At 40.0% G+C, this 144,179-nt stretch overlaps 5 protein-coding genes across 15 annotated transcripts in view; all 5 read left to right on the forward strand.

The window, feature by feature from the left end:
- The first annotated feature begins 1,235 nt into the window (after window positions 1-1,235).
- On the forward strand, window positions 1,236-36,294 carry LOC131200807 (lysosomal acid lipase/cholesteryl ester hydrolase-like). The gene is made up of 8 exons (XM_058188072.1): window positions 1,236-1,347; window positions 3,010-3,208; window positions 8,165-8,274; window positions 16,219-16,355; window positions 29,472-29,618; window positions 30,702-30,773; window positions 31,714-31,779; window positions 33,675-36,294. Exons 1-8 carry the CDS (start codon window positions 1,236-1,238, stop codon window positions 33,903-33,905), a joined length of 1,074 nt encoding a protein of 357 aa, XP_058044055.1. The 3' UTR covers window positions 33,906-36,294.
- A 2,226-nt stretch (window positions 36,295-38,520) lies between these two features.
- Window positions 38,521-68,534, forward strand: LOC131200666 (lipase member M-like). Of its 7 annotated transcripts, XM_058187780.1 has the most exons (12): window positions 38,521-38,666; window positions 38,772-38,822; window positions 41,522-41,559; window positions 42,701-42,811; window positions 43,679-43,796; window positions 50,486-50,684; window positions 54,113-54,222; window positions 55,426-55,562; window positions 57,158-57,304; window positions 57,777-57,848; window positions 65,210-65,275; window positions 67,012-68,534. In XM_058187780.1, exons 4-12 carry the CDS (start codon window positions 42,710-42,712, stop codon window positions 67,243-67,245), a joined length of 1,185 nt encoding a protein of 394 aa, XP_058043763.1. In that variant the 5' UTR covers window positions 38,521-38,666; window positions 38,772-38,822; window positions 41,522-41,559; window positions 42,701-42,709; the 3' UTR covers window positions 67,246-68,534. The 7 variants fall into 7 exon arrangements, with proteins under 7 accessions (XP_058043763.1, XP_058043767.1, XP_058043766.1 ...); XM_058187784.1 differs by lacking the exon at window positions 38,521-38,666 and having other exon boundaries at window positions 38,691-38,822; window positions 66,909-67,170; XM_058187783.1 differs by lacking the exon at window positions 38,521-38,666 and having other exon boundaries at window positions 38,692-38,822; window positions 50,531-50,684.
- A 3,265-nt stretch (window positions 68,535-71,799) lies between these two features.
- LOC131200849 (lipase member M-like) lies at window positions 71,800-89,552 on the forward strand. Of its 4 annotated transcripts, XM_058188146.1 has the most exons (10): window positions 71,800-71,868; window positions 74,091-74,196; window positions 75,377-75,494; window positions 79,355-79,553; window positions 81,001-81,110; window positions 82,568-82,704; window positions 85,092-85,238; window positions 85,634-85,705; window positions 87,087-87,152; window positions 88,975-89,552. In XM_058188146.1, exons 2-10 carry the CDS (start codon window positions 74,098-74,100, stop codon window positions 89,206-89,208), a joined length of 1,182 nt encoding a protein of 393 aa, XP_058044129.1. In that variant the 5' UTR covers window positions 71,800-71,868; window positions 74,091-74,097; the 3' UTR covers window positions 89,209-89,552. The 4 variants fall into 4 exon arrangements, with proteins under 4 accessions (XP_058044129.1, XP_058044130.1, XP_058044131.1 ...); XM_058188147.1 differs by lacking the exon at window positions 87,087-87,152; XM_058188148.1 differs by lacking the exon at window positions 85,092-85,238.
- A 5,866-nt stretch (window positions 89,553-95,418) lies between these two features.
- Window positions 95,419-115,912, forward strand: LOC131201135 (lysosomal acid lipase/cholesteryl ester hydrolase-like). The gene is made up of 10 exons (XM_058188770.1): window positions 95,419-95,547; window positions 96,031-96,146; window positions 97,506-97,623; window positions 98,119-98,317; window positions 100,051-100,160; window positions 103,332-103,471; window positions 104,601-104,747; window positions 109,709-109,780; window positions 111,956-112,021; window positions 112,838-115,912. Exons 2-10 carry the CDS (start codon window positions 96,042-96,044, stop codon window positions 113,069-113,071), a joined length of 1,191 nt encoding a protein of 396 aa, XP_058044753.1. The 5' UTR covers window positions 95,419-95,547; window positions 96,031-96,041; the 3' UTR covers window positions 113,072-115,912.
- Window positions 115,913-126,734: 10,822 nt separating this feature from the next.
- LOC131201136 (lipase member M-like) overlaps window positions 126,735-144,179 on the forward strand; it is a 22,230-nt gene continuing 4,785 nt past the window's right edge. Inside the window, exons 1-9 of one of the 2 annotated variants that reach the window (XM_058188773.1) lie at window positions 126,735-126,893; window positions 127,340-127,456; window positions 128,283-128,391; window positions 133,943-134,060; window positions 134,660-134,858; window positions 135,644-135,753; window positions 136,663-136,799; window positions 140,540-140,686; window positions 141,364-141,435. In XM_058188773.1, the coding sequence (XP_058044756.1) occupies window positions 128,290-128,391; window positions 133,943-134,060; window positions 134,660-134,858; window positions 135,644-135,753; window positions 136,663-136,799; window positions 140,540-140,686; window positions 141,364-141,435 (885 nt within the window). In that variant the 5' untranslated portion in view covers window positions 126,735-126,893; window positions 127,340-127,456; window positions 128,283-128,289. The remainder of the gene's footprint in view (window positions 126,894-127,339; window positions 127,457-128,282; window positions 128,392-133,942; window positions 134,061-134,659; window positions 134,859-135,643; window positions 135,754-136,662; window positions 136,800-140,539; window positions 140,687-141,363; window positions 141,436-144,179) is intronic. The other variant, XM_058188772.1, reaches the window with a different exon arrangement.

A 144,179-nucleotide genomic window follows, 5' to 3' on the forward strand; every position in this document is an offset into this window, starting at 1 on the left:
CTGTGTACAAAAATATGTCTCTCTAAATGCACAATAATGACTTGTTCAGTTCGGCTACTGTATGCAATAGAAATCAATTGTTTACTTCAAAAGCATACTACAATAATTACAATAATTGTAGTTTGGAAAACAGCCTGTGCACATCGGGAATGTGGTAACCACCTTCCTCCTCTCCCAAAAATACTGTCAATTGTCCACTGTGGTGGGCTCAAATGAATGGGAACCAACTACTGTTATCAATCTAAAAAATATTTTTGCAGTTTCAATGTTTTTTTTTCTGTTATTAATCTATACAGACTTAGGATGTGGCTGTTTCTTGTAATGGCATGCTTAATCCAGCAGACTAAAAATTCAGAAGGATTTGTAAGCCATTTGAATCCTCAAGAATTCATGACAATTGTAAGTTGCTCATCTGGATGCCTTTGGAAACAGAACATGGGATTCACACGCTAAAATCGTGCTTACAATTTCACTTATTTTTCTAGTTATATTTCATATTTCTAAACCGTCCATCTCTCTCAAGGAGGTGCTCTGGGTAATGTACAATATAATATAACATAAATAAAACAATGGATAAAAATAACATTAGAAATTAAAAATGAAATTAGGGTTAAAAATTTCAGATTTATAGAATAATGACAAACATCAAAAGGGGGACAAAATCCTAAAATAACCATTTAATGTTTGATTATTACAGGTGGGATGGGGCTTTCAAGGGACTAGCCGGCCTCACAACTGCTACAGAACCAAGTTTTGATTCCTTTGCAGAAGACCATGAAATTGGGTGGGGGGTGTCTTCAACTCTGGGAGCAAGATGTTCCAAAAAAGGGATCAGTAGCAGAGAAGGCTAACCTTTTATTGAAAATGTATATGAAAATGAAAGAAGAAATGCAAAATAAAGTTTAGGAAATGAGAAAAAGACCACTATTGACCTACCTGTTGCAACAAGGAAGGCTAGAATGGCATTTTAGTAGGAGTATTTTATACCTCGTCAATTTGCCTTTTGGCATTGCACAGAATGCCTAGGAAATGGGTGATTAAGCATTTTGTACTTTGAGGTCCCATTTTTGGCATTCTATAGATCAGCATTCCCCAACCTTTCCGGCTTTGTGGACTGGTCGGGTGGGGGGGGGGTAAGGGAGAGGGGATGGTTCCACGTAAGTGGTGGGCGAGCATGCACACCCATATAGCTCCATTTTGCAAGTGGCAGGCACACACATCTGCCACTCGCACAAATGGGGCTTCATACATACACGTGCTTGCCCACCGCTCGTCCAAGTGGAGCTGCACATATGTGCTCACTCACCTGCCACTTCCACAGTCCAGTTCTGAAAAGGCCACAATCAGGTACTGGGCTGCAGCCCGAGGGTTGGGGATCCCTGGCTATAGATTTTCTAGGCATTCTATAAAATGTCTAATTTCACAGATTGTTGGTAACAGAGTAAAGCAGATGTGAAGATTCTAGATGTGAAGAAGCTTTGCTGGCTGAGGGACTCTGGGAGTTGAAATTCACAAGTCTTAAAGGGAGCAAGGTTGGAGACCCCTGGTCTAGAGCAAGACTGGTTTTGATACTCCCAATATTCATCATTTTTGCCCTTTCTATCTTGTAATTTTTCTAGAATTGTTCTCTCATTAAAATTACAAGTGAAGCCACAAAGATGTTGGCTTTGTTTTAGCATTGATAATTCTAATTAGGAATCAAACCATTTTGGCCAAAGATAATATTTTATTTGCAGCCTCAAATTATCCAATATTGGGGATATTCCAGTGAAGAATATGAAGTCCTGACTGATGATGGCTATTATCTTAAGTTAAACAGAATTATTTCTGGAAGGCTTTTTCCTCATCTGACAGGTATATCTATAAGGTAATATTTCAAAGGGAACATTTATAAATGTGCAGTGATAATTGCAGTATAAATGATTAAAGCTAATACTTACCCGTATTTTTGGGAGTATAAGATGCACCTTTTTCCCCAAAAAAAGAGGGTGAAAATCTGGGTGCGTCTTATACTCTGAATGTAGCCCCATTCAGCTTCTCAAACAGAGGTTTCAGAGGCTGAAAGAAGCTTCAGAAAAGAAGCCCCCAAACAGAGCTTCAGAAAAGAAGCTCCCAAACAGAGCTTCAGAGGCTTTTCTTCTGAACTTCTGTTTTGGAGGCTTTCAGAGGCAGAAAAAAAAAGCAAGGCACAGAGCTCACAACCAAGGAACCTATTGCTAAAATTCACCTCCGGAAACAGCTGATTGGGGGTATTCTGGGAGGCCAATCTGCTTGCCAATCAGCTTTTTTCTTATTTTCCTCCCCAAAAACTAAGGTGTGTCTTATATTCCAAAAAATATGGTAGTGTATTCCTTGCCACATAATCAACAGACAGATTAGCAGCAGTTAACAACAAACAATCAAGCAGAAACCAATACTCTAATCGAGAAATTACCAAGGGAAAAAAATCACATCTCTACCAATACTGCCAGAGCAACTACTGTATATAATTAGGGAGCAAATTCCACACCTACTTGCACTGATGATATTACCTAGTTGGGTAATAAAAAATCTGCAAACAAACAACCAAATTTAGAAATCCATAATACTCAAATGCTTTTACAATTGTTGAGAAGCACTGTATAGGCTTCTCCAGAAATATGGGGCAATATCAATAGATGGTTGGAAAATTACTGTAGGGAATTTTCAATTTAATCTGCACCTAGCACACACCCAATTAATCCTTATATCTGGATTAGAGCCACCATACACACACCACTCAGTACAACTAGCAAAATTATAGACAGATTTATGTTTATTTATTTGGCAGAGTAGTCTTTGGTTATTCAAACTTTAACTCTTTTGTGTACATAGTGACAGCAGAGTGGAGATAGAATGTAGGATGTTAGGTCCTACTCCTGTGTTTCTACTATTCCTTTGTTCTCAACAATTTGATGAACAGGGATGATATATACTGTATACAACATAGCTATTATGCAATTACTAATAAAGTCATGATTTCTTTCCCAGAGCCTAAGCCAGTTGTTTTATTAGTACATGGTTTGCTGTTTGAAGGAAGATGTTGGATTGTAAATCTTCCCAGCAACAGTCTGGGGTTTTTTCTATCAGATGCTGGCTATGATGTCTGGATAATAAATATCAGAGGGACCACGTGGTCTAGAAGCCACCAGAAATTTTCAATTGATGATCCAGAATTCTGGGAATTCAGGTAAATTCAAGAGAGAATATATAGGGACAATGGATAGTAAATGTTAAGGAGATACATACTTATATATTTATGTGAACAATTTGACTGAATTATGAACAATATATTCCAGTACTGGATTTTGTATGTAAATGAGGATTTGTGTGTAGATTTTAAGTGCAAATTGTCAAGCATTAAAGGAGTTTCTGTATATGATATGTTCAACGGGGTTATCATATCATCATTTTACAATACTCCCTGTAGGAAAGCACCACATAGTGATTTGAAAAATATGCAATGCATAATAAACACAAGAAGCTAAAAATGAAGAAGGGAAAGGAAAAGAAAAAAAAATCAAAAGCACTCATCTAATGTTCATTAAGCCTGAGAGAAGAAGTGAAGTCTATGACAAGTGCTTAAAAGAGTTCAATGAACTTTAGAAGACAGAACATTCCAAAGTGTAGTTGCCATGACAGAAAAAGGATGCCTGCAACTAAGTTCAAAATAGCTTTCTATAGTTCTGGTCATACCTAGGAATATTACACCTACCTATTTTGACAACTAAGCAGGTGAAAGAAATATCTGAATGTTTATGGAGTAGAGTGTTTATATAATCTATCTTAACTGGCAGCCAGTTGAAATGTTTCAACAAAGATGTATCATGTTACGACCAGGTTTCCCACATAAAAACCTGTTTGTCACATTTCTTCCTCTATCTCAAAAGAAAAAAAATGATCTCCTAAGATCCCACAATTTCAGCAGTTGGTAATTTTGCCACAATAGAGATTGGGGTTGGGCTCCCTCAAAAGCCACCTTCTTCAGTTCAATCTGAAATAAATTCTAAATTGAACATTTGCTTCACTTATAGGTTGAGTCAGGAACATGGTAGCTATGAAATCCCAGGCTGGTCCTTGTTCAACAGCAATATGCCAAGTTAAAGCCTTCAAAGCTACACAAATTCTGAATTTTAGGTTTATTTTGGGATGATGTTAAAGGACAAAGAAACTCTATCATCCCCTGCATTCTACTTGCCTGATGCTGCACTGAGAAATCAAATAGCAGAACTAGATGAAAATCAATCCAACTTATCCTTCAACCAAGTTTCTATAATTGTTAGCTCTACAGAGCAAAGTGCACAGTCACCATGTGCTTTACTGTTTAACTGAAACAGGAAACAGGAAACTGGAAACTTTTCTCAGAACAAAAAGACATAAAGTATATACCATATGTGCTAACCTATAAATACTGCTATCTACTGGTTGGCTGTAATTGTTGCACAAAATACATTCCCACCAGGGGTGAAATTCACTTATCTTTTCTACCAGTTCGCAAATGGGCATGTCTGCACATGCGCAAAGCCTTCTGCGCATGCGCAGAGGCTGAAAATCATCTCAAAAAGGGACAATGACATCTGTGTGGGTGGGCGGGGCTTCGCGCATTCGGCCCTACCGTATCACACAATCTGGATAAAACAAGCTAATTTCACCCCTAATTCCAACAATGTATTCCAACAATAATACCTATAATAGACACAGGTTCTTAGTAATAGAACCTGTGTCATGGTCAGATCATTTTCTCCTTCTCCTGGACTTTCGGACCGCCACCCACCACCGCAGGGAGACGGAACCAATGTGTTGGTTCCGTCCCAGGCGCCTGATGGACCCGGAGAGGTTCCTGACGGAGCTTGGGCCGTTCCCTGAGGATCTGGCCCATGGCACGGCTGAAGAACTACTTGCGGCCTGGGAACAGGCCGCGGCTGGGGCTTTGGACCGTGTCGTGCCTTTGCGGCCTCTGACCCAGTGTAGATCTCAACCGGCCCCTTGGTTTACTGAGGGGCTGGGAGAGATGAAACGCCGGAGAAGACGCCTAGAGAGTACCTGGAGGTCCAGCCATTCCGAAGCTGACCGGACACTAGTTAGGTCTTATTCTAAGACCTACCTAGTGGCACTGAGGGAGGCGAAGCGTTCTTACGTTTCCACCCTCATTGCGTCGGCAGATAACCGCCCGGCCGCCCTGTTTCGGGTGACCCGCTCTCTCCTTCATCAGGAGGGGTGGGATGACCCCTTGCAGGGACGTGCCGAGGAATTTAGTGGTTATCTATACGATAAAATCGTTCAGCTTCGGGATAGTTTGGACCAAAATTGTGATGATCCTAGTGAGAGGACGGAGACGCGTCTTGTTGAGGTTATTTGGGATGAGTTTGACCCTGTGGCTCTCGAGGACGTGGACAGGTTATTGAGGAAGTTACATGCCACCACATGTTTACTGGACCCGTGCCCCTCCTGGTTGGTGCTGGCCACACAGGAGGTGACACGAGGCTGGCTCCGGGAAATCATTAACGCTTCCTTGTTGGAAGGGGTTTTCCCCGCCGCCTTGAAAGAGGCGGTGGTGAGACCCCTCCTCAAGAAGCCTTCCCTGGACCCAGCTATTTTGGGAAATTATCGTCCAGTCTCCAACCTTCGCTTTGTTGCGAAGGTTGTAGAGAGTGTGGTGGCATGGCAGCTACCCCAGTACTTGGATGAAGCTGTCTATCTAGACCCGTTCCAGTCCGGCTTCCGGTCTGGATATAGTACGGAGACAGCTTTGGTCGCGTTGGTGGATGACCTCTGGAGGGCCAGGGACAGGGGTTGTTCCTCTGCCCTGGTCCTATTAGATCTCTCAGCGGCTTTTGATACCATTGACCATGGTATCTTGCTGCACCGGTTGGAGAGTTTGGGAGTGGGAAGCACCGTTTATCGGTGGTTCTCCTCCTACCTCTCTGACCAGTCGCAGACGGTGTTGACAGGGGGGCAGAGATCGACCGCGAGGCGCCTTATTTGTGGGGTGCCACAGGGGTTGATTCTCTCACCTCTCCTGTTCAACATCTATATGAAGCTGCTGGGCGAGGTCATCAGTGGCTTTGGGGTGAGATACCAACTGTATGCTGATGACACGCAGCTGTACTTTCCCACCCCGGGCCACCCCAACGAAGCTGTCGAAGTGCTGTCCTGGTGCTTGGAAGCCGTACGGGTCTGGATGGGGAGAAATAGGCTCAAGCTCAATCCCTCCAAGACGGAGTGGCTGTGGATGCCGGCACCCCGGTACAGCCAGCTGCAACCACAGCTGACTTTTGGGGGCGAGTCATTGGCCCCAATGGAAAGGGTGCGCAACTTGGGTGTTCTCCTGGATGGACGGCTGTTGTTTGAAGATCATTTGACGGCCGTCTCCAGGAGAGCTTTCTACCAGGTTCGCTTGGTTCGCCAGTTGCGCCCCTTCCTTGACCGGGATGCCTTATGCACGGTCACTCATGCTCTTGTCACCTCTCGGTTGGATTATTGCAATGCTCTCTACATGGGGCTGCCCTTGAAGTGCACTCGGAGGCTCCAGTTAGTTCAGAATGCAGCTGCGCAGGTGATAGAGGGAGCCACACGGGGCTCCCATGTAACACCGCTCCTGCGCAGACTGCACTGGCTGCCTGTGGTCTTTCGGGTGCACTTTAAGGTCCTGGTTACTACCTTTAAAGCGCTTAGGGCCTGGGTACTTATGGGACCGCCTGCTGTTACCTCACGCCTCCCACCGACCCGTACGCTCACACAGAGAGGGACTTCTCAGGGTGCTGTCCGCCAAGCAATGTCGGCTGGCGGCCCCCAGGGGAAGATCCTTCTCTGTGGGGGCTCCTACCCTTTGGAACGAACTCCCCCCTAGTTTGCGTCAACTGTCGGACCTTCCGCCGTGAACTGAAAACGCATTTATTCATTCGAGCGGGACTGGCTTAATTTTTTTAATTCTTAATTCTTAATTTTTAATTATTAATTTTAATTGGGGTTGTAATTTTATGAATTTTAAGGGTTTTAAGTCTAAACATTTAAATTTCTTGGCCAATTATTGAATAAGTTTTTTAATTCTCTGTTTTAATTGTATATTGCTATTGTTTTATACTGGCTGTACACTGCCCTGAGTCCTTCGGGAGAAGGGCGGTATAAAAATCTAATAAATAAATAAATAAAATAAATAAATAATATTTTTAGGGCAATATTCCCTTTCACAATCAAGATCAATGAAATAATAATGAGAGTTAACTGTGAACTGAACTAGTACAACTGCCACTTCAGCTGAAAGGATGGATCAGAAATCATGCCACTAAAATTAGATTGTTGATGTCCTACCACTTCAGAGGTTTTCTCTCACTCTTGTTTCCCTCTTTTTTCATGAGTTAGAATTAAAATAAGACCATTGCAAAATCAATATAAGAGAGGAAAGGGAGACTTTTTGTAAATAACTATTATTTTCCATGGCCACTTAAAAATGTTTGCACAGTTATTTACTGAATAAAAGCAGCAGTACAGTTTTCTAAGATCCTTCTTTGCAATAATAAGTTATTTTAAAAATATAAGAAGTTGAACTTAGGATAAGTGAGCTAATAATGAGTACCTTAGCACTTTGGATTTACCAAAGAGAACACAAAAGAAGAAAAAGAATGCAGACAATGTTTAAAAAGCAGTTCGTTAAAGGATCAGATATGTGTGTTAGTCCCTTATCAAACTGCAGGTATTATTTCTGGAAGAGCATGTCTCACAAATGAGACACAATCATGTCCCATTGTAAGCACTGTTTATTTGATGTTTCACCGTGAGATTGCCTTTGTTTCATCCAAGCCCATGGATGAGTCAGCTAAAATTTGTCTTTAGCTTCTCCAGTATTAATGCTTTGGTTTCCTTCTTCTGCCACAATCTTTTGGCCTGGATACAATCCAACATATTTCATCAGTTGATCTGCCAAGGATTCCTAGCTCCAAGACCCGTTGTTGGGGTGTAGGATTGACTGAGTGCCTGACTTTTACTGACATCTCCACTTTCCAGAGTACTTTATACTAGCCCTTCTCTTTCTCTGGCTTTAGGTAGAGAGAAATTGCAATTCTGTCCTAAGATCCAGAGAAGATAGAATAGGTATGCAGGATCATTACTGATTTTTGTTTGTGTCCTTTTGTCTCTTTGTTAACAGTTTTCATGAAATGGCTGTATATGATATCCCAGCAACTATAGCATTCATTCTGCAGAAAACAAAGCAACATAGATTATATTACTTTGGCCATGGCCAGGGAGGAACACTAGGTAAGTTAAAAATGGACACATGTATTCTTGCCACAATTTGATAAGAATATAAAAAATATAGTATTTTCTTTTTTTATTAAAAAAAAAAAGCTTGCATATTAGTCAGAAGACTGCAGTTTTGTTTTTATACCTATTATCCTATACACCGATTTCTATTGATCTTGTTTTGGAGGTTTCAGAAACTAGAATGTTAGGCACCTATTCTGAAGATATTGTTAACCCTTTTAAAATGTTACTGGAGTTGAAAGCTATAGATTTGCAATCAGTTTGCCCCAATTAGATAATTTGCATATGTCTCAACTCAGCTGAGTAGTGAATCACTCAAGTTACAAAATCAGAGCCAAGCTGCTTAGATTAACTCCTTTCCTTTGACAGAAATGCCTTTTGTGCAAGCATTGCTCCTATGTAGTAGCCACTTCTGATGAAGGGAAACATTGCACCTTCTACCAGTTGGAAGGGGGCACTGCAACTTTTCATAGAGAAACTTCAAAATTTCCCGCATTCAGCTTCGTATTTTCCAAGACTCTTATCTGCTTCTTCTCCTGCTGTATCCTCACAACTCTTCTTCTGTTCAACCAACACAGGTGATATTTCTTTCCTCTTTAACCCTTTAGAGTCTTGCCCTCCAATAGCCCCTTTTTCTTCTTCTGGGATTGATGTTTCCGCGTATGTTCCACCCATCTTAAGCATTTGATCTTTTATCTCCATTAAATCCTCCATCTCAATCAGTCCAAGCTCCCGTAAATATAATAATGCATCTATATCTGGGGTGATTGTACGCATCCTTCCTTTATAAAAAAATTTCAATTGTTGTGGTGGCCTCCAATTGTATTTAATTCCATTATCTCTCAAAACTTTTGTGATTGGTTTTAAAAAAAATCTCCATGCCCTTTCTTCTCTTGATATATCCGGGAAGACTTGAATAGTCTTCCCTTCAAACTTCAAAGCATCTCCCAACTCTCTCACCTTGGCCATAACTTCCAACTTATCACTAAGATTTGCGAACCTGACAAGCACATTCCTGTTAGAACCATTTTGCCTTCTATATCCAATTCTAAAAACACTTGCCAGGTCTGCTATTGTAAATGTAAGTTGCGTATCCAAATCATTAATCCATTTCAGAACCCGCTGTTTCAATTTATCCTCCTTTTCTTCCGAGATTCCTCTGATAACCAAATTATATTTCCTCATCTCTTCTTCCAAAAGACAAATTCTCTTATCTTGCTGCTCATTTTTATAAAATATTTTGCCAATTTGCCGATCTACTTTTGCCTCATGTACATGCATCTGCTCCATTTCATCTTTAATCATTATCATTTCCTCTCTTTGTTTTGCAAAGTTTTCATTCATCTCTTGCTTCAAATTTTGCATTTCGGATGTCAGTTTCAATGTCATATTATCTATACGCTCTGATAGTCCTGCTATTTTTTCCCCAATTTTATTTAAAGCTGCAGCAAGTTGCTGCGTTTCTGAAAGTTGTTGAGTCATTTTGAAAAAAACCAAAAAATTTCCCAAACTAGGATTCCAAACCAATTTTACAGAGGGTCTTAGTGAAGATCAAAGGACGGCAGTCTTTTAATTGAAGCGGCTTATTTGCACTGTTATCTCTCAAGTTCAAGGATACTCCACAAAGAAACACAGAACCTCACAGCTAACATTAATCAGCGCCATTTTTCCTCCACGTCAACAAAGCAGAAAGGAAGACAAACCAACTTAAACTTCGAAACAGAATCCTTTTTTTTCTGTAATATAAACAAGCTATTAATTTGCTCTCAAGAGAAAAAAAAATTAAGAAAAAATTATCCACACAGTAAAATCCTCTTGCTGCCAAACAATCCAACAAAAGGTCAGTTTCTCTTCTCTTCAATTAAATTCTTCTCTTTATCAGATTCAGTCCTTAATATTCACTCCTTAGCCTCAGCAATAGAAAAAAAAATTTTTTTAAACACAGAACACGATAGTTAATTTTGGAAAAACAAAACACAGCAATTTATTCCAACTTATCGTGTCTGCCGGCTGGCTCGGTCATCCCACGCTATAGAAACTCCTTAATTCAAGCCGTTTCAGATGACCTACCAGTTTTAAATTCAATCTGCTGGGCTGTTAACACTTTCACTTCGTGATTTATTAACTTTCATCCATAACAGTGCGGGAGAGAATCATCGCTATCTTTTTTTTTGAGTGATGAATTTAAATAGACAGCCCGAAAGAAGTGGCCCGGGCATTGGCACGTCCCCTCTCCCCCATTCTCTTTATAGAGGCGAAACCGATGAGGATGTGGGGGAAGAAGATTGTTTGTACTTTATTGTTTGTCTTGTTTTTTGTTTTTTTTCTGTTTTCTTATTGTTGTTTATATGTTAAATATAGGTTATATGGTAGTTTAATGTCGGGTGGTGGGCACAGAAAGGAAGATGCGGGGATAGGATTAAAAAATTTATATTTTAAATGGGAATTATAAAAATAATGTCATGGAATGTGAAGGGTACAGGGAATCAGATTAAAAGAAGAAGATTGGAACTTAAGATTAAAAGGGATTTACCAGACATTTTATTTTTACAAGAAACCCATCAGAAATCTGAAGATTCAAATAGAATGTATATAAAAGGTATGCAAATATATGAAAAAGCATTTGGAACTTCAAAAGCTAGAGGAGTTGCAACACTGATATCAGATAGGGTGTACTTTGAAAAACATCAGGTAATTTTGGATGAAGATGGAAGATATGTAATAATTGTTGGAAATCTTAATGAGGAAAAAGTGACACTTGTTAATTTATATTTACCGAATGAAAAACAAAGAGAATTTCTTGAAAAAATAACAAAAATTTTGGAGAATGAAAGTGTAGGGAAAGTAATTGTGGCTGGGGATTTTAATTTAATCAGAGATAAAATAGACAGTACTAATCCCACCCGCTGTGGAGGAGCAAATAAAATGGGGATTTTAAATATGTGGATGCTTCGAAACGGCGTGGTCGATGTGTGGAGAGAGGTTAAAGGAATTGAGAGAGTATACACTTTTTTCTCTAAGATATATAATACATATTCTAGAATTGATTATATTTTTCTTTCTAAAGATTTGTTGAATAATGTGGATAAGGTAGATGTGGGAATTTTTAAAGATTCTGATCATGCAGAAGTTATGGTGGACTTAGATTTTAATTTTGAGAAAAAAAGAAGCTATTGGAGATATGACGAGAAATTGTATAAAAATGAAAAGGATAAAAAATGGATACTTAAAAAACTGGAGGAAAGTTGGAGATTAAATGATAACGGGGAGGTTAAATTTGAAATTGTTTGGGATGCGATGAAAGCGGTGTTTAGAGGGGAGAGTATTAAATTATCAAGTAGGAAATATAAAAATTATAAAATTAAAATGGAAAGAGATAAAAATCAGATTAAAGAATTGGAAAATCAATTTTTGCTTACTAAAGAAAAAAAAATTCTTCAGGAGCTTAATATGTTAAGAAATAAAATGATAGAAGAAGATACAGAGTTAGTAAAAAGAAATTTGAGATTTTTAAATAGGAATTTTTTTGAATTTAGTAATAGAAATTCTAAATTATTGGCAAAGATGGCGAAAGATAAAAGAGAGAAGAGAGAAATTGGAGTTTTGATAGATGATAGAGGTATAAGATGTTATAAAAAATTAGAGAAATGTGAAGTGGTTAGAAATTTTTTTCAGAATCTATATTCAAAGAAACCAATTAATCGGGGAAAATTGCAAAGCTATTTAGAAAAGTATGTGGTGAAAATTGATCAAACATATAAGGAATTGATGGAAGAAGATATAACACAAGATGAGATTAATGGAATAATACAAAAATTAAAATTAGGGAAAGCTCCAGGTGAGGATGGATTACCTGTTGAGTTTTATAAAGAATTTAAAGAATTAATAATACCAAGATTGCAAAAATTATTCAATGGAATATTACATGGTGGGGAAGTACCTTCGTCATGGAATAGAACGGTGATATCCCTAATTCCTAAACCAGATAAAGATTTAGAAAGGATTGAGTCCTATCGGCCCATTTCTTTAATTAATCAGGATGCAAAGATATTTACTGCTATTATAAGTAATAGATTAAATAGATTTATAGATAGATATATAAGTTATAATCAAGTAGGTTTTGTGAAGGGTAGATACATGAGTGATATTGTTAGAAGAGTATTAAATATTATAGATGTAGCTGAATATAATGGTGATAAAATTGGTATAGTATCATTGGATATTTTTAAAGCTTTTGATTCTGTACAATGGGAAACTATTAAAGTAATTGTGGAGGCTTTAGGTTTTGGTAATAAGTTTATACATGTTATTTCAAAATTGTACCAAAAGAGCAGTGCAAGAGTGAAGGTGAATGGAATATTAACTGAAGAGATAAAATTAGAAGCTGGTACGAGACAAGGATGTCCCTTGTCCCCAACATTATTTTTATTGGCTATGGAAATATTGACAAAATGATAGAAAAGATGAAGAATTAGAAGGATATAAGGGTATAAGATAAATTTGTATGGATGATACTTTAATTATTTTGAAAATGTAGAGAAAGATCTGAAAAGATATATAAGCATTTGATAGAATTTGAAGAAATGACAGGATTGAAAGTAAATTGGTCAAAGTCAGAATTATTGATGGATAGTAATGGTAATGAGTCTGAGAATATGCAAGAGCAATTTGGGATAAGGATTAAAACACATTGAAATATTTGGGTATAGTGCTTTCACTTAGGGTTAGAGAATTGAAAAAACTTAATTATGATGTGGTGATTAACGAAATTGAGAAGAAGATAGATAAATATAAAATTTTAAAGTTGTCTTGGTTTGGTAGAATTGCAATGTGTAAGATGATGTTGCTGCCCAAGTTCAACTTTTTATTCGAGATGCTACCACTAAATTTGACAGAGAAAGATATTGGAGGATATCAGAAAAACTGGATAAATTTTGCAATGGTGGCAAAAGACCTAGATTAGTGAAGAAAATGTGGTATCAAAATCAAAAGGAAGGTGGATTAGGAATCCCCAAATTATTTAATTATTACTGTGCGTATGGTATCCGGATAGTGGTAAAAATATTTAAAGGTGAAGATAACTATTGGAGAGACTTAGAGTTAAGGGATATAGAAATTTGGATCAAGGTGGTTTTAGATAAAGCAAATTTAAAATGTGTAAGTAGAAGTTATTGGTTAAAGGATTAAGTAAAATGTGGAATAAATTTGTTAAAATTTTAATTCGGATATAATCTTTTGGGGAGACAATTGAATTTGGCCGATTAAAATAATATAAAACGTAATGAAGTGATTAAAGAGGAAAATATAGAAATTATTAGAGATTGGATAAAAGTTATGGAAATGAAAGGAGGAATAAAGAAATTATTGAAAAATTAGGGTTAAGTTGGTTTGAAAAATACAGATAGAAAAATGGACAAAAAACTAAGGAAAATTTTTCGATAAATAGATCTGAAACTGAATTTGAATATTTAGTATCTCGGATTATGAAAGATGAAATTGGGCTAAAGGGACTCGTTAGTAGGGTTTATAAGATTATAAATTCTGATGAAAAATTACAAAGAGTGATGAGGACAAATTGGGAAAAAGATCTTAATATTGAAATACCAGAGTCAGATTGGAATGTGAATTGGAAGAGTAGAATTATGAGAACTTTATCTATAAGGATTAAAGAGCACAATTATAAAGTTGTTTGGAAATGGTATTTGACTCCAGTAAGATTGTCACAAATGGATAAAAAATTAGTAAAAATGTTGGAGATGTGAGATGGAATTGGGGACTTATGAACATATGTGGTATAATTGTGATAAGGTTAAAAGTTTTGGCAACAATTGGAGAAAATGATATTTGAAATGATGGGGAAAGTAATAACATTGAGAGTGGAAACTATATTATTGTTGGTAATTAAGGAAATAGAATTAACAAAATATGAAAAAGAATTGATTAGAATTATGATTATAATAGGTAGAATTATAATAGCTAGATATTGGAAACTAGATGTGATTTTTAGAATAGAAGAGTGGAATTCTGAAATGTGGAAATTAGCTTTAAATGATAAAATGACATGTGATATTAAAATTAGAAGTGGTGTGTATAAAGAAGATATTTTCTGGAAGACTTGGAAACCATTTGTGGACTTTGCGCTTGCAACATTGGACGCTTCGGTACCTGTACCTCGAGAACGTGGATTTTGGCGATCGTGAGGATATATCCGAAGACCCAAATCTTCCTTTTTTTTTTTTTTATGTATAGCACAAGGGTGTAATAATGTATTTTCTTTTTGTTTGTTTGTTGCAAAAAAAGTAATAAAAAAAAAAAAGAAACTTCAAAATTTCTCCTTTGAAGCAATAATGTAGGATTCTGGGAGTGAATGTCACATCTCACTCTACTTTACCATCGATTTTTTGCTAAAAAATTTTATTTCTTTGTTTGTTAGTCTTTAGAATTGGGCCCTGAAAATTCAGTTGTCATATCTTCTGAACCCTCCATACTTGTTTTTCCATTATGCTTGCTTAATTCTTACAGTGAAGCTATTCATGCATGATGTGACATGGGGTTTTCAATTTTTGGCCAGCATATTGTAGGGCTTGACCTGATGAAGTTTGAGATGGAATGACTTGCCCAAGGTCTCTAGTTGACACCTGTGCCTAAGGAAAGACTAGATTCTCTCTACACCTAGTCCAGCACCTTAATCCCACATCAGACTGGCTCTCAAAAGGAATGTTAGCATTACAAATATATAGCCTTATAAATGCTCAGATTAATGCAGTCTGGTTTTAAACTGGATTATTAATGTGACATCTTACTTGTCATGCGAAAGATTTGTTCACTATGTATTGTTTCTGTAGCTTGAAAATGAATGGTGTTCCAAATATTCACTCACCCTGTCCTTATATTTACATGTGTGGAGGGGGGAGTAATAACTCTGAGATGGAAAGAAGGAAGAATTTCTTTAGATATTCAGAAGGAGTTTGGTATCACCTTTTCAAACTGACAACTTTGCTTAAAAAGCATCAGCTTTGTCAGCTGAAGTTCATTTCATCAGATGCAAAGAGTGCCTAAACCAGAGCTGTCAAACTCCCAGCCCATAGGCTGGATGCATCACGCGCTGACTATGCCCACGCCCAGTTTAGCGAAGGGAAAAAAGTCCCTGATGCCACCATGATGACGTGAGTTTGACACAACTGGCCTAGACTGATGTTGAATTTAAATTGACATGAAGTTGGAAGGGGGGAAAGGAAGAAGAATATACTATAGGTTGCTAAATTTATTACAAGCTCCTTATCAATTAAAATTTTTATGTGTTACAAACCCATTTTGTTTGTTGACATGCTCTACAACTGCCTTGCTCAGTGGTGCAGTTAAAGTCTTGTTTTCCCAAAATAGTCATTTTGAGACCTTCAGTAGAGTTATGATGATCTGTTCTGAGTGAAAGCTGGAAGGGTAACAGAGAGTTATGTGAATGTAATTGGGGATGTGTGGGGGTCTGTGGGTCTTTTGCTTTTGAAATAAAATGCCCCATGTATACTTTGTATTTGCAGAAAGTTAGATTCCTACAGCAACTTTATTTTTGGGAACAAAGAAAATGTCGTCAAAGTGGTCATGTAGTCACATAGTCACATGTTCATTCCTAGTAGTTTTATGGGAAAGGAAGATACTGTTTAAGTATCCAGCCTTAACACATGGTACTTCTTTGAATAAAATAGACAAACCCACCCCCCAGCCAGTCATTGAGGTTGCATAACTCCTCCTGCCCTTAAACCTGCATTTTAAAGAAACTTCCTTCCTTCACAGGAAACAAGAGAATCTTGAAAATGCATTACAGGATTCAGCCCAAAAGTTAAAACTAAACAGAAATAAAACTTGTAGTGGCATATAGACAGCAATGCAGATATTGGTCATCATGCAATTTGAAAACTAAATTCTTTCTCTCTTTTGTAGGATTTATTGCCTTTTCACTCCTGCCTCACCTAGCACAAAAAGTGAAACTCTTTCTGTGTTTTACTCCTGCTTATACATTAAGGGGTATTACAGGACTTCCCAAAGTACTGGGGAAAATTCCTAATGGACTAAGAAAAGTAAGTATAACTCTTCTTTCTTTCTACTAGTATATTAGTAGAAGTTTTGAAAACGGAGGCTCTCTTTTGTTCAGTTTTCTGGAAAAATGAATTAAAAGGATGATTTGTGCATTCAGTGAGATTTATTTATTGATAATTGTAACATAACCTGTTTTCAGTAGAAAAAATAGATCAATTCTAACAATTTTAAAATTACCTATAAGGAATCTCTCACCAATAAATATTGCTAAGGGGGTTAAATATGTTAAACTTTCAGTTTTAGTTGATACTGCCTGGATACTTTAGAACAGACCTGCACATTTTATGGCCTATAGGTCATATCTGGCCCTTTGACTGTTAAGTTCTGGAAGTAACGAGGCTGGAGACCAGGGTAGTGACAACAGCTCTTTAATATAGGGTGAACCCAGCAACAGGCTAGGGGAAAAACCTCTCCTTTTATACAGTTCTACTGGCGGCTTCGTCCAATCAGCAACGTGCTGATTTCCCTTAAATATTTAAAGGTACATACAAGAATACATAACACTCCTCCCTCCCAGAAAACACTTGCCTCTATTTGCATTTATTTACATGTTATTTTTGGCGTGATCATGCAAAATAACCAAGGTCTCCTAGTTCTTTCAGACCTCAGCAGTTCAGTCCTGGGTGAGTGTTTTGAGCTGTTCGGAGGTCTGTTTTCTCCTCAGCTCTTTCTCTAGGCCATCGGGCCCTGGATTATTGCAGATTCTTTTCTTGGCCATCCATTACTTTGTAATTTTCCTGTCGTTTCCTCGGGAACCTGATGGCGTATTACCTCCGGGACCTCAGCTAAGTCTTGCGCCTCCCGGGTCATGGTCAGCTGTGGGTTCAAATAAGGAGGGTCATAATTTGTTTCCTGTGGCTTAGTTTGTTCAGTTATTCGTCTCCTTATCTGATCTATATGGCGCCTCCATACTTTCGGTTGTCTTGTAATTAACCAAGTATGACTTTGGGCGGTTGCTTTTATTATTTGCCCTCTGAGCCAACTTGGGCCGTCCCGTAGTTGTGGGCCCACACTCGATCGCCTATGCCCAATTCCTTGTTTTGTCTATTTCCCCTTGTAACCCTCTGGTGTGTAATGGGGACTCAAGCAGTCAAGTGGGCACGGAGTTTCCGTCCCATCAATATTCGGCTGGGCTTCTGCCTGTAGCAGTGCTTGGGGTTCTGTGCTGAGCAGAAGAGTCTATCTTTGTTTGCCAGTCACCTGGCTTGAGCCTGGACAATGCCTCCTTAGCGCTCGGACGGGCGCTCTGCAAAACCATTCGGCGCAGGGTGGAAAGGCGCAGAGAGGGCATGTCGGATGCCCTCCTCTGCCAGTATTCTTCAAACTGGGCTGCCGTGAATTGCGGCCCGTTGTCGGACACCAGGTGTCAGGCAACCCGTGAGTTCGAATGGCGCAGGGCTGCGATTACTGCCTCGGCCGTAGTGGATTTCATGAGTATGATCTCCAACCATTTAGAAATGCGTCGACAACCACTAGGAAAGTTTGGCCATGGAAGGGCCAGCAAAATCAATGTGGATTCTTGACCAGGGCCCTTGGGGTTTCCCATTCCTGACTGGGGCTGTTGGGGGTAGGGGTCTGGACTCTTGGCAAGCCTGGCATTTCACCCTCTCAGCAATCTCTGAGTCCATGGTGGCCACCACACATAGCTTCTCGCCCCTTCATCCACGATCCCTGGGTGGCCCTCGTGGAGGTCCAGTACCTTTCCCTTAATTTATCGGGATTACCACGATCACCCCATAACAGGCACCCCCTTGAGCCGAGGCTCATCCCGTTTTTAACAAATTCTTGAAGCGTTAGCCCGGGCGCATGCCCCTCTTGCCCAACCGGTACAGTCCTTAACATAATGTCGGTATGATGCCGAGCCACTTCCTTAGATGTGACTGGGCCAGAGTCAAGAGTCAATAAGCAGGATGGCGTCCCGGCGTGGGTCTTGATGGCCCTGGTAGTGGGCATCTGCTTAACGTCTGCATGCCCACTTCTTTTCCTGGTCGATGCTGCAGCTTGCAGAATAAGCGGCTAAGAAAATAGTCCATCGGGTCAAGCGTGGCGAAAGTGCCACAGGCGTTGGTGATCGCCAGCCAGTATCTAGTAGCGGTCTGTGGTCAGTCACGATTTCAAAATCCGCCCAAAAAACATATTATGGAATTTTTCACCCCTGACACAATGGCTAGTGCTTCTTTATCTAATTGGCTGTAGTTCCTCTCTGGGAGGACATCGTTCTAGAGTAAAAAGCTATAGGGGCTTCTGTGCGTTTGGAAGTCTATGGCTGAGTACAGCCCCACCCATAAGGAGGCATAAACCAGCACTAGGGCAATGAGTTATGATATTGGATGAGCAGGCTGTCACTTGAGCAGGTTTTTACTGCTTAAAAGCCCTATTTTCCGACTTTCCCCAAGACCAAACAGTATTTTTCCTAAAAGCCTATGCAGCGGTTCCAGCAGTCGCTTTGTTTTTAAAAGACGTAAAAATTCACTAGCCCAGGAATGCCTGTAGCTCTGCTTTGTTTTGGGCGCTGGAGCCTTTCTAATTGCCTTGACCTTGCTCTCAGTGGGGTGAATTCCTTTCTTGTCTATCCGGTAGCCCAAGAATTCGGATTCGACCCCTATCTGGCATTTGTTTACCTTGACTTTTAATCCGGCTGTCGGAAAATGCCCAGAACCTTTCTCAACTCCCCAATTCCTCTCGTTTTCCCTGAAATCAGGACATCATCGTAGGAACTACCCTGGGAGCCCTTGCAGAAGTCGTTCCATTAGGTTTTGGAACAGCCCTGGTGCCACACTCACCCCAAATTATCGGGTGCACTTGAAGGCCCCCTGTCGTTTTTTGTTTGAGCCTGCTCGCCTTGCGATTGCGCAGATTTGAATTGGCAGGTTGGGCGCTCACAAACTTGAGCTAAAATGCCCTTTCTTGCAGCCGACATGTCAGTAAACTTACAGCGTTGGCGCTGGTGTTGACCACCGCAGCTTTTCGTCTGGTCCCCTTTGTCGCGTTCTCGGTTGGCAGACCCTTCCTCATCTTCACCGTCGGTTGGTCTGAACCTCCTCCTGCAATATTGGCTTCGCCTTTGGTGGGACAGGCTTTTTGCAATCTCCGCCGCTTGGTGGACATTTCATGTGCTCTGGCGTGGAACGTTAAATAGGTTGCTCTTTCTAGCAGCCGCCGCGCAGCGGATGTCTCTGACCTCGGATGAGTTGCTCAGAGCACCTCGTCTGGTCAGCGGTATCCGCGGTCCTTGGGCGCTTTCTTGCCATGTAGTCACCATGGATTCCCTCCATCTGCCTTCGCTCTCCATTCAAACGCTGCGTGGGCGGCGTTGTGCAGTGGTTTTAAGTCTGTAGAGTTGGCCACGACACCGATTATGCAGCGTTGGCTCTGCCAGACTTCGCGATATCAATGACCTCCGGTGATGGCTTAAGAAATAAGCCCTTTGCGGTTATCTGAACTCCTTGCAGTTCGTTGGCTTCTAAGCTTTTGAAAAACGGGTCATATCGTTCCCATTTCTCTTTAGCCGGGTCAAGCAGTGCGGTGTGTAACTAGCCATCTCCGCTTTTCTGCCCTGTGTTTGCTGGGTTGGTCTCATATATCCCACTTGTCGCCAGTGTTGTTCTGGAATGAGGCTGGAGATATTGACAACAACTCTTTTATAGGGTAACAGCAGCAGGCTGAAACCTCTCCTACAGTTCTACTGGCGGCTTCGTCCAATCAGCAATGTGCTGATTTCCCGCCCAAATATTTAAAGGTACATACAAGAATACATAACATTGACTGTCTGGGCCTGGCCTGTGGAGAGCGTGGCAGCAATGGGGAGGCTATGAGGTGGTGATGGTAACCTTCCACAACAGTGTCAGCTTCTCACATGACCCCTTGGGAAAATTAATTGCCCTGCCATGGTTTAGAAAAGGGGTGTCAAACTCAAGGCCTGGGGGCAAGATCCAGCCAGTAGGGTACTTAGATCTGGCCCATGGGGCTGCCATACAAACTGAAGGACCAGCCCACTGTGCTTCTGCCAGTAAAAACGGTCTCCCAAACTTCATTTTCGGCTGCCAGGGCCTCCTGCCACTCTCTGTCAGTGACAATCTGTTTTATGCAGATTCTAACCACAATAACTGTTTGCTGGCATCAGAGTCCCCTGACAGGGCAAGTCCCTCCAGTGCAGTAGCAGCAGACAATAATTCCTCGTGGACCTAGAACATCTTGCTCCAGAACTGGATCAGTAATTTTTGCTGCAAGAAGCCTGCAGCCACCACATGTTTTTTTTGGGTGTGGCTGGACTCCAGCCGCAATGAAAAAACATGCAGCTCTGCAGGTATTTTGCAAAAATCAACTCCAGTATATCTTTATAGCTGTAAAATATAATAACGACAAAATAGGCAGTCATGGGGGAGGAAGCGGATATATTCTATTTTTTCTATAGTACATTGTTTTTGTTTTTTCCTTAAGGTGCATGCTAACCACCTACCAGGTCTATTTGCATTACAAAAAGTATTATGTTTGGCATATTGTATATTTGTTGCCACCTGATCAGCCATTATCATATTAAATTGACTCTGTAATAACTTTATTGCATCTTTAAGTTTTTGATCATGCGGGTTATGTATTAATAATTGTTGTTTCTTATAAATTTCCTCTTCTAGATACCTACACAGTCTTCGTTGCTTATTTCTCTGTCTATTATTAATATATATTAATACACCTCTCATAAAGGCTTTACTGGCGTCCCAAACCATTTCTATCGATGTTTCCTTATTCAAATTATAATCAAAAAATTCTTTCATCTGCTTTATACATTGATTCACATTATCCTGATATCTAAACAAATTTTCATTTAATCTCCATGTTCTTCTGCCTTCTTTTCCATATTGCAATTCCATCCAAACAGGACTATGATCAGACAAACATCTTGGAAATATCTTAGTTTTCTTCACCCTAAAAAGCAAATCATTAGAAATTAAAATAAAATCAATATGTGAGAAGGATTGATGCCTATCAGAGAAAAAAGTATAGTCTCTTTCCTCCAAATTCTGCAGTCTCCATACATCTCTCAACTCAAAATCTTCTATCATGTCAAAAAAGAATTTAGGCAGCTTTGCATGTGCAGGTATCTTCTTAGAAAGAATTCTCTTGTCCTTTCGTGTATCTATTACTCCATTCCAATCTCCCAATATAATACACGATTTATAATCCCATAGAATCAACTTATCATACAACATTCTATAAAATTTTTCTTGTTGCTGATTGGGTGCATATATACCAAACAAAAGGGTCTTTTTTGTTTCTATTGTAAGTTCAATAGCAATATATCTTCTGTGAATATCTGCCTCTGTTAACTTGGCTGGTATATCTTTTCTCAAATAAACCACTATGCCATGTTTTTTGTCCAAAGCTGAGGCAACAAAATGTTTACCTAACATTGAGTTTATTAAGTACTTTTGATCTGATAGTTTAACATGCGTTTCTTGTAAGCAAATCACATCATTTCTAAATTGTTTCAAATAATGAAATATTTTTCTTCTCTTCTGAGCTGAATTCAAACCATTGACATTCCAAGTCAAGATTTTATTTGCCATTACTGGCCTGCTGAAGCTTTTGAGCGATCAGCTGAAGATCGTCCTCCAAATTCTGCAGTCTCCATACATCTCTCAACTCAAAATCTTCTATCATGTCAAAAAAGAATTTAGGCAGCTTCGTCCGTGCTCCTCCCACCGCTTCTGTAGCAGAATCCTGAACTTTACTTTGAGTTTGTTGCTCCTTTTCTTTACGCTTAAGGCAGGGGTGTCCAAAGTTTTTTGAGTGAGGGCCAAATACAGAAAAATAAGCAAAGGCCCGGGCCAAGGGGGGGGGGAATTTTTGTACCAGTTCTGTGGGCGTGGCTTATTTTGGGGTGTGGCTTGGTGGTCATGTGACTGGTGGGCGTGGCTAACTCCTCATGTGACTGAGTGGATGTGGCTATGGGCATAGAAACCTAAATACATAGAGACCTAAATACTGACAGCGGCTACCAGTAATCCTCGGCTTGCAACCACTCATTTAGCGACCAATACAACAGCACTGAAAAAAGTGACTTACCACCAGTCTTTGCATTTATGACCTTCGCAGCATCCCCAGTTACATCAAAAGTCAAGCTTTTGGCAACCAGCATGTATTTACTGGGGATTTTCCGCCGTCCGTCACGAACTCTCTTCCCACTGAGGGAGACACAGCAGCCAATGGAGGGACTCCGGGGAGGCCCAGGCGAGGCCCGCACCGCTTCCTCGCAGCCACTCAGGTGTGCCACGCGGCTCCCACCCAGGCCAGAAAGGGACGGGGCTAACTAGGGGGCGAGAGTGGGCAGGCACCGCCCTCCTCCGAGCGCCGTGGCGGTGGCGCGTGGGCGGCAGCGCGGCGGCCAATGGGAGCGGGCGAGCTCGGCGCGTCACGGGCCGGCACACGGGCCCGCGGCTGAGGTAAAGCGGAGGCGTGTGGCGGGCGCCCGGCGGCTGCTTCAGCGGCGCATGGGCGATGCTGCCGCCGCAACCCGGCGTGGTGGGCCCGGCGGGGCAGAGGCGGGATGCGGCGGTGGCGGCGGGCCTCGGCAGCTGCGCCGCCGACCCGGCCTGGGCAGCGGTGACAGCCTGAGCCGGACAGCAGCAGCAGCGCCGGCGGCAGCCGATGCTGCTGCGCTGGCGGAACGGCTGCTGTCTGCGGCAGGCGCCGAGGAGGCCACGCCATGTCGGCGGCGGCGGCGTGTCACGACTGGCGGGATCGGCGGCGGCCCAGCTCAAACTCCTGCCCATGAGCGACCAGATCCGGGAGCTGCAGACCATCATCCGCGACAAGTAGCGCCCCTGGTAGCGTGCAGAGCGCTGCGCCCGGAGAGGATCCCGCGCGGGGCTGGGAAGCAGAGCGCCTCGCCCGCCTGGCTTCCGGGGCTGCAGCCCCGCGTGGGGACGATGGGCGTCGCCGCCCGCCCGCCTCTTCCTCTGTCTGGTGGGCCGGGCTGGAGCCATGGGCGTCCTGGGCGCCCCCTACAGCCCAGTGGCGGAATGGCCGGCCCGCAGCCCCGGGTGGGCGGGGATCGCCTCAGCGGAGCCACTCCGCATCTGCAACCGGGCGAGCGGCGGCTTCCTTGGGGGCCAGGACGGGGGCCGCACCCCACTGTCCACCGAGAATTTGCTGCGGGCCAATAAAAACTGACCCGCGGGCCGCAGTTGGCCCGCGGGCCGTAGTTTGGACACCCCTGGCTTAAGGCTCCCCTTGTCAGTCTTTGTTCTTGTGGTTGTTCCTCAGATGATAACATCACTGGGATCACCTCAGCTTCCACACCCATTTGAGTCTCTTGAATTCTTTTTTCTATTATTTTTATTTCAAGTTTCAGCACGGTAGAAAGAAAATCTTTGGCCTTAAGCACTGTATCAATACGATATCTCCTTCCTTGATAATACACTGTCAAACCAACTGGAACCTTCCATCTAAATTGAATCTGGTATTTCTTAAGTTCTTGTGTAAAAAATGTAAAGTTCTTTGTATCCCTTAACATCTTGGGAGGAATCTCTTTCAAAACCTTCAGCTCCTTTCTCCTATTTTCAATTTTTTCTGAAATGCAACTTGCAAAATTTGATTTCTCACTTTTTTTTTCAAAAAATAAACCACAATGTCTCTAGGAAGTTTCTTCTGCCTGGCAATCCAGGAATTAACTCTATAAATTTTGTCAATTTGATAAGCAACCTCTTGTGGATCAAGTTCAATAAGTTCAGCCAGAGCTTCTGATAAAATTTTTTTTAGATCTTCCCCTTTCTCCTCATGCAAGCCCCTAATTCTCAGAGCTCCTTCCATCATTCTATACTGCATCACCACCACTTGATCTTCATTTTTATCCAATTTGATTTGCATTCCCCCCATTCTATTTTCTATTTGCTGATTTGACTGAGCAATTTCTTGCACCTCCTCCTCCACCACCTCCAGTCTTTTTGCCAAACCTTGGAAAGCCATCAAAATATCTTCTCTTATTTTTTTATTATTCTCTTTTATTTCTTCTCTTATTTTCTCATTATTGTCCATCATCTCCTTAAACCTTTCTTCAAACACTTTCCCTTGCTCTTTAGTCAAATCTTCCAAAGCTGGTTCAGAACCCCTTCTACCCCCAGTCTTTGGTGGTTTAGTAGCCATTTCAGTTTTTAAAATTCACAAAATATAAGTCTAGAAACTTCTCTTTTCCCCTTTAAGTATAGGAGAGCTCACTTCATTACAATCCACACGTAACATTTCTTAGCTTCTTAGTTACACAGCCTGTTTACAGTTCCATTCTTCACTTTCACTTCCTTTCAGGCGCCACCTTAAACAGTCAGTTAAAACAAAGAAAAAAAAGTTTTTCTTTTTAAAAGGGTAGAAGTCAGGAAATCAAAAATACTTGCAATCCAGTAGTTGTTCACTCGTGCTTATTCTGTCTGCTTATAGAAATCCACAAAGAAAAGACAATTAGCAGAGATGGACACTTTCTTCTTTTCCTGCTTTTGCAGGCGCGCACTGAAGATCGGAGCTTGGCAGGGTTATTTATGGGACTTGACCCTCAGGGCTCTGCTTAAAAAAAACCAAAGCCCTTGGGGAGATCTATCACTCCCCCGCTGCTCTTATCTCTCCCTTTCATCCGGGGAGGGAAATCGACCGCTGAGAGGTAGTGGCGGAGGGTCAGATGTTGCCATCTGGAGGGTTTCGCCCCTCGGAGGAGGACTCGGAGGTGTGGCTGGCCCTCTTTTAGACCCTCGGCAGCTCGGCCTAGGACTGTTCAAGATCAGGCCTGGAGTGTCGGAGCAACTGGGTATGGAGTCCCTGACATCAAGGCCCATATTGACTTTAACACCAATTGACTGACTTGATGGAGAATGGCTAGTCATCTGTACCTGGGGCAAGTGGGACCGCTTGGGTTTGAGGGCAGACTAACGGCCCCATGGAGCCCTGGAAGTCCATGGTTCATCTCGCCAGCCAGAGAGCCTAACCTTGCTATAATAACCGCGCTACAATAACACCTTGACATTTTGACCGGCCTGGATGGACTGCTGACCGTTTTGTACTTTATTTACTTATGCGAAGATTTTCAACCGCGGACCTTCTTGCCCTGCGAGACTCCCCTCTCTCGCAGGTCTGGTCCTCCACATTATCGAGGGCACATCTTGAGGACGGGTTTTGGAACCCCGAGAGATGGCATGCGAAATCTAGGAGGCTTAGGGGATTTTTAATGAACTCTTTTAGTCGTTTTTTATTGGGGGATTTTAAGGGGAATTTTAAGGGGGGGAGGGAAAGGGCGGGTGTTGGGGGTAGCCCGCCGAGGGTGGGGCCAGTCACTGCGCGTGTTTGCGGCGGGGTGCTAATAGGTCTGAAGGTTTCGGGGGAGGGTGATGTTCCAGATGACAAGTGTGGTTCCATCTGTGTGGTTAGTGGGAGAGGCAGATATGGCGGAGGGGGGGGCCATATCGAGAGCTGGGAGCACGTGTTCGATGTCTGAAAGCGATCACGTGCTCCGGCCCCTCATTTCCTACCCGTTCCTCGGGCGGCCATGATCCTCAGAGCCTGGATCTTCGGCTGATGTTATGTAATGCCCGGTCCGTAGCTAATAAAGCTCCCCTGATTTGTGACCTTATTCAGGGGGAGTCCGCGGACTTTATGGGCATTACGGAGACCTGGTTGGGCCCGGAGGGGGGGGTGCCCCTTGTTGAGTTGTGCCCTCCAGGTTTCCGAGCATTTCATCAGCCGAGGGCCCAAGGTAGGGGTGGGGGGGTGGCGGTTGTTATTAAGGAAGATCTAGAGCCGAGGGAGGCCACTGTTCCTCAGATTGCCGGCTGTGAATCCCTCTATGTGAGGTGGGGCCATAGGAATCAGTTGGGCTTGTTGATCGCGTACCTGGCTCCTTGCTGCGTGACCACAGCCCTGCCCGAGCTGTTGGAGGTACTTGCCGCTGTGGCGGTTGAGACCCCCAGACTTATAGTCATGGGGGATTTCAACCTACCATCAGCTGGCTTGTTATCGACTACAGCTCGGGAGTTCCAGGCTTCCATGACGGCCTTGGACCTGATTCGAGTAAATGATGGCCCTACACACATGGGGGGAGGCACGCTGGACCTGATTTATATCTCTGGACAGTGGTTAAATGATCTGGAATTAGATGACGTAGTAACAGAACCAATGTCATGGTCCGATCATTTCCTCCTTCGCCTGGACTTCCGAACCGCTACTCACCACCGCAGGGAGACGGAGCCTACTCGTTGGTTCCGTCCCAGGCGCCTGATGGACCCTGAGAGGTTCCTGATGGAGCTTGGGCCATTCCCTGAGGATCTGGCACACGGCACGACTGAGGAACTAGTCGTGGCCTGGGAACAGGCTGCGGCTGGGGCCTTGGACCGTGTCGCGCCTTTGCGGCCTCTGACCCGGCGTAGATCTCGTCCAGCCCCTTGGTTCTCTGAGGGGTTGAGGGAGATGAAACGCCGGAGAAGACGCCTAGAGAGCACCTGGAGGTCCAGTCGTTCCGAGGCTGATCGGACACTAGTTAGGTCCTATTCTAGGACCTACCTAGTGGCAATGAAGGTGGCTAGGCGTTCTTACGCCTCCACCCTCATTGCGTCGGCAGATAACCGCCCGGCCGCCCTGTTTCGGGTGACCCGCTCCCTCCTCCATCAGGAGGTGCGGGATGACCCTTTGCAGGGACGTGCCGAGGAGGTTAGTGGTTATCTATCGACAAAATCGCTCAGCTCGGGATGGTCTGGACCGAAATTGGGATGATCCAAGCGGGGGAGAGGAGGCACATCTTGTTGAGTCTGTTTGGGATGAATTTGACCCTGTGGCTCCCGAGAACGTGGACAGGTTGTTGGGGAGGCTTCACGCCACTACATGTTTGCTGGACCCGTGTCCTTCCTGGCTGGTACTGGCCACTCAGGAGGTGACACAAGGCTGGCTCCAGAGGATTATCAATGCTTCTTTGTTGGAAGGGGTTTTCCCTGCCGCCTTGAAAGAGGCGGTGGTGAGACCCCTCCTCAAGAAGCCCTCTTTGGACCCAGCTATTTTGGGTAATTACCGTCCAGTCTCCAACCTTCGCTTCGTTGCGAAGGTTGTAGAGAGTGCCGTGGTGCGACAGCTACCCCAGTACCTGGATGAATCCGTCTATCTAGACCCGTTCCAGTCCGGCTTCCGACCCGGATACAGCACGGAGACAGCTTTGGTCGCATTGGTGGATGATCTCTGGAGGGCCAGGGATAGGGGTTATTCCTCTGCCCTGGTCCTATTAGACCTCTCAGCGGCTTTTGATACCATCGACCATGGTATCTTGCTGCGGGGGGATTGGGAGTGGGGGGCACCGTGTATCGGTGGTTCTCCTCCTATCTCTCCGACTGGTCGCAGACGGTGTTGACAGGGGGGCAGAGGTTGACCGCGAGGTGCCTCACTTGTGGGGTGCCGCAGGGGTCGATCCTCTCGCCCCTTCTGTTCAACATCTACATGAAGCCGTTGGGTGAGATCATCAGTGGCTTCGGGGTGAGATACCAGCTGTACGCTGATGACACTCAGCTGTACTTTTCCACCCCGGGCCACCCCAATGAAGTTGTTGAAGTGTTGTCCCGGTGTTTGGAAGCCGTACGGGTCTGGATGGGGAGAAACAGGCTCAAGCTCAATCCCTCCAAGACGGAGTGGCTGTGGATGCCGGCATCCCGATTCAGTCAGCTGCAGCTGCAGCTGACTGTTGGAGGCGAGTTATTGGCCCCAAAGGATAGGGTGCGCAACTTAGGTGTCCTCCTGGATGAACGGCTGTCGTTTGAAGATCATTTGACGGCCGTCGCCAGGAGGGCCTTCCACCAGGTTCGCCTGGTTCGGCAGTTGCGCCCCTTCCTTGATCGGGATGCCTTGTGCACAGTCACTCATGCGCTCGTTACCTCCCGCTTGGATTATTGTAATGCTCTCTACATGGGGCTCCCCTTGAAGTGCACTCGGAGGCTTCAGTTAGTCCAGAATGCAGCCGCGCGGGTGATAGAGGGAGCCTCGCGTAGCTCCCACGTAACACCGCTCCTGCGCAGGCTGCACTGGCTACCTGTGGCCTCCCGAGTGCACTTTAAGGTTTTGGTTACGACCTTTAAAGCGCTCCATGGCTTAGGGCCCGGGTACTTACGGGACCGCCTGCTGTTACCGTATGCCTCCCACCGACCAGTACGTTCTCACAGAGAGGGACTTCTCAGGGTGCCGTCCGCCAAGCAATGTCGGCTGGCGGCCCCCAGGGGAAGGTCCTTCTCTGTGGGGGCTCCCACACTCTGGAACGAGCTTCCCCCGGGTTTATGCCAAATACCTGACCTTGGACCTTCCGCGTGAACTGAAGACACACCTTTTCATTCGCGCGGGGCTGGCTTAAATTTTTTAATTTTTATAAATTTTAAATTTAATTGATTTTAAATTTGTTATTTATTTTAAATGGGGTTTAGTTTTATAAATTTTTAAAATGCAAGGCTAATTATAATAAGTTTCTTAATTTCTATTTTAAATTGTACATTGTATTGTTTTTTTTACTGCTGCCTGTACACCGCCCTGAGTCCTTCGGGAGAAGGGCGGTATAAAAATCAAATAAATAAATAAATAAATAAATAAAATTACGAAGCCAGTATTTCAAGTACAGGTAGTCCATAATGTATGACTATAATGAATCCCAGAATTTGCACTGTAAGTCATGATGATGTATGTCAAGGCATTGGACTGGACCCAATTTTATTACATTTTTGTGGTGGTCATTAAGAGAACACCATGGTTATTAAGTGAATCCACATTTTCCTATGGGTATTTTTTGCTGGAAACCAGCTCCAAAGGCCACAAAGAGGCAAAAAACATTGTAAATTGTTGTCAGGTTGGTGAGCCGGTTTCTAAGTGGTCATGTGATTGTGAATGTGTGTGCAGCCATCATAACTCCAGAACTCGATCTTAAGTAGTTTTTGGAGGGTCTATCATAAGTTTGAATGGTCACCATGAGACTGGTCATTAAGCAAGGACTTCCTGTATAGATGTTAATGTGCGTAGATTTATAATCACAGACTCATAATGCATAGTCAGGCAGGCAAAGGAAGAACACTTAATATTTATACATGTTTATTTTACAGCTAATATGGGGCAAGAAGGAATATTATCTTTTAAGTAACAGCTTAAAAGCCTTCCTGGCCTATGGATGTAGCCATGCCATCTTTGATAAGCTTTGCCTTCAAGGTATTTTCTCTATGGGAGGATGTAATGCAAAAAACCTAAATAGAGTAAGTACAGCAAGCTCTACTTTTTTGTAATTTCTATAGAAGAGGTGGGAAAGGAAGAGGAAGAAAGAAAAAAGCTTATATCATCCAAATAACAACAATTTATATCTTACACTTGTTTTTCTTTTGTTGGAAACAACAAAAGAACAGTTAAAAGACACATTTTTACCTACATTTGTACAATATATTTTGAACGCAACTGAACAAATACAGAGTGATAACCAGTGGTGAAATCTGAGCCGGTTTACTACCGGTTTACTGGCTGCACATGTGTGCTGCGCACATGTGTGCTGTGCGAACACCTGCACAGTGCGCACCATGCACCAAATGCAAGGTGCACACATGCATGCAGTGCATGCCAAAAGGAGGCATGGGGTAAGTAGAACAGCGTGCCAGGGGGCGGTGATCAGCTGTGGTGTGCAATCTTTTTTTTTTTACTTTCAAAAGCATTTTTTACAACCTATGTGGTTGAATAGGTTGTAAAAAATGCTTTTAAAAGTAAAAAAAAAAGCTCTGACAATCAGGCAGCTCAGCTGTGATCGTCAGAGCGTTTTTTTAACCTTTTAAAAGCATTTTTTACAACCTATTCGGCCGAAAAGGTTGTTTAAAAATGCTTTTAAAAGTAAAAAAAAGGCTCTGATGGTCGCAGGCTCAGCTGTGATTTTCAGAGCCTCTTCTTTTACCTTTTAAAAGCATTTTTTAAAAGAAGCAGCAAGCGGGTGACCAGGTGATTGGGTGGGAATGGACAGGAGGCCCAGGGATTTTTGCTACCAGTTCTCCGAACCACCCGCCATCCTGATTGTCAATGTGAGAATTCTATGTTACAACTGATTATCAGCTTTATCCATCATATCCATGTCACATATAGTATTCCTTTCTAAATGTAATAATACCGGTAAGATAAATCAGTCTGGCCATAGTTTGGTCTGTAGGTCATTAGGGCAACTGAAGCCTAGTTTTACTCTAACCATGCTCAAGCTATCTTTGCAAACCAAGAATACTAGAGGCTGCTGTTGCCCACATCAACTAGGAGGTATGTACCACATACAGATAGATATTAACATGTAAATTTCTCTTGTTTTCTAGAGTCGAGCAGATGTTTATATTGGAATTTTTCCTGATTTCACATCTGTTAAAACATTATCTCATTGGGGACAGGTAGAATGTAATTTACATTTTCACTGCAAGACAGAATCAGTATTGTATTTGACAAAATGCTTTGTTCAGTATGCAAGACATTTTTATAGATTTATATTATTAACTTTGTCTATAAATTTTTTAAAAATAATTATAAAATAAATTTTATATATTTTTTAAAAAATATTTCCTTCCTTTCTGCATTTTGAAGAACTAATCACCAGGTTCCAAATCTTTATTCATTTATGTATGAGTGGGCTAAAATGAATTGAGTGCCAACTGCTCACATAGAATATATAGGATGAATCTGCAAATGTTTCCAAAAGGCTGATTTTGATCAGTACCTGAACAGGAACTGTCAGAAATGTTATATGAATAGAGTCTGACTTGATAAGTCCATATTCAGAAATTTGTGTTAAGTGAGGTAGTGCTAAGTATAACAATCCATTCGCAATATTCTTACCTCTTGTTGAATGAGGGTATTTGCTTAGATACTATGGCAATTAAACTCTTGCACAATCAATAATCTTGATCAGATACAAGGTGAAATTTAGGTTCATGTAATTATAGTTGTTACCATCCTGACCTATATGGCATTGTTTACTTAGTCTTGTTTACTTTATGGAGCTGATACTCTGGAGGAAGTAGTAAGCAAATATTCATTGCTGCAGATTTTCAAGCCTGCTGCTGATGAAAGTTTGGAAAAGTAAATTTCAACTAAAATCTAGTTATAGAAGATTCCCCTCTATTTAAACTATGTATTTTGTATACATACATTATACATTATGGCCTTTCATAAAGACCATATTTTTAATGGACGAATGATTCTTAGTAACAAGGACTTTATGTTGGAACTTGATAGTATTGATCTCAGTAGAATATTTGAAATGAGAATCAGAATATTTAAATACATATTGGCTATTATATTTCTTCTACTGAACCCAGCTTTCATTTCTTTTAGGTTATTTATTCCAAGGAATTTAAATATTTTGATCATGGGAAAAAGAACAAAGCCATATATAACAGAGTAAGGATGCTATAGATAGCCCCACATGAAAAATACAAATTATTGAAATTAGACTTTTTAAAATATGTCCTGTATCTTTTTTCCTGGGTATTATGTTTATTTCTAAAAATAAACCTAATCTCTACTCAATATTGCTTTTCTTAACCATTTTATCTCAACCACATGACTCATACATATAATTTCTGTGATTATCAATATTAACCATAGAGTCTTCATTGTGTATAATTTGCTTTCTAAGTGAGACTTACTCAGGCTGATAATATTTTAGCTTCGGGCAGAAATCTCTTACACAGTGAGGAAGGAAATCCCACCCATCAAACTTAAACTTGTTGCTTCGCTTGTATATGCACTGCGTTTTCTGTCTCCATCCATAACTCAAGTCATTCAGAAGAGATGTAGAGAGATCAGCCAGCCTTGTAGGTTTTTTCCTCCCTTCCTCCCTTGCCATTTTTGAATATACCAGAGAGAAACCTGCTTCCCAGCCTATACATAAGTACAGTTCCAAGAAGGTTGCTGGACCTTATAGAAACGGAGCAACTGGCAACAGCACATTGTTCTTAGACTCCATAAGGACAGCCTTCCTGATATCCTGAAGCATTCTGCTAAGTTGGGTTTCATCACCTAGAAAAGGCAGCTGGCTTCACCTGATCAGCTGGAGCCAGACTCAGACAAAGGGAAGTATGCTGATACCCACTCTTTGAACTGACCTGAGTCCCCAGTTGCAGGAGAATCATGATTTCAGGAATACAGGAAGCACACTAAATAATCTCAGCCAAAGAGCACTAACAAAGCCATTGTTGAAATGATTCCCCTAACTTTCTTCCCTTGCAACTTCTAGAAACATTCCCCCCCCCATTAAAGTGGTATCTATGCAAAATGTGCTACCTCCTTGTGTGGAATGAGTAAGTGGTTGCATCTTATAAACGTAACCATACATTATGGCAAGAAATCACCATAATTTTGATTTCTTTTGAACTGTCAAAATGTCTCTTCCTCTTTTTGCCCTGCATATAGCCGATTGCAGAATCAAATTGTGCAGTGCACGAGCATGAGTAATTCCTCCTGATCCAGGAATTGCAATTGTCACCCAAGATCATGGCAGGAGCTGCAAGTTATGAACCAGTTCTGCCACAGGATACCCTGTTCAGAGTGAAAGGTGGAACATCTTTAGAGCCATTATCTAAAATCCAATATTAATTATAGTTTAGCTTTTTAAAAATTTTGGAACACATAAGCATGATTAATAATCTATTATATAGAGCCATGATGACAAACTGATGGCATGCGTGCCACAGGTGGCACGCGGAGCCATATCTGTGGGCACGCGAACATTATCCTAGCTCAGCTCTACCGTGGATACACGTGCCACTCAGCTGATTTTCGGGCCTTCAGGAAGTTGGGAAATGGGCTAATTCTGGCCTCTGTAGGGTCTCCAGGAGAGTGGGGTTGGGGAAGGCTGTTTTTGCCCTCTCCAGGCTCCAAGAAAGCCTCTGGAGTCTGGGGAGGGCAAAAAATTGGCCTAACCGGCCCACTGTGTCATCACGTGCCAAAAGTAGGGGTCACGCGGGTGGGGCAAGGCACAGGGGGGCATTGAATTATGGGTGTGGGCACGTGCGCACGCAACCCCTCTGTGCTCCCCCCACTTTTGGCATGCGACAGCAAAAAGGTTAGCCATCACTGATATAAAGTCTCACATAGAACTGATACTGTAGCAGATTGCCATTTATAAAACAGGGTTCTTGCTCAGAAGGCAGTTTTGTCTACAATCTTTTGGTGCTGGGGATAAGGTGAAAATATTTGTTTCTAGGGCCTGACATTTCTGAAGTAGGAAATACTTGAACATGCAACTGATCCATGAAACCCATTGCTCTTTTTTATCCTCTTTTCATCAACAGACAAAACCTCCGTTTTATAAAATTGAAGATGTTACAATACCAGTAGCTGTGTGGAGTGGAGGAAAGGATATTGTTGCAACAAAAAAAGATATCGAATTACTGATTTCTCGAATCACTCATTTGGTTTTCTATAAGAATATTCCTGACTGGCAACATATGGATCCTATCTTGGGCCTAGATATTCCACAACAACTATATAATGATATACATAAGCTAATGCAGAAGTACTAGGTTTAATTTTAGAGATGGAACCTAAAAGGAAGAAGCAAGATCTTAAAGCATTCATTTATTTTTGCTATGAATTCTTCAAATCTAATGTTTAAGCTATATTGAAAAATATGTTAGAAATTAACTTTTAAAGTTAATTAAGCTATGTTATACATGTACTCAAAGTTATATGCATGCAAACATGCATATTTCTGGTCTAAATAACATGAAGTGCCAGGATACTTTAGATTGGCCAGAAAGGTTAATTTGGAAAAAGTAGTTTAAACTGTATGAAAGCAAATGGTTCAGTTGAGCAGTTAGCTGGTATTTCATAACATTTGATGAGCATTTTACTCATTTGAATTTTACTTGTGTTTGTGATATTAGGTTCTTGTTCCATTTACATTTTGTAAGAAATCCATGTTTGTTCATTTTCAAATTCAAATCATTCAGTTGATTCCAGTTTTAAAACAGGGTTTTATCTTTTAGTTTTTGGGTCTTATGAAAAGTTTTTGAAGAACAACGGTCTTTCATAAATATTGTTAGTTCATTTCATGCTACTTTGTCACTTGTAAGTTTTTATTATTCTACATGTATTTTTGCTATTAAATATTCTTTCATTGATCAATGAAAAGATCAATTCAATGTTCCCTGGAAAATCCCTTAGAAATCAAAGGTATCTCTTGCCTCCCCAACAGCTCCTAAGGCCATCTGTTCCCAAGAGTGGGTAAACTGATTATAAAAATTCTTCAGTGAGTATCTTTGTCCTCATTTGTGTCCTGTGGACAGATCATTAAACAGTCTATGTTTGATAATAATTAATTAGGCATTATATGTTTGATCAGATACTTTTAATGTACAAAGTTGACATCTTCATTGAACTGGTGGTTGAAAGTATGTCCCTTTTTCTGATTGATTTCTTTGGGAAGCCAGTTTTATTATGTACCTACCATAGAAGTAACATTTCTTCCTTTCACTTATCTCTTTTATTTCAATCTTTCCAGTATTAATGTGTTTTGTTTTTTCCTCCTTATGCTAGGATGGGTAAAAATCTAAAATAATTTAGGATGGTTTAAATATATGCAATAAAAGAATTGTATCACTCAGTTGAGGGCAGGCACCCCCATTCTGCATGGGTTCTTTTGGAGAGGTTTTCTCAAGTTTAGGCATATGCACAGGTGAGGGTGAAGGTTCATTCTACAAGTTTGTGGGTTGGTTTCAACATTTTGTTACCAGACTAGGTAACATTCAGTAGAGTTTAAGGGATTTGAGTGTTCTGTTTATTAGGGCTTTGTGTGATCAGTAGGTCTTGTGATAGTAAGGTCATGTCAGGTGAGTGTCCCATCAGGTCAGGGTCTTGTGATGGGGAGCTTTCATCAGGTGAGAGTACTACCCACATAGGCAGGGGTGCTACAGGCTTGACAACAAACTTGTTATATGGAGCTCTAACCTTTTGCTGTTGTCAATGCCCAATGCCAATGCCAGCATAGCTGAACTAATTCCTGCATGTTCTTGGACACTCAGTTCTTGCTAGCTCATCCAGAACTTGATCTGGCAATCCTTCCTGAAATTAGTCAATAAGTGTTGCTTCAATCCACGCCAGGTTTTGGAAAGCATTTACATATTCAGTTACTGAAGACACCCTTATTTCAATTTTTGCTGATTAAATTATCACAGGATCAGAATGCATGATCTGTGGACTAAATTTAGCAAAATTGTCCACAAGTGACTTAACAATGGCATGGCCCATCTAGCATTATTTCCAGATCAAAGGCACATTATAAACCCAACCAGATGACTGTGTTTGAAAATCCTCCCCATGCATGCTCATATAGAGATTGTACTGTGCCTAAAAGGTAGGAAATTGAGACAATATCCCATATTTTTTTCTGGATTGACAATTGGGCATTTTCTACAAACGGTTGGGTGATACTGCTGTTATTTGCAGTGGCTAAGCATGTAATGTTTGCAGCTTGTTCCATGCTGTTTGGTTTTTTTGCAGCATAGCCATTACCAAAGATATCTCTTTGCAATCAGCCAAGAGTTAATGAGGCTGGAAACAAACTGTTTTGAGTTTAAAATACTCACACAAAATTGTTATGTAATTCAGTTTATGCAAGATCAAAGAGGTAACAACACTAAAATACAATATACAGAGCAGTGGTGAAATCTGAACCGGTTTAGTACCGGTTCGCTGGCTTGCACCAAATGTGAGGTGTGCGCACCAGTGCACACCAAAAGAAGGCATGCGGCAAGTAGACCAGTGTGCGCGGAGGGGGGGGGCTGATCAGCTGTGGCACGCAATCTTTTTTTTTTATTTTTAAAAGCATTTTTTTACAACTTCTTTGACTGAATAGGCTTTTAGAAGTAAAAAAAAAGGCTCAGGTGCGCATGGGCCAGGGGTGGGGGGAAGGGATTTTTGCTACGAGTTCTCAGAACCACCCACCATCATTGCTACCGGATCAGCCGATCTGGTCCGAACGAGGAGCATTTCACCCCGATACAGTCTGTAATAGACACTTACCTAAATGGTTAGCTTTGTAACAGGAGCATGCAGAAGAATAGTCCAAAATCAGTCCAAGGTTCCAAGAGCTGGGTCAGAGTTGTCAGCCAGAATTTCACAAGCAGAATTCACATGAATTGCCATGTAAGAGCCAGAGATCAGATGGTTGTTTTCCAGCAAAGTAATATGGATCAGTGCTACCTGTTAAATCAGGCTGTAGAGATCCCTTTTTTGGCAAGAATTCTCTGTTCTGTTTACTCACCAGTTGCAGGGTTTGGGAGATCTTATGTCACTCTCAGCTGACTGTTCCATGGTTCAGAGGTTTTATTGATCCTCATGTTGTTCTTGGCTTTATGTTTTCTGAGGCCATAGGTTCTGCTGGAGCTTCTTCTTCAAAGTTAAATTGTAATTGTAACTGAGTCTATTCATCTAGCTGTTGATCGTTTTCTTCTCCTCTCCTTCCAATTTTTTTAATATATTAACATAAATACATAAAGGTTTTGTCAGACCATCAATATACCAATTTATCTGACCTAGAAATACAAACTCATTCAAAAATATTCCCTGATCAGGTTTTGAATCAGAAGCTGAATCAGAATAGAGCTGAAAGGGATGGTATTCACTTACCTTTGCTACCGATCCGCAAATGTGAGTGCATGTGTGTGAGCGTCACTTCCGCATATGCGCAGAGCCTTCCACACATGTGCAGAGCATCAAAAAAAAGGATGTAATGACATCTGGGCAGGTGGGTGGAGCCTCCCGCAGCCGCCACTACCAGTTCGCCCAAATAGATAGAACTGGCTGAATACCACCACTGCTTGGAGGTCTTCTAATCCAGATCCCTGCTCAAGCAGGGGATTTTTTTAAAATTTGCATTTATATCCCGCCCTTCTCCGAAGACTCAGAGCGGCTTACACTATGTCAAGCAATAGTCTTCATCCATTTGTATATTATATACAAAGTCAACTTATTGCCCCCAACAATCTGGGTCCTCATTTTACCTACCTTTTAAAGGATGGAAGGCTGAGTCAACCTTGGGCCTGGTGGGACTTGAACCTGCAATAATTGCAAGCAGCTGCTGTTAATAACAGACTGCATTAGCCTGTTGAGCCACCAGAGGCCCTGGGATCCTACAGGGATCCTACCCATTTCAAAATGACTATCCAGTCTCTTCTTTAAAACCTCCTGTGATGAACCACCTACAATGTTTGAAGACAAGCTGTTCCACTGATTAATCAGACTTGCATTTCAGTTCTGTGTCTTGATCCTGCTCTTTAAAAATGTCTGGTGGAATACAATGTTTCAAAGATCAAATTGAAAGAGCAACTAAGAAATCAGTGTCCATAGACATCGGGTGAAATGCTCCTGGTTCGGACTGGATTGGGCGATCCGGTAGCAATGGGGGCGGGTAGTTCGGAGAACCGGTAATAAAAATCCCTGGGCCTCCTGCCCATGCCCACCCAATTGCTCAGTCCCCACTTGCCTACTTGGCAGCTTGCTGCTTTTTTGGGATTGCTCGCTTTTCCTGCCTTGCTTTGGCTGCTACAATCAATTACATCAGCTAGCAACTCAGTCTGCCTGCTTGCAATCCATCTCATCGGTGAGCAACTCAATCTGCCTGCCTTGTTCCTTCAATTGGGTAAGTAACTGGGGGGTTTTGTGGGGGGAGGGAGCTTTAAAAAATAGTTAATTGGGTTTTTTTAAGGAGTTTTAGGGTTTTTTTAGACATAGCAATTTAAAGTTAAGGAAGTTTTAAATTTAGCTGCTTTTATCTAAAAATATAAATAAAATAAAATAATAAAATAAAATATTTGTGCAGCTTTCTGAGATTTGGTGTGTTTCTGTAGTGTTTCACTCTAACTACACAAACACATAAAATCTCACAAAGCTGTATGTGGCATTTTGTGTGTGTGTGTGAGTCGTGTTGTGTTGTGTGTGTGTGTAAAGTGTGAAAGTTGGTTTTTGAGTGTTTTGTGGCTGTGTGAGGTTCCTGCTTGTTGCAGGGGCCATTTTGGGTGAAGTGCAGCTGCTTTTACATTGTGTGTGAGTCAGTTGTGTTTTGTGTGTGTGTAAAGTGTGAAAGTTGGTTTTTGGTACCTCTTATTGTTATTGTACTTTGTTTATTATTTTTATTTATTGTTATTAGCCATGTCCACCCGGTCACCTGACCACCAAGCCATGCCCGCCAATTAAGCTACGCCCACAGAACCAATAAGGAAAATGTTTAGATTTCAGCCTGATAGACATTAATCAATCTGTGGATGAGAGAAGCTGCAATACAGGTAATCAAGATCATGGCTGGGCGTATAAGGATCTTTTTGTTTATGGACCTTGTAATTATGATCTAAGTATTTGTGGATATATGTTCAAATTATATTTCATTGCAAGTTTTGTGTAGGATCTATTCAGTATCAAGTTCTTCTAGATAGCACAACTAGGTAAGTTAAAGTATATTCTTTAATTTTTGTCCTTAATTTGTATGGAAAATATTTTTATCTTGCAACACTGTTTTAAATGCTTATTAGTTTTTCAAAAAAGATACTTACTATTAATTCTATTATATTATATTAAGTATAATCCTTCAGCTGAAAGAACATTATAGGTAAAAATATTGTTTGGATTTTTAAAGTAAAACAACTGATAACTAAAGACCTGAAAACTCATTTGGGTCTTCCCATGTCTTCTTAAAAATATTGCAAATACCATTAATGAAAATGATTACATCCATATTTGTAACAGCTGTCATAGCGAAAGAATAATATTTTCCAGTTCCTGTTTGAAATTCTTTCTCTTTAATACATTATATAAATATTGGAAAAGAGAGATAGGGTGCATTTGCAGTGCCAATTGCCAGATCATTAGATACCTGCTTTACAAAGAAAGGGACACTGAACAACAGAAAGAAAAAGTATAAATTTACAAACTTTAATGTTGTGAGGTAGGAAATCTGAGGAAATGTGTTGCAGATAATAGAAAAATTATTTCTCTATTGTAAAGCAAAAGCAGTATGGAAAATCCCATTTTTAAGAAGAATGAATTGTTGAGATATCTAGCCTTCTTGTGAACAATGACACGCTGGCAGTTTCTCATCTTGTTAACAGGTTCCTTATGTCTTTTAAATGAACTTTAATGAATGAATATTTTTATTATGAGATTTGCAAACCAAATATTAAAATAAAAGATGAAATGTTACATTTTGTGGTGAGTTCCTCACTGGATTGTCAAAGTCTGCCTCATTTTACAGGCTGTATAACAAAATTTAGCTACGTTCAAAGAGACTAAAAATTGGCTGGCAAGTGAGGACTTTCCCATTGTTTTAGGACTAAAAGAAGCTTTTCCCATAGTAGGAAATGGTTGTCTATTTTATTTGTTTGTTTAAAACATTTATATATCCCCACCTTAATTGGGCGTCAAGCCCTAAGGATGCCTATATGTTGTGCAGGTATTAGCAGTATTAGCATCAAGTGTCTATTGAACAGTAGCACAAACCGAAGGATGGTTGTCATTGGATTGGTGAGGTATTACACCACATATTACTTTATTACTTCTTCTGAATTCAGATCCTTAAAGTATACCCAGTAAATATAAAGTTTTTACAGTTATGGTGTGCATAACTGTAAATATGCTCAGTTGTACAGTATAAGTAATTATTCTTAATAATGTGTCAGAAAAAGAATATGTCAGTTTCATCAGCTTTGATATGAATAATACATCAGTTGCAGATATTGGAAGAAAAACAAAGATATTTCTATAAAGTCTTGGAAAGTAGTCACATCTCTCTGTCTCTCATTTTATTCCACTTTTTTCACATATACCTCAAGGTGGCAAATATACCTAATACTCCTTCCTCCTCCTATTTTCCACCCAACAGCAACCTGTGAGATGAGTTAGGCTGAGAGAAATTGACCCAAAGTCATTCAGCTGTTTTTTCATTCCTAAATCAACCAGAATTAGAACTCACAGCCCCCTGGTTTCTAGGTCACCATCTTAACACCTCTCCTGCACAAGCTGCACTGGTTGCCAGTGGTCTTCCGGGTGCAATTCAAGGTGTTGGTAACCACCTTTAAAGCGCTCCATGGCTTAGGACCGGGCTATTTACGGGACTGCTGCCACCGATAGCCTCCCATCGACCTGTGCGCTCCCACAGGGAGGGTCTCTTCAGGATGCTGTCAGCCAAACAATGCCGGCTGGCGACCCCCAGGGGGAGAGTCTTCTCTGTGGGGGCACCTACCCTCTGGAACGAGGTTCCTCCGGGGTTACGATCACTCCCCAACCTCCGGACCTTCCGACGTGAGCTCAAGACCTTTTTATTCCATCGCGCGGGGCTGGCCTAATGGGTTATGGTTTTTAATTGGGGTTTTACTATTGATTTTTAATAGTTTTAATGTTTAGCCGAATTTAAATTAGATTTTTTTAGTGTTTTTTAATCTATTTATGCATATTGTTTTATGCTGGCTATAAACCGCCCTTCGGGAGAAGGGCAGTATAGAAATTTAATAAACTAACTAACTAACTAACCACTACACCTAACTGGCTCATTTGTAAGACACATAATTAATGATACTTTGCATCTAATCTATTGTTTTTGAAACCATTTAATCCAAGCTAAATGGCATGTTATAGTCTCCCCACCATATGAATTTTATATTTTATTTCCCATAATAAATCTAAAACATTTAGTTTTATTATAGGAAATTTAGATTTAGATTTATTATATTTACATTTATCTTATTTTATTTAATGAAACTTAGATATACCCATAAGATGAAACTATCTTCCCTTTTTCAGTGGATCATGACCAATGTACAATTCAAAAAAGGTTCAGTGAAAGTCATATCAAAGCCAACTCCTCCATTTTTAATATCTGGCCAGACTTCTCTGTAGTGCAGTTAGAGAGTTCATTTATACAAGAATGAAATCATTAGTTAGTCTTGAGCTTACATGCATAACATTGGGAGCTAAATAAGTCAAGCTGAATCAATTTGTATGTTTATTGTGTCTTTAGTTTCATAGATGTCCTTCTCTGTGCCTCTCCTGTAACATCCTTAAAAAAACAAAGGTTTATTATTGCCTATTTTGGGCTGTTAATAACTTCTTGTAACCGGGGCTCTTTATTTCTATCACTTACTAAACACAGGATCATCCTGTTACAATAACAGCTGAAGCTCAACCAAGGTAAAAAAAACCTGATAAAGTGTATTTTTGATTGTATGCCTATAGTGTCTCTCTTCGTGACCACCTTGTGTCTTTATCAACAATTGATTCTTTTTTGAGAATCTGCTTCAAGTACATGCACATGCTCGAACTGTCTGTAATCAATACATTACATACAATCAATATAACAGTATTATTTAAGTTCTATGGAAACTCGCAGCTCTAAATCCTGGCACTTTTGACTGAAAGAGAGCAGTGACTTGTAACCTTCAAGCTTTAGAGTAATAAAAACTATTAGGACTCTTTGCATTTTACTGGATTATTTTGCTATGACAGTAGGATTAGCCCAGAAAATAAACACTGAATTAACAGACAAGTAATCCCACTTACTTACTACTTTGTTTAGCAATTAAACCTACAATACTGTAAAAAGAAAATAGCTTTGCAATCAATCCTTGTAGAACAGGGGTCTCCAATCTTGGCAACTGTAGCAAAGCCTGGAGCAAAGCTGGCTGGGGAATTCTGGGAGTTGAAGTCCTCCAAACTTAAAGTTGCCAAGGTTGGAGACCCCTGTTGTAGAGTGTATTTATGTGTATCACACAGTGGCGTTGTGGCTGTTCCACAACCATGAAGTTCAGGTGCTTTGTAACTGGTTTATGACAGGTAGAGTTAATAGACAATGAATGCAGAAGTAAAATTGTACATCACACTCACATGATGTCTTGTTTTAAAACCATAGTGATTTGCTTAACGACCAAAGGGAAAGCAAGATTGTAAGCCCATCACAGTCACTTTCAGTTCTATTTAATACTTAAATTCATATACACTTTCTTGATTGGAATTTATTTACGTTATTCATTATATTTGTCTCCCTATGTCTGTGAAGAACACTTCCCTACTATTGGTCCCTAAAAAGCTGTTATGCATGTATTATTTAGATAAGATACAATAAGCAAATGGCATTGCAATCTTAATTTGCTGATTTGGATCACGGACATTATTTTTATAAGCTCTATGGTGGTTCCTTTGTACCTTAATGAAAGATCAAAGACCAAGTAAGATGGAAGTTTCTGTTCTATTTGTTGATAGATAGAAGGCTTGTATTGAAAAAGGCTTATACTGACAAAGCTTTACGACTGATCTGTATGCTTTTGCTTTGCAGAGACCCATAATGTGGCTGGTTTGGGTGGTGCTATGCTTAATCCAACAAGCAGTGACCTCAGAAAAATCTATAAATGGAAGATATTTGAATCCTGAACATTTGATGAACATTGTAAATGGCTCATCTTGGTGGTGGTAAAAGGGAAAGGATCCTCATGTTTTATTCAGCCAGATGATCAAGAAAAAGGGTTTAATTGACTGAAGTTCCTGAATGTTTTGGTTATTCTGGGTGACAGTTTTGAATGTATTATTCAACTTTCATTTCCAGATTGAGTAACTCACACTAAAAACCCTGCCTTTTTATGGCCCTCACATACCTTAAACATCACACCAAACTGGCTCTTTTGTAATTATACCTTGCATCTAATCTATTATTGCTTTTGAAGCCATTTAATCCAAAATTGGCATGTTATAGGCTCCTCACCATATGAATGTAATCCCTTAATTCAGGGTAGAGTCAGGGAGACTGGATGGAGCTGAGCGTTTATTGTCTGGATGGTCTTCCTGACGCCACACAGAGTTCAAGCAGATATTTTTTCTAAACATCTGCTATTACCTTGGATTGAACTTTCAACCTTCTGAGTAGGGAAGTGAGCGTCTTTTCCACTAGGCTACCATGCTGCTTGATTAAGTAACTCATACTGACCATGTTAAAAAGTCATATCATAATTATGGCAATATTACTGAAATACCCATTGTAAATGATGTTTCTTTCACAATTCTGTTTGTAAGAATTGTCTACCCTGTCTATCCAAACACATTCTGTTCGGATAGACAGGACACAACTACTTTGGAATATGAAAAAATATGTAGCTGGCTTGGTGTTAACTTCTAGTTTGGGGACATCTCACTGTGCACAAATTATACCAGTATTTAAGGTATATTAAAAAATATTTATCATATTATGAATGGTTAGAGTAGTAATGGTCTGGAATACTATTTAGCTTTTTCAAAACATTGTTGATTATTTTTTTTGCAGAGTGAAATCATTCAATATTGGGGGTACCCTAGTGAAGAGTATGAAATCCTGACAAGTGATGGCTATTATCTCAAAGCAAACAGAATTCCTAATGGAATACACAGTCCTGAAAAGACAGGTATTTTGGAGAGAAATTATTAGTATGGTGACATTTCTAAGGGAAATATTTGCTAGATTCACTATTTTAATACAAGTCAGGCAATGAGGGAAAAGCATTTTCAATGTCATGAAATGACAAGTTAAAAAATATGAGAAAGAGAAGAAGAATGTGGGCAAGGTATTTTTTTCCAGTCTCATGTTCTTTAATTAAGACTTATTCTGGTATCTTTAATCTGGTGTCCTTCTATTAGGACTTAATCTGTCATTAATCATAGAGAGGGACCTAATAGAGGCAGAAGAGATTAAGAAGAGGCGGCAAAATTCTTTTATTCCATCGTGCAGGACTGGCCTAATAGTTTTAATGGGGATTTAATAGTTTTTAGTATATTCAGCCTATCTAAATTATTCTTTTAAATGTGTTTTTAATTTTTGTATTTATTGTTCTTAGTTGGCTGTAAACCGCCCTGAGTCCTTCGGGAGAAGGGCAGTATAGAAATTAAATAAACATTAACAAACATTAACAAAATTACACAGAAGAACTATACAAGAATGAGCTTAACATCTCATGATAACCATGATAGGGTGGTCACTGACCTTGAGCCAGACTCTTAGAATGTGAAGCCTTAGGAAATCTGAGCAACAATAAAGCTAGTGGAGGAGACACTATTCCAGCTGAGCTATTCAAAACCTTAAAAGACAATGCAGTAAAAGTGCTACACTCAATTTGTCAGCAAATTTGGAAAATTCAGCAATGGCCACAGGATTGGAAAAGGTCAGTTTACATTCCAATTCCAAAGAAAGGCAATGCCAAAGAATGTATAAACTATCGCACCATTTCACAGGCTAGTAAGGTTATGCTTAAAATCCTACAAGCTAGGCTCCAGCATTATGTGGATCGAGAACTACCAGAAGTACAGGCAGGATTTCGAAGAGGCAGAGGAACTAGAGATCAAATTGCCAACATATGTTGGACCATGTAGAAAGCTAGGGAGTTCCAGAAAAACATCTACTTCTGCTTCATGGACTATGCTAAAGCCTTTGATTGTGTGGACCACAACAAATTGTGGCAAGTTCTTAAAGAGATGGGAGTACCAGACCATCTTATTTGTCTCTTGAGAAACCTGTATGCGGGTCAAGAAGCAACAGTGAGAACTGGACACGGAACCACTGATTGGTTCAAAATTGGGAAAGGAGTCTGGCAAGGCTGTATACTATCATCCTGCCTATTTAACTTATATGTAGAGCACATCATGAGAAAGGCAGGGATAGATGAATCAAAAGTTGGAATTAAGATGGCCAGGAGAAATATCAACAACCTCAGATATGCAGATTATACCACTCTAATGGCAGAAAGCGAAGAGGAACTAAAAAGCCTCTTGATGCAGATGAAGGAGGAGAGTGCAAAAGTTGGCTTGAAACTTAACATTAAGAAAACTAAGATCATGGTATCCGGCCCTCTCAATTCCTGGCAAATAGATGAGGAAGAAATGGAGGTAGTAACAGATTTTATTTTCCTGGGCTTCAAGATCACCGCAGTTGGGAACTGCAGCCAAGAAATTAAAAGACCCTTGCTCCTGGGGAGGAAAGCTATGACAAATCTAGACAGCGTACTAAAAAGCAGAGACATCACCCTGCCAACAAAAGTGTGTATAGTCAAAGCTATGATTTTCCCAGTTGCAATTTATGGCTGTGAAAGTCGGACCATAAAAGAAAGGCTGAGAGCCAAAGAACTGAGGCCTTTGAACTCTGGTGCTGGAGAAGACTCCTGTGAGTCCCTTGGATTGCAAGGCGAACAAACAAGTCAGTTCTAGAGGAGATCAACCCTGACTGCTCTTTAGAAGGCCAGATCCTGAAGATGAAACTGAAATACTTTGGTCACCTAATGAGAAAGAAGGACTCACTGGAGAAGAGCCTAATGCTGGGAAAGATTGAGGGCAAAAGAAGAATGGGATGACAGAGAATGAGGTGGCTTTATGGAGTCCCTGAAGCAGTAGGCATGAGCTTAAATGGACGCCAGAGGATGGTAGGGGATAGGAAAGCCTGGAGGAATGTTGTCCATGGGGTCGCGATGGGTCAGACACGACTTTGCAACTAACAACAACAACAATCAGAGAGAGTTTTGTAATAATTTCAATTTCCTCTTCCCAGTCAATTTGAAAAGAGACTCTGAGTTGTTTTGATCAAGTGCTCTGTGGCTGGCTTTCAACCATTTATTTACCCTGGCGTAAGCATGTATTGAGGCTATTTTCAGTGGGCTAGATTAAGGTTATCCTTTCATCCACATTGAAAGAAGAAAAGAGAACTCAAATTAATGCAAGTGGCACTCTGATGTCACAATGCAAACCCTTTTTTCTTTTTACATCAATTACTATGTAGCACCGAATGGGCAGAACTTGCATTGATGATGTTGATTATTTATCCATTCAGTTGTGTCCGACTTTTGGCGGTTCTATGGGCCAGGGTTCTCCACATCTTCCGATCCTGCACTACTATGATTTTTTTTCTATGCTCTGACTGGTGTCAGCTTTGATGATGTCCAGCCACTATGTTCTTTGCCAGCCTGAATTCCTTCTATTGCTAACTCTTGCAAACATAATTGCTTTCTCCAGTGAATTCCCCCCTCTCATGATGTGGCCAAAGTAAGTGAGATACAGTTTCATGATTTTGCCTTTTAGTGACCTGTCTGGTGTTATACACTCCAGTACATGCTTTGATGTTCCAAAGGACATCAAAGCCTTCTCCAACACCACAGCTAAAATGAGTTGATTTTCTTCTTGTCTTGCTTTTTTAAGGTCCAACTTTCACAACCATGGGTAGCTATGAAGAACATAACAGAGCAAACTAACCTACATTTGGTTGCCAGGCTGATGTCTTTGCTTTTCCATATTCTACTCATGCTCATTGTTGCTGGGCAATCCAATGCAATCCAATGTTTTATTTCTGTACTGCATTCAATTCTTTGAGCTATCTGCGATCCTAGGAATTTGAATTTTTCCACCCAAACTATTTCTTTACAATCAATTTATATTGATTGATGTTTTCCTTTCTTGCAATGATCATGATCTTGGTCTTTTTGATGTTCAGAAAGAGACCAAAATTCTCACTTTCTTTTTGATTTTCTTGATTAGATGTTCCAGGTCTTCTTTGATTACTGAGATGAGAATTATATCATCATCATATCAGAGATAATGGATGTTTCTTCCACTGATCTTTAACCCAATGTTTAATTCTTCAAGATCTAGCTTCCTCATGATCCTTTTGGCATAAAGGTTAAATAAGAAAAAAGAGAGAATGCAAGCTTGTTACAAGCCTTTCTCTCCCTTTTTTAATAACCCTATAATCAGACCGATCAGTATCTTCATATGGGGTGCACACAGTGACTTCCTGATTTGTGTACAGTGATTGCACCAACTTGACCAGATGTGCTGATATCCAGGTCTTGTACAGTTCTCCATAGCTTCTCTTGATCAACACAATCAAAGGCTTTCTTGTATTCAATGAAGCACATGTAAAATGATCTTTCGATATTCATGAGATTTTTCCATGACCTAGCATAGATTTGCAATATGGTCATGGTGCCACAACACCTTCAACATCTGGTAATTTCCTTTTAATGGTTGGTGCTAGACATTATTGTATAATTTTAAGCGGAATCTTGCTGATGTGAGGGATGACAGCAATTGTGCGATAATTGGGGCAATTTTTAGAGTCACCCTTTTCTGGCAGTAGAATGAATACTGGACATTTCCAATCCTGTGGCCATGTGTTGGTTTCCCAAATTTTCTGGCAGAATTTTTTGTGGGGTAGGCTCCCAGGTCTTTCTCCAACCCCACAACTCATGTTTCAACAGCTGCCCAGGGACAGCAACTGCCATGGTTCTTATTAACCTGAGCAACAACCAATCTGGTATGAGATTGTTGTTATTGTCTTATCATGGTTAATGGGTTGTGTGTACTCTTAGTTTGAATCCTCAGTTGAGGCCTATTTAGCTTGGGTGACCTTTCCAGTATACTTTCTAGTGATGTATGTCCAGCATAGCTCTCAATAGAATATACAAGCCCTTCTTCCATGACAAGGGAGTATCCACATGGAGAGAAGAATGTGCATTATTCTGATGAAAGCAGGAATTCCCTGTAGATGCTCTGTTTCAGTTACTTCATTTTGAGAATACATCTCCATGCAAGAGTTTTGTTTGTATGTTTTGTTTTGTTAGTTTCTATGTGTAAAAGAAGAGCAGGCAGAGCCAGAGGGCAGAATTAAGTGAGTTATCAGCCTAGATGTCAGGTTCCAGAAGGTCGGAATGAATTCCACCAAACATAGTCCCGGTTTGTAGAGTTTTATCTCCCAATCTGGCACGAACTGACCATCAATGAATACAAAGCAAAGCAATGAAATCTAGTCAGGACTAACCGCTCATGGTGGTACATATAACACAGTTTTGCACGTAATCTCTCTTCATGTGAGGCCACCAAAATTGTCAACTGATTAAGTGTAGGGTCTTAAGAAACCCAAAATGCCTGGCTGTGCGGGCATCATGGCAGCGACGCAGCACTACCAACCAGAGAGTGCTGGGCACATAGATCTTGGACCCCTTCCAGGCTAGGCCATCTCTCTGGGTGAGCAGGTGTTGGTTTTCCTGGAACCATTGATCCGCCCGGAGTGCAGCCTGAATGGAACAGGATATGTCATCTACCTGTGCCTCTGGTTGGGATGTGGATGGTGTCTGTTGAACTGTTTGTGCTTGGGGAGACATTGTTGATATTGTAGCCTGCACTATGTCCTCCTGCCCTCCTGCCCGCTCTCATACTGTGGCTTCCACAGTGGCTTCTGTGTCATTAGATTCCCACAGTCTAAGTCCAACCCAATTTAGCCTTGAAAACTAACTAGATTCTTCTATATAGGTTTGAGCAATAAATCTTCTTAACTACAACTTAAACATATGGTTCTGATTCATTGTACCTGACGGTATGTAGATTATGTAGATGAAATGAGAATTAATTTGGGTGTAGTAGCTTAGGCATCAGGTTACAAATTGGAAAACAGTGAGTTCCTGTGTTGCCTAAGGCAGCAATCCAGCTAGATAACCTTGGGCAGGTCACCCTTTTTCAGTTTTAGAATGGGGCAATGGCAGACCAATTCCAAAACACCTTGTCAAGAAAACAGCAAGGACTAGTTTCCCTCCTTGCCCCCCCATCCCTTCCAAATGAATGTAACTAAATCAGACCTGGGACTTTTATGGACCTCAGGTTACATTCAGCCCTTTGACTCTGCCTGTCTGGCCTCTGTGAGGTCAATCAGAAATTAGAAATCAAATGTAAATAAGTGAATGCCATGAATGCAATGCAACTGCATTGCTTTTAATTTGAAGGTGATTCATAATGTGTGTGAGCCTACGCACCTTCACAGTAATGTGTGGACCATACTGGTTCAGCCTCCTCAACAGACCCAGTTTCTCATGAGCCTCTGTTATTACTCTGTTATTACTTTGATATGCATCAAAGTTCCACTGACACTAAAGAAACAGGGAAAAGCATGGCACCTGACTTATTTTACTTTTTCTTTTAAGGAATTATATACCACTTTTCAAACCATTTTTTTCCCACAGCAGCTTCAACACAAAATACAAATAAAATAAAAATAAATTTCGTTTTGTGGGTTTGGGTGGCACTAAGATCTGCTCCATTTTTGGAATTCTTTCCCAGAGATATTATCTTGCTTCACAATCTGATTGGTTTGCAATGACAGAAACAGCCGTTCCTTTTTTTTCTGATTTCAAAATAGCAACTTTTTTCAGCATAGTCTATTGTAGATTGTTTTTATTGAGACCTTTATTTGAGTCACTTCCATTTCAAGCTCCTCTTTGAGGCAAAAATGGTAGGTAAGGGTTGAATGAAAAGTAATGCCTTCACCTAGTTGTAGTTTAAATAGGATATTTTGATGAACAAAAGAGGGGAAAATCCTTGAAATGTGCCCTTAATATTCTAAACTTATTTTTCCACATAATCATCAAATATGTCTGCCAGTAATAGACAAGCTTCTTAAAACCTACAGAAAAGACCTCCACAATTTTGTTTCTTCAACCAGATCCTGATAGTCCTTTCTAATTCTTCATTTGAATCAAATAGATGTCCACAAAAGTATTCCTTCCATCCTTTTTCCATGCAGGTGAAGCTGTATGAACATATTTCCTGGACTAATGGTTTGTTTGTGTAATATAGTGAGCAGTGGTGGGTTTCAAATTTTTTTACTACCAGTTCTGTGGGTATGGCTTGGTGGGCGTGGCATGGCATGGCTTGGTGGGCATGGCTTAGTGGGTGTGGCAGGGGAAGGATACTGTAAAATTTCCATTCCCTCCCCACTCCAGGGGAAGGTTACTGCAAAATCCCCATTTCCTCCCAATCAGCTGGGACTTGGAAGCCGGAGAATAGATGGAGGCGGGGCCAGTCAGAGGTGGTATGTACCAGGTCTCTGAACTACTCAAAATTTCTGCTGTCAAGGCTATAGGCTATACTACCATCTATTGTTAATCTATAAAATTGCAAAGATTACTTTTCATTCAGCCTTCATACATTTATGCTCATATTCAGCCTCAAGGTTCCATAGATATCATAAAGATAGAATTGTGACGTTCCATGTTTATAGAAATGCAATGCTTCTTGCTAGAGTGATCCTTAAATGTTATAATATTTAATGTTGCTTATTTTCAAGGGCCTAAACCAGTTGTATTACTTGTATCTGGTATTCTGACTGAAGGAAGAAGTTGGCTCCTCAATCTTCCCAGCAATAGCATGGGATTTGTTCTAGCAGATGCTGGCTATGATGTTTGGATAATAAATAACAGAGGGACTACCTGGTCTAGAAGACACCAGAACCTAACAATTGACCAAGAAGAATTTTGGAATTTCAGGTAAAGCTCGGAACAGTTTATATAGTAACTAAATAAAAGCATATTTTTCCCAGAGAAATCAGTCAGGTTTTGTAAAATGGGAGATGTATCCTTTTGAGATTGTATTACAGGTACCGTATTTTTCGGACTATAAGGTGCACCAGAGTATAAGATGCACTTTAATTTTTGGGGAGGAAAATAAGAAAACAAGCATCCATCTGTCTAGCATCCTTAGCAAACTGCCTGGAACAGGTATATTAGTCTGATTTAGCAGGAGCAGCTGATTGGCAGGTGGATCGGCTTCCCGGAATACTCCCAATCAGCTGTTCAACCAGAGGTGAACTTTAGCAACAGGTTCATTGGTTGTGAGCTCTGTGCCTTGCTTTTTTAGCCTCTGAAACCTCCATTTGAGAGGCTGTTTTCAGCCTCTGAAACCTCCATTTGAGTGGCTGTTTTCAGCCTCTGAAACCTCCATTTGAGAGGCTGCTTTTTCAGCCTCCAAAAGCTCCATTTGAGAGGCTGGGCTACATTCGGCGTATAAGACGTACCCAAATTTTTCACCTTCTTTTAGGGGGGGGAAAGTGTGTCTTATACTCCAAAAAATACAGTAATCCTTGAATTACAGCCACAATGGATCCCAAAATTTTTGTTCTTAAGTGAGACATTCGTTAGGTGAGCCCCATTTTATGACATTTCTTGCCTCAGTTGTTAAGTGAATCACTGCAGTTGATAAATTAGTAACCCGGTTGTTAAGCAAATCTGGCTTCACATTGACTTTGCTTGTCTGAAAGTCACAAAAGGGGATCACATGACCTTGGGACACAGTCACCAAGCATCTGAAATTAGATCATGGGGATGGTGCAAAGGTCGTAAATGTGAAAAATGTCACACTTTTTTCAGTGCTATTGTAATTTTGAATGGTCACTAAATGAACAGTTGTATGTCGAGGACTCCCTGTATATATTCATAATATGAATTGTCAGATTTATTGGATTTCTAACACTATTTTAGGGAGCCCATCGGAACATAAAGGCATTTTCTTTCAGTTTCAATATCATCTATTCATTAAGGTTTATCAGCAGTTCAGATTTTATCATTAAAATGCCATTTGAAGCATGCAGAATGTGAGTTTAGTGCCTACCTGCAACACTTTAAAGTAGCTGTAGTGCACATGCTCGCACTTTTTCCCAGGAAAGGAAAAAGTGTTCCAGGTGCTCTGAAGATGCATGGGAGTACTTTGCCTCGTAGTGTCAATAATAGCACTTAGCAATAGCTCTTAGACTTATATACCACTTCACAGTGCTCAACAGCCGTCTCTAAGTGGTTTACGGAATCAGCATATTGCCGCCAACAATCTGGGTCCTCGTTTTACCCACCTCGGAAGGATGGAAAGCTGAGTCAACCTGGAATCTGGTGAGATTTGAACTGTCAAATTGCAGTCAGCCGGCAGGCAGCAGAAGTAGCCTGCAGTACTATACTCTACCACTGTGCCACAAAAGCACAGTTTCAGCTCATAGAGATTTGTGTGTGTGTCAGACCTTGAAAACTGCCAAGGGGAGAAGTGTGCTAATGTTAGTGCTATTTGGCTCAATAAATTAGTATTAAACTTCAATGTAAATTAATAGCAAATTAAATATTAAAATGCAGTTAGTATATGAGACTCAGCTTGGTTTAGGGATAAACAGCTCTGGACTAGAAGCTGGAAGATCATAAATTCTAATTTAGGAGTATCAAACTTGATTACATTGAGGGCCGCATCAGGGTTGTGTTTGAACTTGGGGGAGGGGCGGAGTGGGCATGGCCAGGTGGACATGGCCAGCTCAACGTGTGATGGCCCAAGCACTCTGTCAACAAAAATGGGCTCCTGAGATCCGTTTTCAGCTGCCATGGCCTCCTGCAACCCTCTCCCAGTGAAAACGGAGCTCAGGTGGCAGAAGCATCACAGGCTGGTCTTTTGCTGTTTGCAGGGTAGCCCTGCAGGCTAGATCTAAGTATCCCATGGCCCAGATCCGGCCCCTGGGCCTTGAGTTTGACAGCCTTGTTCTAATCCTTCCTTAGGCATAAAACCTCATTGGGAAGAATGTGATGGGAAACCACTTCTGAATTTTTGCCAAGAAAATGGTAGGGATTTTTCCATATACAAGTAGTCCTAGACAGTTACAACAGTCCGTTTAGTGACTGATGTAACAACGACTCTGAAAAAAGTGACTGATGACTGTTTTTCACACTTACCACCATTGCAGTGCCCCCATGGGAATGTGATCAAAATTCAGAGACTTGGCAACTGACTCCTATTTATGACGGTTGCAGTATTCTGACAAGCAAAGTCAATGGGGAAGCCAGGTTCACTTAACAATTGTATTACTAATTTAATTATTGTCGTGATTCACTTAACAACTGTGTCAAGAAAGGTCGTAAAATGGGGCAAACTCACTTAACAAATGTCTCATTTAGCAACAGAAATTTTGGGCTCAATTGTGGTCAAAAGTTGAGGACTACCTGTAGTCACAAATAGTCAAACTTGGCTTGAAAGACCACAACAAGTTCTAGGTAGCAAAAATTGCACCATCTATATAAAAGAGGAAGGTGTGCCTGAAAAAACCCCAGCTGTTTGAAGAAATACATTTTTAGGAGGAAACAGATTAAGGGAAAGAAGCAAAAAGAATGTCATAGAGGCTCAACAAACTCAATTACAAAATTCTGGCAAAGCAAATGGAAAATAAGTAAGGAGAGAAAACAGAAGAGAATATAGTATCTTAAATGGAAGCAAGACTGATCCCTCACTGATATATTCTGTTACTGTTCTGACTTATTCTTAATTATTAAGGCAAATCCTATAAAGCATGGAGAAGAATTTAGGGCCTTCAGTTTTTGCTAAAATGCAGCACAAGGAAGACCCAGCCATATGAAATTTAAAAAGTGAGCAATCTGATAATGAAACAATTAAAAAGACAGCTGCTATTTTGGAAATCTAGTTTAAGTAAAATTGCCAAACATGTAATATAAAATTAGCTTTCTTCACTTCTGTGCTGTCTATGTCAGGGGTTTCAAACTCGCGATGACACGTTGTCATCACATGACATATCACAACTTTTTTCCTGTTTGATAAAACGGGGGAAGGCGTGGCCAGCGCATGACACATCTGGCCCGCGAGTTTGACACCCTTAGTCTATGTCATACAAACAGGCCAGAAACCAGGAGAATGTGAGTTTCAATCCCATCTTAGCCATGAAAGCTGGCTGGGTGACTTCTCAATACATTTCACCTCACAGGGCAAAATAGGAGGAGGAGGAGTGTAAGGTATGTTCACCATTTTAAATTAAAAAAACAAAAACAAAGCCAAGATAAAAAAAACCTTGCAACCTTCTGATTTTTTTTTACCCTTAACCTATTACACAGAATAAATCTCAGCAGTGTTTTGTGTCTTTGCTTGTGTCCCTTTATTACAGTTTTCATGAAATGGCAATTTATGATATTCCTGCAGCTATAAACTTTATTCTACATAATACAAAGCAGGATAGTTTATATTACATTGGCCATTCTCAAGGAGCTTCAATGGGTAAGTTAAGAATGGATTATATTCAATCTTTGCATCTTTCTCAATGATCAAGCAGTATAGAAACCTAGCTGTTTAATGCTCAGCAATATATTTACTAATCTATTGTGAAATATATATTCAAAAGTATAAGTAAGAGGTTAAAATATAGTAGTCTCTTGACAGCAAGAAATCTTTCTTGAATTCTTGAAAGAAAGATAGGGAACAGTATAGCTAGATAGATAGACAGACAGACAGACAGACAAACAGACAGAGAGACAGAGAGACAGATAGATGATAGATAGATGATAGACAGACAGACAGATAGATAGATAGATGATAGAGAAATAGAGAGAGAGATATAGATAGATGATAGATAGATGATAGATTGATAGATGATAGATAGATAAATAGAAAGATAGATGATAGATAGATAGATGTTAGATAGATAGATGATAGATAGATAGATAGATAGATAGATAGATAGATAGATAGATAGATAGATAGATAGATAGATAGATAGATAGATAGATAGATAGATAGATAGCAGGATAAATGCAAATAACTGATTTATTTATTTCTCTTTTTTTCTGAAAGCTGCTGCTATAGTGAAGAAACTAAGTCAGTCATGAATATAGGTTTTTATATGCCTGTTAGAGGCATGGCAGAAATGTAGGGAAAGAATGAGATTGAAAATTTAACTTTGGAGTTAAGTAAAATGTGGATATCAAAGCTTTGTGAGACTAATCACAAACATTGCATTTGGTCTTCTGCTATTAACTTCCCAACCAAGTAGAACTTGGTGGTCCTTACTGAAGATAATCTTTAGATTATCTTTAGCATTTAACTATGAGATGCCTGGGTGTGAGCAAAGCCTTCTCATATCCTTTAATTAGCCTTCTCTCTACCTGTTTGAGCAAATATGCTCACCTTTCCAATCCTGTTCTGTTTTTGTTATAGCCCATTAATTCACAATTCTTCTAATCCAGAATTTCTTCATATTTCCAATATTCAATCTTCAAAGGAAATCAATCCAATTCAGATATTCTGCTGCAAAGAAAAGAAAGCTGCCTTTATAAAAACAACAATAGGAGGAGAGGAGGGAAGAGGAGGAGGAGGAGGAGGAGGAGGAGGAGGAGGAGGATAGCTGGCACTTTCTTGCAAGCTTATCCTTTATATATCTTTCAATCTTGGAACAAAATTTTTTTAAACTTATCTTTCTTTCAGGTCTTATTACTTTTTCAGCCTTCCCACAGCTTGCTCAGAAAACAAAACTTTTAATGTGCCTTGCACCTCCTAGCATATTGAAAGACCTTAAGGGAATGGTAAAATATATCTTATTACTTCCCTACAAAGTTAAAAGGGTAGGTATTTTATTTCCCATAAGTTTACATTCTTATACTATTTGATTCAGTATACAAATATAGATAATAATATAGTTATTATCTCCTACAGTTCATATAATTTGGAAGTAAGGTTTAAATATCTATTTAAAATTCAACTCCTTTTTTCTCAGAATTTGTATGGATTCCTTCCCCCCAACCTTCTGTATTTAAATACAAAAAATGACTTCAATTCCCCTTCTTTCATAAGACATCATGTAATGAACCTAGATGTGACTACAAAATTGGACAGAATTTTTCAAAACTGATTTTTGTACAAATGCTTCCTTTTTGAAGGAACCCTCCTACATTATTACAGATGTTCATTTCCCCTTGACATTTTGTGCATAAGTGCACAAAAGTGTCTACCGTTCCTGTCCTATTGTTTTCTTTCATTATATGTGTTTATATATAATGTTGTGACAAAATAAATAAATAAATAAATAAATATTTGACAAAACATTGCTTTCTTCATTTTGTCTTTTATAAAGATGGTGGAGAATTTTACATGAAGCTACATGCACAATATTTGTTTTAAAAAAGTACTGCTGAAGAAATAGACTTTTATTTATTTAATTTATTTTAACTGCATTTTTTTTTCTCTCTCCACTTTTTTAAATTAGTTGTTTCACCTACAGTTTGATTGGACATTTTCACCCAAGATGAATTTTTAAGATTTTTTATCTTAAAAAAAACAAACCTTCTCCAACTTATAATTCTTGAATAATTCCTGGAAAACATTTAGAAACCATTCTTTGCTGTTTCCACAAATAGGGTAACATTTTTAAAAAGGCCTTTTTTTTATTTACCTCCAGTTATTTTTCACTAATTTTTAAATATCTATTTCCTGTCCCACATCAGTGTAAGTCATATTTGCTTGATCTAATTACAGGGTTTAACTTCACTTTCTCTTCTAAAATACTTTGATAAAACCGATTAAACAAATTCATGCACTCCTCTCTATAAAAGTAACTAGCTTTTCTTTGTGACTTGTGGCCAGCTAACTCTCTTGCTATCAAATAAATCTCAAATTGCTTCCAGCAATTTTCCTGTGTTCTTTTGAAATCCCGGATTGTACTAAGAATTTATTATAACACCAGGGAAACCTATTTGCAGTTCCCCATGTTCACAAAGTGAGGAGAGCAGCTCATACAAGTCTTGATTTTGGGTCAGTGATCCTACATGTTAGCCTCGCCACAGAAATTTGATTTGTCCCTTAGCTATTAAAAATATAACTATTCTAGAAAGCCTCTGAGTTATGAGTTGTTATAATAACAGTTTTGTGTATGTTAGGTTTCATCTGTTGCATTATTTTGTTGTATTTTTATCATGCATGGAGTGGTAGTTAGCATGCTTTATATTAATGAATGTTGTATAATACCCACTAATTATAGTGGACATAAATCCCATAAGTAAGGAATAAAAAAATATTGCATGTATTTTAAAATGTTGTTAAAACAATGCAGAGAATCAATGGGGGTATTGAATCCACTGAGTTAAATGAGAAACTGATAAACTATTCAATTAGAAGTGCTTCTATAGAATTTTGCAATAATATTTATATTTGTATTTTCCAGTATTTATGGGGAAGTAAAGACTTTAATATTCTAAGCAACAGAGCAAAAAATATCAATGCCAATCTATGCAGCTACCCAGGATTAAACAAGTTTTGCATCCAAATGATTTTCTCTCTTGCGGGTTTTAATAAAAACAATATAAATGTGGTAAGTGGTTTGTTGAATTTTTTTCTTTAGATAAATCAAAGTATTTATTTTTAATATGGAATTTTATGCGTAACATTGCAATAATAGTATGCATTATTTCTGTAAGTGATTATTTTTTTACAACAGTTCAAAATTTAGCGGATGCGCCAACTTTTTCAATTAGTTTGTTTTCATTAGTTAATGACAAGCCTTGATTGCACAGTTGCAGTTGCCATCTTGATTTTTTGCTCCCTCCTCCTTTCCTGTGGTCACCTTGTTTGGTGACTGTTGGCCAATAATGAGACAGAACATGTGTTCCTTGGTTTGAAAATTTCAAGATCACTGTCAGCAGGAATTGAATAGCCTTTCTCCTTAACAGGATTTAAAGAAATCTATCTGCCTCTCTTTTTGGCTTTAAGAAGCTTACTTGGTATATTATCTCTCAATCAATCTCTCAAATCTTTTAATTATTTTGTGTTTATTTTTTCCCCAGAGTCGAGCCGACCTTTTTTTGGGAACATACCCTGATGTTGCTTCTGTGAAAAATGTATTTCATTGGAGCCAGGTAAAGTTTCATTTTCCAATTTTCTTTGCAAGTCAAAATAGAATGGTACTATTTGCTGCCATTTGATTAAATGTTTAGTATCAGGCATACACCAATGCTCAAGTCTCTGTTCCTCAAGTACTTCTTTGAAAACTAAAGTCTAGAATATTGTTCTTAATTCTGTAATTATTTGTTAAAAAACTGTAGTGTTGTTGTTGATGGAATCTGGCTCTAATTCAAGACCTTCATCATAACTCTGGGCTCATCCACAATAATGCAATGATCAATCCACATTAGTGACCATGTATTACACTAACTTCAGAGCAGTTGTCATGTGATCTTTAGGATGCTTTCTACAACTTGTGCTTGGACCCTTGCACTGCCTGGCTTCTTGTGTAGCCAAAAATGGGAATTGTTTCCTGGGTCTAAGAGCCATGGCTTATTTTTGGGAGGAATGCTGGTGGTCACTTTAAGAAAGCTGTGATATATCCCCTCTTTCAAAGGACTTTTTTGGATCCAACATGTAAAATAACTAACATCTAATTTTGTCTATGGAAATTCTTAGTCATCAAGGTCATGGTTGTCCTAAAGGTGCTTTTTTTCAACTGAACTTTCTTGTTTTTCTTTGAAGACGTTTCACTTTTCATCCAAGAAGCTTTCTTCAGCTCTTCAGATCTTGCCTAGGGGCTTTGAGTTTAACACCCCTGATCTAGACCATGTCAGAATTCAGAGCCTGGGCATGGGATGGATATAACCTTGATTAGGCTAGTGAATGAAGTTTCTTGAGATTTGGAGGGCAGTAGAGGTCCTTTTAGACTTCTCTGGGGCTTTCAATCTCATAGTATTAGTCTAGGCTATATTTGGGGTTAGGATTGGAGATGCTGTTTTGCAACAGTATCTTCTTCTATGGCCCATTCCAATTGCTGGTAATAGGAAAAAGGAGGTCAAATCAGTGGCTGCTCACTTATGGGATGCCATAAGGCAGGGGTGTCCAAACTACGGCCCGCGGGCCAACTGCGGCCCGCGGGTCAGTTTTTATTGGCCCGCAGCAAATTCTCGGTGGACAGTGGGGTGCGGCCCCCGTCCTGGCCCCCAAGGAAGCCGCCGCTCGCCCGGTTGCAGATGCGGAGTGGCTCCGAAGCGCCGAGCGGAGTCCGGCGGCGTGTGGCTGCGGGCAGGAGCCTGCCTCTTGGCCTGGGCGGCCGTTTGCCGCGTCCGGGCGAGCGCTTGCCCCACACCATGCGCCTGCAGCGGCACCACGGTAGACTGTCACGGGCTGGGGCTCCGCGCTATTCCTAAGAACATCCCGAGGAGCGCAGAGAGGCTGTAAGTGTCGCCGATCGAGGGGCGCGCCGCTGCACCGGGAATGCTTGCGGCTCTCGGAGGTCCCGGCGGCCACTTGGGAGGCGTGTGATTGCCGCGTTTCGCTGGCGCCCGCGAATCTCCGCAAATGCTGGTCGTGGCGCTCCTCCGCCCCTGACAAAGGAGCCCAGGCGCACTCAAAGCCTTAGGACGCTTAGCTCCATGACGCGCCGCACGGTCCCGGAGGTGGCCGAGACAAAGGTCCTCTGGGGAAGTCGGAATGCGGGTGGAAGTTGGGCCGAACTCGGCAGCGCCCGATTCCGAAGCGCCTCAGGGGCTTCGGAACAATCCTCGGTTGCCTTTGTTAGGCAGCCGTGGTGCGCTCCCGCGGCTATGCCCCCATCTCAAACCTCCGGGTCTGCACGGCGGGAGCCCACCTCCCTTCTGCATCCGCGGGCAGCGGGTCGGGTCGAATCGGATGAGGAGCAGCGGCTCCCGCTGGGCGCAGATTCGGGATCGCGTTTCCCTCCGCGGCGAATAGCGCAGAGATCCCCCGCTAGGCAACTTTCTTGTCCCTCCAGCTTCGTTGTTAGGGGATATTTGGTGTGTGTTTGTGTGTAGGAGGGGGCGTGTGTGTGTGTGTGTGTGTTTGGTTGTGCGTTCGCAAGGCGGGTGTGAATCTTCTGGGGGCCGGCTGGGGCTGCTTATTTCCCAGAGCTTTCCACGAAAACTGTTGGCTGGTACTACCTCAGATGCGTGGAGCTCCAATGGGGATAAAGGGAGCTTTCACCCAAGGCATCCAAAGGGCACCAGGCTGGGGAAAACGGAGCTGCAGAGATACCTGCTTTGGAAGGAGGGTGGTAGCGAGGAGATTTTGTGGAAATGGGAGAGGAGGAGGAGGAGGAGGAGGAGGAGGAGGAGGAGGAGGAGGAGGAGGAATGGAGACCGGCGTTTACATCGCTGGAACTGACTGTCGTCATCATATCGCTCTCTGCCCTTTTGTAAATGTCCTTTCTGAGTTGGTTGCAAACCTCTTTGCCAGGCAAACGTATTGCTAGAATGTATCTGGGGTTATATGAAGACTGCAGCAAATACACAGGAGCTCAAAACTAAACGGCTGCTCTGGGACGGGCGCTTCTTCTCCTAAGGAGCCTGCAAGGCTAAGGACACTACCTCCACACAGCCCCAGTTAGCTCCTTTCCCCCTCCTTTCAGCAGTTAAACTAGGGCTGTAGGAAAGCAAGAGGAAACTACTTGGGGAGATAACTAATCCTGTGGCTCAATGAAATCCATTTCCGCTTCTTACTAGTTGCCTGAAGCATTAGCGAATAAAGGAGCAATCAGTGGGCATCTTTGATCTCTGTTGCTTGTGAAATTGTTCAGAATAAGTTAGTGATGATAGAACTATTAAGGCTCATTCATAGTAGCCTCCTTTGCTCTGCTGATTAGAATGACCCTATGTTTCTGCAGCTTGAAAGTGACTGCTACTTTGGAGGGGTGCAAAGGGAAGCAAAAGGTGGAAGGCATACTAAATAATTTATTAGAAAGTGCAACGCTGGATTGTGCAGTTTAGGCAGGGGAGGCGGACAAGTGGGCAAGGTGGAGTCATTGCTACTGAGCAGAATATTGCCTCTCATACTTGAACTTCTTGTGGTTTCTCTTTGAGAACTAGTTGAAACTCTGTGGATGGTTAATGATTAAAGTCTGGTAGAAAGAACCAATACTCTGTTTCAGCACTGCCCCCGCCCCCAAAGCTCCGCGTTGTCCATTTTTCACTTCCTGCCAGTTCTGCATCCATCCCTGGGTCTCAAAGCTTCAGTCCACCACTCTTCCAAAGTCTCCTGCCCCTCCCAGGATTGCGTGTCCTAAAGGCAGATAGATTGTATGCTGCTTGGTGCAGTGGATATGCTTTTATAGATTTAAGATTAGGTAACCTAATAGAGAATTAAAATGGGCTTAAAATATTCCAAGGCAAGGTTTGTATGAGCAAAAGGTGAAGCAGAAGCAAGGGGAGGACAGCGAGTGCACCTGACTTGAATGATACAAACAGCAGTGCAATGAACATTTCATTTGATATGGTAGCATTGCGGCATTCTGGTGAGATTTATACTTTGGAAAGTGACCAAGGGTGGACTTTCACAGCAAGCAGGTGACTTTCCTCCCTTTGGCTGCCCCCTTCCTAGCTTGAGCTTTGTTCCCCCTGTGCTCATCAAAGCCAGATGTGGGGGTATAATCCATCCTTCTGGAGACCGAAATGAGACAGTCCAGTGACAGTTACAGCTTCCCCTACCAGGACTTACAGCTGCTATGGGCTGGAAGTAGCTATATTCTAGGCTTTGAGGATGCCTGGCCTGTTGTGCATCTGGAGGATCATGTACAGGGCAACCCACCCCTCCTATTGTTGTTCCTCCTACAAACCAATTAATGCTCTCAGATTAAGCCTAATTAGGTCATATGCCTGTGGACACCTCTGTGCACAACAAAGCAACCTTGGTGAACTCTCCTAGCAGCCCTGCGTGATGTCTTCTTTAATGGCATTTCCTTCTTTGGCACCTTAATTGCCCTCACTGAAGACATTATTATGCTCAGCCATAAGGAGCTGCTTGGGGAGCATAGATGAATGGATTCTGCCCATCATTTGGTATATGCGGGATCCACACATACAAGATTCTGCTCTTAAATGGCATAATACCAAGAATGGGTACCATGCTGTGCTGACAAGAGGCATCTAGTGTGTTACTTATAGTTGCAATGCTGTCATTTCTTGTAACTCTTGCTTGCTCACGTCAAAACTGGCAGAGGAGGAATGCAATGGTTTCAGGAATACTTTGTGAATTTATGAATAATACAAACACACTCCTCCTCTATATCCTGAGACATATAGGGATTGATAGCATATGCTATATAGATCTCCTTGTTTAAAGGGGAATTGTGTTCAGGAAAAAATATTCCTACTCCTATATCTACTTCTACTATTATAGAAAATACTGTACAGGTTTTAAAATGCTCCCTTCATCTGACCAATTAAAGTCCAAGGGTTTGTTTAGCTAACTACAGGTACTAATTCTGTTAGTTTAACAATCAAAATATGTAAGAGAGAGGAAAACAATCTATTATAGCTGTTTACTATGCTGCACTCTTTATTTTTAGACTTCCAAAGAATCTTTAGCACAGTGCAGTTCATGGAGTGATACACAGCTATCTGTACAGATACGTTTTACTTTATTGTTTTAAGCAAAAGCAACTGTAAGAAGGAGTCAGGTTGCTAGACTGCTAATTCTGTTAGGGCTGTTTCACATTTTATGTATGGAAATGGGGTGGCTGATGTAAATTATGAATTTGGTGATCATGCATATAGCCAGAAGCAAGTCCTGGGATGATAGTGACACTTTCCTGGCTGCAGTAATTGATGTTGGTTGTATCTGCAAATGCTTGCTTGGAAAGTTATAACTTCTGTATAAATTCATACAGTACTTGAGAAGAATACAGATGTTCATATATAGCAGAAATTGTGCTATGAAAATTGGCTTTGCTCTGATTCTTAATGCCTTGCTAAGAATAAAATAATGCCTCAGTTCAGACTTTATGCTTAATGAAAATCAAGATTTAAAATGATGTCCAAACTATGGAATCCTTGATGTTCTCTGAGCTTGGTTGTATGCTTGGAGACATTTCATTACTGAAGTAGATAACATCAGCCCGCTGGATACATGCTGGTTGCCAAAAGCTTGACTTTTGATGTAACTGGGGATGCTAAGGTCATAAATGCAAAGACTGGTGGTAAGTCACTTTTTCAGTGCTGTTGTATTGGTCGCTAAATGAGTGGTTGCAAGCCGAGGATTACTGGTAGCCGCTGTCAGTATTTAGGTCTCTATGTATTTAGGTTTCTATGCCCATAGCCACATCCACTCAGTCACATGAGGAGTTAGCCACGCCCACCAGTCACATGACCACCAAGCCACACCCCAAAATAAGCCACGCCCACAGAACTGGTACAAAATCCCCCGTGGCCCGGGCCTTTGCTTATTTTTCTGTATTTGGCCCTCACTCAAAAAACTTTGGACACCCCTGCCATAAGGGCTTGTTGTCTTCTCCCCCCCCACACTGATTAGTATCTCCATGAAACCATTGGATGAGGGTGATATGTAATTTGTAGTCCTATACTGTTAGTAGGATGATGACACTTTGCTTTCCATCTTCACCCAGTTGAGGTCTTGTTCCACTGAGTTCTAGATGGGAATAAAATTTAATCCTGGCAATAAAACAGTACTGTTTCCATTGGAGTACTTAATAGCTCCAATGGTATGTCTTGGTGGGGAAGCATGGCCATTAGGGAGAGGTCACTGTTTTGGGATTCTCCTGAACTTACAATTCCCCCTTGAACAGCAATAAAAACTGCAGCCAGGGATCCTTTGGCAGTTGTGGCCCTACCAGACTGACAGTATTTTGTTACATTGACTCATACTCCATTATCACTACTACCATTTTTCCCTGAAAATAAGACCAGGTCTTATATTAATTTTTGCTCCAAAAGACGCATTAGGGCTGATTTTCTGGTTAGGTCTTATTTTTGGGGAAATACTGTACTAAATGCATCCATCTGGCTGACAATCTTAACTGGGGCTTATTTTGAGGGGTAGGGCTTATATTATGAGCATCCTCAAAAATCATGCTAGGATTTATTTTCCGGTTGGGTCTTATTTTTGGGGAAACAGGGTATGTTCTCTACATGGGGCATCCTCTAAAGCAAACTCAGAACCTTCAGTTGGGCCAAAATGCAGCAGCGAGTGTATTCTCCAACACTCATCAGAGCAAATCACAATTGTATTAGAGGCCCTCTAGTGGCTTCCTAAAGCTTTCTGTGTGCAGAAATTTAAAATGCTGGCCTTAACCCATCAAGGCAAATTATCTTCCCACTAGAAGTATGTTTTCCCATAGAACAGTCTACAGCCTATTCATACTTACCAGAACAAGGATAATAGTAGTTTCTCACTTTTATGAGGTGACAATGCTCAAACTATCTGTCAAATGGATCAGTTGAAAACTTGCCATGTATGAATGCTTGTTCCAGGATGGTTGAGCCTAGATATAAGGAACTCTCTTTTTTGGGAGAGAACCATTAAAAAGGACTTGCTTCCAACATGTACTGTATGATCAAATTGATAAGCAAATACTATTTGAATTTCTGGGTACAAATTTTAGTAACTTAGTAATATAATTGTCTAGAAAGTCCCAGGGATTGCTAATGTAATAATAATGCAATGGAGGAAGGGATATATAAATGTTTATAAACAAAATATTGTAAGGCAAATTTAAGGAGAACATCTAAGGCTGAACTGGTTCTAGCATACTTGTGAGAATACTAAATGGAAATTGTTATAATACTCACCACTACCAAAACTCAGATATTTCTTCAATAAAGGGGACATAGGAAATTTACCTAGACAAAAATAGATAAGCCATATTTTCTTGAAAGAGGAGAATGTCAGAATAGTAATATAATACAGGAGTGAGATGTCAAGATTATTTACTTGTTGACTTGATGTTCTAAGATCTAGAACATCCTTTTCTAAGGAAAGGATGGGAATTAAATCATGATCATAGGAAAATCATTTGGTATCAGGAAGCTCAATCCAGGCCCACACTGAACTATCAGGGAACATAAGAGAAATCTAGTGACATAGCATCTGGATAGTGAGTAGCAAATATCCCCCACAATAGACAAATGAATTGAACTTGTTTTGCCAATGGCATCTTTGATTAATCAGATGCAGAAGCTGAGTTTGAGCTAATAGAGTTCTGTGAAAGACCCAAGCCATTTGAGATGGTGGGTAGGGGAACTTCTAAATCTACATAGCTTGAGGCTCCCTAAGATTGAAAGTAACTTGCAATGGAGTGAGCTATCCAAACATTCTTTATAGACCATCTTCCATTTTATGAATTTTTTTGCAAAGTGGAGAGAGGACCTGATAATTAAAATCCTTTAATTTTCAATTTATATGTGTGCCAAATTTCAGATTTAAAAAAATAAATAAATATGAAAGTTTGTTAAGTAAACACAACTCTTTCTTCCCAATTTAGATTTTTGAATCAAATGAATTTAAACATTTCGACTATGGAAACCAGAACAAAGCTATATACAACATGGTGAGGAAAACATTGTTACAATGCTGGTAAATAGGACATGTGTTTGCATACATACATAAAGATGTGTGGTTTCTGGGCAGCCATCTTCCCCACACAATATTCCTACTTCTCACAATCTTGGTGACAGCCTACTCTGCATACTATTATCATCCATACTGTTTCAAAGCAGTTTCCTCCCTGCACTGGATTAATCAAAGTCTAACTGGGAGGAAAAATGTGCTAAATTAAAGTTGTAGTGCTTTTAGCCAGTTTCATTTGTATGTCCAGTGTAACACCTTCTTCCATTGCTGTCTCAGTTTTGTCAGGGAGAACTTGTTCATCTTCCCTAGCATCTTTCAGACAGTCTGTTTATAGAGGCAGAAACTATTAAAATTAACATTTGGATCTAGTTTTCAAAAATATCCTTTCTTTTTCTATTTTTTTTTATTTTTTTATTTTTTTTTCTTGTCCAATGTTAAAATATTTTGCCTCATTCTGTAATTGTAAATTGAATTTGTGTTCTTCTTTTATTGTAATCTTTTATTCCCTTTAGTTTCCTCTAGTGTCCAGTTTTGAAAATCTTACTGTATTTTTTTAAAATCAAAACAAAAGCATTTTTTCTATAGACAGGATTCTTTATAATGAATTCCAAAATCTATTTTCAAATTTATCTGAACCTTTAGTTTGTAACTTTCTAAGTTTTAATAACTTTTCTGTTTATCTCATGGAGCTTTAAACCTGCCAGAGGCCACAAAACTGTCTGGAGCACTTGTGGGGTGACCTCAAGTCCTCTCCTTGTCCAGAGAAGAAGTATCAAAGAGTCAATGAACTTGCTGAATCTTCATTCTGCCATGGTCATTGGTTCTCTTTTTTCGGGTCACCACTTCTCTCTTGGAAGTCATGTGAATTAGTGCATTATAAAATGTGCTTCTCTGTATTAAATTATTAAATTAAGCTAAAGGTTTCCCTCGCACATATGTGCTAGCTGTTCCTGACTCTAGGGGGCGGTGCTCATCTCTGTTTCAAAGCCGAAGAGCCAGCACTGTCCGAAGATGTCTCTGTGGTCTCGTGGCCAGCATAACTAAACGCCAAAGGCGCACAGAATGCTGTTACCTTCCCACCAAAGATGGTCCCTATTTTTCTACTTGCATTCTTTACGTGCTCTCGAACTGCTAGGTTGGCAGAAGCTGGGACAAGTAATAGGAGCTCACCCCGTTATGCAGCACTAGAGATTCAAACTGCTGAATTGCTGACTTTTCGATTGACAAATTCAGTGTCTTAGCCACTGAGCCACTGCATCCCAGGAATTATTAAATTACTAATGTACTAAACGTTATGAATGCAATTTCTCTATACCAAAGTATCATACTACAAAATCTTCTTTTAATTACATATAAATGTGTAAATTTCACATTTTCAAGAACCCCAAAATAGATTGTAAAAATATACTTATCAATCAACATATTTTTTCCAGCAATTTTTGAAATGATTGAATTGGTATGATCTGATACAAAATATACAGATGTGATTTATCTTGAGTTACTACTTAATTAAACCTTTAATGTAAGAGTTTTGTAACTTATCAGTCAGAAAATAAGAATTGTGTATCATAGAAGATAAAAAGATCTGTCAAAGAATAGGTATTTTTTTTCAGATCTGGATGCATGGAACGACAATGTCGGTATTACTGAAAGATGAAATATCTGGAAATAGGCAAGCTGAAAACTTTTTCATATTTTGCATCTCTTCTTCCACAGACCAAGCCCCCATTTTATAAATTCGAAAATATGACTGTGCCAACAGCTGTTTGGAATGGTGGGAATGACTTCATTGTGAGTCCAGAGAGTATCAATCATCTGCTCCCGCAACTTACTAACTTAGTTTTCCATAAGTATATTCCTAGCTGGCACCATGCTGATTTTATCTGGGGCCTTGATGTCTCAAAATACTTGTACGAGGATATTTTTCATCTAATGCAGAACTACAGATAAATATAAATGGAAGTTTTCTCTGGCAATAGAGGATAACAACATTTCAAATTTGATGTAGAAAATAAACAGTTTATATTTTCCACATTAGTTTTGAAATGTTGCTATCCTCTTTTGTCAAAAAATGTCTTCCTTTTGCTAAAAGTAAAAGAGGGGAAGTAATAGAAAAACAGAGAAGAAAAAAGATAGAAAGAAATAGCTTCTCATCTTCTTTACAGCAATTATAAATAGGATTATAAATTCGCCTCTTACTCAAAGGGCACAGCGGAACTCTCTTTTTTCTATGATCTATCCTGCCTAATTGTCAAAATCATAAATTATAAGTTCATTTTTTCTGTTTCAAGTAGAAAGTGCATAAGGGTTTCCACTCAGCAATGAATGCTAGATATTGTCTTTTGTCTGATCAAAGTCAATTTAGCTACCTCAGCAAATTCCACCAACCCTTCCTCCATTGTATAGTGCCAAATCTTTTCATCTTTGTGCAAACAATAATTTTACTAATTAATTTCCGTCTTGCTGTTACATCAGTCAGTCTTACGTGTTAACTTTCCAGGAAAAGCAAAGTTAATCAAGCTTGTCTTCACTTACTTACAATTCCTATGTAGCTCACAGACATCAATCAGTTTGTATGCAAGCGCTAACTCAGACACCAAACCTAGGTAAATTAGGGCAGAAGTTAGTGTGGCTCAAGTCAAGGGTTCAAAAAGAATTCCTACAGTATGTGGGGTCCCTGGTCATCACTGAACTTGGTTGTTTTCTGGCAGATGTTTCATTAACAAACTAAGTAATATCACTGATGAAGTTATGAAGCTTGATAATGAAACATCTGCCAGAAAACAACCAAGTTCAGAGAGCATCAAAGACCCCACAGTTCACCTCTGAGATACAAATATTCTCTTCTATTAGGATTCTTACGATATAGTATGGCAAATAATAAAGATACATTTCACATGTACATGTAGATTTAACAGGCACTTACAATAACTGCCTACCTGCTGTGAAACGAAACATAACCTAGTCCTAGAGGCTTATGGAAAGTGCCACCACTCTTGCCCCCCCTCCCCCAGCTGTGCTCTGAATTGATAACACTGTACATCTATTGGGAGGAATTGGTTTGAAAGGGGAGACTTAAACTGTATAAATTGCTTGTTATATGAAACCTTTGTAATTGCTAGACTGCACCAAAGGTGCTTTTCAAACGGCAACAGGGCTTTCTTTGATGTTTCCTAGGCTTTGCTGGACTGTACATTATTTCCTTGCTTTACCTTCTTATTAAACAAGAAGAAAAAATATTTCCTCCTCTCTAATGAACTTTGTCTCATGATTTTTTTCCTCTGGATGGGCATTAACTGTCTGTTAGTGCCACCCATCAGGTGAGATCCTGGAGAGATAATAAACAACAAATGCCAGGATTACAGCAATATGAAACTATGGTGGGAGAGGCACTTTGTTCCATAACTGTAGCTTATGTGGGTTGTAACTATGAGTTCTTTAGCAACCAGGTTTATAGTCGTAGATTCCCTTCTCCATCTGGCACCAAGAAACATTGCCAGATTGATTGATGATGAGAGTCACATTTGTACTTTCATATGTGGGAATGAGGGATACTTCCTGCTCCCCAAGCTGCATGCAATAAATTATTGATGGAAATAGCAATCAATAAACCTATTGATGGGAAGTTAGTTATGTGATCAGGAAGAGTGCAAGAATAATTACACTGGTAATTAGAGTGCAAAGGCTACTATATTTGCATTGCAAATATATTTGCAGCGTTCTTGGACCAACACTCTTCATATTATACATTAATGATCTCTGTGACCATATTACAAGTAATTGTGTTCTCTTTGCTGACAATGTCAAACTATTTAACACCACCAATACAGCTATCTTCCAAAAAGACCTTGACTTTTTATCTGAATGGTCTAAAACTTGGCAACTCCAAATCGCAACCAGCAAATGCTCAGTCTTACATATTGGAAAAAAGAACCTAAACACTAAGTACAAGCTTGATGGACATTACCTTACTGATGACCCCCACCCTGTTAAAGATCTTGGAGTTTTCATATCAAATGATCTAAGTGCTAAAGCTCACTGTAACTACATCGCAAAAAAGGCCTTAAAAGTTGTAAACCTAATCTTGTGTAGCTTCTTCTCCAAAAACACTACACTACTAACCAGAGCATATAAAACATTTGCTAGACCAATTCTTGAATACAGCTCGACTGTTTGGAACCCATACAACATTTCTGAGATCAATACAATTGAACGTGTCCAGAAATATTTTACAAGAAGAGCTCTCCACTCCTCCGAATACAACAAAATACCTTATGCCACCAGACTTGAAATCCTGGGTTTAGAAAATTTAGAACTACGCCGCCTTTGACATGACCTGAGTTTAACTCATAGAATCATCTATTACAATGTCGAAGACTATGTACAGTGTACTACAATGTCCTGTTGAAGACTACTTCAGCTTCAATTGCAACAATACACGAGCACACAATAGATTTAAGCTTAATGTTAACCGCTCCAATCTTGATTGCAGAAAATATGACTTCGATAACAGAGTTGTTAATGCTTGGAATACACTACCTGACTCTGTGGTTTCTTCCCAAAATCCCCAAAGCTTCAACCAAAAACTATCTACCATTGACCTCACTCCATTCCTAAGGGGTCTGTAAGGGGCATGCATAAGAGCACAAACGTGCCTACCATTCCTGTCCTATTGTTTCCTTTCGTTATAACCAATTAATATAGTTATTACATACTCATACTCATATATATGCTTATATATTGTATAATTATTTCATGCTTATGCTTATATATACTGTGTGACAAAATAAAAAAAATAAATAAAAATAAAATAAAATTGCAGCTTCCTTATGTTCTGAGCCTAAAAGCCCTGGAGGCACCATGACTTCCTTAGAAGGAACAGGAGGTAAAAATTAGTTTGATAGGCACTAGTTAGCCTTGCAGATTCTTTACAATATCTAATACACTGAACAAGTAGAAACCAAAGACCATCAGGTGCCATAAATTGTCTACTCCATGACTTTCCTATTCAAAACCCTGGTGTTCTGTCTACATTTCAAATGGAGATTGATAAGAGGTATATTGTGAGAGCTTAACCTGACTCTGTTATATGTGTAAAAAGCTTTCCAATACTCCTTGTATTGAAAAGGAGCTTCATGACTTTTGGATGCTTCTGTTATCTGCTAAATAGATCTTAATTTATCCCTTCTGATTGGTTTGGTGGTCTGCAGCAAATCTCCAGCTGTTATTAGCTTGCTCCTTTATCAAAACTTGCTTTCAGGTCAATTGGCCTCTCTGCAGATATGTTCATTCATGTATTGCTTGCATCACTGTTCCAAACAGGAGTTCATCTGAAACATTTTTTTTCCTTGTACCTGCTGGAGCTTTGCATTCAGTGAGATGTATTGAACACAAACTTCTTTTGCTACAGTAAGGATTCACCCATGTTTCACTTGACATTCGTTGCTGGAAAGAAGATGCCCTGCCACTTGTGTTCCACAGCTGAGCTCCACTGATGGGTGGAGAAGAGGAATGTTAGATGGAACATATTCTGGAGGTGCAGGAGGTGGCAATTGAAATGTTTATTTCCCTGGAAAGGACACTCTGACATGGAGCAATCCTAGAAAGTGGCAGGAGACGGTCACGCATCACAATTAGTTGTCTGCTAATTCCACTTAAAATACAAAGCCCATTCTAATGAACTGCCTCTAGACCTGGCAAACAATACTCTGGGAAGAAGAAAACACTGGGCTTCCTGACACATTGGATTCCATGAAATAGTAAAGGCGAGGAGACATTTTTCAGCTCTATCTGGATCTTCCCTATCATAATTGTCCTTGATGAATTGCCAAGCCCATCTCTATTCATGAGAGAAGGGGTGATTCTAATGAAAGGGTTCAAAGGAATGGGGTAAGGGATAAGCAATTAAGGGAGGAGTTTCAGAAAGTATTACTCAGTTTTGGGAAAGAAACACCACTGGTTCGGTTTCTGAACTTGCCTATCTTGGAGGGCTGACATAACCATCACTGCTGAACAAAATACCTACAGATCTTACTACATAGCTGAAACCTGGCCCTATTTCAAATATGGTGAAAGATGCATGTGAAAGCCAGCATTGCAAAAAAGATGCAGTTTGGCCTCTTTGCATATACATGAATTAGTTTTGCAGCACCTTCATTTCTTACTTCCATCACTTCCAATATGATGCAACTTACTTTTATCAAGATTTTCATTTTCCTGGTTATCATTACAAGAAACATTTCTGTTTCTATTCTGGTGGAAACTGCTGAATCTTGTGAATTTTAAGTTTTCTCACTCACAAATCCAACTAATTTCATACCTATATTTCAAAAACGCAGACCTCAAATACTTTTTAATTTGGGAATCAGTAACAATACGGATAACAGCAACAGACAGGAGAATTGAAAGAATTACATCATTGAAATCCACTCCCTATAATAAGTTGGGACACCAAAAGGTGAAAGGACTTTAAAAGGCAGTGTTCACTTAATCTTCTCACTTCTTATTTAAAGCGGTGAACATTTCAATCTTTCCAGGCCCAGAGTTTCCCTTCAGGACAGCAAATAGATTCTGGTAAAGATTTCTTTTTTTCTTTATGCAGATTGGCTTGTTGATTTTGTAGAACAGAAGACTTATAATGTTCTCTCTACTCAGCAATATTTAAAGATCTGAGAGCAATTTTAGCCATGATAGATTGTTGCCTTCTCAATAGATGCCAGCATTGCAATTGTTTGCTTTCATTTAAAGTAGTATTTCTAAACTTAGCATGTTTAAGATAGCGGACTGCACGTCCCAGAATAACCTAGCCAGCATTGCTGGCTAACTGGGCAGTTCTGAGGCTTGAAGTCTATACATCCTAAACTTGCCAAGTTTGAGAAATACTCAAACTTATTTTGAGTTTAAATCTGATTCCATTTTATCGGAAATACAGAATGTATTTTTACCTCAGTTTGTGAGCCTTTGGCATATAAGGAAATACTGTTTTGATATATCACAATAAAAGAAGAAAATCCTTTGTCAGAGAAGATGGATAATGACTCCACTCTTCAAACCCCTCCTCTGACAAATGTCCACTAATCGTTTATCTAAATTCTTCTATGCAAGCATCAGAAATTCATTTATGAGGAGTGAATCTGTTTTTAAAAAATAATTTAATTCAAGAAGCTGTGATATTCCTAAAATAGTTTATTAAATGGATGTATGCCAGATTTATACTAACATCACAGAGAACATTTTTATTCTCTCTCAAGTTTATTTTGCGTCACCAAAATCCTAGCAGAGATGTTTTAGCTAAAAAATATTCACTGAATCACTAGTAAACATTGGTTTATTTTACTGTTGCACACATTGGCTTAATTTTGTTGCTCCTGCATCACCCCTAATATTTTTTTTAAAAAAATCCATCCATCTCCTAAAATGTAAATACTTATTGCAGTACAGAATTTCTTGCAGAATTTACATTTCTAAATGCCAGATTAAATCAAAAGTTTCTTGTACCTTTAAGACCACCAGTGAAGTGAAAGAAAAACAGGTAAAAACGGAAACATAAAACTAAAAAGAAATTGGTTCACTTTTTCAAGCCCAAAGAAAGACTGATCTGTATAAGGGGGATGGGGTGGGATACGATAGAACTGGGCAACTTGGAATGATGTGGCCAAGGTTTCCGTCAGAAGATTTCTTAAAACAGGAGAGTTAAAAAATAATCTGGAATTCTCTGTAGAAAGAGCAATGAAGGAATGTTTGGCTCAAGGACAAACCACAACATATTGCAACATATTTGGTGTCAAATAACAAATTACATAGAACGTTTCTAAGATTTTATTTTACTTCATAAGCAGTTTGAATCAAGGGATTCTACGCTTGTTCCTTAAGTTTTCCCAACTTAAAGACTTCTCTCATGAAGGTAATCTGAATGTTTTTCAGTGGGGAGGGGAGTGTTATAGAGTAAATGCTCTTCCAGTCTCAATGCTTGTAAAAATATGTGATAATGACCTGTGAGAGGCAGGAGGAAGAACGACATCCTCTGAGTCCAAAGGATGATTGAGGGTGGAGAAAACATCTCAGAAGGGACCCTCACAAATGTTCAAGATAGTAAAAGTGAGGGACAGGAGAGATGCTTTCAGACTTGCAAGATTCTGTTAATATAACCCAAGAATAGAGATAGAGCTAATATCTCTGACTGTGCTTCTTGTCTGGATTACTTCATAATGCTAACATCTGAAAGTTCCCCTCCCATCCCACACTTTTTTCTTTTCCTTCTAGGAAAACTAGGAAGGATACCTTCTGAGAAAACTAGGGAGGATACCTACCCTTATCCCGTCTTCAGATTTATATTTTGTTATCAGACCATCGTCTAGGCTGTAACTCTTTTTCCTGTCTCCCAGAGTTTTCTCACATACCACAAACCATTATAGTTCTCTAATCAAATGTATGACCCCCTGCTTACAATTAAAACGCAGATATTTGAAGATAATATTCATATATTAGATACCATTTGTCTCCCAGCAATCCAGTTCTGGAATTCTTACAGATTTCATCCTCCGGTATGTCACTTAAACTCATATGAGTAGACATAAGACTGCAATATTAGTAAATATCAGTGCACTTCAAATTGCTCTTTTTAACAGGAACATCCCCAGAGCAGCTAAGCCCTGAATTCTAATTGTTAGTTACACAATGATTAATTAATAGTTCCCAATTATTACAACTTTTGTGTGGATATTCTAGCAGTGTCACACATAATTTATTGGCATCAAACTTTCTCAATCTTCTAAACACCATTTTTATTAATATAGGTACAAGATGTGGCTCTTATTTTTAGTGGTTTTTGCAATTCAAGGCATTTCATCTTCCACGGAAATAGTGCTCCAAGCCAGAAATCCTGAAGCATACATGAACATTGTAAGTTGTAATTGTGTTGGTAATTGATGTGGTAAATTATAATATAGAACATTAAAAATAAGGATAAGTAGATTAGTAAGGATAAATAGATTGCTAGAATAAATGTTTAAAACAAGATGTTTCAAGTTCCATATTTATTCAATTCCAGAAAAGCAGAAAACGTTAAAAAAAATTAATAACCCCGCCTTGGTTTTGTTTAAGATGTAGTAGAGCGCAACAGATGGTCTTTCAAGATACTATTCTCATAGCCTATAACAATAGCAATAGCACTTGGACTTATATACCGCTTCATAGTGCTTTACAGCCCTCTCTAAGCGGTTTACAGAGACAGCATATTGGCCACAACAATCTGGGTCCTCATTTTACCAGCCTCGGAAGGATGGAAGGCTGAGTCAACCTTGAGCCTGGTGAGATTCGATCTGCCAAATTGCTGGCAGCTGGTGATCAGCAGAAGTAGCCTGCAGTACTGCACTCTGACCACTGCACCACCACGACTCCTAAATATAAATAAATAAATAACATTTCTGAATAATCCTATTGCTTCTGTTTCTTGACCTTCCCTTCCTCAAAGGGCTAATAGAAGCTGAAAATGACTAGAAAAAAATGCAAATAAATTAAAAGAATTATTTATAAGTAAAACAAAGTCTTTCCAGGGACTTTAATTATTTCCATTATGGATCACTAATGATCTTCTAGGTTAAAAAGGGGGTGGTGTTTTATTGATAATAGCACTAGCAATAGCACTTGGACTTATATACCACTTCACAGTGCTTTACAGCCCGCTCTAAGAGGTTTACAGAGTCAGCATATTGCCCAACAATCTGGGTCCTCATTTTATCAGCCTCGAAAGGATGGAAGGCTGAGTCAACCTTGAGCCTGGCGAGATTCGAATTGCCAAATTGCAGGCAGCTGGCAGTCAGCAGCAGTAGTCTGTAGTACTGCATTCTAACCACTGCGCCACCGCAGCTCATGCATACATATTCTCACTTTTAAGGTAATACAAACACATGAATTCTTCCAATCCTTTTCACATTGGATATTCTACAATTTTTGAAAATAGCCAAGAATCCTTTGACTATTTCCAGATTTCTTTTAAGTGAGTCTACACATTAATAATGTACCAGTTGATAGGTAACCCATTAAAAACATGATGCCATTATCCTGAAATTTCCTTCAACAGAGTGAAATCATTCACCATAAAGGATACCAAGCTGAAGAATATGAAATAGCAACTTCTGATGGTTACATTCTCACTCTTAACAGAATTCCACATGGCAGAAAACAACATTGGAACCTATGTAAGTAAAAATAAATAAGACTATACATTTTTTAAAAAAAAAAATCATGGGAGATATTTATAAAAAGTTTGTTTAGAACATTTTGCAAAAAAAAAAAACAAAAACTTATTCCATTGGAGTAGCCAACATTAGGTAATCAATTGTCTTCCAACTGACACAATTTTCAAATGATAGGGTTGGAAGGCAGCATGGAGGGCTTCTAGCCATCATTTTTCCAAGACCAGGAATGAGAGCATAATTCCCAGTTCTTAACTTTTTGAAGATTTTTGAAGATCAAGGAGGTAGAAGTGTACCTCCTTCTATTTATTCCTATGCACATACATTTACTCCTAGGCATTTAGGATACTTATTCCTGCATTTTTTCAACATTAGGCATTAATGTTGTGACACACACACACACACACACACACACAGAGTTCTGACTCAGCCTTATCAGAAACAAGAAGCAAACTCCTTGTTACAAAAAACTCCTCTTTATTTATCTCCTGTGAATTAATGGCATTCGCACACTGAAAAGTCCAGGCAATGGTCCTTCAAAGAGTTAACTGCAGTAACAGACCTTATCATCAGTTCCTTGTGATAATTGCCAGGCCCTGTGCTCCCAGACACAAAGCTGCAAATTAAATTATGGGAAGCAGCCTCTGAGGCAGGAAACACAATGAGCCAAATCTTCAGAAATCCAAACTGTTGTCTCCTATGACTCCTGCCCCCCCCTCGTCCATTTATTTATTCCCCAGCCAGGGAGGGACATTCAGAATCCATGTGTGCCGTGGAGTCGACTACTTGTCCTCAGTTGTTTTCCTCTCCTAATAGCTCTGTGCATAAGCTCATCTGGAATAGGCCCCAGCTGTTCTTCCTCCCCACTTATCTCAGCCTCCAATGGCAACTGCCTCTCCAGTGGCTGGGAAATGTCGGACAGCCCTGGCTCTATCTCTGCGTCTGGCCCAAATTTCTCCCCAACCTCATCATCCGAGTCTAGTGGGCCACAACATACACACACATAGACACACAGCAGTGGGTTTCATATTTTGTTACCACCAGTTTCCCGCGCATGCACGCGCTTTGCCTAGCCTCAAAAACATCAGAATATCAGAACATTGCTATCATGTCAACCCTAGTCCTCCTTTTCATCAAACACAGAAATCTTGCCAAACTAAAACAACTATTTTCTTCACTATAGATATACTCTGAGAAATGCTTAGTGAGGAGGAGCTGTTTAAATCCTCTTCCTCCCAATCAAACTTTCCCTGCTTCACTGCCTTTTGGTTCTCAGAAATGCAGCCCCTCCCCCCTGGGAATCCAGACTCCATTCTACCACAGTTGTCACAAGCATGCAGACCAATGCTTGATACTTATTTATTACTAGTATTTGCAGTGAATAAGAAAATAAAAATGAATAAGAAAAGTGAATAAGAAAAAAAAAATCTTGGGGAGGGGATATGATTTTTTGTGGGAGCTCATTTAAATACAGTTGTATTTTCTCTTTTACTTCTGTGAAGATTTGGTAAGAAGTAAAATGCAGATCAGAAGAAGCTGGGGAGTTTTTCTAGCAGAACAGAAGTATATAAGTTTAATTTCTTTCTTAAGCAAAGTATAATTCTGCTCTGAATGAGATCTCCCCTTTCAAGTATCAGCTGTCAAGCCTCTTTGGAAAGACCAATTCGGCAGTTCAAGTCTCACCAGCTCAAGGTTGACTCAGCCTTCCATCCTTCCGGGGTCGGTAAAATGAGGACTGAGATTGTTGGGGGCAATATGCTGACACTGTAAACTGCTTAGAGAGGGCTATAAAGCACTGTAAAGCGGTACATAAATCTAAGTGCTATTAGATTTATAATGGAAAGTCTAGTTATCTTAGACTTTCCATTAAGTTGCTTTCTAAGACAGATGAACTGGAAAATCTGGAAACTGAGAGAGAATGAAAACTGCCCAGCATTTGTAGCATTATGGCATCCTTAACTCTAGGCTGTGATTGAACCCTACAATGGACATGACTAGCAAATTCAAGGTCAACTATATAAGTATGAGAATGAGCTTTCCATCACCTGGAGAAGGCCAAAGTGGTATACAAGCAAGCTAATCATCAAAGAACTAATTAGAAGTGATTAGAACTGTATTTTTTTAAAAAAAACTAAAATTCAGTTTAAATTTATGGACACCTTTAACCATTTCTGGATATCAGTGAACATCTAAAAAGCCTTTTAAAATGATCAGTTCAATTGGGGAGGAAAGCAACAGAGAAGAAGAGAGAAAAAGAAGGGGAGAAAGAGGAAAAAGAAACTACCTCTATTTTTGATTCTTGTTCCATCATACATTGCCTTTAATATCCTTTATTCTAACATGTAACCCCTAACAATTGCTACTAACCTGCCTTCCACTGAGGACCTGTATACTGCACAAGTCAAAAAGAGGGCTGTGAAAATATTTACAGACCCCTCGCATCCTGGACATAAATTGTTTCAACTCCTACCCTCAAAATGATGCTATAGAGCACTGCACACCAGAACAACTAGACACAAGAACAGTTTCTTCCCGAACGCCATCATTCTGCTAAACAAATAATTCCCTCAACACTGTCAAACCATTTATTAAATCTGCACTACTATTAATCTTCTCATCGTTCCCACCACCCATCTCCTTCCACTTATGATTGTAACTTTGTTGCTTGTATCCTTACGATTTATATTGATATTGATTGTTTTCTGATTGCTTATTTGTAGCCTATGACTATCATTAAGTGTTGTATCTTATGATTCTTGATGAACGTATCTTTTCTTTCACTTGGCCAATAAAAATTCAATATTCAATTCAATTCAATTCAATTCAATTCAATTCTATTCTATTCTATTCTATTCTATTCTATTCTATTCTGTTAACATATTAGATTTTGGAAATATGAATTCTATTTGAAATTGAAATGAATTCTATTTCATGGTGGAGAAGTCTTATTTTGTATTATTAGATAAAGAAATGATAAATAATGGATTGAGCAGAGTGCATCGTTAATATAATGACCAACTGATGAACCGTTTCCATGATCTCTTAATGATAAGCAGCATTCCTTTTATAGCTACATGCTACCATTGATCATGGAAGACTAAAATCACATACATAATTTGTACTTTTCAGCAAATTATGAATATTTTGCTCTGTTTTTGAGTAGCAGTCTAGATTCTAATATTAATTTGGGGATCTGGATGAAGAACTAAGGACCTATGCTAGTACTGTAATGTAAAGTAATAATTACAATATAATAATAATAATAATAATAATAATAATAATAATAATAATAATAATAATAATAATAATAATAATAATATAATGTAATAATGTAGTAATGTCCTTCCTGTTAAAGACTACTTCAGCTTTAATTACAATAATACAAGAGCAACCAATAGATTTAAACTTAATGTTAACCGCTTTAGTCTAGATTGCAGAAAATATGACTTCTGTAACAGAATCATCAGTGCTTGGAACACATTACCTGACTCTGTGGTCTCTTCCCATAATCCCAAAAGCTTTAACCAAAAACTTTCTACTATTGACCTCACCCCATTCCTAAGAGGACCATAAGGGGCGTGCATAAGAGCACAAATGTGCCTACCGTTCCTGTCCTATTGTTTTTCTTTTTCTTCTTATATATATATATGCTTATACTTCCTTATATTTCCTCATATATATGTTTATATACTGTATAATCTTTTTGTGTGATGCCTATATATATATTGTTGTGACAAATAAATAAATTAAAAAAAACTGAATCTAGAGTTGCTCCATACGCACAAGACAAACAAAATTGGGTAGCCCACAAAATTTCAGGAACTGATGTGAACAGTAATGATCTTTGTGGTATCTTTTTACAGCAGGAAAACCAGTTGTGCTTTTGCAGCATGGCTTATGTCTAGAAGGAAGAGTATGGATAGCAAACATGCCCAATCAAAGTCTTGGATTCATGCTAGCAGATGCAGGCTATGATGTCTGGATAGGGAACAACAGAGGCAACTCCTGGTCTCGAAAACATCAATACTTTACAATCAAACAAGACCAGTATCATGCTTACAGGTGATTTAAAACAGAATGGATAGGCAGCCTCAGGATATGTATATTTTTTGTGGATGTTTGCTTTTAATTGCATTTCTTAGACTTAATGTGGAACAGCTTTTTACCAGATTACACACCTCTATTCACAAACCCATGTGATTTAGCTGCATTTCCTATTTCCTTGTTCAAAATACATGTTATTAAAATTTAAGCTCGTGTTAACGAAGGAGAAATGTTTGGCTTTTTACTGTAAAATACAAGATTTAAACATTCAACAGCAAGAATGGAAGAGAATTTTTTTGAAAACAGTAATTTGAAAGTTTGTCCTTAATTCTTTGATATTAATCAACTGATTATTTTGTCCATCATGTGAATAACATTATACAACTAGTGGTTAAAATTAATAACAAAGAAATGGGCTGTTCGGATTCTTATTTTTAACAGTGTACTATAAAGAGATTCATTGACAAACATTATGATATGGAGATTCAATACATCAAAACATTTTCTAGGAGTCATGTACTTGGAATCAATGGAATGAAAAGTTCCATGTACATGTGGTGACTGATAGTGATATGAACTATTTCCTTGCCCATGAATGTATGTGCAGAGTTCAGAGCAGGAGTGTCCACAGGAAGATTAAAAAATTGACATGTCCCAAAGGTGCTTTTTCAGGAGGCAACTGGACTGTTTCACTTCTCATCCAAGAAGCTTCTTCAGCTCTGACTGGATGGTGGGGAATGGAAGGATTTATACTCCTTGTAGACAGCTGGTCATTTGCATGCTTTTAAAGAGTAATTGAGGTCACTTGGAGGTTTATCTGTGTCCTCACAGTCACCTGAGTAGTGCAAATGGGTGTGGCGCCTTCTTGGCTACTAGATATTTTTCTGTCCTGTGTCCCTTCACTGTTGAAGACAGGCTGTTGGAGATGAGCCTTTGTTGTCTGCATCTCAAACTGAAATGTAAATTGTTCCTGCAGTCTGCAATTTTTCTGGAAATCTATTCATATTCCCACACATTTGAAAGCACTCATCCCAAAGTGCATGGCTAAATGTCTATGAAGTATCTTGGATGAGAAGCAAAATGTCTTCAAAGAAAAGCAAGAAAGTCCAATGACTAAGAATTTCCATAGACATTTAAAATATTGACAGTTGCAACAGCACCATTAAAGCCCCCGTCCCCCATTTGTTATATGCATCGCATATATGATACATGTAAAACAACAACAACACAGGACTTCAGTCATGATCAAGACTATCCTCTCATCTTTTTAGGATACCCCAGACAGGTTTGATTCAGAGTAGGTTTATTTCTACAATGGATCTCAATACTTATTGCCATGCATCTTTGCAAGGGATGGTTCAATCTACCTTTATATTATGTTGAAATTCTATTGATTGAATTAGAGAGCTCATAAAAACAGTGTTAATTATTTTATTTAATATGAATTGTCTATTATATCTTACAGTTTTGATGAAATGGCCAGATACGACCTCCCAGCAATGATTTCTTTTATTGTGGAAAAAACAAGAACTTCCAAGATACATTTAGTGGGCTTCTCTCAAGGTGCCGCTCAAGGTATATTACTACTACTACACAAACTACATGAAGCTGTAGTTGTATAGCATGTATCCATGATTTCCGTATGGGAAGAATGGCAAAAGATAGACAGAGATGGAGATATTATAAAATTAGAATGACATTAATATATGCTTATTTCACACATGCCTTTAGATCAGGGGTCTCCAACCTTGGCAACTTTAAGCCTGGTGGACTTCAACTCCCAGAATTCCCCAGCCAGGGAATTAAGTTAATTTCTCTAACACAGTTAATTTCTCTAACACAGGATAAAAGCTTAACCAAGCCTTTCTAATTTGCATTTAAAAATAATCTGCTTATTAGGTTGACTTAGCCTTCCATCCTTTATAAGGTAGGTAAAATGAGGACCCAGATTGTTGGGGGCAATAAGTTGACTTTGTATATAAATATACAAATAGGATGAAGACTATTGCTAACATAGTGTAAGCCGCCCTGAGTCTTCGGAGAAGGGCGGGATATAAATGCAAATTTTAAAAAAAAATTAGTCTTCAGGAAGACTCTTAAAAATGCTTAATGTTCTTTAATGCAACTTTCTGAAATTAAGTAACATTATGCTACTAAAAACTAAATAAAGTTTTGGGAAATAAAGTTGGTTGTTGCAGAATAGTTCAGTGGATAACAACATATTGCCCAGGTGACCTACAACTTCCTCAAGTAGCATTAGCAGACCTCTATACCCAAATCATTTTAAAGTGGCCCAGATCTCATGAGATTGCTAAACAATATTTTAGACAAAAATGTCCCAGTCTTATGGTATTTAATTCTCAGAGTGCCATTGCACAAGGTCTCAAAACTTGTGCAATGTCACCAGTTTTAATGATGTCATAAATTGTTGAGTTATTTTTATATATAGATATTTTAAAACTTTTCATTTCTGTGCCATTGAGCAATGTTACATAATAGTATTTGCTGGCTGAAAAGATTGCTGATTCTAGAATAGCTGAATTACTTTGGAGTGGGTTTGAAATAAGCTATAGATTGCTTATAAACTCAGATGGCTTATTTCTATTTTTAAAGAATTCTGTCATAGATTCTGCTATTAAGCAAATCTGCGCGCTGAATGCCAGTGAGTCGTTGACAGAAGAAATGCAAGCTAATAGTTGTCCAATTTTAAAGGATAAGAGGTGATGGAGAAGTGATGGAAGGAACTTCTCATTATAAATTTCCCTGCTTTTCTAGATTAGGCATGTGATCATATTGTAATATTCCATGTTTCATCTGCCTTTTTTTTTTATCCTAAATATTTTTAATTTGAAAATCCTGCATATGAACATTAGTTTGGATCAGGAATCTATCCTCTCCTCCACCCCCCCGCCCCAAAAAAATCTGTCCTGGTTCTTTTACTTCTATTAATTGTGCTTTAGAGTTTTACCTAAAATATGGACTCTGGAAAAATGTGGGTTTTTAAGGCTAATATTTTGGGCCTGTATTCTCAGGTTTGATTGTACTTTCATCTATGCCACATGTGGCTGAAAAGATAAAAATGTTCCATGCCTTGTCTCCAGCAACCACACTAAAGAATTCTCAAAATCCAATAATCAAATTACTATTCCTGCCAGATGCTGCAATAAAGGTATTTGACGTACAATGTGATGGTAGTAGCAAAGATGAGGATTTCAAATATTTAATTATTGTTCCCCTATAACACATTGATTCAACTTTGGGCACATACCTTTTTGATTTTGGACTGCTTTAATATTTGTGGTCTGGGGGGATCCCTGCTACATAAAATGGTCCTTCGATACTGGACCATTTATGGCCCAATCTTTCTTCTAGAAATAGTAAGCTTACTAACAAAAAACTAAAATGTGGGGATGCATTTTAATACACTCTCCTATGCTTCTGCTGATCTGAACTTCCTTGAAATACAATATTGACATAGTTGGGCCAGTATTAAGAATTACCAACATCAAGAGTTAGCTAACATTAGAATAGCGACACATTTTTTAAGTTCACATCTGACTACACTTTTCTCTAATTTTGCATTGTCTGACTAATAGAAGAAACAAAATTTACTTGTCATTCAAAATGTCCACGGTTCCAGATTTTGCACTATAGCAAATTCACCATTAAAAAAAATCTTAGAGAAAGAGTTATAAAAGGCTTTAATATAAGGGAACCTTGCTTGCAAAAATGGCAGAGGCTTAAAATGTTTCTCTTTCAAGAAAGGGCAACGAAAATGCACCCAAATTTTCAAGGCTGAGGGACCAAATTTAGCAGATCTACACAAATGAGAAACTGACAAAAACCAACACAACAGTAACCCACACACAACCCATAGATGCAAATAGCTTTTCTCTTAGAAAGAAGAGCAGCCTATGCTCATACTGAAAGTGGATAACTAATTGTTATCCATGTTGCAAGTAGCTCTTACTCAAGTAGGCTGGAAATCTGATTTGTTTATTTGGCCTAGATGGTGTTCTTCCTCCTCCACTGAATTATCTGGTATTATGCAGTAGATCAGAGGTGGCAGAATTGTTCTACTGATAAGATCATTACAACACCAGGCTTTCTAGTAGAGGGAACTGGCAGCTCTTATCTCCCAAGATGTGAATCAGTCCTCTCACTTGTACTCAGGAGGAGAAAAATAAGGCCAATGGAATTACTTAAGAGCTGTTATAAAGAAAGGCCAGTCCTTAAGTGACCCTGAAAAGCCTTTGGTGGCAGCAGGTCAGCCTTATAAGATAGTCCGGACAGGAAGTGCAACTAGATGGACTAATTCTACTTTATTTTAAGGTTAAATTAACAGAATCTTACAAGTCTGAAGGTACATTTTCCTCCCATCATCTTTACAGGAAATTAGGTAAAGTTAAGATGCTTGCCATGCCCACATTCCTTTTGTGGGACCAGCTGCCTCTTATCTGTTTCCCTGGATGAGGCTCTTCCCCCATGTCATTCCCAGGTACCCTTGCACAGAATGTTGACAGTCATTTCAGTGTGGTGCTGACTGTGTTCAGCACACGTCCACCTGAAACAGCTTTCTTTCAGGAAAATGAAAGGAAAATGCACTTTTGGAAGGTGCATTTCAATTTTGCCAGGTGAAATCCCGAGAGACTAAGTTGCATTCACTTAATTATTTCTAAATAATTAATTGCAGAAGGGGTAACATTCCTTACCTTTCCTACCGGTTTGCAAATGTGTGAGCGCCATGAGTGCACATACTTTGCTTGCGCGGGCCATCGTCTGCACATGTGCATAGCCTTCTAGCATGTGCAGAGGCTTAAAATTTTGCAAAAAAGTGACATCATGACATCCGCACGGATGGGCAGAGCTTCCCGCAGCCGCTGCTACCGGTTTGTCCGAACCGGATAGAACTGACTGAATTTCACCCCTGAATTGCAATGATTTGCATGGTTAGAGTGAAACCTGGCATTGGGTATTTCTCTCACACCCAGTTCTTCCAAGCTATTTGCTTTGAAACAAAATCCTCACACTCCCATCCTCATCAATAGGAAAAGCTAAACTCTAGAACACGGGTGTCAAACTCGATTTCGTTGAGGGCCGCATCATGTGTTTAACTTTGGGGGCTGGGATGGGTGTGGCAAGAGTGGGCATGGCCAGCTTGACATCACTCATGCCGGGGATACCTGTGGTGGCCCAAGAGCTCTGCCAGTGAAAATGGGCTCCCGAGCTCCGTTTTCAGCCATGATGGCCTCCTGCCGCCTTCTGCCAGTGAAAACAGAGCTCTGTGTTTGCTGGCAAAGGGTGGCAGGAGGCCATTGTGGCTGAAAACGGAGCCTGGGAGGGCCGCACGCAGCCCTCCTGAGCTCTGTTTTCGCTGGCAGAGGCACCATGGGTCGGTCCTTTGCTATTTCTAGGGCGGCCCCATGGGCCAGATCTAAGCAACCCATGGGCTGGATCCTGCCTCCAGGCCTTGAGTTTGACATCCCTGCTCTAGAACATTGATAGCTCCATTGATCCATATTGATGTAACTGCATAGAATATTAATATACTTACAGCGTTTATTGGGCAGAAGAGATTTTTTCCTGAGAAATGAGATTTTGAGAAAAATGGTCATCCGCAAATGCAGCTCCATAATTTACAACAAACTCTGCTCCCACTTTATTTCATTTATTGGAGGAAATAATGAGAAGAATCTAAATTTGGTATGTATCAAGAAAAACGTATTTTAGCTGTCTAAAATTTCTTCTGAACATCTCACAGAGATTAAAAAACTAACTGTTTTCATGAACTTCCATGTCTTAAATAATGGGAACTGAGCTATCTTAATTAACAGGCAGCATCAACTTCATCACAGCTTTAGCAATCTTGTACATTTATAATGAATATATGTGTGGCTCTTAGTTTGCTCCTTACACAATTCATATAGGAGGAAGGAAGGAGGCTTTACATAAACTAAACTGAATTGAACTAAACTAAACTAAATAAACTAAGCTGCAGCTCAGGAGGATTATTAGCAAAACTGTGCCATGTGTCATCATTAAGAAAATTGGAAAGTTACTTCATTGCTCCACTTCAGTAATCAAAATATCTGTTGCAGAGCCGCATGGATGTTTACATGTCATACTTTCCAGATTCAACATCCGTTCAAAATATACTCCACTGGGGACAGGTAAAGTATCTCAAAATCCATTATTGTTTTTCAGGATTTTATATGATGATAAAAAGAACTGCAGTGGTGCAGTGGTTAAAATACAGTAGTGCAGGCTACTTCTGAGTACCAGCTGACTGAAATTGGCCAGTTCAAATCTCACCAGGCTCAAGACTTTCATCCTTCCGAGATCAGTAAAATAAGGACCCAGATTGTTGGGGGGCAAGATTCTGACCCTTTAAGCTGCTTACAGAGGACTGTAAAAGCACTGTAAAGCGGTATATACATCTAAGTGCTATTGCTACTAAACTTTATAGGAACTGTACAGGTCTGAATTGAGGGAAGAAGAAACAGGTTTGTTTTGTGAGGTGCCAGGAGGTGCCTAAGGAGTATACCGAGTGTTCGTCAGGCCCTAAGAATGACACACACAGAGTAATTTCCTTTATTTTTCTTTGCCTATGGACAGAATCTTGCCAGACTGAAGCAACTATTCATATAATTACATATATACTCTGGAAACAGCTAGAGAAAAGCCATTTTAATCCTCCTACTGCTGACCAAACTTTCCAAGAGATGCTGCCTCTTCACCCTCTGGAAAGCAGCTCTCCCTCTAGGAATCCAGATTACATACCACCATAGTTTTACAATGGTGGAGAGAAGATGGTACAGTGCACAGCATGGCATGATTCTTTGATGGTCTGGGATTATTGTTCTGCATTCCACTATCACCATTACCATCCATTAAAGCAGGGGTGTCAAACTTGATTTCACTGAGGAGCACATCAGGGTTGTGTTTGACCTCAGGGGCATGAGGTGGGCATGACCAGCTCGATGTCACTCATATAGGGAGGTGACTGTGGTGGCCCAAGCGCTCTGCCAGCAAAAGCAGGCTCCCGAGCTCCATTTTTGGCTGTGACAGCTTCCTGCAACCCTCTACCAGTGAAACTGAACTCAGAAGGGCTGCACATGGCCCTCATGAGCTCTGTTTTCGCTGACAGAGTCACCACGGACTGGTCTTCTGCTGTTTCCAGGCAGCCTCCAAGCATCAGGCCAGATCCAAACACTCGGGCCTTGGGTTTGACACCCCTGCATTAGAGTATTATTGGTGTCCCTTGTAACACAAAGTTCTACTGATCTTGGGTCTGCCTAAAATCTTTGCTCAATTTTTAAAGCTATACTTTCAGTGTATAATAAAATGCCAGAATTTGGAATCATTTGATTCCCTCCCTTCCTCCTCACCTTCTCTCTATATATCTTCCTCTCTCTCTCTTTCTTTCTCTCTCTCTCTCTCTCCTCCTCCTCCCTCCCTCCCTCCTTCTCTCTCTCCCTCTCCCTCCCTCTCTCTTTCTCTCGCCCTCTCCTCCTCCCTCTTTTTCCCCCCTCCTCTCTCTCTAAAATCTAGATATACAAAACAGGACAATTTAGAGCTTTTGATTATGGAGATGGAAACAAGGAGAGATACAATCAGGTAAGATTTTTCTGACCTACTTAAAGTTCTCTGTCTCTTCAGCAAGCACAACAGGACCCCATAGATGACTGTGTTGTCCTTGACTAGCTGTAACTGCTTTTGTACATATTACCAAGAAAAGAAATGATGGCAACTCACGTACAATACAACATATAGCATTCAATGTGTAGCTATTAAAACCCAACAGTCATTGAGGAGCCAAGCATTCACAGCCAAAGGATAAATTTGTTTCCCTTTTTGCTTAATTCTTTGAAAAAGTCTCAAGCTGCTTTCAATGCAATGAACTTCAGGCAAGCATGTTATCTGTGCAGATCAAGAGTCTAATATCTTAATTTATATTATAAATTTTCATAATGTATGAAACATTTAACCTTTAACATTTATTTATATATGAATTTTATTCATCTGATTTGGTTGCCAATCAACTCCAATCGATTCTGGCAGCTCACAGCAAAATAGCAAAATAACAAATACAAAGTCAGAATTGTGACCGAGTGATTATCAAACACAACTCAGTCCTGAACAAACTTATTTTATTAAAACAGCTGAGAATTAATTCATTCTCAGCTTAGTCCAAAACAAAATTCTTAATAACCAATCCATCGGCCTTATTACCAACCTTTGATGTCCTTGGCAACCTGCCAAAGGCTTTTCTTGACAAAAAAAAGTAGAAGAAACCCAGAAATCAACATTGCTTTTCTACAAAGAGCCCAAGAGCCTTTGCTGCTCTTTTAAGCCTTATGGGAGGGGTCAATCATCTTCTGGCCTTACTCTAGAGTTGTCCTTTTTTCTTCAGCTGCTCTTGCCTTCTGGCAGCTCTTCACATGCGTGCACTAGGAACAAGCTCCTCCTGTTCCTCTGCCTCTCTGCCATCCACTTCTGGAGGCTCCGGAGTCCACGCATCGCTCCCAGATGGCCCTGGCCCCAACTCTGCCTCCGAGGCAGAGCCCTCATCCTGGCCTTCCCCTGACTCCAGGACTGGCCCATTGTCCTCCCCAGCCTCCTCACTGTCCGACTCCGCTGCCAGGTCCGCAGGCTGCTGGCAGACCACAACAAGAATGGAACACAAAGTAATAAACAGAATGGTGATTCCAGTCAATAATATACCAAGCATATCATACACCCAAAATGGGACTCTAATCATCTTAGTCTGAGCTGTAGTATGCGCACATCTGAGCTGTGGTGGCTCTGTGGTTAGAATGCAGTACTGCAAGCTACTTCTGCTGACTGCCGGCTGCTGGTTGCCAGCAGTTTGGCAATTCAATTCTCACCAGTTCAAGTTTGACTCAGCCTTCCATCCTTCCGAGGTCAGTAAAATGAGGACCCAGATTGGGGGCATTATGCTGATTCTGTAAACTGCTTAGAGAGCGCTGTAAAGCACTGTGAAGTGATATATAAGACTAAGCGCTATTGCTATTGCTATTAGCCCAATGTCTGGAAGAATGACAGGTGTTTAAGGCCCTCTGAAGGGTGACTAAAATAACTATTGTTTCATCCTTGATGAACGTATCTTTTCTTTTATGTACACTGAGAGCATATGCACCAAGACAAATTCCTTGTGTGTCCAATCACACTTGGCCAATAAAATTCTATTCTATTCTATTCTATTCTATCCTTGTTTTCTCAGAATATCTTACTCACTGTGCAAAGATTTCTATCATTGAAAATATTTGTTCTAACTAAATTACCATTATCAAATATTAAAATATTCACCTCCCCTTGTACCTTGAAAGATTCGTGCTAGTTTCTCAATAGGCAGTTTGTATTTAGTATGCTATTTTGTGTGCAAAATCCTTCAGTTGGTTTATTTTTGTCTTTTTAGGATGAGCCGCCGTCTTACAATGTAGAACGCATTACAGTACCAATAAGTATATGGTATGGAGAAAATGACCTGTTAGTGACACCTGACAATGTCAAAGCATTAATTAACCAGCTCCATAGTGTTGTCTACAAAGCTAGCTTATCTGATTGGAATCACTTTGATTTTATTTTGGGCCTTGATGCTTCTAAGAGAGTTTACAGTCCTCTTATTAAATTGATATCCTTACATTCATAATGCTGTAAATTTGTATAAATAAAAAAAACTACTTTTCCTTTATGTTTGTCAGAAATTGGTGATATATAGATATCAATGTTATTACTGCTAGTAATAACAAAAGGGATTTTGAAAATCTTGGGAGATTGCTTATTGAATGTTGCTTTCGATCATTTTGTTATGAGTCTGTGCTTATATCCCAGGCTGGCCAAATACTCATGCTCTAACAGAGTTAAGGTCTGTAAAGGATTTGTACAATACATGGAAACCTTGGGGTTACAGTAACTGCACTGCTTGTAATCACAGGGCAAAGACATTTTGTTACTTGATGGTGTCCTTCTCATTAAAAACCGAAGAAGAATTGATTTTTTTTGTATCTTATTTCATTACTCTCTGTGACACGGTCCTATTTGAATGTAGTAGGCTAGTCTAAGGGCTCAGGGGCTCAGGGGCTAGGACGTTGAACTTGTCGATCGAAAGGTTGGCAGCTCGGCGGTTCGAATCCCTAGTGCTGCCATGTAACGGAGTGAGCTCCCATTACTTGTCCCAGCTTCTGCCAACCTAGCAGTTTCGAAAGCACGTAAAAATGCAAGTAGAAAAAATAGGGACCACCTTTGGTGGGAAGGTAACAGCGTTCCGTGCACCTTTGGCATTGAGTCATGCCGCCACATGACCACGGAGACATCTTCGGACAGCACTGGCTCTTCGGCTTTGAAACGGAGATGAGCACCGCCTCCTAGAGTCGGCAACGACTAGCATGTATGTGCGAGGGGAACCTTTACCTTTACCTTTAGGCTAGTCTAGAGAAAGCAGAGTTTTGTCATCCAACAATTTCTTGCCATTTCTTACCCTATTGTAAGGGTGTCAAACTCAAGGCCCAGAGGATGGATCCCATATTTAGATCTTGCCCATGGGGCTACCCTGGAAACAGTGGCGGCACTTCTGCCAGTGAAAATGGGCTTCCGAACTCCATTTTCAGCTTTCACGGTCTCCTGCAACCCTCTGTCAGTGAAAATGGAGCCTCCTGAGCTCCGTTTTCACTGGCAGAGGGTTGCAGGAGGCCGTGACAGCTGAAAACAGAGCTCGGGAGCCCATTTTTGCAGACAGAGTGCTCGGGCCACCACAGGCACCCCTGACATGATTGACGTCAAGCTGGCCATGCCCACCCTGGTTACGCCCACCCCAGCCCCCCGAGGTCAAACACAACCTTGATGCAGCCCCCAATGAAATTGAGTTTGACACTCCTGCCCTATTGCCTATTGATGGGACTATTTTCTTCAACAGGAGGATTGTCACTAGACAAAAGAAAGTTATTCCAATTTCAGAACCACTGCACTTCACGCTCCAGCTTTATTGTGAGTTGGCTAAAGGATAGTATAGAGTAGGCAGTTGGCTTTAATAAAGTAGTTGTACTTTTGCTTTTGAAGTATGTTTTTCACCTGACCCTTTGTATGGTAGAAACCATACTGGTGTAATATAGTACATCACGTAAGCACTTAATAACATGATCCGTATCACGTTTTGTAATGACAGTAGGATGTGATACATATCTCAGTCCTGTCTGTATATCAGCATTTGTGTGCTGTCACATGAAGGACATCAGAATTCATGTGCTATTACTTCTGATGCACACAAAAGTATTATTCCTCTTCATGGAGAGGCAAAACAATATTTTTTAAAGAAAGGCATGGCACATAACAGCAAAAGAACCAGTGGTGGGATTCTACCTGTTCACACCGGTTCAGTAGAACTGGTTGTTAAGTAGTTAAGCAGTTCAGAGAACCGGTTGTTAGAAGAAATCTCCTTTTGTTTGTTTCCACTTTACAGGGTTAATCCTGTAAGGAATTACAACAGTCTGATGTTTCCCAGCCTAATTTCTATTGCCCTGCTTACAGAAACTGCCTCTCCATTAACCCTGATTAACCCTGATTAACTCTGAGTACAGTACTCCTAGACTTATTGTCACTTCCGGTTCTGGAGATTAAATGACCTCTCTGCTAAAGGGTTTCACTTTATGAACAAGAGTTGGCTGTTGATAGTTATTGCATTTTAACTATTTTAATTTCTCAAGGTGCTCTGGCACCCTGCTTGATTTGTAACTCCAGTTTGCAGGTATTTCTAATCTAATGATTGGTCTTTAGGGCAGCTTTTTGCAACCAAAGAAGCATTTTGTATTTTTGTACAGGTAATCCTTGACTTACAACAGTTACAATGGCACTGAAAAAAGTGACTTATGACCATTTTTCACACTTATGACTGTTGCAGCAAACTGTCATTAGGGCAAAGAAGCGATGTCACATGACCAGCTAGCCATGCCCACCCAGTCACATGACCAGCTAGCCATGCCCACTCAGTCACATGACCACCAAGCCTTGCCCCCAAATAAGCCATACCCACAGAACCGGTTGTTAAAAAATTTGAATCCCATCACTGAAAAGAACCAACAGACACATCGGAATTAGGACAGTCTTTTCGAGACGAATGGTTCAATGGTAAGGATTATGAAAGGTCTATGAACGAATCTGAAGTACCTCTGAGGTACTTCCCTCAACACTGTCAAACTATTTACTAAATCTGCACTACTATTAATTTTCTCATTGTTCCCATCACCCATCTCTTTCTACCTATGACTGTATGAGTGTAATTTTGTTGCTTGTATCCTTACAAATTATGTAGATATCTATTGTTTCCTGATTGCTTATTTGTACCCTATGACTATCATTAAGTGTTGTACCTTAGAATTCTTGATGAACATTATCTTTTCTGAATGTTATCTTTTCTTTTATATACACTGAGAACATATGCACCAAGACAAATTTCTTGTGTGTCCAATCACACTTGGCCAATAAAAACAATCTATTCTATTCTATTCTATTCTATTCTATTCTATTCTATTCTATTCTATTCTATTCTTCAGAGAAAAGATGGATTTTTAAAAAAAATCCTGTCGTCTTAAATTGCAGTCTGATTAACTAACCAAGGAAACACTGGAATGTTTCAAAAATTCTCTCTCTTTCAGCAAGGTAATCCCATTCCAAGATTAAATGAAGAACTTGTCTATACTTTTTTTAATCTTTAGAAAATCTAAGTATTGGGCTCTGGGCTTTGAGGAAAGTGTGTAGTAGAGAAATTAATGTCAAGTTATGTTCTGTTCCTGTCTCACAAAGTTCTCTTCCTATTGATTCTCAAAAAGAAATTGTCTTTTTGCTTATTTATGGGTCATGTGGACAAAGCCATAGTTTTTGCAAGATCCACATTGTGCTTTAATATTCAGAACTCTGTGTCTGTATAAAGTCTTGACTCATGCTAAACTCCTGATCAACCTATAGTCCTGTTGGTAGCAGTATGGAAACAGTTTGCCATTTCTTTCTTCCAGGATATTTTTAACCCTATCAAACTAGCCTATAGTTCTATAACTTCTATTCATCCCCATCAAGTGACAATTATATCTGATAGTTTTTAACTTTTCTGGAATTGAAATCAGCCATGGGTTGCCACTTGCTGAGATTCTTGAGTTTAGACATGCCTATATTACTTTGTCAGTAATATGATCGATATGAAGATAAGGATATGTTTAATTATTTATCTCTCTAGATATACAAAGCATACCCAATGTTGTGAAATACATATCTTGTACATTAAGGGGCAAGCAGGAAGAAGAATGAAAAGAGAAAGAGGTGTCACACAGAATCTTGGTGACAACAATTTATTGCATAAACATTAATTGCTAAATATCTCAACAACAACAATATGGTCCAAAATGCAAAGAAATAAATAATTACGGTGAGTGGAGGAGCTGGAAGAATAGAAGAATATTATCTCTACCATACTGTGGTATAGGGCAGAATTATTAAGTGAAGAGATGAAACTGATTAGAAGAACCACTCTAAATTAGACAGCCCAAGTTCACCATCATAATAAAATCTCAAAATCTTTCTTTCTTGTTCCCCAAAGAGTTATTGAGTTGTTCATAAATAAATTGACAGTGAAAGAAAAATGTATGGACTGATGTGTTAAAAATACAACACATTGTTTAAAATTACGTACTGTGGAAAGCTTTCTGTGAGAAAACAGTATATTTTGCCTGTGAATGCTGTTTACACAGGTGGCTAAACAGGTGGCTGTTGAATTCCTGTGATCCTGTGGTAGATATGATGTCACCAACTAAATATAAACAAAAAGAATACTTGTCTTCTGAGTAAAGATATTCTATCTGATGTTCTCTGCACGAATGCAGAATGAACCTATCATTTAGAAACCTAATGTTAAGCACGTGTCTCATACAATCTATCACATGCCAATATGTAGGACTCAATAAGGCTGTGGAGTAAAATTAAGGATTAATTTAAAGTGTTAATTATATTTAGGCACAATAAAAAAGTAAATTACCTTCCATACTCTTAATTCTTCTTTTTATAAACAATCATTAAATACAAAAGCATTGATTTTTCCTTGGAAGTGCAAAAAGAACCAATGGAAAAAATGGTTTTAAGACTGAGAAAAAAGAGAAAAACTTCAGTATTATTAGGACTAATATAAATTGTCCATTATTTCAGAACAATTATGATAAGACATAGAATGAATTTAAGAACGTTATGCTAAGATGGGAGAAAACATAGCTGTCATTTGGGGGTAGAAATTCCATGATAAAAATGAATGTGTTGCCTCAAATGAAGTTTATGTTTCAAACAAATATTTATTCTGACAACTCTTGTTCCATTTAAGTAGTAAAGAATGATGTATCTAGGTTTGCATGACAAAGGAAAAAAGCAAGGATTAAATTTTAATTGCCATAAAATGCAAAGAAACAAAGAGGATTGGGTGTTTTTCATCCTGCTGCCTGGTTTTGATGAAGGGGTAATTCCTGCTGATGAGAAATAAAAGAATCTTAGAATTGGAAGAGCAAGACCTGAAGTTTGGATGGCATGTCTTTCTATGGTATAATAAAGTTAAGGCTAATATAGCTTTTAAAAGTCACTATATTAAAAAGTGCCATATTGAGAATATAGAATAGATATAAACCCAGATTTTAGCAACTTTCAATTCAGTTATTCAGTCTGCTAAGGGAAAGAACCCAGCTTCCATTTTGGGACAACCTTCTTTTAATAAAAAAAGATAAATATTAATCAAATGTATCAATTGTGATAAAAAGAGCCACACAGCAAGATGTGCAAAACTGCATTACTGCCTGACAATAGACACAATCGTTCCAAATATAGGTTGTTGCCGAATCTTCATCCCAATATTCCTGAAGATGACATTAAACCTCACTAGTGTAAATGTTGAAACTCAAATACTTTGGCCACCTAATGAGAAGGAAGGACTCACTGGAGAAGAGCCTAATGCTGGGAAAGATGAGGGCAAAAGAAGAATGGGACGACAGAGAATGAGGTGGCTGGATGAAGTCACTGAAGCAGTCGGAATGAACTTAAATGGACTCCAGAGGATGGTAGAGGACAGGAAGGCCTGGAGGAACATTGTTCATGGGGTTGTGATGGGTCAGAGATGTCTTCTCAACTTAGAAATAGTGAAAAATGTATAATAAAAGCATCCATAATAACAATCAGAAACTTTGGATCTGTTATTCTTCAGGTCTAAGTCAGTTTGATCTTTGACATAACTTTCTCTGATTTAAGCTTTAATAGGGATTTGACTGAAACCAAATACTGAAAGGCCACAGTAGAATAATTTGCGAAGGCTACGTTACTTATCCAAGATGAAAGAAACTGATCAGTGAGATAGATTGAGACAGGACCTCACCCCAGAAAATTGGTTTCAAGCAAGGTTACAAATGATAAATTCTCATGTGGGCCTCTATGGAAACACAACTCAGTTCTATCTGAAGAAATCTGACAAAGGTTAAGGAACAACAAACCCTTAAACTCTTATATATTTTGATCAGATTATTTCCATAACCATTACACCTGCGTAGGCACAAAGTTGTGCCCTGTGCGGCCAAAGGAGTAGCATCTTCATGAATTAATTACAAAAATTAAATCATGTTTACTTAAAGCATGAGATTCTCAATGTATAACAAGATGTACATCAAAACAGGATATAAATTATTCACTTTTCCCTGCCATGGAGTGTGTTCTTTGTACATTACAAGATAAAGTAGGAGAATATCACAGTATTATTTTTAGGTGCATCACCTCCATCCATTTCTCTTCTTCCTTATTGAACCCAATATTAACTGGGTGTTGCCAATTAAGCTCTTCACAACTGTGGCATCTTTACCACCCACATTGGAAGAAACCACCCACAGTATTCCTTTGCGCTACAGTGGTTTTAAATGACAGTGTGGTGAAACGTGGCATGAGATACCTGTAGCAAAAGACTAACCTGGTGTCAACTAAGAAGGTATTTATTTGCGGTTACTATTCTAAGGAGGTTCCAAATATTTATTTCAATTTTTTTTTCCTCCTTCATAACGCAGCAGTATAATTTTGGGTGGTAATATATCTATTTCTTCCACATTTGATTTGACTTTTGATTTGATTTTCATTTTGTTGGAGTAGGTAAGCTTTATGAAAACACCAGCTATCCATTAATTATTTCTCAGCAAAACTTTCTGTAGTTTTGACAGCTAATAAAATATTACGAGGTAGATGTTTAAGTTTGCTAGGTGTTTTCAGAATGCTGATGTTAAATGGAAAGATAGGAATTGTGGCAGTTCATAGCTTTTACGGCTGCCCTAATAGAGAGGGTCATGAGCATCCATCCATAATCCTCAGTGTCTTCAAAATTACAGTCAGGATTTAATGAATGCATGTATCTTGTCAACTGTACTGATTTTTTGAGATTCGTTTCTTCTGTTTCTCTTATCCTCTGGGGAAAAAAAAGAGAGAAAGAAAATGTGGAGGTTTATTGTGTTAGCATACCTAATACGAGGATTGACAGGCTATGAAGAACTTATGGGACAAAAACGTGTTGTGAATCCAGAAACTTATATGAACGTTGTAAGTTATATGATTTTATATTTTATAAATAATGAAGTAGAAGGGGGTCTGAAATGTACTCTTAAGTGTGACCGCTTGCTCTTTCCCTTATGGCAAAATCAGCACCATTCTTTTCCAACCTCCAAATATATTGATATCAGTAGATTGATTGTGTGCCATCAAATCAGTGTTGATATTTAGCAACTACATTTTCTTCTTGATGATCTGTCCCTAACTGGTCCTTCAGGTTTTCCAGTGGTGCAACCACTGCCATTGTAATTATCTACTCTTTTATTGATCAGCTTCTTCTCCTCTTTCCTTCCAACTTTCCCAGTATTTGAGTCTTCTCCGAAGAACTAAGTCTTTGTGTAATGTTGATATCGGACTGATCAGAATTTGTCAGGGAATGTAGATTTAATAGCTGTAAGTTGATGGAAGGTTATAAGCGGAGGCAACTGAAAGCTGATGCAATGGCAATGAGGCAGCAGGGTTACTGCCACTTTAAGAAGCTGGCTAAGAAGCTACTATATAAGGGAAGCCATTAGAATAGAATAGAATTTTTTTTTTATTGGCCAAGTGTGATTGGACACACAAGGAATTTGTCTTGGTGCATATGCTCTCAGTGTACATAAAAGAAAAGATACGTTCATCAAGGTACAACATTTACAACACAATTGATGATCAATATATCAATATAAATCATAAGGATTGCCAGCAACAAGTTATAGTCATACAGTCATAAGTAGAAAGAGATTGGTGATGGGAACTATGAAACGATTAATAGTAGTGCAGATTCAGTAAATAGTCTAACAGTGTTGAGGGAATTATTTGTTTAGCAGAGTGATGGCCTTCTCCTTCTCCTCATGTTCTCTCCTCGTGTATCTCCACGTATAAGTCTGTATATATTTAGCTGTATATAAACCACTATTAATTATCTAAAGGCTTTGTGTGCTGTGTTTTTGCTCCTGGGTTTATTTCATATTACTAGTTACGCTGCCTAAACTCTGAGAGAATTCCTAGTTAACTAGTCCACTGCAATCAAGATTACTGATACAGGAATAATTATATCACCATTAACACTACATCTACACACATATTTACATACTTAATGTTATGGATCACTATTTCAGCATTCTTAATTTTAACAGAAAACAACAATATTCCTACCCCAATGAATACAAATCCAGATCTATAGTAGAGTCTGGTCTTTTCCATCTCTTTGTCATTGTGTGTGTGGGATGTGTGTGTGTGTGAGAGAGAGAGGTGGGAGGGGGAGGGGGAGAGTTCTTATGTTGTACATGATCTACTAGCTGATGCTTGATTTTAGCTTTAGAAAAAAAAATAATCTTATGTGAGAGTTAATTGTTTTTTTTCTCTCAGAGTCAGATGATTTCCCACCATGGTTATGCAAGTGAAGAGTATGAAGTCTTGACAAAGGATGGTTATTATCTAACAATAAACAGAATTCCCTGGGGAAGAAAGAACATTGCAGTCATAGGTATCCATTTTTTAAAAAGTCAAAGTCAATGCTGGATCTATTAAGCTGATATCAAACGTTTAATAGTCATGCCAAGGCAGGAGGATAAATGTATGTTTTCGAGATTTAACATGCTAAAATGGAGTCGACTTCAGAAACAGCTGGATCTCAAAACATATTATTATATGTACCTCATGTGTAATATTAGAAAATAAGCCTCTCTTGCAATCAATGGTCAAATCCATGCAGTTTGGATATTTGGCTGTATAATGTAGTCTAGAATACAATAATATGTGACCAAAACTTCATAAAGTTATTAATTATAAATACTACAATATTATGAATGTTTAAGAAGAATGGAACGTTCATTTTAAAAGTTTTGTTGCCATGGCTTGAAAATTCTACTTGGTAACATTTTATTTAAATATCTGTCTATCTATCTATCTATCTATCTATCTATCTATCTATCTATCTATCTATCTATCTATCTATCTATCTAATCCACAAATCCTATAGATCAAAAGCCTGTTGTCTTTTTGCAACATGGTCTATTTGGAGACGCCAGTCACTGGGTGGAGAACATGGCCAACAACAGCCTTGGTTTTATACTTGCGGACGCAGGCTATGATGTTTGGCTGGGAAACAGCAGAGGAACAAACTCATCTCAAAGGCACCAGACTTTCTCAGTGGATCAAGAGGAATTTTGGAATTTCAGGTAGTTTGAATCACAGTTTGAAACCGTGTTCCCATATTGAGCTAAATTAATAACATGCTAGCATGTTAGTTAATAACATGTCCTATTTTCCCCTGTGAGGTGAGTTGGGCCAGAGTTCCCCAAACTTTTCAGCTTTGTGGACTGGCGGCAGTGTGGAAGGGAATGGTTCTATGCTTTCACAGCACGGAAATGAGAAGCTCCATTTATGTGAGCAACAGGCATGCACGCCTACCGTTTGCGCAATTGGAGTACATGTGTTTGCTCGCCTGCCACTTCTGCAGCCCAGTTCCAAAAGGCTCCAGGCTCGGTAGTGACGGTTAGGGACCCATGAGTTGGGCTAAGACAGAGTGACTGGACCAAAGTCAGTCAGTCAGCTTTCATGCCTAAGGCAAGAATAAAGTTCACAATCTCCTTGTTTCTAGCCTGGTACCTTAACCACTAGCTCAAACTGTCTCCCCAAGTCAAAGGTTAGCCAATTCTATATGACTGATGGAGCCAAAGGGCTTCCTGAGGGAGCTTAGGGTTTTTCTGGAGGGTCTGATGAGCTATTGCTGAATCCATGGTTGCAGCTTCTAATGGACACGTTACTGGGGCTTTAGCTTTGATTGTCTCTATGCGGTCTTTCTCCCCGTGCTGATCCTGGAATGTACATTGCTTTTCTGAGGAACCCCCGAAAATGAAGTGTGTGAAAAGATTCCTGAAGTGCTATTGAAAAAAAGTAGAAAAATAGGGACCACCTTTGGTGGGAAGGTAACAGCGTTCCGTGTGCCTCTGGCGTTTAGTCATGCCGGCCACATGACCATGGAGACTTCTTTGGATATCGCTGGCTCTTCTGCTTTGAAATGGAGATAAACACTGCCCCCTAGAGTCAGGAACGACTAGCGCATATATGCGAGGAGAACCTTTACCTTTACCTTTAATCATCCATATTAGGGGCTGCATCATGGCAATAAGGGCAGTGAAATGCTCTTTGTTCTTGCCTGTTTTTGGATCTCATGGTAGCCTAATGACCCTATTAAAAGTGACCTGGTCTTTGCTGGGGTTGAAAGATCACCTCCAGGTCCACTGCGAGGAATAGTCTTGCTACACGATAGATAACTCTAGGTTGGACTCCGATTGATCAATTCCAGTTGAGGCCTTAAGGCAAAATGTTGTATGATTGTCTGAAGTAAGTTTGATCCTGTAACTCGCTAAGAGAGAATCTGTTAGCTTGGCCACATGCTTGTTAGATCCAACTCCTTCCTGGATGGTGAAAGCTGCCTGAGAGGTGACTTATGTTTGGGTCCATATGATGGTGTCAGCCTCTTTCAGTGAAGGGATGATTCAAGTGGCCCTAAAAGAAGTGATGATGCGCCCAGGTCTCAAAAAGTGATTGCTGGATCCAGTGGTTGCCAGTTTTCCCATTTTAGGAAAGGTGGTGGAAACAGTGGCTGGTCTTCAAGCATCAGAGGACCCTAAAGAAAGCAAATTGTTTGGGGCCATTTTAATTGGATTTTAGGTTGAGGTTAAATATGGTGATGGCATTTGTCATGCTTATTGATAACCTGAGGCAGAGTTGGGTCAGAGTTATGCTCTTTAATCTCTCAGTGGCTTTTGACACTATCAATTATGGTATCCTTCTGGACTGGCTTGGAGAGTCGGGGTGGAAAGCAGCTTTTACTGAAATGTTTGAAACACAGTAAGTGAAATTTACTTATTTATTAACAATTACAGTTTTTAATATTTCATTTCAGTTTCCATGAAATGGCCATGTATGATCTTCCAGCAACAATAAATTTTATTTTGAAGAAAACCAAACAGAAACAGTTATACTACATTGGTTATTCTCAAGGCGCTACTATTGGTATGATAAAATGAAAAACCTTTTATCTTTCTTTTATTCCCCTCTTCCTCTTTCTCCTTTTCTGTCTCTGTCTCTTATCTTGGTGGTAATGTAGAAGGTCTCGCATGTTGTTTGGGGCCACTTTTATTGGACTGCTTATCACAAGAAGCAGAGGCAGTGGTGGGATTCAAATTATTTAACAACGGTTTCTTCCAAATGACCAGGTGAGTGGGCGTGGCTGGGAGGGTGTCATTTGACTGAGTGGGTGTGGCCAATTTTACATCACTCATATGGATGTTGCCTGTATGGGCCAGGAGGAAAGAAAGATCCAAACTCTCTCTCTCTCTCTCTCTGTGTGTGTATGTGTATATGTGTGAGAAAGAGACAGAGGAGAGAGAGAGAGATAGAAGAGAAAGAGAAACAGAGAGAGGGAGGGAGGGAGGGAGGGAGAGAGAGAGAGAGAGGGAGAGAGAGATGTTAACTTTTTAAAAAGCCCAGAGGGGGGTGAGGAAGATAAAGTCGTGCCAAAGAAATTCCAGAGTGGGGGCAAGGAAAGAAAAGGAATCCCTGCTCTGAAAAGGGAATATCCTCCCAAGAAAGCAAACAAGCCCATTGGGTGCAGGAGGCAGTGCATGCTGATGTGCCAGGAAAACTGCGCATCTTTTCCTTTGCAAGCAAGTTATTTAGTGCCCTTAAATAACTGCGAGAACCGGGCTCACTAAAGTAGCGCCAAAACACCCTGTGCAGCTTCTCTAAAGATTGCTAACAACTCAGCCTGCCAACCTTTCCTTAGAGAGGACCTGCTGCAGATCCGCTTGGCGAGGAATTTGAGGTTAGGTTGCTAGATCAGGGCTGAGGTGGAGGCTGGGGTGGTTGCAAACGTGTGGTGGCCCGGAGGGTTGCAGCCTTTTGCAGGTTGCATTGCCAAGTGGTGGCCCGAGAAGGCTCCCCACCTCACCAGCTGCTGGTTGCCAGCAATCCGGTTGGTGAGCTTGATCACCCCGCTGATGGCGAAGAAAGAGTGACAGTGGCATTGCTCTTCTCTGCCCTCTGCATGCGCCATCATCGCTTTCACCGTTTCTTCTGCCTTTCTGCCTGTTGGCAGCCAGCCGAAGGAGGTGGAACCATGGGCAGAGAAAGTAGAAAGGAGGCTGGGAAAGCGAAAACTGCCTCAAACAAAGCAAGCAGGCACCTCTCGCTCACCCCCCTGCCTGCCTGCTAACCATCCAAGCAACCCTGGGCAGCTTAGTGGGACAGAAAAGAGCACTCCCACACATGTGCAGAGAGCTGCAGGTGCCGCCCAGGCTCCAAAAGAGACATCGGAGCTGGTGCGCTTTTCCTGCTTCTGCTGTAGCCATTTTGGGTAAGTGGAAATCACCCATGAAGAAGATCCAGGGTCTGTGTTTCAGAGCCATAGGTCCCAGAGAAGGCCAGAGGCAGGAACTGGTGCATCCTCTGACCCAAGGCGAAGGGCGAGTGGGCGGCATGCAGGTGGAAGGATGGCGAGAGCCAGGCCCGAAAGATGGCCTAGCCTTGCAGTATCCATCCCAAGGCGGCTTACCTTCGTGAACAGCCGCAATGAGCAGAGAGGCACGGAGATTAGCAGCCCTGCATGGCCAGGGTGGTAGGCAGTGGTGAAGGCAATGTGCAGAGATCAGCTGGACCGCATGGTCTGAGCACACGAATAAGCAAAGGAGCCAGAGAGTAGCTGGGTGTGGGCATGACTCTAGCACCAGCCAAGGTGGGTGAGGTGAAATAGGGCTGGGTGAGGTGGTGTGGGTGGGGCCAGCCAGTGGGGCCAGCCAGTGGTGGAATTGCCGGTTCACCGAACTGCACAGAATCTTAATAACCGGTTCACCTGAATGGTCCAAATCGGCTGAAGCCCACCTCTGAAAGAGGGTACATCTACAATCTTACCTGGTAATGTTTAAAAAGAGACTGAAAATAAAATAAATCCATGTTCTCTCTCTGTACCTTGATGCTACTTAGGACAATGATGGCAGTCTGGAGTTGAAGGAACATGTAGACTATTTCACAATTTCATAGGGATCTTCCAAACCTAATCATGAGGGGTTTATTCAGATGGTTGATTAGGGTAATCTGGTGTTTTCCCAACAGCCTGTTAAGTTAGTTTGTCAAGAAAGACAATTAAAATGGAAACACGGGAAAGGGGGTTAACTGAAAATATTTTCAGGGCCGTGATATGCTTCAATCCCAGTAATCTTTACCATGCAGTAAATCCCTCAACAGATTCTTCTGAAAGAAAGCACAACCCTTGATTTTTGACGAGAGCTACATTTCCATTCCCATTCTGAGAGACATGATAGGGCAATACTGGCTTTCCTCCTTCCCTCCCTTGCTTCGTTGCTTCCCCATTTTCTTTCTTCCAAAACTCCCTTCTCTTTATTTTTCTTCATCCTTCCTTGGAATCAAACCTTTCTTAACAAGAGGAATGGAACCTGCACCTTCCAGAGACCTTTCGGAATGAATCTGAATACAACATGAAATTAGGCCAATGGGTTACTAATGTCATGGTCCGCCAGCAGCCTGTGGACCTGGCAGCGGAGTCAGACAGTGAGGAGACTGGGGAGGACAATGGGCCAGTCCTGGAGTCAGGGAAGGCCCGGATGACGGCTCTGCATCGGTGGCAGAGTTGGGGCCAGGGCCATCTGGAAGCGATGCGTGGACTCTGGAGTCTCCAGAGGCGGACAGCAGAGAGGCAGAGGAACAGGAGGAGCCTGTTCCTAGGGCACGCATGCAAAGAGTTACCAGAAGGCAAGAGCAGCTGAAGAAAAAAGGACAACTCAGGAGTAAGGCCAGAAGATGATTGGCCACTCCCATAAGGCTTAAAAGAGCAGCAATGAGCCGTTGGGTTCTTTGTAGGAAAGCATCATTGATTTCCATGCTTCTTGTCAACGTCTCTTGAACTTTGCGGGGGGTTTGCCAAGAAAAGCCTTTGGCATGCTGCCAAAGACATCAAATGTTGGTGATAAGGCCAATGGACTGGTTATTAAGAATTTTGTTTTGGGCAAAGCTGAGAATGAATTAATTCTCAGCTGTTTTAATAAAATAAGTTTGTTGAGGACTGAATTGTATTTAGTAATCACTACTTGGGCCTTGGTCACAACAACTAATAGATTCTGCTTAGCTCTAAATGGCTACTTTTGTTTTCTTTATTTTTTTTCCTTTTAGGCTTCATAGCATTTTCAGCCATGCCAAGACTGTCTCAAAAAATCAAAATGTTCTTTGCTTTAGCTCCTGTGATCTATTTTATGCATGTCCCAAATCATCTATTGAGAGTGTTGTCCTCACTTTCTCAACATTCATTCAAGGTATTAATTCATTGATCATTATTTTATGACGGTTGCAACTGAAAAGGTAAGATGACCCCCCCCCAAAAATTAAGACATTCCCAAATTGCTGCCACCACAATTCCAATTGCCACATACCAGTAAGAATTAGAGTTATCTAACCTATCATTTTTATTATATGATTTTGCACAAACATAAAGATGAATACAGTATTTATCCATGGAGGGAGGGAAAAGCTGAGAAAAAGCTGACTTTCATTCTTCACGAAGGGCTAGAATTCAAGTCTGCTACTTCCAGACCAGCGTCTTTAACTGCTACACTGACCTAGCTCTTGTTTGCAATTACATGTTGCAATAGCAGAATTGTTACAATATATAGTCAGTGTAATTTTGGGGTAGGTCAAATGTTTCTGGCTCAAAACTCAGAAGAAACCAGATGAGTTTAGCATGCCTTAAATACAGGGGTGAAATGCTCCGAGGTTCAGAGCGGATTGGCCGATCCAGTAGCAATGGCAGCAGGTGGTTCGGAGAACCGGTAGCAAAAATTCCTGCCTCCCCGATGCCCAGCTGAGCCATGCGATTGTCAGAGCCTTTTTTTTTTACTTTTAAAAGCATTTTTTAACAACCTCTTCAGCTGAAAAAAAATGCTTTGAAAGCGTTAAAACAAGGCTCTGACAATCCCAGCTGAGGTGCCTAATTGTTAGAGGCTTTTTTTTTACTTTTAAAAGCATTTTTTAAAGGTAAAAAAGCTAAGCAAAAAATGGGGGGTGGGGAGTTTGTGTGTGTGTGTGTGTGTGTGTGTGTGTGTGAGAGAGAGAGAGAGAGAGAGAGAGAGAGAAAGAAAGAAAGAAAGACGGAGGGAGGGAGGGAGGGAGGAAAAAGGAGAGGAAGGAAGGACTACAAACCTGGCACTAGACGCAGCTTCAGAGAATAATCCAGGGCTGGAAGGGACCTGGAGGTCATCTAGTCCAACCCTGCTCCAGCAGGACATTGTTAGTGAGTTTCTCTCTTTTGATCCCCCAGTCACATAGCCACCCCCACTAAGCCATGTCCACAGAACCAGTAGGAAAGAAATTTAGATTTCACCACTACTTAAATATCACCATCATCCTCATCATCACCATCATCTATGGTTTATCTTATTTTTACAGCAAATATTGGGTGACAAAGATTTTAGGTTTAGCCACAAGCCTGTGAAAGACTTCATGATGAAATTATGTACAACTGCATTTATACATCAATTATGTCCAAAACTCATTTTCTTTCCTGGTACTTACAATATAACAAATCTAAACATGGTAAGTAAGTCTTCCTTTGAAATATATTTCTCTGAATGTTGTATTGGTTGTGTTTTTCTACATTTTACAAAGGTTTCATCATGAAGGCAAAAACTAAGCTTTCAAAGGATGGAAACATTCATTTGAAAGAAAGATTTTCTTGAGAATCTTTTGTTTCACTCACCCACACCCTTTTGAAATGTTTTTTTTTTCAATTGAGTTTTAGGGAAAAGGCAACAGAAATAATTTCTGTAGGCCCTGCAGAGGAGCCCATCCATCCATGGTTGTATAGTCACATTAATCAGATGGCTCATAGATTTCATTTTATCAATACAACTGGCCTATAGAATATAATCCACAAAATAACTTTAGTATTTCAGTATTTTGGCTACAATGTACAAAATGGAAAGCTCAGAATAGCCCATTCAGAAACTTCTGAATCTGGCTCAGTCCTTCGTTCCTTAAAGGCTACTTAATTTCCAGTAGGACTAACTTTCCTGTTTTTGACATTACTAGAATATGTTGTTATTTTAGTTAATTAGGCCAGTTTTTGAACTGCTATCTGAAATGGCTGAGAAATGAGGTGTTTCAATTAAAAACCACTGTAGTTTATAACATCCAGGATATACAATTGTATTACCATGTTTCCACAAAAATATGACCTACCCTGAAAGTAAGTCCTAGCTTGATTTTTACACATGTGCCCAATATAAATCCTACCCCCAAAATAAGGCCTAAGAAAGACCCCGTCCACTCCAAGGTGTACAGGTAAAAATTAAGCTAAGGTGGCGATGGGGTGGTGGTGGAGCTGCCCTACTACTTCTTGTGACCAAGGCCCAAGTAGTGATTACCAAACACAATTCAGTCCTCAACAAACTTATTTTATTAAAATAGCTGAGAATTAATTCATTCTCAGCTTCGTCCAAAACAAATTCTTCATAAACAGTCAATCGGCTGCTCTTGCCTTCTGGCAGCTCTTCGCATGCGTGCACTAGGAACAGGCTCCTCCTTTCCTCTGCCTCTCTGCTGTCTGTCTCTGGAGGCTCCGGAGTCCACGCATTGCTCCCAGATGGCCCTGGCCCCATCTCTGCCTCTGACACAGAGCCCTCATCCGGGCCTTCCCCTGACTCCAGGACTGGCCCATTGTCCTCCCAGCCTCCTCACTGTCTGACTCCACTGCCAGGTCAGCAGGCTGCTGGTGGACCACAACATTATTTACCTTCAGACAGTTGCAGCCAGGCCTCGTAGATCCTGACACCTGCTTTGCCGGTCCATTTCTTTTGCAGCCAGCAAGGCTTTCCTGAAGGCCTCTGCAGCCAATAACAGAACTCTGGATCAATCTGGACCTCTGTTATCAGCTGCAGAGGCCTTCAGGAAAGCCTTGCCCACCACAGGAGAAATTCTTGAAGGCCTTTGACAGCAAAGAAGAGGCCAGTGGCAATGCATGCAAATAAGGTGGGTCAGTAGATGACATCCCCTAAAAATAAGACCTGGTGCCTTTTTTGGTGGCAAAAAACTGTAAGACAGTGAATAACTTGCTTTCTTCTGCTTTTTTCTGACTTCACTGGACAAGGAATAATGGAGGCATTATAGATCAAAGACATGCTAACAATTGAAATCCTTCCTCCCCCACCGCCCCAGTTACGTGTTCTTTTTTTTTTTTTTTCATAAAAAGTTTTATTTTTACAATCATATCAAATAATTCATCCAATGTACAGTTGTATACAATTAGTCGGGCTTGCCCAGTCACCACCCCTCTTTTTAACACTCTTCCCTCTTCTACCTTCTTTTACTTTCCAAACCTTCCTCTCCTTCTCTTATCTACATCCGCTCCTCCCTCCACCCTACACCTTCCTTCTCCCTCTACTATCCCTCTTCCTTCCTCTTCTCCTCTTTCCTACCTCCTACTCTCTCTTTTCTCCTCCTCACCGTTCTAAAATGGTAACTGGGCAGACCCGATCCTACATTAATTATATTTCTTCAATAATCCCTGTACATTAACCATCACTCCATCTCTACCAAACCCCCAGTTCCCTCCCCTTACCCCCACCCCCATCCCGACTTCCCAGAACAAAATGCAGGGTATCAAAACTAACAATCATAATCCAAAATAATTCCTAAATTATAATCTCTAGTCACACCACACTTAGTCACACTCTCAATTCCCCTCTCCTTCAAAAATATATCTAATACAAAATATTTCCTAAATTTACTCATATGCTATTCAATATTTTTTTTATCTGATACTTATTTTAAATATAATCAATCCACATTTTCCATTCTAGAATATATTTTTCTAGTGTATAGTCTTTCAAGTAAGCGGAGATTTTTGTCATCTCTGCCAGATTTGATACTTTGAGTGTCCATTCTTCGATTGTAGGTAATTCTTCTTTCTTCCAATACTGAGCAATCAAAAGTCTTGCAACTGTTATTAAGTTCAAAATCAATTTAGTCTCTATAGCTGTATAGTCCATAATTATTCCTAGTAGAAAGAACTGCGGAGTAAACTTAATCTTCTTTTTCAAAATATTCTGCATGATCCACCATACTTTAATCCAAAATGCTTTAACTTTTTTACAAGTCCACCATATATAATAATAAGTAGCATCTTCACAATCGCATCTCCAACATTTAGCAAGATCTAATATGTGTTTCTTGTAAACAGGTAATGTCATTTTTAAATTGTTTCAAATAATGAAATACTTTCCTTCTCTTCTACGGTGAGTTCAGGCCATTAACATTCCAAGATAGGAAACTTTTGGAACACCAGCCGCAGATCACATTTTACTTTAGGCCTTGCTCCTCCCACTGTTTCCGTTGTAGTAGGTGCCAGTTGTTGTTGTGCCTTCATCTCTTGTTCCTTGCGTTTAGCAGCAGCTCTTGTCAACCTTTGTTCTTTTGAATCTAAACCCGTCGTAGGTATTTCCAACACTTGTAATAAATCTTCTTCCATCACAATCTGTTCTTGTACCTGCTTCACTTCTCTTTCCTTCACTTCAGCCTCCCTTCCTCTAGCTTCCAATGGGGGAAGACTTCCAACTTTTAATACCTCAACATAAAATTCTCTTGCTTTTCCAACCGTATTGAAACGATATACTTTCCCTGCATAATATACTATTATACCAGTTGGAATATCCCATCTATATTCAATCTGATGTTTTTTAAGTTCATTCACCAGGAAGGCAAATTCCTTCCTAGCCCTTAGCATTTTTGGTGGAATTTCCTTTAATATCAAAATATCTTGACCAGCAATCTGAATCTTCTCCCCCTTATATGAAGCTTGCAAAATCTGATTTCTCACTGTTCTGTTTGTAAAATAAATAACAACATCCCTTGGCAACTTTTTTTGCCTTGCTATCCAAGAATTCACACGATATATTTTATCAATTTGATAAGCCACATCTGCTGGACGAGCTGCTAATATCTCAGCAAATACTTCAGAAAAAATTTCCCTTAAATTCTCTTCCTTATTTTCTTTCAAACCTCGAATTCTAAGAGCAAATTCCATATTTCTATATTGTATCAAAACTATTTCATCCTCTGTTTTTTCCATTTTACTTTGAAATTCATCCATTTTATTTTCTAATTTTAAATTATGTTGCTTAATTTCTGCAACCTCCTCCTCCAATAAAATCACATTCGTTGCCAAACTTCGTACTGCCATTACAAATCCTTCTTTAACTTCTTTATTTCCCACTTGAATTTCTGATATCTGCTCTTTCATTTCAGACATCTCATCAGTTATTACTTTAAATTTTTCTTCTATAAAGCCTTTTAAGTTCTCTTGTAACGCCTCTAAATTCAATGTTCTAGTCTCTGCTGTATGAGCTGGAGAGGCACCAGCTGATAAAGTTCCAGAGCTCTTTGTTACAGTAGACTTTAATTGTTTGGCTGCCCCCAGTTACGTGTTCTTGATAGCGATCTAACCCCATGAATCATAAAGATAAAATAACAATTCCTAATAATGAAGTTCTTTGTGAATGATAAGCCAAATGAAGATATTGTACATTGGACTGGGAACATGATATTGGACTGTACTGTGCATTTTATAACTATTTCCCTACTCATGCATTCAGCTAGGCAATGGTCATTTTATGGAGCAATTAGCATGTGTCTAAAGAAGTCTTTTAGGAGCGATGTAAATGAAATCTTTCTGGTAAAGGAAAACAGCAGCTGAAATTCTAGAATATTGTATTCTTGATTTACTCATGTGCAACAACCTTCAGATATTTCTAACTCTTGAAAAGCGACAAATAAATGTAACTAATTTCAAAGCTGAAAGTATTTCAGCCAAGATCTTAGCATTCCAGGTAAGGTGGATCATAACCTGGAACCTTTCCTAATGTATACGGGTTGATACACATTCTTACTTTAGACCAGGGGTCTCCAGCCTTGGTCCCTTTAAGACTTGTGGACTTAAAGCTGGCTGAGGAACTCTGGGAGTTGAAGTCCACAAGTCTTAAAGGGACCAAGGTTGGAGACCCCTTGCTTTAGACACCAAAACTGGTGGGCAATCTGGAAGGGTTTCATTGCTGGTTGTGAGACAAAGAGCACCTTTGACTGAGATTTACCCAGTTCTAAAGCAAGTTTCTGTGTTTCTGTGGCACGGTCACATGATATCACTCTTAGTAACAGAGTTCTCAGTACAAATTGCCCTCATAACACAAGGATTACCTAAGGCACGGGTGTCAAACTCACCGTGTCACATCGCTGTCACATAATGGTTCATGACATTTTTCCCATTCGTGGAGCTGGGGTGGGCGTGGCCTGCGTGTGATGCATCCGGCCTACGGGCCACCAGTTTGACACCCCTGATCTAAGCTGATTTCTCAGGTGATGACAAAACCTATTACTCTGCTCTGCTAAAAGTAGGCTGCTACATCTTCTTTCAAAAATGAGCAATGCAAGTAAATATTTCCTTTCACCAGTTGTCCAATTTCTTTTTTTTAAAAAAAATCTATTGACTTTTCAAATCTCTACAGAGCCGAATTGATGTATATGCAGCTCACTATCCAGATAGAACATCAGTTAAAACCATCTTACACTGGAAACAGGTATAATGTCTTTAATAACCCTGGTTAAATTATATGACATTTTAACCATCAAAGTCTCTTGATATGTGAAATTTGCTCTGATGCGGAAAGCAATAATTTCCAGGATTCTCTAGGTTGCCTGTCCCAACCCCTTATTTTCTGGATGTGCTAATCTACAAATACTATTCAGAGATTTATGAGATTTATGGTCCAATGTCCCAGAAGAGCACCAGACTTTGAAAGTTTATCATATTAAGGAATATTAAGTCTGCATTATTCACTTAAGCATTATATTTGCCCAACAAATGTTCCGTTGGAAGAAATAACCATCTGGTTCAGTTCCAAGCTGGGAGAAAGAAACTGGAAACATGGAAGTTGGAAATTTTTTTTTAGAATTTTTTTTTTATTGTCCAAGTGTGGAATTTTTTTTTTTTTTTGCATACGCTTTCAGTGTACATTTTGTGCATACGCTTTCAGTGTACATAAAAGAAATGCTCATCAAGAATTCCAAGGTACAACACTCAATGATAGTCATAGGGTACAAATAAGCAATCAGGAAACAATATCAATAAAAACCGTAAGGATACAAGCAACAAAGTTACAGTCATATAGTCATAAGTAGAAGGAGATGGGTGATAGGAACAATGAGAAGATTAATAGTAATGCAGATTTAGTAAATAGTTTGACAGTGTTGAGGGAATTATTTGTTTAGCAGAGTGATGGCGTTCAGGAAGAAACTGTTCTTGTGTCTAATTGTTCTGGTGTGCAGTGCACTGTAGTGTTGTTTTGAGGGTAGGAGTTGAAACAGTTTATGTCCAGGATGTGAGGGGTCTGTAAATATTTTCACGGCCCTCTTTTTGACTCATGCAGTATACAGGTCCTCAATGGAAGTCAGGTTGGTAGCAATTGTTTTTTCTGCAGTTCTAATTATCCTCTGAAGTCTATGTCTGTTTTGTTGGGTTGCAGAACCAAACCAGACAGTTATAGAGATGCAGATGATAGACTCAATAATTCCTCTGTAGAACTGGATCAGCAGCTCCTTGGGCAGTTTGAGCTTTCTGAGTTGGCGCAGAAAGAACATTCTTTGTTGTGCTTTTTTGATGACATTTTTGATGTTAGCTGTCCATTTTAGATCTTGTGATATGGTAGAACCTAGACATTTGACGGTTTCTTCTGTTGATACTGTGTTGTCTAGTATTGTAAGAGGTGGAAGTATGGAAGGGTTTCTCCTAAAGTCTACCACCACTTCTACGGTTTTGAGTGTGTTCAGTTCCAGATTGTTCCAGATTGATTGAAAATGATGAAGCAGAACCACATGTGACTCTGGGCAGCTGACCACATGGAGTTGAGTGTGAGGGGGTTTTATACCTTTTCTTGGGCTGTGAACCTGAGCTTCCTCATTCTGTGCATGGCTGTTGTCAGACTCTCATGGGGCTATGTAGGGGTCATGTTTGTCTGAGCTAGGTTTGGTTGAAGTTTGCTAGGAGGGGTGGAGCAACTGAGATGTTGTAATGAAGGAACTTGTGTTCTGAAAGGAAAGGGTATTAGGCAATTCCTATTGTGGTTGAGGGCTAATCCTACCTTTGTTCAGACTTTGCTGCAGGCATTTTTTGCTGATGAATAGAGCTACCTAGATACTTGGCTACTTTCAATAATCTCTTTATCTCTTAAGTGCTGACATCTGCTGAGGGTTATTAAGAAAGGTGGGGGCTGCTTTCTCCCTATAAAAAAACATGTTTCTCAACTTCTCATCCAGAGAAATACAATATTCTACCTTTTTTAATATTTCTCAAAACATTTCATTCTTCTAGGAGCGGGGTGGGTGCTAACTTTCTACAGTTCTTCAGCTAGAAGTATTTAAAATGTAGTTCTATTTATCCAAGCCAAGCTGAAAGTTCTTTTTCAAAAGAAGATTTTTTTTCTTACCAGTGCTCAACAGCTTCTCTTGATTTCAATAAACATTTTTATTATTTTATATGAAGCCCATTTCCTTTTTCCTCTGAAGTTTCTCAGATAGCAAATGGGAAATAACAGTTCTTTTGATCCTAGTCCCAATATTAAAATATATAATTGTATTTTTCTATGTCTTCCTTTTACCCGTATAGTACTTGCTCTTTGGGCTGGCTGTGATTATAATCACAGAAATGAGTATATACTGTATATAGTATCTAATGCTTTCTCTGATGTTTTTGATAGATGGTGGATACAAAATTGTTCCGCTATTTTGATTATGAGGACAAAAATCAGATGATATATAAACAGGTAAGAGGGAAAAGTTTCAGAAAATAAATATAAAATAATTGGAATATTATATCAAGAACCTGTATTATAATAGGCTTTGAGTAAAAGAACAACCGCAAAATATATTAATTAATTAAAAACTCATATATCAACACCATGTGTATCATTTTTAACTCTGGCATGGCTATATACCCATTTTTTAAAAAGATTCTTTGATTATGTAACGGTACTTTGTTTATATAAAGGTGCTTTATTTAGGTAAAGGTATTTTGATTATGACTTTGAGTTATATTTTCCTTCTTATGAAATATTTCCACAGTGTCCATTCTTATTATTACTATTCCTCTATTAAAAAGAACGCATACATACAGCAATGCATGCATATAACCAGCTGTGATACTATCATAGTTTTGTTTTGTTTTAAAGAAGGAGATACTATGAATTCCTCCATTGGACATGAAAGATAGCAATGACAAACAATAAAAATAACAATGAAAGAGTAAATGGAAATAACTTTTTCAGTCTCATCTTCTTTCTCTTCTCTCCTCTCCTCTCATCCCCATCCTATCATTTAAATCAGGGGTCTCCAACCTTGGCGACTTGAAGACTTGTGGACTTCAACTCCCAAAGCTCAGCCAACTTTGCTGGCTGAGGCATTCTGGGAGTTGAAGTCCACAAGTCTTCAAGTCGCCAAGGTTGGAGACCCCTGATTTAAATGACAATTAACATCTGATCCATATGAAAAATATAACTCTTTCCAGAAGCCTGTGATTGAGACTCAGTTTCAACACTGTATTATAATTATCAATATTATGATTTCCTTGTTTTGCTTTCTAGAGGGTTCCTCCTTCATATCAAATAAAAGACATGTTGGTGCCAATTGCAGTGTGGTCTGGGGGACAAGACACTCTTGCAGACCCAAAAGATACAGAGCTGTTACTCTCTGGTATTGTTAATTTGGTTTACCATCGCTCATGGTCAGACTGGACCCACTGGGATTTCATCTGGGGACTCAATGCTGCCCAGCGCATGTTCTTCAAAATAATTCAATTGATGGAGAAGTCTGTGTAAACCAGTAGTTTGCTGTATATTTGTGTATGCATCTGCAATACAGATTTGGATTATTTAAAAAAAAGGTGCATTCTCCGTCACAGCAGTTGCCATTTTTCCTCACTCCCCTTCCCCAGATTTATTCAACCATGAACATCATTCTCTTTTAACGACCCCATAATCCCTTGTGGGGTGAAATCTGGGCAACTGAATGGAGCTGAGTGTTTACTGACCAGATGCCCTTCCTGTCATCAATGCGGAGTTTTGTTTAGCAGATACATTCTCATTGTGCCCAGAGAAAGAAACATCAGCCTCTACCAAGGATCGAACTCACAGCCTCCTGATTGTGAGGTGAGAGTTCTACCTCTAAGCCACCGCACCACTCATTCAACCATGAACATGACTGGGATTAAAAGAATCTTGCCCTCTTGGCTTGTATTTCTTTTGGTCAGAATTTTTATTCCTTCTGGATATCTGAGTTTTCCTGTGTATTCCCATCTCTACAGGTAGTCCTTGATTTATGATCATAATTGAGTCCTAAATTTCTCTTGCTGAACATAACAGTTGCTGAATGAGTTTTGCTCCATTTTACGATCTTACTTGCCACCTTTGTTAAGTGAATAACTGCAATTGTTAAGTTGATAACACGCTTGTAAAGTGAATCTGGCTTCCCCATTGACTTTGATGGTCATAAGGTCACAAAAGATGATCATTTGACCCTGGGACGCTGCCACTGTCATAAACATAAACCAACTGCCAAACATCTGAATTCTGATCATGTGACCATGGGGATGCTACAACAATCGTGAAAAACAGTCATAAATTACTTTTTCAGTGCCATTTGTAATTTTGGTCCCTAAATAAATGAGTGTAAGTCACGGACTACCTGTATTTTTAACTACACACCACCTAGAATTGTTTTAGAGTGGACAACCTTATTACATTTAATTAATTAATTCAAATATGTGACTACAGAGATCCCATCAAGACGTATGGTTCTGCAAAGTGAGTAAAGCAAGGCTGTCAATGTTTCAAGTAAAGCACCCATTGAAAGCATAACTCCGAGGCAGGGAGATTCCTCAAAGGACATGTTTCTTGGATACATCATATCGGCACAGTTGGTGAAAACCAATTCTGACAGTTCCTGCGGTTTTCACCTAATTAAAAGAGTAAAATTCCCTCCTCCCAGGTGTCACTGGTCACATTATCCAATGAAGGTGGAAGGCAGGCTCCTCTCCTCTTTCAACAGCCACCTGTTTCAATGACCTTGATTCCCACAGGAAAGCATTTTGTTTTGACTGTAGCTGGGCTATCTACTTTCCCCCCTCCCTTCCCGCTCTCAGGCTTCATGGCAACTGATGTAAATGATGTAAATCATTTAACGTTTTAATGATTTAAAACGGGTCCCTAACCCCCAGGTCTCAGTCCACTATTGGGCCTTGAGTTGTTCAGAACTGGGCCGCAGAAGCATCAGGAGAGCACACGAGCAGCAGGCAAGCACATATGAACATGCTCTATTTTTGTCTGCAAAGCTGGAAAGGTTCAAAATATTATTAAAATATTTAGTAATATTTCAAATATTAAGCAAGTTATTTCTTTTTAATTTAGTGCTATTATTAAACAATAGGAAGCAGGGTTACACGCGGAAGCATGTGCCTTTGTTGTTAGTCAAGTCTATTTCTAGCATAATGCCATGAGTTTTTGTCATGTAGAAAGTAGGACTCCTACATTTCCTCTTCCTGCTTTTAAAATTGTCCCATTAGATCTTTAGACTTCGTCAAATTCCATATTCTCATACTTCCTCTCTTATCACCCAAATAATTATTGGAAAATAACCTTTTCTTCAAGTGGTAATTGTTCTGTTATAATGTGATAACTGCAAACTGTGTTTTGAGAGAAGGAATCCATGACATTAAATTGAGCCCATCTTATCACAATCTTTTGGTAGAATTCAACCATCACTTTAAGTCTCTATTCTGAAGATTCGTTGCCTAGTATTATTTTGTATACTGTACAAATATATACACTATACAAAATAATATCATTATTGAAATTAATTAATATCTTCCTACATGATTTTGTCATTGTGCTTGTATTGCTATTTTACCCTTAGCTATAGTCTGAAAAGGTAAACAGGAGTTGTTGAAAGGTTTCATTAACATATTTGAATGATTTTGTTATTTCTTGAGGCATGAGGATCAGATACATACATACCTTAAATATATAAGATCATTTGGCAGATAGCTTATAACATGGTCATTGTTATGCTCCTAATTAACAAATTCCATTTTGTGTTGGAGGGTTCAACCAAGAGATTGCTGAAGTTTGAAATGTGAAGAAGCATTATATTTTTGCTTTAATTATAAAGCAAACATTAGAAGTTATAATACATCTGAGTAAGCCAGAAAAAGACTGGCACATTAGACATAGAGGAATTGTTTGGTTAAATTTTTTAAGGAAAGATGTTCTGGAGTTGATGCTCTAAAATGTATTTGGGTTAGTTTCTTGGTTTGGCTGTAGGGAAAGACCATTCACATATTGGCAAATGTTATTTCGTTCCCTGTTAGTTCTCATTCATTATTTAGATATATTTCTTGGTTTGAATTAAGGGAGAAATTGTTTCTACACTGCCGTACAGTTTTGATAGAGTTATTTCTTTAGATTCTAAGGATTCTGAGTATGTGCACAAATGTAGTGGAGTAAAAAATAAGTATGTAGGGGTTTTTAAAAATAGCCTATTGTATTTTATCAGGAATGTTTAGAAATAAGATTTATCATTTTAATGGAAAATCTGTGTTTCAAAAATTTTGGATATTCAATAGACTTAGACAAATGGCAAAAGCTATGGGAGAGGAATTATAAATTAACAATGTCCACTGTGTATAAAAAAAGCATAACATAACATCAGAGTTGGAAGGGACCTTGGAGGCCTTCTAGTCCAACCCCCTGCCCAGGCAGGAAACCCTATACCATCTCAGTCAGATGGTTATCCAACATTTTCTTAAAAATTTCCAGTGTTGGAGCATTCACAACTTCTGAAGGCAAGTCGTTCCACTTATTAATTGTTCTAACTGTCAGGAAATTTCTCCTTAGTTCTAAGTTGCTTCTTTCTTTGACCAGTTTCCACCCATTGCTTCTTGTTCTACCCTCAGGTGCTTTGGTGAACAGCCTGACTCCATCTTCTTTGTGGCAGCCCCTAAGATATTGGAACACAGCTATCATGTCTCCCCTAGTCCTTCTTTTTGTTAAACTAGACATACCCAGTTCCTGCAACCGTTCTTCATATGTTTTATCCTCCAGTCCCCTAATCATCTTTGTTGCTCTTCTCTGCACTCTTTCTAGAGTCTCAACATCTTTTTTACATCGTGGCGACCAAAACTGGATGCAATATTCCAAGTGTGGCCTTACCAAGGCATTATAAAGTGGCACTAACACTTCACGTGATCTTGATTCTATCCCTCTGTTTATGCAGCCCAGAACTGTGTTGGCTTTTTTAACAGCTGCTGCACACTGCTGGCTCATATCTAAATGGTTATCCACTAGGACTCCAAGATCCCTCTCACAGGTACTACTATTGAGCAAGGTACCACATATACGGTACTGGTGCATTTTGTTTTTTTGGCCTAAATGTAGAATTTAGCAATATACAATGTTTTATAGATGGCATATGCCCCCTGAGAAACTGGCGAAAATGTTTAAAGATAAATCAGCTAAATGTTGGAAATGTCATCAGTTACCAGGATCTTATTATCATATGTAGTGGACATGTCCAGAAGCCAAAAACTATTGGGAGAAAATACAGGATTGGTTAGAAGAAGTAACCCAACAACATATTAATTTAAAACTGGAGTTGTTTTTATTGGGAATCCTACCAGGGAAAATTAGTAAAGAAAATATTTATTTGATTATACATGTAATTACAGCAGCAAGAATAGTTTTTGCGCAAAATTGGAAAGCAGAGAAAATACCCCTGGAAAGAGAAATTATTAGAAAAATTTTAGATTGTGCAGAAATGAACAGATTAACTTAATGATTAAAGAAAGAGAGGATTCAGAATATATTAAGATATGGGAATATTTTTACCATTGGTTAGAAGAAAGGTACAGATAAGCAATGGATAATTATATAAGAAAATGATAATAATGTATTTATGGATAAATGGTAATAGTTCAAACTGAAATGAAGAAAGAAGAAACAACAAAATGATGGAGCCAGGAAAAAAAAACCGAGACATCTCACGGAAAGAATTGCTGATGTCTATAAAATTAAAAAAAAATTAAAAAAGAAAATCTGTGTTTCAGTTTACTTATACTGAAAAGTCTATGTATGCATGCTGTGCAGTGGTGAACATGGCAGAACCTGCTGGATTTCGCCCCTGATGCTATGGTATTAACATCACTGGAAGAATTCATATTTTAATAGAAGAACCCTAGAATTGCAATTTTAGATTATAATCATAACATGCAGAAATGATGACCTCATCAACTGCACTTAAACTTTCTTAAGTTGGGAAATAATTTCAAAACTGTTTTGTATAAGACCAAAACAAAAAATACCATTCTCACATTTTAGTTCAAATAGCTAACAGTCATGCTGTTTCCTTAGAAGAAATAGGAATTTATGCAATTACAGTGGTAACATTTTGTTTGCACTTATATAACCGTTGCCCAATGTTCTGTACTATGTTTAGCAAATGATAATGCCATTTTCTGTGAGTGATTTAACAGTGTCACTTCCCCTACCGGACACTTTGATAGGGGTCAGCCCTACATGTGTAATATCACAAGAAAAAAAGCAACAGTCTCCAAATGTCCCACAAGATGCAGAATAACTCAAATGTGTGATGTGCCCCCTGCTTTGAAGCCTTCAGTCTTCCCCTTCTCTAAATTAATTGTACCCTCAACACGAAAGCTTTACCTATGTCTGCACTAGCTGATTAACAATGGCGACTATTTGCTACTTCCTCTTTCCTCTAGGAGAAGGGATTTTGCTCTGCGGGCATAGCCTCCCAATATGCCTGGTTAAGTCCCTTTAGCCCCTAAAAATTTTTACCTGAAGATCATCTATGGTAGCCAATGCTTAACATCTTAGAAATATTGATTGCCAGAGTTCTTCATCTCTTTCGAAGGAACTGACTATCCTATCTCAAGCCAGTGACACACAAATACCTGAAGGGCTTGCAAGGTTAGAGATAAATACAGCTCATCTGTCTGGAACTCGCACTGCATATCAGACACTAATACAATTGAGCGAGTCCAGAGATATTTCACGAGAAGAGGCCTCCACTCCTCTGCTTGCAAGAGAAAACCTTATGTCACTGGACTCAAAATTTTGGGCTTAGACAACTTAGAACTTTGAACTGCGCTGCCTTTGGTCTGACCTAAGCCTAGTACACAAAATCATCTGCTACAACATCCTACCTGTCAATGACAACTTCAGCTTCAACGACAGCAATACACGAGCAAACAATAGATACAAACTCAAGGTAAACTGCTCCAAACTCGATTGCAGGAAATATGACTTCAGCAACAGAGTGGTCAATGCACACCTGACTCTGTTGTTACATCCCCAAATCTCCAAAACTTTAACCTTAGACTGTCTACTGTTGACCTCACCCCATTCCTAAGAGGTCTGTAAGGGGCGTGTATAAGCACACCAACATGCCTTCTGTCCCCATTTATTCGTATCAATTTCCTGTATTCATAATCATGTTTATACTTATATCTGTTATCTTATACATGCTTGACAAAAATAAATAAGTACATTAATAAAAAATAAATAAATAAAAAATAAAAGCTCAGGGTGTTTGGCTTACGAGAATTTGTGAGAAGTTTTACATCAGCATATATTTTACTGCTTATACTGTTTCCATCTTCCTTTAAAATATTGACAGAATTGTCATGTCCCACTCCTCCGCTGACGGCCGGGTCAGGGAAATCCGAATCAGGCATGCCTCTGCAGCTCTGCCAAAGTCCTAGCAAAGTTCTCAAGGCAGGCAGGAGACTAGAAAGTGATTTCAGCAAGATAAGGTAGACTTTGCCTGACTCAGAGAATGCCAGAAAGCAGATCCTTTATATAGGCCATGGGGTGTGGCTCCATGACTCAGCACTTATCCCGGCCTGCCCCTCCCTTCCTTCTGTTGATGCCACTTATCAATTCTCCTGAAGCGAGGGTCACTCCAGTCTGCAGCTGTTGGTAATTGACCTTCCTCAGGCTCACATGCTGTGGAGGAGGGGGAGGGGTCTAGTTGCTCCGTTTGCCTGGGCATGGAGCCAGGGCTGGGGGCTGGAGGCGCTTCTTCTTCCTCAGCCTGTCTGGGCATGGAGCCAGGGCTGGGGCTGGGAGGCATGCTAGGAATTCCTCAGCGTTCGGAAGCAGATAAGAAGGCCCCGGCTGCAGGGAAAGCGGACGAGGCACAACAAGAATCCACAATGCTCTGAGAATCAGCGTCCCCACTAGATAATTGACTGTCAGGTTGGAACTAAATTAATCAAATAAAAATAGCAAACAGGGAAAAATCTCTTCCTCAAACTTCCTCAAACTTCCAAATAAGTTACCCAGACCAAATCCATTTATCAAAGAATAAAGCCTACAAACACAGAATTAATTACTGTGTGGACAAAATAAATAAAAATAAATAAATTAAAGAATTAATCACATTAGATCTCCCAGAGGAACTGCATGTTCACAAGAATCAGCATACCTACACACACACAAACAGACATGCCTTTCAAGTGTCACCCTAGAATCAGCATGTAGACCGGCATCCTGTACAAGCTCCCCGTATAAAAATCTACTGCTGTACCCCATTTCTCTGCAGCCTGTCCATAAAGGCAAACTGTTTTGCTTTTAGCAATAAATGTTTCTTTTTTCCTCATAGCTGTCTGGATCTCATTTTTATTTATTTTTCCGCAGCCCTGGCTAGAGTTGGAACCCCAAATTATTCTTCTGAAAAGTTCCAAATCAAAGGGGCACACAGGATAGTAGTTTTTTAGACAGTTGTCCTTCCTATTAAAGACTACTTCAGCTTTAATTGCAATAATACAAGAGCAACCAACAGATTTAAACTTAATGTTAACCGCTTTAATCTAGATTGCAGAAAATATGACTTCTGTAACAGAATCATCAGTGCTTGGAATACTTTACCTGACTCTGTGGTCTCTTCCCATAATCCTAAAAGCTTTAACCAAAAACTTTCTACTATTGACCTCACCCCATTCCTAAGAGGACCATAAGGGGCGTGCATAAGCGCACAAACGTGCCTACAGTTCCTGTCCTATTGTTTTTCTTTTCTTCTTCCTATATATATATATATGCTTATACCTCCTAATATTTACTCATATATATGTTTATATACTATATAATCTTTTTATATGATGTTGTGACAAAATAAATAAATAAAATAAATAAATAAATAAAGTTTTGTAGGGCCTGAGGGCCAGGCTTGTAGGGCCAGACAAACCAGAGGGATACTTATACCACTTAGCTGTTTCCAAAGACCAAATAGTACTAACTTTAGCACACTTCAATGCTCTCCCCATGGCAGTTTTCACACAAAAATCTTTATGAGGCCTTTGTGGCGCAGTGGTTAGAATGCAGTACCGCAGGCTACTTCTGCTGCCTGCCGGCTGCCTGCAATTTGACAGTTCGAATCTCACCAGGCTCAAGGTTGACTCAGCCTTCCATCCTTCCGAGGTCGGTAAAATGAGGACCCAGACTGTTGGTGGCAATATGCTGACTCTGTAAACTGCAAGTATATATTTTGCAAGTACAAAAATATCCAAAGAATGAATTCTTCCATTTACAATTTAACCACTTCATATTTTGTAAATTTTAATGGGATTTAGAATGTAATTTTTTTTCTTTTCTAAATTTTATGGTTCAGATTGCATCCCCAAAGGATCTGTATAGTAGGAATAATTCTATAAGAATTATTAGCTATAATAGTTAATAGCTAATTTATTAACTATTAGAAGAAAGTAGAAACATATTCATTAGAATAAAAAAAATGATTTGCAAAAGAGGAACATTAGGAAAAGTGTTTAATGAAACTACATTTAATAAGATAAATGAACATGAAATTTACATGCAGTATTTGAAGATGGAAAAAAAGAGAAACAGTAAAAAGGTTGACTTGGAAAAATGAAAAATTGTACAGTTAACCTTGGTAGATATGCCTATCTTACTCCATAAATGCATCAAATGTAAGAGAAAATAATTCAAAGATTACTAATAGATATCTATGGAGATTCTCAGACATCCAGGTCATGGTTGTCCCAAAGGTGCTTTTCCAAGAGGCAACTGGACTTTCTGGTTTTTCTTTGAAGATGTTTCACTTCTCATCCAAGAAGCTTCTTCATCTCTTCAGAAGAAGAAGTTTCTTGGATGAGAAGCAAAATGTCTTCAAAGAAAAAACAGAAAAATTTAGTTGCCTCTTGAAAAATCATCTTGGGGATTACCAATAGAGAGTAATTTATACAAAGTTACTTGTATAAGTTATATATTAACTTATATAATGACATGATTATATAATGACCTTTGGGTTTTGGGCTACTAGCTCTGGGACTGTACCATTCTTGGTGGTGGATAGAGTTGCACTGCCCTAAACAGATGTGTGCAACCTGGGAATCTAATCTTATCTACTGTACTCCAGCAAGTCTAATTGTAGTCCATTAAGATCTGGAGGGCATCAGGTCATTCTGTGTTCAGCTGTTCAGTTTGTCCCACACAATTCACAGGAATGCCCTTCCCTTTTTCTCCCCCACAGTTGGCCTGACTGGATGGGTCACACTATGAACTGAATCATGACTTTCTCTTCTTGAATTGAGAGCTAAATATAGCTTACTTCTCACTTTGTCCAAATGAGTCAAGTTGAGTGAGTCAGCAATGCTTCTTCTTCTTTCTTCCTATGAATAGGTTCATAGGTAACTATAAACCTATTCAATCAAAGGTCATTGTAGCAGCAGTGGTAGCAAGATCTCTCTTCCAACATTAATGGCTTTCTATCTGTCTCTGATAGTAAGCTGGAGATCATTCTATCCTCTTCATCTTTTAAGGAATAGATGCTGTATCTTGGAAAAGTAAAATGAACAAAAGTAAAACCGTCCAACTTTAATGAAAACAAAAACAAAAACAAAACCCTAGAAGAACAGGAGAAGAACTGCAACCAAAATAACAGTCAGATAAAAGAAATCTGGGTCTATGTCAGAACTGTAATTTGAAAAAAGGTTCCAGACTACATCTTTATTTTTTTATTTTATTTATCGGTATTCATCCTCCTATTTTCCCATGACAATCACCCTGTGAGGTGAGTTGGGATGAAAGACAGTGACTGGCCCAAGGTCACCCAGCTGTCTTTCATGGCTAAGGTGGCACTAGAACCCACCATCTCCCACTTTCTAGTTTGGTGTCTTAACCACTAGACCAGGGGTCTGCAAACTTGGCTCTTTTAAGACTTGTGGATTTCAACTCCCAGAGCTCCTCATCCAGCTTTGGTCTGGGAGTTGAAGTCCACAAGTCTTAAAAGAGCCAAGTTTGCAGACTGCTGCACTAGACCAAACTGATTGCAGTTCTCCTGAAGAGAAGGGGAGGAAGGTGAAATCAAAGTTGCAAGGTTGTTACTGTAACCTTATAATAAAAGTAGTATTAGCACTCATGACTTTGGTTTTCTGGTTGAGCCTACCTTGAAGGACTAACACCATTCTAACAATAACCATACATCAATATCATATCATTTAATTAAAATATCCAATATCAAATAATCTACCGTGTTTTCCCCAAAATAAGACCCTGTCTTATATTTTTTTGAACCCTGAAATAAGCGCTTGGCCTTATTGCCATGCACTCAAAAAGCCTGATTGGGCTTATTATCAGGGGATGTCTTATTTTGGGGGAAACTGGGTATTTATTGTGGCCATATGGCTAGCGCTCAGATAAAAGCGATGAGTTTTGATGCTTTGAGCTTTGGTGTTGGAGAACTGAGAATTCTGTGGATGGTCAAGAAAACACACAAATGGATCATCAAACAAATCAAACCACGGTTCTCAGTCAAAGCACAAATGATCAGCCTAAAATTATCCTACTTTGGATACATTTATTAAAGGCTCTCTGGAGAAGGCACTAATGAAAGCTGAAAAGGAAAAGAGGAGGACATCTAGCAGTTAAGTGGCAATGAGTGCACCACTGGGAGACTTGAAAGGTTAGAGAAAGATCATAATGGAAAAATCTTTCTATGTGATTACTAGGACTCAAAAATGATTTGAACACACATGATAAGAGATTTTTCAGACTTGAAGGAAAGCAAATAGTACATACAGAAGTGATATAGGTAAAGGTCATTCCCAACTCTAGGGGCCGGTGCTCATCTCCATTTCAAAGCTGAAGAGCTAGTGCTGTCCGAAAACGTCTCCGTGCTCATGCGGCCGGCATGACTAAACACCAAAGGCACACGGAACGCTGTTATCTTCCCACCAAAGGTGGTCCCTATTTTTCTACTTGCGTTTTTTATGTGCTTTCGAACTGCTAGATTAGCAGAAGCTGGGACAAGTAATGGGAGCTCACCCCATTACGTGGCACTAGGGATTTGAACCGCTAAACTCCTGACCTTTCGATCGACAAGCTCAGCTGAGCCACCGTGTCCCAGAAGTGATATACTTTATCTGACAAAAAAAATAAATAAAATACAATCTGAAGCAACCAACCAGTTCAGACATTCACAACATAATATTACAATATATTAATTTGATTGGCAGTATTCCAAAACAAATTTTATTAAGGTCGCAAGAGAAAAACAGAATAAGAAAAATAGTGATATCTATTTGATTGATTTTTTCAAATACAAGGTAAAGCAAATAAAATAGAGAAATGCTGACCTGGATAGCCTGGATGAATATATCTGAACAATGGCCATGAGAATACATCACATTATCTTCCAGAAAATGTTTTCAAGATAGGAGAGATCAAACTTGTTTGGGTTTCCATCCATGTAGAAAGAACAAAATAACATATAATTCCAGGGATTCCACAGAGCTGTTCCTCAGCAGAGGGCACTGTTGGCCAAAACGAAGATCCAGAAAAATTTCGGAACACTGACAGAGTAATGCTGATTCTAGTACAGGGGTGTCAAACTCAATTTCATTGAGGGCCGCATCAGGGTTGTGTTTGACCTTGTGGGGCCAGGGAGGGCATGGCTAGCACAAGGTGTCGGGGGCACCTTTGGCAGCCTGAAGGCTCTGCCAGTGAAAACAGGCTCCCACGTTCTGTTTTCAGCTGCAACGGCCTCCTGCGACCCTCTGCCAGCAAAAACAGAGCTCGGAAGAACTGCATGCAACCCACCCGAGTTCCAGTTTTGGTGGTAGAGGCCCTCTGCGGGCCAGTCTTTTGCTGTTTCCAGGGCGGCCCTGCGGACCAGATCTAAGCACCCCATAGGCTGGATCTGGCCCACAGGCCTTGAGTTTGACACCCCTGCTCTAGTATAATGCCACTAGGGAGAAAAGTACACCTACAAAGTTGGGAGCCAGATGTAAATTGATTTAAAAATCAGTGTCTCAGATACCATGCAGTATTCTTTACCTAAAAGTGTTCTGAAGTATCAGAGAAAATACAAAAGGTTGAATGTCATATACTGTAAATCGTGACTTTACAGTAGTTCATTTATTTATGAACATAGTCTACAAATTATTTCGTGAGCCTCAAAGCTGTAAATCTATTATTAGTCAAATCTCATTATGCACTCAATGGCCACAATGTAGTTTGAACCCTTTGCTCAAAAGAATGATATTTATTGCTATCCCTCCTTCATTATTTTTATAATAACTCAGATTATTATAACTTGACACACACAGTATTCTTTTCTGCTCCTGTCATGCATACTATAAAAAAGTATCTTTATTTTGTGTGTGAGATTTATAAAATGTATGTAAATGTAAAAGTGAAGGAAAAATCCGGTGGAAAATTCATGGAGGGTATATAATGCTGACAGCATGGGGCTTTTCTGAAACTGAAAAGTCTTTATTTGCTTGGTTTATTACTGTACATCTTTTAATGGTGCATTCATTTAATGACAATGGCATATATCAGCCCTGGATAGATAACAAATCTAAATGGAGGCCATGGCCTCTGTAAGTGCTGCAAAGCATTTCAAAGGGAAGATGTATTTTTCCTTGGAACAACTCATGCAACTGTGCTCCTGAAAATACTGAGGGATAAGATTGTTTATTCATGAAAAGCAGGTTTCAGTAGTGTGCGTCAGTGGTGGGTTTCACATTTTTTACTACCGGTTCTGTGGGTGTGGCTTGGTGGGCGTGACATGGCTTGGTGGGCGTGGCTTGGTGGGCGTGGAGGGAAAGGATACTGTAAAATCTCCATTCCTACCCCACTCCAGGGGTAGGTTACTCTAAAATCCCCATTTCCTCCCGATCAGCTGGGACTCGGGAAGCAGAGAATAGATGGGGGGTGGGGCCAGTCAGGATTTTTACTACCAGTTCTCCAAACTATTCAAAATTTCCGCTACTGGTTCTCCATAACTGGTCAGAACCTGCCGAAACCCACCTCTATGGATGCATTTTTAAGCAGATTCAGGGCAATGCGCTTAGATTCTTGCCACGTTGAGTCTGCACCTGAGAGATTAACCTGTTAATTATAGTTAATCCAAATGTTCAAATTATGTTTGACTTCAGAAACAGAGGATAACATGTTTTCCAAACCTGCCAGTAACAGAGCATATTGGGGCTGTGAGCCTAGATGTCAGGATATGAAGCAACAGCAAAGTGAATCATTGAGAGAGACAGTTTGGTCTAGTGGTTAAAGCTCCAGGCTACAAACCAGAAGACTGTGAGGTGAGTCCAGTGGTGGGATTCAAATAATTTAACAACCGGTTCTCTGTGACCATGTGGGCATGGCCAACTCAACATCACATACATCGATGGGCGCTTCGCCTTAGCTGTTACAATGTAATAAGGGTTAACCAGAGAGGCAGTTTCTGTAAGCCGGGCAATAAAGATTAGGGTAGAAACATCAGAACGTTTCCTTCCTGCCTTCCTTACAGGATTAGCCCTATAAAGTGGAAAAAAACCAAAATAAGATTTCTTCCAACAACTGGTTCTCTGAACTGCTTAGAAAGTTAATAACCGGTTCTCCCGAATAGGTACGAACTGGCTGAATCCCACCACTGGGTGAGTCCCACCTTTGGCATGAAAGCCAGCTGGGTGACTTTGGGTCAGTTACTCTCTCTCAGTCCCTCAGGTCAGGCTGGGGCAACAAGCTGATCAGTCAATTCCTGTTGCAACCAATGGATCAACACTCGGACATAAAACAAAATCCGAAATAAAAAGTGACCCTGTACTTGTGGGAAAATGCTTAGCCGGGGCAAGGAAGCAAAGTGTGGAAGGAAACATTGTGAATCCTTGAAGTTTTATGGATAATATGTTCTTTGCAGTGCTCACACAGGGTATGTATTGGAAAAACTGTAGGAACAAGCATATTCTTCTGATTAGAAGTCCATGGAATGGGACAAAATGTTTGCATTTGAAATCCCTTCCCTTCAATGTTCCAATTCTCTCTGAAGTCACTTAAACATCTCACTATCCTACAACAGTCCTAAAAATGTAAGCAAGATCTGGTCTTCAAGGAATCCCCTTCAATATTACTAAATTGAAAAAAAAACAGGTAAAGGGATAAGGGGAAGAGATGGAAAGAGATGTCCCCACTAAATCCTTTCCAAGGAAGAGTTAAATGTTGTAACTTCTCTATAACCTTTATCTTACATTTCTGGTATAAATATTGTGTCAAGAGTCACCATCTCAACATCGGAAGCTTTTGGAGGAACAAGTGAATATTAAAACCAGTAAGTATAACAATCATATCTTGTACTACAGGAAAAGGAATGTTTGTAGAGAAGCATAAGTTAACTAATTTATTTCTTTTTTTTCCTCCCATGAAGTTATCTGTGTCTTTGTTAGAATTTTAAAGATGAAAAGGCTACCACCAGCTATAAAGGCAATTACATGGTTTATCTGATAGGTTTTTTTTAGTTATTCTTCAGATAGTGAGAGAAAAGAATAAAGAGAGGGTGCTTTAATTAGCAGAACACATAGATAAATCTTTTACCATTTTTCCAAAGTTATTCAGAATAAATCAAGCATAAAAGTTTAATAAATTATTATTAGATCAATATGACTGTTGAATATATATGACATTGTTCTGATATTTCAGTATGTTTATTGATCTGCAAGACATGCTTCAGTTCTTATTATTACTCTGATTCTTTTATTCTTATTCTTCTTTAATTAGACATTCATCCTATAGGTTCATTCATATGAATGCACTGAATGGATAAAGATTCTCATATGAAGTTGTTTCTAGAAAAGAGAAAAAGTATTTTCAAACAAAAGTGAAGGGGGGTGTTAGGTGAGATTTTATTGTTCCCTGGTTTTCTGAGCAGCCTAAATATTTTTTTTCTATGTACAGTTATTCTTATAAAACTAAACTGAATCAAAAGTTCTGTTGTCCCGTATAGATATCCAGGCTCAGACCTGCGTGCATTACAGAAATATCACTGTTCTCTTGATAATAAGTAGAACTGACCCAGAGGAACATATATGTATATGTATATGTATATGTATATGTATATGTATATGTATATGTATATGTATATGTATATGTATACACACACACACACACACACACACACACACACACACACACACATATATAAAAGAACCTTAGGATGATTTATTTAATACTTATTTTTGAGTGCATTCTTTAGTTTCTATGAAAAATAAGGGAGCAAGTTTTTTGGAGTATATAAAACAATCATTTTAATAAGCAGCTGCAAAGAACTTTTATTTATACATTGAATAGTAGCCATTAGAATGGTTGTGGTCATATGATTACATTATACTTATTTATATAATCAATATTTTGAGATTAACAATAGTTAATAATTTATAGTTTTTATTTCAGCAATATTAAATTAAATTATGTATTTAGTAGGAAAATTGAACATAAATAGAGAATATGCATGTTGATACAGAAGGCCGTAAAAATAGCATATATTGTATTGTTATGTTTGTCTTGTTTTTTACTGTGTTTTTGTCCCTGTTTTTTTCTGTTTTTAAAGGTAAAAAGCTTAATAAGAATGGTTGTGGTCATACAGCTTTTTAACAAGAAAAATTGTTTCATTATGTTATATGTAGCACAGTCATTAAATATATATATATCTTTTGTTAAACAGACACAGGATGCAGGCATTAATTATTGCACTATGCCTGATTCAAGGATTTGCCTACTCAAAACTAATAAGAACAAAGAGAGCTACGAATTCAGAAGCCTTAATGAATATTGTAAGTTGCTTTCCACTATTGATGGAAAATTAATATGATGCTTGACTTTAAATGTGCTTCTCATATTTTTAAAGTTAGACTCATTATCTCCTGGGCTTTCCAAATCAAATATTTATTATCATTTATCAATTTACATGACTGATTTTTTCCCTATTTTTAAAGGATGTATTTAATATAAGTTGCACTATACCCAAGTATGCTCTAGTCTGATTGGTTCATTCAGTCTACATTTCATACATCAAAACAGTCAGTGGCTTAAGGAGTTGTTCCATTTAGTTATCCAAAAGGTAAGGTAAGAGAGATGTGGTACTTGTTAGATTCGGGCAATAACGAGGCAGGAGACCAGATGAGTAACAACAGCTCTTTAGTTTATAGTGAACCCAGCAGCGAACAACAGAAAAACCCCTCTTTATATACAGTTCAGTCGGAGGCAACAGCCAATCAGCAACGTGCTGTTTCCCGCTCTAATTTCCCTCCAAATCTCTTAAAGATACATTACACTCCTTCCCTCCCAGAAAACATTTTACCCCTATTTACATGAAATTAGCATCTTAATTCTCTACGTAGTCACGCAAGTAGACTGGGCGTCTCCTAACTCTTTCGGACCTGCGCAATTCATTCTCTGGGAGTGAGTCGAGCTGGCCGGAGGGACTGTTTGTTCCTCTCAGCTCCTCCTCTAGGCCATCCGGCCCTGGATTATTTGCAGAATCGTCCCTGCTCTCTTCAGGAGGGACCGGTTGGTGTCGCTGGACCTCATCGAACTCAGATAAGTCCCGCATTTGCCCCGGGTTTGAGTCAGTTGTGGATTCAAACATTGGATAGTCAGGGCCTGTTTCTGGACTTTTGGTTGTTCTTTTTCTTAATTGATCTATGTGGCGCTTCCAAACCCGCCATCCTCTATCTCTACCCGATACGATTTGGGTCCGTTGTTTCAAGGATTGTCCCTTTACCCAATTTGGGCCTTCTCCGTAATTGTGTGCCCATACTGGACTTCCCACTGTCATTTCTCTTGTTTTACCGCTTGTCCCTTTGTACCCGCCTGGGGTGTAGTTTGGGTTTAACCGGTCTAATGGGCACCTAAGCTTCCTGCCCATCAGTAGCTCTGCTGGGCTGCGCCAGTTGCTACACAGGGGTTCTGTGTTGTACTGCTAGGAAGGTGTCAATTTTAATTGCCAATCGCCTGGCCTGATTCTGGACAATGCTTCCTTTGCACTCCGACGAAACGTTCTGCAAGGCCGCTCGTCGCAGGGTGGAACGGCGCCGAGAGGACATGCCGGATGCCCTCTTCTGCCAAGTACCCTCAAACAGGGTCGCTGTGAATTGAGGGCCGTTGTCGAAACCAGGGTGTCGGGTAACCCGTGGGTTACAAATAGGCGCCGCAGGACTGAGATTCGGCCTCGGCTGTCATGGATCTCATAAGAATGATTTCCAGCCATTTGGAATAGGCATCGACTACCACTAGGAATGTTTGCCCATGGAAGGGCGGCAAAATCGATGTGGATCCTAGACCATGGGCCCTGGGGTCTCTCCACTCCCGAGTTGGGGCCGTTGGTGGTAGTGGTCTGGACTCCTGGCAGGCTTGGCATTTTCCTACCCTGTCACTAATCTCCGTGTCCATCAAGGCCACCACACATAGCTCCTTGCTAAACCCTTCATTCTCACGATCCCAGGGTGGCCCTCGTGCAGGAGTTCCAAAACTTTTTCCAATTTCTCCGGGATCACCACTCTATCCCCCAGAGCAGACACCTCCTTGAGCCGACAACTCCCCGTTTCTTTACATATTCCTTAAACCGCCGCCCGGCGCAGCATCCTCTTGCACCCAACCAATTACAGTTCTTATTGTAATGTCCTTGTAAAGCCGAGCCACCTCCTTGGAAGTGACTGGACCCGAGTCCAAAGAGTCAATTAGCAGGACGGTGTGCCCGGAGTGGGGTCTTCGATAGTCTCTGGTAGTGGGCATCTGCTCAAAGCGTGCATGCCTAACTCTTTCCTGGCCGATGCAACAATTTGTACGAATACGCAGCCAGAAAGATAGTCCATCGGGTCAGTCTAGGCGAAAGTGCCACAGGCGTTGGGCGGTCGCCTGCCAACAGGCCTAATAGGGGTCTATGGTCTGTGACGATTTCGAAATCACGGCCAAATACATATTCATGGAACTTCTTTACCCCGGAAACTATGGCCAAGGCTTCTCTATCTAGCTGACTATAGTTTCTTTCAGCCGATGACATTGTTCGGGAGTAAAATGCTATAGGGGCTTCTGTGCCATTTGGCAACCGGTGGCTGGGCACAGCCCCCCCCCCCGAGGGAGGTGCATCACAAACTAACACCAATGGCAGCGTGCCATTGTATTGAATCAGTAGGCTATCGCTAGACAGAAGGTTTTTTACTGCTTCGAATGCCCTAGCTTCCGCCTTTCCCCAAGACCACACAGCTGTCTTCGTTAGTAATTTGTGTAGCGGTTCGGCTATGGTCGCCTTATTTTTTAAAAATACCGCGTAAAAGTTGACCAGACCTAAGAACGCCTGTAACTCCGTTTTGTTTTGGGGAGCTGGGGCCTTCCTGATTGCCCTAACCTTGCTCTCAGTGGGGTGGATTCCTTCCTTGTCTATCCAATAGCCCAGGAATTCCACGGATCCTACCCCGATCTGACATTTATTCAGTTTGACTTTGAGACCGGCGGACCGGAAAATGCCCAGAACTTTTCTCAGCCGTACCCTAAGTCTTCTAGATTGTTGGCGGATACCAGTATGCGTCATCAAAATGCAGTACCACCCGGGAGTCCTGCAATAGCCGCTCCATTAGGTTCTGAATAACCCTGGAGCCACACTAACCCCAAACTGTAACGGGTGCATTTAAAAGCACCCTGTGCGTTACGATCGTTTGTGCTTCGGCCGTGTTGCTATCTACGGGTAACTGCTGATAGGCTTGGGCCAAATCTAGCTTGGCGAAGACCTGGCCTTGCCCCAAAGAGTGCAGTAAGTGTTGTACTACTGGGACGGGGTAGGCACTCTTCTGCAACGCTTTATTAAGCGTTGCCTTGTAGTCAGCACAAATCCGGACCGACCCGTCCGGTTTGCTCGGGGTGACTATGGGTGTCTCCCACTTTGCATGGTCAACTGGCACTAGTATTCCTGGCATACTAGTTTGTCCAGCTCCCGGTCAATTTTGGGCTTTAGGGTGAACGGAACCCTCCTAGCCTTTAACCGGATAGGGGCAACCTGTGGGTCAAGGTTAAAGGAGATCGGGGTCCCCTCGTACTTGCCCAAACAGTCTTTGAAGACGTCACCGAACTCCTTCATTAGTTCGTCTTTTAGGTCGACGTCGTTTCGGAAGACTCCGGTCACTCCCATGCCCAATGCCCGGAACCAGTCCAGTCCCAACAAGCTCGGCAAGGTTCCGTCGACCACGGTGATGGGCAGGGTCTTGTTGTGCTGTCCATACTTGACTTGGACGGACGTTACCCCTCGGACGGGGATGCGATTCCCTTGGTAATCTTGTACCCTTAGTTTCTGTGGTTGCAGCTTGCGCTTCGCGACGGCTGGCAAATGTTTCACGAGAGTGTCCCAGGACATGATCGTGATCGATGAACCGGTGTCCACTTCCATTCGGCACGGCACCCCTTCAATGTGCGTTTTAGTAAAAATCTTTTTTTCCAGGCGCGTGGCTGCTTGGCCTACTCTCACGGCAGTCTGATTAAGTTTCGCGCCTTTTTTGAATCGACCAATCACGGGCCTCTTCGTCGTTCCCGCGCTCTGATTGGTCGGTTTGAATTTTTGGCGGGAAGATTGGGGCGCTCGACAGGCCTGCGCTATGTGCCCCTTCCTTTCGCACCGCCGACAAGTCGCATCCTTAAATTTGCAGTCTTGTCGTTTGTGTTGTCCCCCGCAACTCGCGCATTCGCCCCGGTCTTCTTTCTCTGGCCTCCCGGTGTGGAAGACTTCTTCCTCTTCCTCGCCGTCCTCCTCGGCCTGGACTTCCTCATTGTGGACCGGGGTTGTTTTCACCCCAGTCCCCGGCGCGATCGCCGTTTGCAGGGTTTCTGCCGCTTGGGTGGACATCTCATGAGCCCTGGCCTCGTCCAAGGCGACTGCCAGTGTTAGGTTGCTTCTGGACAGCAGCCGCCGTCGCAATCGGATGTCTCTGACCCCGCAAATGAGTTGGTCAAGTAATGCGTCTTCCAAGTCTCGCTATTTGCAATGGTTGGCGGCTTTTCTCAGCGCTGCCATGTACACGCGAATCGATTCGCCCTCTCGTTGCATCCGTTGCCGCAATTCGAACCTTTGAACAAATTTTGAGGGCGTCGGTGCATAGTGAGCCCGAAGGGCGGTCTGCAGGGTTTGCCACGGTACCGACTGTACCGGCGTTGGCTCCGAAAGCGACTCTGCGGTGTCGAAAACTTCCAAACCGCAGTGGCTTAGGAAGTATGCTCTCTTCCTGTTGTCGGAGACCCCCTGGAGTTCGTTTGCTTCGAGGAAACACTCGAAACGAGCCATGTATGACCCCCATTTTTCTTTGGCTGGGTCGAATGGCGCTGGCGGTGTGTAGCTGGACATCACTGCTATCCGCCCTTATTTTGCTGGGTTCGCGTATTCCTGGTTAGCTCAGCTCTTTCCTGGCGCTCTTTTGCCTCGAGATCCCATCCTTCGTCGCCAGTGTTAGATTCGGGCAATAACGAGGCAGGAGACCAGATGAGTAACAACAGCTCTTTAGTTTATAGTGAACCCAGCAGCGAACAACAGAAAAACCCCTCTTTATATACAGTTCAGTCGGAGGCAACAGCCAATCAGCAACGTGCTGTTTCCCGCTCTAATTTCCCTCCAAATCTCTTAAAGATACATTACAGTACTCATTTCAATCTTCTGTTGAAACCATGTTTAAAGGTCTTGGAAGTGTATCAAATGTACATATCTTCGAGATCCTTATGCCTTTATATTCCTTATGAATATAAATCAAGGCAACCTTACACTAAATAATCTAAAGCCAACTGAGCATTTTGCATAGACCTGATGAAAGCTGAATAAATGCCATCAAATTTTTACAAACATAGGATATAAAACATCACACTATATTTATCTCTTTATTCAAATGATCTATGGATGATAGAGATTCAAGTCATTCTCATGATTTTCACCTAATCCCAATTACTCCAGATAGGGGTTGATGATGTGGGACAAAATAATATGTCCCCATCAATTGATCATCCATCTTCCCTCAGATCTTTCTGGTTAATATTTATTTTTTAAAAGATATAATATGCTGTTGTTTCAATCATTGGTTTTATGATTCCTGGGGGAAAAATACTACCTAGAAAATGAGGAATAAACTAAAAGACACTATTATAACAGCCCTAAAAGAGAGAGACAGCAGAAGAATTGTGTGACAAAAGAATTTATCCTTGCAACTTGCTACCAGTTTCCCAAAACTGTATTTCTCTAATAATTATTCAGTGCTCAGCTGCAGATACTTCAAGCATAATTCCAGAAGATGAGATTCGATAGTGCCACAAATTCTTAAAATTTGAATTGTTGGTTTGCTTTTTACTCTGTTGCAGAATGAACTTATCATCCATAAAGGCTACCTAAGCGAGGAGTACAGAGTGTTGACAGCAGATGGCTATATCCTTAGCTTGAACAGAATTCCATCTGGCAGAAACTATCAAATGGATTTTGGTGAGATAAATTGATATAACATAGAGATAAGGTAGAAACATCTAAGGAAAAAATGAAGCACATATCTGTGACTATGAGTGAATAGATGAGAATGGTCCAGATAAATTGAATCCTAGTCCAACCTAATATATCCTACATAGATAAATCACAATAGAATAGAATAGAATTTATTGGCCAAGTGTGATTGGACACACAAGGAATTTGTCTTGGTGCATATGCTCTCAATGTACATAAAAGAAACAATACCTTCATCAAGGTACAACATTTACAACACAAATGATGGTCATAGGGTACACTTTAATCCTTAATGATAGCAACAAAAAGTTAGTCATACAATCATAAGTGGAAAGAGATTGGTGATGGAAACGATGAGAAGATTAATAGTAGTGTAGATTTAGTAAATGGTTTGACAGTGTTGAGGGAATTATTTGTTTAGCAGAGTAATGGCCTTCGGGAAAAAACTGTTCTTGTGTCTAGTTGTTCTGGTGTGCAGTGCTCTATAGCGTCGTTTTTCCTACATTCCATTCTTATGACACATTTATTCCTAGTAAAGCAAAATTATTTTAATATCTACGTAAAATATTATATTCTTTTTCCAGGAAGTAAACCTGTAGTGTTTCTCCAGCATGGTTTGCTAGGAGATGGAAGCAACTGGGTTACCAACTTGCCCCACAACAGCTTGGGTTTCATCCTCGCAGATGCTGGATATGATGTTTGGATTGGAAATAGCAGGGGGAATACTTGGTCCAGAAGTCACCAAAATCTGTCTGTGAATGAAGATGAATTTTGGGCTTTTAGGTATATTTTATTGTTGCAATCTTGGTATTTTGCAGCAGGGAAGTGGAATGAAAAGAGACAATAATTTCCATCTCATGCTATACATAATTTAAGATCCGAAATAATTCAATGAGATCTGGTATTTGCTTCTAGTGATGAATCCATTTTGTATATTCAACATTCTAATATTGGTGCATGTACAGTTCTACAAACTATTTCTTCAGAATTGTGGAATATGTTTCCATATGAAGCTAATATGGAATAGGCATTTTTATTTATTTATATTTATTTATTTATTTATTTATTTATTTTGTCAAACAAAATATAAGCATAAGCATGTTATAAGTATACAATATATAAGCATATATGTAAGTATGAGTATATAATAACTATATTAATTGGATATAATGAAAGGAAACAATAGGACAGGAATGGTAGGCATGTTTGTGCTCTTATGCACACCCCTTACAGACCTCTTAGAAATGGGGTGAGGTCAATAGTAGATAGTTTTTGGTTGAAGCTTTGAGGATTTTGGGAAGAGACCACAGAGTCAGGTAGTTTATTCCGAGCATTAACAACTCTGTTGCTGAAGTCATATTTTCTGCAATCAAGATTGGAGCGGTTAACATTAAGCTTAAATCTATTGTGTGCTCGTGTATTGTTGCAATTGACAATACCTAGAGGACAACTAGTATATATACTGCTCCCACTTTATTTTACTCATTATTTTGGTTTCCTTCACAATCCCAATCAGGTTGTTAAATTCATTCCTGAATTCAATTCTTTTATCTTGTATCTTTCCCTAGCTTTGATGAAATGGCAAAGTATGATCTTCCAGCTGTCATCAATTTCATTCTAAAGAAAACTGGCCAACAACAGTTGTACTATGTTGGCTACTCACAGGGTGCTACAATAGGTATGTAAATGAAGAAAAGCTGATATGTAGTGTGGTACAACCATTTGTGTTACAGTAGTCCAGCTATGGAGGAATTTCATACTACGAGGAAAGAGAAAACAGGAGGGAAAAGATTAGTATTAAAATAGTATTACACTGGATTTGCACCTTCTTTGAAAGTTTTGATAGTTCACCTTGTTTGAAAGTTTTGATAGACAACCATCCAGGTCATGGTTGTCCCAAAGGTGCTTTTTCAAGAAGCAACTGGACTTTCTGGTTTTTCTTTGAAGACGTTTCGCTTCTCATCCAAGAAGATGAAGAAGCTTCTTGGATGAGAAGTGAAACATCTTCAAAGAAAAACCAGAAAGTCCAGTTGCCTCTTGAAAAAGCACCTTTGGGACAACCATGACCTGCATGACTGAGAATCTTCATAGACAGTCAGTTTGCAATCCTTTGTAGCCACAATAGACTCAAGTCCGACTCCCTGTGAATTCTGTTGATCTTTATCTAGCACCTATTTAGTTTTGACCATTAGTTGGCCAGATTCTTGTCTTATAAGAATTATTAAAAAAACTTTTTTGTGCTTTGAATTCAATGTGTAGTCCTGGTTTTTTGCACCAATTTGTCAGGTGCAAAGTCTATACAATAGTCTTTATTGTAAATAGAGCTTCTTTGTTCAGAATGTCACTGCTTCTCTCTCTCTCTCTCTCTTTCTCTCTCTCTCTCTCTCTCTCCATCTCTTCCTCTCCCTCCCCCCTCCCCCGCTCTCTGTGCATGTTATGTGAACACTGGGTCAAATGTAGTCATAAAATAGATAAGCCCAATAAATTGAAATGTTACTGTATAAACTAAACAGGGTGGGAAGGAAGGTGGTGAGTTTTATTCCTTTTTTAAAAAAATATTTTTTGTCTCTTCTTGAATTTTTTTCAGGATTTATAGCATTTTCAACCATGCCAGAATTGGCTCAGAAGATCAAGGTGTTTTTTGCCTTAGGCCCTGTGACTAGACTTAAGTATGCCAAAAGCCCTATACTAAAACTTACTAATCTTCCAGAGAGGTTTCTTTGGGTAAGTTCATATTTTATTCCAATTCCTGTTCATCCAAAGAGTCATTAAAAGGCATAGCCTTAATTTAAAAATTTCACTGAGTTTTAGTAGTTTTTTTTTCTGTATGTAGAGGCATCACAGATTATGGTCAGCAAACTGAAAATAGAAGTCACAATTTCACAATCAAAAGGATATCCTTTTATACGTGACACACAAACACAATCTTAATAATGATTGTCACCTTGATTTTTCTGACTACTCCCTATCAGAATAGATGCCCCTGTCTATGTGGTGTACAACCACAGTGGCAGGTCTGGCTAAGAGGCCCTTGCCCAATTTTAATGGAAATGACAATTCCATCAGTTCCTCCTCATGGTTATACAAGCCTTATTCATTCAATCTGTGATGGATTGCTGCAATGAACTGCATAGTGACTTGACCTTGAAGACTGTCTGGATGCTGCAGTTGCTCTAAAATTTAACAACATGAGCAATTATATGTGCACCATGATATGCTTAGGTATCTTACCTCATGAACTCTGGCTTAGAAGAGGCTTCCAGGTACAATTTAAGAAACTAGTTATCACCTGTAAAGCTCTACATGACACAAGACCAGACTGTTTATTAAAGATGCTCATCTCAAGCTCGATTTAGACTTGTCTGCAGCTATGCATAGGCATCAACACATACCTACACTGTGAAGGGGTTGATGGGTAAGCGTAGATTACGAACGGTAGGAGACAGGCTGACATGCACACCTCCTAATCTCATCAACAGGTTGTGCAGAGATGCGCATCCTGCGTGTTGATTGGTTGATCTGACTTCCTGTTGGTACTTTGTGCCCCCTAGCCAGAACATTAATATTAACGAACCGTGGTGGCGCAGTGGTTAGAATGCAGTACTGCAGGCTACTTCAGCTAACAGCTGGCTGCTAGAAGTTCGGCAGTTTGATTCCCACTGGCTTAAGGTTGACTCAGGCTTCCATCCTTCCGAGATCGGTAAAATGAGGACCCAAATTGTTGTGGGCAATATGCTGAATCTGTAAACCACTTAGAGAGGGCTGTGAAATGGTATATAAGTGCTGTTACTACTTGCAGAAATATAAATGCAACAGCTCTGCAATCATCTCCAAACAAAAGATGGATATGTTCCCTGACATACAAGTGATGTAGAAGTCTAATGCAGCCTTTGAGAAATTGTGTAATGAATCTAAGGCCATAATAGATGTTTGTGTTTTATTTTTGTTATTTATTTATTTATTTATTTATTTATTTATTTATTTATTTATTTATTTATTTATTTATTTATTTATTTTTTTATTTATTTATTATTTATTTATTTAGATTTTTATACCGCCCTTCTCCCGAAGGACTCAGGGCGGTGTACAGCCAGATTAAATCAGTGCAATATACAAATTAAAACAACAGTTAAAATAACAAATTATATAATTGGCCGAAAATTAAAACCGTCAAATTTGACCCAAAAATAAAATACCCCAATTAAAATTATTAAAATTCAAAAAATTTAAAAATTTAAAAAAGTTAAGCCAGTCCCACTTGAATAAACAAGTGCGTTTTCAATTCACGGCGAAAGGTCCGAAGGTCAGGTAGTTGACGCAAACCAGGGGGAAGTTTTAATGTTCTGTTAGCTTCCCAGAACAACTCCAGCAAACTGGTGACCATATACATTGATTATATTAAGCAAATAATGAATTGGGGTGTTATCATGTGATACACTCTGAAGAAATAGCCCTTTGAATGTAATGTAATAGAATAGAATTTTTTATTGGCCAAGTGTGATTGGACACACAAGGAATTTGTCTTGGTGCATATGCTTTCAGGGTACATAAAAGAAAAGATACTTCCATCAAGGTACAACACTTAATGATTTTTTTTAAAATTTGAATTTATATCCCGCCCTTCTCCAAAGACTCAGGGCGGCTTACATTGTGTAAGGCAATAGTCTCATCCATTTCTATATATTATACAAAGTCAACTTGTATTGCCCCCCCCCCAACAATCTGGGTCCTCATTTTACCTACCTTATAAAGGATGGAAGGCTGAGTCAACCTTGGGCCTGGTGGGACTCGAACCTGCAGTAATTGTAATTGCAGGCAGCTGTGTTAATAACAGACTGCATTAGCCTGTTGAGCCACAAGATGATAGTCATAGGGTACAAATAAGCAATCAGGAACCAATCAATATCAATATTTAATACATATTTATTATTTAATACAATTCCTGAATGGACTAGTTACAGGGGTCTGGAAACTTGTCTCTTTTAAGACTTGTGGACTTCAACTCTGGGAGTTGAAGTCCACAAGTCTTAAAAGAGACAAGTTTCCAGACCCCTGGACTAGTATAATGTTAATAAGGTGGCTGAATTACTTTGGGCCAGGCATTCTGTATTAACCCAACTCACCTCACAGGATTGTTGGTATGGGGTAAATACAGGTACTCCTTGACTTACAACAGTTCATTTAGTGACTGTTTGAAGTTACAATGACACTGAAAAAAAGTGCCATTGTGACCGTTTTTCATAGTTACCGCCTTTCCAGCATCCCCCATAATCATGTGATCAAAATTCAGATGCTTGGCAATGGATTCATATTGATGACCGTTGCTGTGTCCCAGGGTGATGTAATCACCTTTGCCGACCTTCTGACAAGCAAAGTCAACGGGGAAACTGGATTCACTAATCAACTGAGTTACTAACTAATCTACTACTGTGATTCACTGAATGAATCTGTAGCAAGAAGGACCGTAGAATGGGGCAAAATTCACTTAACAAGAGAAGTTTTGGGCTCCATTGTTGTCATATGGGGAGGACTACCTGTAGAAGGAGGAAGGAATATTAAGTAAGTTTGCTGACCTGAGCTATTTATAAAAGTAATAAAAGTGGGATAAAGACAAATAAAATAAATAAAATAAATATTTATTGCTTCAGATATCACACAAACTATTTGGAATACTCATGTTCTTGATTCATCTAAAGCGGGGATGTCCAAACTTGGCCCCTTGAAGAGTGGTGGACTTCAACTCCCAGAATTCTCCAGCCAGCAACTTGCTCATATTTATAGCTCCTGCTGGCTGGGAAATTCTGGGAGTTGAAGTCCACCACACTTCAAGGGGCCAAGTTTGGACACCCCTGATCTAAATACTCAAAATCATATTCTGGTTCTACTTCATATCCTGTGTATTATTTTCCTATGCCATTTCACGTAGAGAGAAAGCTTCTTTTTCACCTAATGCCAAGAATCATCCATTAAAGCTAGTGCCTATTTACTTTTTCTGCCCTTCTGTCCATATAATTCCTCTACTGTAACTATGTACTAATAGCAGAAGTCGTGAAGAACATTCAGACATGAGAAGAACTACATTATTATTATTATTATTATTATTTATTGGATTTCTAGACCGGCCTTCTCCCAGCCAGAATAAAACATAACCAATGTACAATTAAAAACTAAATTAAGAAACTTATTATACAATTGGCCGAAAAATTAAAATATTTAAAATCTAAAAACCCCAGTTTAAAACATGAATAGAATTTAGAATTTAAAAATTTAAGCAGTTTAAGAAAAAACTTAAGCCAGCCCCGCGCGAATGAACAAATGTGTTTTCAATTCGCGGCGAAAGGTCCGAAGGTCAGGTATTTGGCGTAAACCAGGGGGAAGTTCATTCCAGAGAGTAGGAGCCCCAGAGCTACATATTACTTCATCTGTCAGATTTTTTAATTTTAATTTTTATTGGTATTTTGTAGACTTTGTTTGGCAAAAGAGAATTCCTTCCCCAGAAGTGGCTAGCTAGAAAGGCTCTTGCTACTTTCTGCAGCTGGCGTCCCTTCACTAGTGTTTGTGGAAACATCTTTTTCCATCTTGGTGGCGATAGCAGGAGAAATATAGATATGGTGAGTATTGACTGCTTGCAGCCTTTGCTCAAAAAATACCATAGATGCACATCAGAGGTGGGTTTCAGCAGGTTCTGACCAATTCTGGAGAACTGGTAGCGGAAATTTTGAGTAGTTTGGAGAACTGGTAGTAAAAATTCTGACTGGCCCCACCCCCATGTATTCTCTGCCTCCCAAGTCTTAGCTGATCGGAACTAAATGGGGATTTCGCAGTAACCTTCCCCTGAAGTGGGGTGGGAATGGAGATTTTACAGTATCCGTCCCCTGCCACGCCCACCAAGCCATGCCACGCTCACCAAGCCACATCTACAAAACTGGTAGTAAAATTTTTTGAAACCCACCACTGATGCACATTTATTTAACCAAAACCATGTTAAAATATACCAGCTGCACTTCAATTTTGTTTTTTAACTGTATCCACCAGATGTTATGTAGACATAAACAGGATCAAGAAAGAATGATTAATAAGTTATGCAAGAATAATAGACCTAATTACATTTCAAATCATTTTAAAGACTATTATATACGTTGATTGGGGCCTAATTAGGTACTGGTTTTTATACTTCTAACATATTTAATGTCGTTTTCAGCTAAAACTTTGAAGAACGTTTATTTAGAAATGCGTTTTGAGTCATTTCAAGAAGACTAAAATTTCCTTTCTCCTTCCCTCCCTTTAGAGCCGAATAAACATATATGCGGCCAGAACGCCAGCTGGAACATCAGTACAAACTATATTGCACTGGAGCCAGGTATCTTTGTTTATTGCAATATTATTGCTGGTTAAGAAGTGATACTTTAGAACAGGGGACCCCAACCTATGGGTCATGGCCCACTACCAAGCCGTGGTCTATTCGCAATTGTGCCAGGTGAGTGGTGGGTGCCGGCCAGGGGTTGTTGTGCCTCGTCCGCTTTCCCCGCAGCCGGGGCCTTCTTATCTGCTTCCAAACACTGAGGAATGTCCTAGCATGCCTCCAGCCCCCAGCCCTGGCTCCAAGCCCAGGCAAACGGAGCAACTAGACCCCTCCCCCTCCCCCACAGCATGTGAGCCTGAGGAAGGTCAATTACCAACAGCTGCAGACTGGAGTGACCCTCGCTTCAGGAGAATTGATAAGCGACATCAACAGAAGGAAGGGAGGGGCAGGCCGGGATAAGTGCTGAGTCATGGAGCCACACCCCATGGCCTATATAAAGGATCTGCTTTCTGGCATTCTCTGAGTCAGGCAAAGTCTACCTTATCTTGCTGAAATCACTTTCTGGTCTCCTGCCTGCCTTGAGAACTTTGCTAGGACTTTGGCAGAGCTGCAGAGGCACGCCTGATTCGGATTTCCCTGACCCGGCCGTCAGCGGAGGAGTGGGACACGACAGGGGTGGGTTCTACTTACCTTTACTACCGGTTCGCATCATGCCCGCGCACGTGATCTCGCTCCGCTCATGCACGCACGCCTTTCTGCACATGTGCAGCAGAGTTTTGATGACGTTTGGATCAGTGGGCAGAGCCTTCCACCAGTTTTACTACCAGTTCTATAGAACCGGTCTGAACTAAGGGCAACCCACCACTGTTACCGGCACTCACAGCCCCACTTTCACAAATAAACTAGCACAGACCTGCTCCTCACACAAAACCATTTCCCCTCCCGCACTGGCCCACCAACCCAGAAAGGTTGAAGAACGCTGTTTTAGAATGGCATTACTCAGGGGTCTGCAAACTTGGCTCTTTTAAGACTTGTGGACTTCAACTCCCAGAGTTCCTCAGCCAGCTTTGCTGAAGTTGAAGTCCACAAGTCTTAAAAGAGCCAAGTTTGCAGACCCCTGGCATTACTCATTTGTACAATTGAGGCATCATCTATGGCAAGGGTGTCAAACTCACATTGTCATGGCATCATCATGTGGCCTATTGTGACGCCCCCTACCCTTCGCTACACCGGGCATGGGCGTAGCCAGCCTGTGATGCATCCGGCCTGTCGGTTTGACAATTCTGATTTATGGCAGTATTTTTTAAATATGGCAACCTTAAACTGCGCAGACTTGGCAACTTTAAGATCTCAGAACTCCTCAGGCTAGCAGGGAGTTGAAGTCCCCACATCTTAAAAGTTCCCAAGTCTGAAAACACAGATCCATAGTAAGAATAACAAAAGTACATAGGCAAATATGATTTTGTATTTTAAAATAAGTGATTATTTATTTATTTATTTTTGAGGCTGGTTCAGGGGGTGGGTGGGCTTAAACTTTAAAAGTAAGAACAGTAAAATTATTTCAAGAGGGAAATCGTTGCTTTTCACTTTCACACAAGTTATGAGTCAAGGCCTTGTCTCTGGAGACTCTCAGTCCTCCAGGTCATGTCCCAAAGGTATTTTTTTCAAGAGGCAACTGGACTTTCTGTTTTTTCTTTGAAGATGTTTCGCTTCTCATTCAAGAAGCTTCTCCAGCTCTGACTGGATGATGGGGAATGGAAGGATTTGTATTTCTTGCAGACAGCTGGTCATTTGCATTCTTGTAGCGAGTCGTTAAGGTCACCTGGAGGTTTCTCTGTGTCATCAGGGTCACCTGAGTAGTGCAAATGGGTGTGGAGCCTTATTGGAACTGCTGAAAGGACTGTGTTGTACATTGGAGATAGATGATGTTGTCTCCCTCCCCCTCTGTTGAGAGAGGGCTGTTCGATTTTGACATAGATGGCCTCTTTGACCCCTCTTTCAAATCAAATGATCCCCTCTCTCCAAAACATGGATTTTGTTGTCTTCAAAAGAATGGCCCGTTCCTTTTAAATCGAAATGGACTGCTGAACCTAGTTCTGATGTCTTTGTTCTCCCATGTTGTGCTGTGCTTTATATTATACATTAAAAACCTCATTTTTCTTTGATGACAGAACACCAAAAGCCTATGCTTTCACTCTGAGAGCTTTTTTTTTCCTGGTGAGACCGGTCTATCAGGGCAACCTGGTCTACCCAATTATGGGACGGAGCATACTGTTGCTGCTTTTGCCTTTCAGCCCCAAACCGGGAGCCTTTGCAGGCAGTCGCTTTCACGATAGAACTATTTTTGTGTTGAATTTTATGTTTACCGACAAAGAAATAAAGGGATTCTTTCTTAGAGTTTCATATTTATAAATTTTCTCTCAGAGTTTCATATTTATAAATAGACAAGCTGAGGGGGAAGAGCCTTCCAACAGACAGTGTAAGCAGTAGCACTATTTCAGATTTGCAAAATATCCTTGTGACAGGGGTGAAATCCAGCAGGTTTTGACAAGTTCTGGAGAACCGGGAGCGGAAATTTTGAGCATTTCGGAGAACCGGCAAAGACCCCCTTTGGCTGGCCCCAGAAGTGGGGAGGGAATGGGGATTTTGCAGTACTCTTCCCCTGCCATGTCCACCAAGCCACACCATGTCCACCAAGCCACGCCCACAGAACCAGTAGTAAAAAAAATTGAATTTCACTGCTGCCTAGTATCCCAAGCTGTTTTAAAGCTGGGTGGAAAGCAGTCAAGGAACATCATGAG

This window comes from Ahaetulla prasina, chromosome 6 (genome assembly GCF_028640845.1).
Source record: "Ahaetulla prasina isolate Xishuangbanna chromosome 6, ASM2864084v1, whole genome shotgun sequence".
NCBI lineage: Eukaryota > Metazoa > Chordata > Lepidosauria > Squamata > Colubridae > Ahaetulla > Ahaetulla prasina.

What these genes read in the sequence shown, in the direction of transcription:
- LOC131200807 (XM_058188072.1), top strand. Translation starts at nt 1,236, where the DNA reads ATGGGGCTTCATACATACACGTGCTTGCCCACCGCTCGTCCAAGTGGA. An exon ending in CCAGAATTCTGGGAATTCAG is followed by an intron (nt 3,209 to 8,164) that starts GTAAATTCAAGA and finishes CTTTGTTAACAG; the next exon opens with TTTTCATGAAATGGCTGTAT. An exon ending in CATTATCTCATTGGGGACAG is followed by an intron (nt 30,774 to 31,713) that starts GTAGAATGTAAT and finishes CATTTCTTTTAG; the next exon opens with GTTATTTATTCCAAGGAATT.
- LOC131201135 (XM_058188770.1), top strand. Translation starts at nt 96,042, where the DNA reads ATGTGGAGGTTTATTGTGTTAGCATACCTAATACGAGGATTGACAGGC. An exon ending in CAGAAACTTATATGAACGTT is followed by an intron (nt 96,147 to 97,505) that starts GTAAGTTATATG and finishes TTTTTCTCTCAG; the next exon opens with AGTCAGATGATTTCCCACCA. An exon ending in AAAGAACATTGCAGTCATAG is followed by an intron (nt 97,624 to 98,118) that starts GTATCCATTTTT and finishes CAAATCCTATAG; the next exon opens with ATCAAAAGCCTGTTGTCTTT.
- LOC131200666 (XM_058187780.1), top strand. Translation starts at nt 42,710, where the DNA reads ATGTGGCTGGTTTGGGTGGTGCTATGCTTAATCCAACAAGCAGTGACC. An exon ending in TTCTCAAGGAGCTTCAATGG is followed by an intron (nt 54,223 to 55,425) that starts GTAAGTTAAGAA and finishes TCTTTCTTTCAG; the next exon opens with GTCTTATTACTTTTTCAGCC. An exon ending in ACAAAGCTATATACAACATG is followed by an intron (nt 65,276 to 67,011) that starts GTGAGGAAAACA and finishes CTTCTTCCACAG; the next exon opens with ACCAAGCCCCCATTTTATAA.
- LOC131200849 (XM_058188146.1), top strand. Translation starts at nt 74,098, where the DNA reads ATGTGGCTCTTATTTTTAGTGGTTTTTGCAATTCAAGGCATTTCATCT. An exon ending in CTGAAGCATACATGAACATT is followed by an intron (nt 74,197 to 75,376) that starts GTAAGTTGTAAT and finishes TTCCTTCAACAG; the next exon opens with AGTGAAATCATTCACCATAA. An exon ending in ACAAGGAGAGATACAATCAG is followed by an intron (nt 87,153 to 88,974) that starts GTAAGATTTTTC and finishes TTGTCTTTTTAG; the next exon opens with GATGAGCCGCCGTCTTACAA.